The sequence below is a fragment of the Hirundo rustica genome, chromosome 2 (assembly GCF_015227805.2).
Source record: "Hirundo rustica isolate bHirRus1 chromosome 2, bHirRus1.pri.v3, whole genome shotgun sequence".
Taxonomy (NCBI): Eukaryota; Metazoa; Chordata; class Aves; order Passeriformes; family Hirundinidae; genus Hirundo; species Hirundo rustica.
In genome coordinates, this window is record NC_053451.1 from 90,437,526 (window position 1) to 90,581,704 (window position 144,179).

The window sequence follows — 144,179 nt, forward strand, 5'->3', positions numbered from 1 at the left end:
TTTTTTTAATTAGTAAGTAAATAAACTTCAAAAGTTTCACTTGACAGTAAGCACAAGTTAATTTTCAAATGGTTTTGAACTATAATGCAGTACTTGTAAATGAAACTTGGGAGTTTCAGTAGTTATCTGGCAAGTGACACAGACTAGGGTTAAGAATGTGACCATCCACTATGAATAGTTCCCACTTACATCTTTAGTATGTGTATTTATAGAACTACTTACTTTATGCATTTAGTAGTGGGATCACTGGAATTTTTTCCTGGGCCCACTTTCCTCTTCGAAAGCAGCACAGACTGCTGTCTGCTTGGGATTTGACAAGAGACTGTATTTAGCATTTATCTTGTTTACACCTAAAAAAGAGGAAAGAGTAAACTTGGTATGTATAGATCTAAGCATTTGCCTGTCTATTTGCCAGATGAACATTCAACCACAGAGGTTGCACAAACAAATTAGGCATACAGCTATAAAAACCTAGTTTGAAAAATTGGGCCATGCGTGGGTGTGAGCATCTAAATATTTTACAAGTTGAACAATTACCCTGGAGTATTTTAGGTTAGAGATAGAGAAATGATATGTCCATTGAAATTTACATCTAAGCAAAGATTCAAAGATGAATATGCATAAAATCTTTCAGTTATCAGACTTTCAGGTGTTCTGGGTGTCCTTATTTCAGAAGAATGCTGGGCAGAGCTCCATGCTTTAGTGATTCAGTTATGTGACACAGAAGTAGCAATAAGGTTACTGTCATAATCTAGGCTAAGAAAAATTATTTCCAGTAATCTGTTTCATTGCTGCAGTATAGCAGATGTTAACAGTGAAGAAAACACTCAAAGAGGTGAACCAGTGGAGTGACTGAGAGAGGGGATGCCCAGTGCTGCCACTCAGCCACAGTAGGGAAGACTCGCTGGCAGGTTCAGGAGTTTGAGGGGAGTTTGTTGTCCCTCCACAGCATTACTTCAGTTCAGCCCACAGGTCTCCATGCAGTGCCTGGAGCCTATTGATGTGGGGCTTCCTGTAGATGGACAGTGTGGAGCCTTGCCTTTATATGTCAAATCTCCTGGGAGCAGGCAGCAACATCTTCTCCATGGTATCATACACATCCCTGCACGGCTGGACTTGGTCTCCTCTCAATGGCTTCACATCCCCCTTGATGAGGGCACAGCTCCAGCGAGAAGAGTGATGAGTCTTACCCTCCTGAAGTTACTCTACAAAACTGTTTTCTTTCCTGAATCCAAGGCCTTTTTCATGTTTCATGTTGTAATTACAGAATCTGAGCTACTGTCCCATGAAATGGTCTGTCAAAGGCAAGCCTATGGCTAAGTCATGAGCAGAATTTGGGGATGGATTTAGAAACAGGCACTGGCAAAGGACATTGTTTGTATTCCAGCTGCTTAGTCTCGCTGTTCAAGGGTGCTCCCAGGATTTCCCAGGTGACTAATGTTACCTCCTGGCACCAAAGACTTCCCTGCTGTACTCAGTCCTACTACAAGGCTCACATCCCCTATTCACTGAAGTTAATTATTACTAGTATTGAAACACTCCCTTTTAATTAATGGGAGAGTTGATGATCTCATATGTTTATCTGTTAGCAGTTTTGTTGCTATTTAATAACTAGAACCCTAGAATGACACAAACCCAACGCATCAATTGATGGTGGCTTATTGTCACCTCAAATGGTAGAGAGGGCTGTGGTTTGGGGAAAATCCTGCTATTCAGGGCCACGTTCTTCCATGTGGTGTTTGGTGTACACCATCAGCTAACAACCACTCTGAGACACTTCAAGTGTCTTTGAGGGATAGGCAATGGAAGGGGCAAAAAAAGTCAACAACAACAAAGCAGCAGCCTTTTATGTGACACACCTACAAGTGAGCAGTCCTCATTCCTAAGAGGCTAGCAGATTACCACAGTTATTCTTGCAGCTGACTGATCTGTCAAAAATTATGATTTTCTCTTCTTTTCTTCAATGGAGATCTTTTTATTTTGTCTACTGACTTAAAAAGACACCCCAGAAACATATTTCCATTTCAGTTTCTGCTCATCAATATGAGGATGCAAGTGAGGCGAAAGGAAAGAAAAGAAAACACAGACAACTCCCCACGTGTATTTCCTGGTAGTGTTGCCTGGACTGGTTCATGTCAAGCCCAGAAATACAGAAAACAGAGAATACCAGAACTGCCTACAAACTATCACCTTTACCACTTTTCCAGCAGTATTGCCAACATTACATTTCTCTGCCCAGAGCGTTCCTGACCACCAAGACTGGGAAAACCTGTGGGAAAAGAAAGCCCAAGCTACCTTATTTGCCCACAGCAGTCCCTATGGACAGCACCTATGTGTGTGCCTCTCCTCCCCCTTCCCCTGCCCTGAAATACTGAGGGTTGGTGCCCATGGGTCTGGAGAGACCTACTGAATGGGCACTGCAGAGAAGACTCAGCCCATTTCTGGGTGTGGGAAAAATGTCCAGAGAAGATCCTTCCTAGTGCAGATTTCAGAAAGTATGTTTTCTTCATCAGTAAACAAACAATGAGTCATTGGCTGTCACATGGGAGAAAATGAGATTACAAAGGATGTATAAGTAAATAAATTAGTTCCCGTTAGTCATGGCAACAGCTCAGTGTTTCCACCCAAGTGTTTTATTCCAATTCATCTTTCTGTCTTTATTTTTGTAATATTGTTACTCTTTTACTTTGGGGAATGAAATTCTAATACGATTCCCTCATAGATACAGTTTTTAAGAATGCAGTTCTTGTATTAGACTACTTTTGAGGACACAGTATTTATTTTTTGACATTTATGTTCCGGTATGGAGCTGTGGGGGAAGAAATGAACTGTACCCTCCTCTGCCCTGACAGTGCTGCAGGTCTTGCATGTGGCCATTTGTCACTCAACCTACAAAAGGAGCTTTTACCATACAAGCATCTATTGCTCATCTCCCTGCCCCAAATGTGGGTGCATGACACTCTGTTTTACAATTGCCATCCAATAGAACTATGGAGGTTTGCAGACCCCTCTCCCCAGGCATCGATGCCAGAATACTGTGATCCAAAGAACTGTGTCTCTCTGAGGAAATGTCTGTTTTAAAACACGCTTTTGCTCCTTTCCTTTACATCTGCATCTCAGAGTACTTGATAAAAAACTTTATGTTCACCCCAGACACTGCAGAGAAGGAAATCTTGCAGAAGACCCGTGTTTTCATCTGTGGTTTTAATTATTTTTTTTCAAAGATCTTGTTTTGCTATAGATGCTGAATTGTCCACAAATTAGATGTTTTAAATATGCATATTTATTAAAATTCCTATAATCTCAGTCCATGCTCTCCACAGTAGGGGAAGTTGGAAATTGTTAGAGTCACATCTTGATTTAAATGTCACAGTTCTCATCTATAGGTAAAAGTGGTTGTTACTGTTTTCACTAATATATGAAAAATACTTCAGAAATTATTTCAGTGAACTGAATAATTTAAATATTACCATTATTCACAGATTTCCCTAAAACTATTTTCTGACTGGTTTTGTCCCTTATTGTAAGATGTAGGAGGAATTTAGGGAGACAGCACCTTTTCTGGTACATTCTTCAATATGTGCAACAAAGAAAATTACTTCCTTTAAAATAATATCAAAAAGCATCTCTCTCCCTCTCTGAGCACAACAGTTTTTATAGCTGCAGATGCTGTTAAATATATCTGTTCTAAATGCAAAATTCACTTCAAGCTATAAAGGTGATGGCATTTTCTTGGGGCAGCTGCTCAGGGGTGACTCAGGAGCTACTCAGCAGGACTACAGATGTATGTTCACAGCCAGCATTAGCAAAAGAAATCTCTTCATACTATAAATGAATCTATTTGACTTGGTTGGAATTTTTAGGTCAGTGGACCAAAAATATACTTGGAACTGTACTTGTACAGTTCCACTGTATTTGACATATTTTCAATGACAATACTTTATTGAGACTATTATCTTTAGTCACCCAGCAGAGGTGATAAGTGAGGAAAGGAGAGGAGGGAAAGCAGTGTGGAAGGGATGTTAGCCCCTGTATGCACCAACAGGTGCTGCAAGGTTTGTGAATGCATCAGGTAGAAAGCCTGGAGCCATCCCTGCTGTTTATACAAGGACTCTTCTTATTCCTGTCTTGCAAACATGTTTAGGCTGCAAAAAATTGAAACTTCTCTGTCAAATTCTCAAGGCTCTCAAAACTTGGAGACAATGTTAGTAAAAATTTAAAATAGAAGACTTCAGAGATTATTCATGCCATCAACTTAAAAGGCTGTGTGATTTGTTCCAGTACAGCAGAGAATTTTTTCATTATTGGTGGCAGCAATAATCATAAGCTGAGGCCTGTGGTTTAGTTTATGGTGGACTTAATTCTTGATGGAAGACTTTATTTTTAACAACAAAAGTGAGAGGATAGCAAAATTCTGTTAAAGGTAATTAACTCCACAGATGCAGGGCTGAAGACTGCTCTAAAGAGTGAAAAAAAACCCCAAAAAATCTATAAGGGTGATGGATTTTATCCTCTTTCTTTCCAGCAGGTTAACTTTAAAGTATCTTTTTTTTTTAAATTGACACTCTTAATGAAATAATTTAAATACTACAAAACTATGTTTAGTTCTGCTTATTGCTGTTGTCAAGGGCATTTCTACATGAAACCTGAACAAGAACAGGTCAGGTGGAGCATTGTGCGGGTGAAAGCACTTCCTCTACACAAAGTATAGCAAGACAAGATCGTATGTAAACAAGTACTGATTCATGGTTTTGTCTTTGAATGAAAGGGATAAATTTGTTTCTAATTTCTCCATCTTCACTTCTGACTGGAGAACTGATTCTCTGATGCTGGACTGAATAAATCACGGCCTGTGTTCTGTTATTTTGATTTTTGCTTTTATTCAGAGGGTTTTTTTCTTTCAAGAATGGAAAGTAAATATATGAGTCTCACAGACAAAAAAATAAATTAATTTCTTTCAAGGCAATTTGATTTGAGTTGTTCATTTAACAGAGGAAAGTGAGATTGAAAAGCAACTCTCCAAAGGCCAGCTCTGACAGAGCAAGAAGGTAAGGATTTACCCATCTCAACCTGTCAAGAGCTGACACTATTAATCTTTAAGCTGCTGCATAACAAATATGTAAGGTTAACAGTTAAAGGATGGATATTTTCATTAATTTAAATCACAGGTAAAATAAGAAATTGAGGGCTGTTTTTTTTTTTTTTCCCAATACTTTTGAGACATCAAAAGCACTTGAAGCAAAATAATTTCAATTCTTATTTTATGAATATAAAAGTATTTGTATTTCCTTGTTGAGACAGTGGGTGGGAGCAGTGGAATCAGGAGCTTTGTGTTGAATTTAGTCTCTGATAATGAATTCCTTTTTGATCAAAGGCAAGTCTCCTAACAGCTGCACGCTGTAATTTCCTTGTCCTAGATGTAGCTGTATATAAAGTATACCTGCCTCATGGGATATTTCAGCAATGAATAGAACTGTATATGTTGAAAGTACTACATAATGCCACTATAGCTGATATTTAGGTTGATGCTTCACAGCCTAGATGCCCTAAACACGTTTCTCATTACCTCATTATTTTCTTTACAGTTTATATGTGGCCTGTTCAGGCAGAACCCATTAGGCAGTGATAAGGAAAGAGGGAGAGATGTTTATAGTCAAGTCACCAAAAAGTCCAGAGACTTTCTTCTTTATATATTTGAAATATTTGCAGCCAGAATTGGAGGGGGGGGCAGGGAGGATGGAGCTTGGAGGTTGAGGGTTTTGTCTGGGTTTTTTTGAAGACTCCGGTATCTGCAAATATTTGGAAGGATTTCATGGTTCCCAAGTATTGTCTAGCTCAAGACGGTACATAATATGTAAATGTGCCATCTATTCTCTGAGATTTTTGGGAAGTCACAATATAGACAAAGTTTACCACCAGAGTCACACTGAAAATGTAGAAACTTCTGCACCCCAGAGTGTTTATTTATGTAAGAAAAGTTTATGCAACTTATGGAAGATTTACTCTGCGAGGAAATTAAATTTCAGTAGTTTTTATATATCATTTCCTCAGTTCCTCTGTCATTCCTCAAGCTCAACCCTTTCTTTAGGAATCCTGAGTGAGCAGGGAAAAATGTGTTGAATTTAATGGTTGGCTTGGGAAGTCTTCCCCAAAGCACTGTTTGTCCATTATAACCGGCTGTCTGCTGCACTTATTTTGTTTTACTGGCTATAAGGACACAAGTACTTACATTTGCTCTCTTTCTCAAAATATTGTGGTTTGGCTGAGTGGTTTAGACTAAACGGAAGAAATATATCAGTACTAGAGAGGATGGTTTATTTTGGTCGTTTTACCTGTGTGTTTTCAAACGCCATCTGTACTGTGAGTATCGGGCTGTGTGTGGGAGCGGTGCTGCGGCGGGCGGGTGCGCCGGAGCCCTGATCACCCATTCCTACACACACAGACACAGAAAAGGGTTTTCCCCAAATCCTCCACTGTGTTGTAGAGAGGGGTGTTGGAGATGGGACCTCGGCACAGAAAGCTCAGTGTGCTGGGGAAAGGCAGATTTCACAGGGGCTTAGTACCACGTCCCTCACAAGCACTGTGCAATTTAGCTGTCGGGCAGGGTTGACCACAACTGTGACTCGCATCGGCGCACCACACAGACCAAGCCAGAGCGACCGACTGAAGTCAGGGTCAACCAGGGCTGTCCTTGCCGTCACCCTGGCCTCACCCATGGTACACAGGAGATGCTGAAGCCACCCACTGCCCCTTCAGCTTGGCTGGGGTGCACTGCTGTTCCTCGAGGGCACCTTTTCCGCTGCACTGTCTGGTTGTGTGGCTGTTACAGCTAGGTTTCACCAGAATCAGCTTTGATAAAATGTTTCTTCCGAGGGACAGTCAATGTGCCTGGGCCCTGGCAGCTCCCCAGTGGCTTGGCCTCCATCTCCAGGCCATGTGCTCTGGCAGCCTGTCTCCTGCAGCCCTGGTGCCAGGACGCCTGCTCGCCCACAGACAGCTGGGCTCAGCGCCTAAGGAAACCTGTTCTCACTCTGGCTGCAATGAGTCCAGCAGCCTATTGCTTGCTCCTTCTCTGGGAAAGACTACACTTAAGAGACTGGCAAAGCAGCCCTGAGCATGCTCCAGTCACGTGCAGAAAGGATTTGGATTACAACTCTCCAGCTGCATGAGCAGCCCAAGCATTCTGGCCTTGTGCAAGTGCAGTGGACTTTGCCTATTGATCTATTTTTTCCTCTCCAAGAGGACTTTCTTATGAGATAGTTGTTCAGAAATTAATTTGTGCTGCTCTAGTGATTGTATTGTTATTGCTCCCATGCGGCTATGGATATAGATGATACTTTTCAGAAAATCATGAAGAAAAGACTATTGCTTTGAGCAAGGTTGTAGTTTAAAGTTATCCAGAGAACATGACGCATGCTTGTATTCTCACTTCTATAGCATTGCAGTGGTACAACACCAGCTCTAGTCCAGGTGATGTTCTGACCTAGGTTTTCAACATGACCATGTTTATTCTAATTGATATGCTTAACATTTTAGACCTGGTTCATCAGCCTAAAGTATGAATTAGTGAGCACTTAAACCTGAGGCAAAATTTCCTTGTATATGATTAAGAGAGGCAGGAGTCCAGTATGGGTACTCAGTGTAGAAAATGCCTTCTCTCTTTTCCTGCCTGGGATGCATGAGATGCATCTGTGGTTCATGGTTTTATTTTATATAAGGTATATTTTATTTCCTCAGAATTCATGAAAATGAAAAAATCAGTGATCATACTCAATTATTCTAAATATCATCACTTCATCATTTGTAACAGGACAAAAAATAACCTAAAAATATGCCCATGTAAATTGCTTCTTGCAATACTCTTTCTTTTATGTCGTTCTAGTGTGAACATCCCCCTTGAACACTTTCCCATATTGGACACGCTGATTACACTGTTCATTTAGCAAGCAGAAAATGAATGAAAGTGCTATTAAATACACCAAATCATTTGGATCAGAATATATCCACTTCCTTGAAAAATGAAGGTTGGCAAGAGCGTGTAGGAATAACAGCAAACACATAAATTTAAAAGATGCAGTCTAATCTGGGAGCTGAAGGTGAAGGTGATGCTCCTGTGTCTGGCTCTGCCTGGGCTGGCGGCAGCTGCAGGGCAGGTGAGCCAGGGTTTCTGCTCTCTGGGGCCAGGGGTGTAACTGGCAGCAAAAGAAACGGGGTGGAGGGGATAGGATTACTGCCTGTTGTCTCTCTCCACCAGAATGAGGGTCAACCATGTTCCACCGATTTATTTGTGGGAGAGGAGTTAGAGGAATTAATTTACTAATCCTACACCCAGCCTCTCTCTTCCCTGACTGTAGTCTTCCAGTAATTTCCCACTATAGAGTGTCTTCCTCCCTGCAGCTGTTTGTTATTTGCAATTTTTAATAACAAAATGCTATTTCCTAAGACTTGGAGACTTTTATTTCTTCATCACATCCACTTCCACCTAATGTACATAAAGGATTTGTTCCTAATACATAAAAATCTGTGAATTAAAGCACTTGGAGTAGATATTTTCTTCTATCAATTTAATATGAGGAAATTAGACACCTGCTCTAACAGTAAATTAGTGTTCAAGAAAATTAGGGACAAATAGAAGGCAAATTCTTCAATCACCTACATCATGAACATACACTTTTTTGAGTAGCCCTGAAATAGCTTGGAGGAGCTGTTTTTAGGTGGCTTAAGAAGGCTCACTGCACTCCTGTAGTTGTTCAGGAGAGACAATGTGGGGGCAGAGGCTCTACATGACATTGCTTCAGCTTCCTCATTGTATGACTGCAACTTAATGAGCTGCTTAGGGCTTGACCCAATGAAAGGTTTAAGTGACTGAAAAAGGGCTTATGTATTATTAAGATTCCTGTACTCAACGTTGCAAATCCATACCTTCCTGTTTGATTTCATAAGACTCTAAATGCTGCCAGCTCTGCACCTGCACGTGTCTGGGACCATCCCTGATACTCTTGTCATGTCTGGGTGTGATTGCAACCCAAAAATGCATCACTTATTTGCCTTAAGGGCCTGTCACAGTAGGCTTGGCACACAATCATTGGACTGATCCACCACATGAGGCAGCAGTGGTTTTGGGGCAGCTTTGGATATGAATATTCTCCACCTTTGTTTTTGAAGGTAAAGGCAAATTCATGGGGCAGAAGACAGGGTGTGTAGTGCCACTGCATAATATTACATGGAAAAGAGGGAGTCAGTAAAATCCAGAGATCTCTATCTCCTAGTCAGCAAAGCAAGTTCAGGATCCCTTCATCCTGGCCAGAGGAACAGGAGTAGGATTTCTCATGCACCATGTTTCTTGGTGCCATATTGCTTCCTGAAGAAGGTGCTGGCTGAGAATGTTCATGTTCTGACCATTTTGCCCCAAGGAGTTTGTATCACAAATCCCAGAGAGTCAAATAAACACTTTGTGACCCCAAAAATGGAGGTCCCACCCATCTCTCACACCTCTGCCATCACAGTTTCTCTCTGTATCTCACAGCGACACCAGCACTCACATGTTGGCTTTGTACTTGAGTCACCTCAGTTCAACAACCAAGAAAACAAACAACAGCAAATCCTACACAGCTTTACGCCACACTAATGAGTCAAAGGGAGGGTCCAGTCAGGACCAGAGCTGGTATAAGAAGGATGCAGGACTGGGAAAGGAAGAGAGGCACATGCTGCCTCTGTTTGTCCTTAGCTGAACACTTCAGTGCCTGCATCCACAGGCTCCATGTGTGCTCTACAAGGAACAGACTGCCAAGCTCTAGGTTTGGGCTCTGCTTGCTCATAGTGACCATTTCTGCTGGTGAAAATATTAGCAAAGATCTGAGAAAGAAGACCAGTTAAAATTAAATAGAAAAAGATTAAGTAATATAAGAATAGGCACCTGTACAAACAGTCACATACATCTCTAATGGTGGCTCCTGGGGATATGTTTGTATTAGATACATGCTCTCTTAGCTTTCAATACATGTTTTCTCTCAGAGCATAAACTTTTATGATTTAATCTGGGAATAAGCCTTAGAGACACCACAAATTATCTAGGGTAATGTTAACCTTTGTCTCAGATAATCAATTGTTGTTGGTCAGCAAATAATTAATCTGATTTAAGGAGTTCTTAGGTGACATTGGTCAAACCCACACACTTCTGCATTGCTGCAGGCAAAGAACTACAACCAAAACACAGTTCTAAATGTGACAGATTGTTTCATCCTTGGCACTAGCTCAGCTGATGTATGTAGGCAGCAGAGATGAAGCTTACCAAGACCCCTCTGCCCACTCTGCCCTTTAGAAGGCAAGGAACTGCCAGATGAGGGCCCATAAGTACACCACTATTTGACCTAGAGATACATAAACCAGTACAGCATTCATCTACCATAGAGAAAATAATTGGTAGAGATGTTCCTCAAGCTGTTTTATTCTGCTTATGTAGAATGTTACATTGATTGAAGACATAAGCAGGAAGTACCTGAGAAATGGCAACTGAAAAAAGGATTTGCTATATGTCTTAATTTAGCATAATAGCAAAAAAGACAAACAGGCCTATTTGAGATTGAAACCCTTTTTTATATATATATTATTAAAGAGAAAGAAAAAGTGAGAAAGAAGAAATTAAAAGGAAAATAGGAATAGGAAAAGGAGGAAAGAAAAATGTCTTTTGAGAATTAATTCTTCATGCATTTTCCTCTATTTTTGAGCTGGCACTCCATGACAACATTTCCATTATATGCTGTCTCTGGTGTATTGCTATCAAAGCATACAGGACTTTTCCATTGAGCGAAAAATTGGCTAGCCTTTCTTGTTTACAACTGCAAAGTAACAACTCTGATAAAGTAATGGACATAATTGTGACACTTTTAGTCAAATTGTGGGAAAAATAATGTTAAGTTCCCTGAGCCTGGCCATTGCCCTGAACGTGTTAGTCTTAAAATCAACACTGATGTTGCTTGTTAACAGCATCCCTGCTCAGACGGCTGTGCGCACTCAGTGACCTCCTGGCTTCAACAAATCATAGTAAAAACAGTCTCTTGCAAGTGTAGCTTAAGGATTTTCACAGCAATTGGTGCTCTCAATAGGCTCAGCTTTGGAAGAAGAGTGTGAGATTGACTTCTAGAGGCTCTGGGCTAGAAGGGGACTGGGCAGTTGTATCCATCTCAGCAGAGTCCCTATGCAGTCCTTCCAGGCTCCACTGTGGACTGCTGCTTCTTCCCAACTGCCCTTAAAAGATCAAGTCCCATCTAAGGCTGAAATAGAAATGGATAGATGCTGCACTGCTGTAGTGACCATGACATCCTCATTATAAAGATTGACAGGCAAAACAGTGTAGTGCAAGCCTCATTAAGAAAAACACTCTGAATGCAGTAAGTAGATCTAGGCCGTTTAGAAGCACTTAAAAAACCACAGGATTACTATTCATAGAATCATAAAATCATAGAATAAGTTGGAAGGGGCCCATCAGGATCATTGAGTCCAACTCCTGGCCCTCTGCAGGACACCACAAGAATCCTACTATATGCCTGAGACATTGAGTCCCTTCCTTTTTGTCCCATAGTGCCTCAGGTATTGTAGGCTCTCTCATCGCACCACTCCCTCCCCATCCTCACAGCTCAGGGAGTCAAACACTGAAAACTTCCCTGAACATGAAGCTCCAGACTCCAGCAAGCCCCTTGAATACTCATCTTCTTAAGGCAATTCCCGAGCAAGCGGCCTATCCTTCCAATGCTTTACAATCGTGATTCTCAAAGCACTTTATGAACATTCACCAAGCTTATGTTATAACACCTGTGAGGGGTTAAAACATTGCTACTTTCCCAAGGGTGGGTAATGCCATTTTTGGGCATCCACATGGAGATGTGTGTGAAAGTTTTAGAGATACAAATGCGTGAAAGTTTTAGAGATACAGAACATCCAGAACTACCAGCTTCTGGAACACATAACTTGTGACCCAAAACAAGCACTATTAATGCAATGGTGGGCTTGCTTTTATTTACCTCCTAGTAAAAAAGAGTTTAGAAGTAAAACATTTTCAAGTGTGCCTCCACAGCTCTGAGAGTAAGAAACTTTATTTGCTTGTGCTTTTTTGCTTGAAGGGAGCTGAGACAATTTAACTAAAGATGCAATTCAGGCAGTTTGGTCTGTAAGTAAAACAAAGTACACACCATATTGGATGACTCATAGTGAAATTGCAAGAGCAGATGAAATCAGTGGGAGCCATGAGCTTTTCCGTAAACAATTTCAAAGTTACTGACACCAAAGCACAAGGCAGTGCAGTGTTAGGCACCTGTTAGGGGAAGATACAATTAAAATACACAACATTGTGAGGCAATGTGTTGAACAGACAAACAGTAGCGTGGGGACCAGCACAAAACAGTATTTGTAACATCTTTAGATCAACGTGAACAACAGTATGTCAAAGGCACATTTCATTCCCTCTGGATTGGATACTTCCCAGGAATTCCCCTCCTGGGGATATTTCAGTGGAGAGGGCCCAATGACTAGGAGGTTTGGGACAGGAATGAGGAGAATGCAACCACTCCCCGTTATCATTTTTCCCACCCACCCTCCCACGGTGAGGAGCTTTTCTCCCTCCTAAGGCTTTCACCAGAACTCTGAAGCAGCTGGCAAAGGGAGGCGTGCCAGCTACAGCTCTGCTGGCAGGGGCCTTTAAGGGGGGCTGCAAAGGCAACCGACCTCAAGGTCTGACCCCCTGCAGGTTCTCTATGGTCTGCTGGGAAACTCCTAAGGTAAATTAAACTGTTCTTTGGGGTGAGGGCAGCGTAAATGGTCTCTTCCTGAGTGATCTGCAAAAGGACTATTATGACCTACCAGCGTCAATACAAAGTAAATGAGCTGTGATTAAGTTTGCCTACACAATTTGCCCTGTCAGCTAGGGACCCTACCCATCAAATTTTCAATCCCATGAGAGCTGGTTACCGCAGCATTGAGCTCTACAGAAAGTCAAAGTGTAGCTGATTTCAAACCTAGAACAGACATGATTGTTAGTATTGGGTCAAATAACTCATTGATTGGACGGCTACCTTTTTGTATGGGAGCTGAACAGCTCTGTGCCTCCAGTCTGGTGTGTATTCACAGCTATGGCAAGCAATCTCCACTCAGGAGAAGTTTGGCATTGAAAGAGCTGCAATATTTTAAATTGGGATTTGAGGAAGCACACAGACCTTTGGTCTGAAATAGACTATTTCTGACTGAGTAGAAATTGGTCCTGATTTGGCAGATGGCACTGACTCAGGTATTTATTCAGAGTGCTCTGATGCATATGTCCATGTATGTTTACAGACTACAGATAAACATGTAGTGACTTAGGTTACCGCGACAAAGGTGTTTGGCTAATGAGTGCCCAAACTACAAACGCAACCGATCCTTCCAAAATTTGTTGAAGAAAAAATATTACCTGATAAATTTCAGTTGGGTACTGGATTTGTCAGCTAAATTGGGACTGACTTTGCTACTGCAAGCCGCATGCCCTCTGTACTTCACATCTACAAATTATCCCTCCGTCATTCCAGTGAACTATTACTATACTTGTATAAAACCCAGGAATACTATCAAAGCTTTCCTGAGTAAGCCAAAGCTGTACAGCACTTGGGTGACAGTGATGGTTGGAAAACAAAGACTAGGAACACTGAGTTCGGAATTATTTTTCCTGTCTCTAGACAATTCTTGTAACAGAGATCAGGTAAAAGAATGGTAGTGAAGCACATCCGAGTTTACATATGCTCAGCCATTTGTTATTGCCATGTTGCTGTCTTTGCAGTAGCAGCTTAAAAATGGATTGCTTTAAAAAGCCCCACCCAAAACCAAGACACCCCTAACTGTATTTTGAAACCTGATTATTTTTCCATAGCTCTTTTGTCATTACTAAAAACTTTCTTCCTTAAAATAATTGATACAATCAATATTTAAAATAAATTTTACTTTATTTCAGTTAACAACTCATAATTATGATTTCATATAGTTAAAAATTTTCTCCCTCTCTGATTTAAGAATTCAATGTTTCCTAATTTTTTAATATAATATTTGTATTTGACCACTGATTTTTATAATGCTGTCTGGTATTCAGTTTTTCTGTTATGTATAATCATTCAGCAATTTCAATTATGACTGATGGAGTCAGGAAAATTTTGCTTTCAACCATATTAGTTCTTCACACTATTTTTCTCCCAGCTAATTCAAATTTTAATTAGATTGAGCAGCAATTGATTGTACTGACGTACTATTCAATTAATTCCACAGTGATGACTGAGGTTATTTGCTGAGTGACAGCAAAATACCAGAGTACACCAAATTTTACTATAATTATGTACCAGTTCTACTGGAAACAGTGGTCCATCATCTTGTATACCCAAATTCTGATTTTAAAGTCACAACTATTTAGGTATTTTTAACCTATTTCCCATTAGAAAATGAGGATGACTTCATTTGTAAAGTGTAGAGATCATAAACTCTGTAGCATTAAGAAGGAACTTTAAAAACCGACCACACAAAATATCTCAAATTTAAATTTTTCATCAGAGGCAGGTGGCTTCTTGGTTTGTTGTTGTATGCTCATTGGTTTTTGTCTCCTGTTATTGTAGATGATGTAGATGCAGGGAAAATCATCTAGTGATCACACTACTTATAGTCTTGTCTTTTAATTTGGGATTGAAAGGTAAAATACAGACTACACTTCTGTATTTTCTGAACCAGAAAAAACCAGATTAGATTATGACCATTGTAGATGATGTTTGGTCTCCATGGATTGTACAACTGTCTAGACTGTAGACTAAAACCTTGTGCACGGATCGGTAAGAGTCTGCATTATCCATTCAAACAGGAAATATTGCATGAAGGTAAAATTCATGCCAGCATATAATAGCAGAAAATGACTTACACCGTCTGACCTAATTCAGAATTGTCAACCTCAAACATTCAAAAATTCAATCAGACACCAATCATGGAACTAATGTAAAATCCTGATTTAAAAGCACATTGATTATTCTCTTATCTACAGGTTTCTAAGTCCACAGAGAGCAGGCTTCCAGACTTTCCCTGACAGTCATGAAGGATGAAAACAGTGTTTTGAAGGTTGCACTTTTCACACAATCTTATGCTTCTTCGGAACAGTGCTCTGAGAGATACAATACATTTTGTATGACAATTAAAATCATTGGCAAAACAGTTTTCAAAGGCAGGGCCTATGATTAGTCACCAGTTATTAGAAAATAATTGGGAAAGCTAATGAGGAGCATTTGTTTCCTTCTCTGCAGTTAAACTACAGCATTGTCAGTTTGTGAAAATGACACCAGTCAGACCTCTAAAGGGTGAAATCAGCTCTTAGATATGAAGTTGATAATTAAGGCTGTAGACACATGGTAGAGAGCCAAGTAGGAACTTAAACCCGAGTCAGCATGATGTCACAGGATTGTTGCGCTGCCTTCACTCACAACCTGCAGCCGCTTTTTCAACCTCTTGGCCCAACTCAGTGCCACCATCCCTCTGCTCCATTTGCCCAGGCCTTTGGGATGACATGGGCCAGTAACGTATCTACGGCTCTGCAGCACATCATTTTGCCACTTTTTCAGATCATGCCTGCTGTACCTAGCTGAGATGGGCCAGAGAAGTCCTGTCCAGGCACACAAATGCTGCAAGGTTGTGGCTGCGGGTGCTCAAGGAAGGTGCCATGGAACTTGGCCCATGGAGTTTCAGAGGCCATGGGATGAGCTTCCCCCCATCAGTAAACAACTACATACACCTGGAAAATGTTCCTCCCAAGCAAAGCACTGGTCCCTGGCCTTATATAGCTCATCAATCGGTCATGCAGCCTACTGGATCTCCAGGTAAGGCAACCTCCTCTGTTTCTTTTCTCTTGCCTCTCCCTACACACCTTTTCCTCGTGAGAGGGGAGTATCAGCGCACAGTCCTGATCAAAGTCCAGTGTGGGCAATCCCATTTTGCTGACACAATGTACCACAGCAGTGGAATGCTGTATCTGCACCACTGGCTCTGAACTGTTGCACAGCTGTGGCACATATCAGGAGGTTGTGCTCCTCCCTTGAAATGGCTGCACCTCATAGCTGGAAGATGCAATGCCTTTGTCTCTGCACTGTGCAGAACAGCCAACTCTGGACAGAATTTGGTATTTAAGTGCAAAACGGAGATTACACAGTAGAGTCAAAACATTTAGAATTTCAAAACTGTATGAAAAATCAGCTTTAACCTTTGAATAGAGTTCAAAAGATGTCCCTCAGCACACTTCCACTTTTAAATAAACAGGAGAATCAAGGGCCCTGACATTTCCAAAGCCCAAAACAGCGGTTTGTTTTCCTTACATAAATACTTTGAATCTCAGCAACTGTCTACAAAAGATAACGACAGAATTTGTCATAGTTAAATGTGATCTGCTGATAGATTTAGCTTGCAGTTTTACAGCACCTTTGGGGAGCTTTGGTCCATTGAATAGAAGAATTTGGATGTATTGTGAGCTCTAAGGACACGTTCTTCCCCTCAATGTTTTTCATAAATGTCATTGAGGATGCAGCAGCCATGCAGTAAGTGAGAAAAGCAGCTGCCTCACCGTCAGGCTGAATTAGAATCATAGTGCAAATATACTTAAGTGACTCAGCAGTAACTAAGTGAGTATTTGGGATCTAGTCTCCCCTGGTAGTGGTCATGTAATTCCCCTTCATCTACATGGGAATCGAGCATATGTTTTAAGCAGAAACTAAATGTGTAGTGAGGTAAACCCTTCGAGATTTTTTTTCTTGAGAGAAAATACACTGACAGAAGTTTTCTCTTATCTTCTATTATTCTGTTGTTGATGTTATTAAAATGAGCATTCTTTTCCAAGTTTGGGAGAATTAAAAATCACTGGTTTTTTTCCCCCCAGAGGGCTCAGGGGTTTTTTTACCTTTCCATTTGTTAGTGACACAGTATTAACAACCCCACATGAATAAATGGATTTTATTAGACTACTAATACCTTTAAAAGGCAGTTTTGAAAATCAGGAGTATTGGCTTTTGAAAGAAGTTAATCACAGAACCACAGAATAAATGAAGTTTTGGAAATACTTCTCAGATCATGGAGTCCAACCTATATTAACTTAGATTTGGTATATTTTCTCCCCAATGGACTAACAGAGTGACCAAACACCTTTGCTACCCACCTCTGGACTGAACAGTGTTGTATTCCAGACTTTCAACCTACCCCTCTGTCCCTCTGTCTCACATCCCTGCTAAAATGTCTTCCTACGGGAGTGGGTATTAGCTCATACTCTAGACAGAGCAGCTGGTGAGAAAACCTGAGGCATCTGGAGAAAGGATCAGGTATTTGTGCAGAAGGCAGAAGGAGCCACATCTGGGAGATGGTTGTTGTCTCCTGCCACATAATAAGTGTAAACACATTAGTGTGGTTTGGATCTGCGTGGCTGGGATCCATACATTCGCAAGCCCACCCTGTAAAAGCCAGCGCTCTGCCAGGCCAGTGGTAAAGCACAAGCAGCAGCACATAGGGGACAGAAAATGGACAGTCATGAAAAAAGGAAGGCAAAGAAAAAAGAAAGAACTATAAGCCAAAAGATACAGTATTGGTTTGTTTTAGCCTCTCGTGCAAGACATGACCATCAAGATGAATTGACTGCCATTATGTAATTGCAAAATAGATCTATCACACAACCTCTGCAGAGGTCTGGGGTTTGCTGCTGTTTTAAGCAGCAGTATGAGGCATGCTGTTTCTTCACCAAAGACATAGATACAAATTTCTATTACTTACCCATTTTTAAAAAATTTTTTTAGTATATAGATACAGCCTTAGGCTGAGAAAAATATTTATGCTCTTCTCTCCGGTGTATATATTTTCTAAGGACAGCACCACTCTTATGCATATGCAAAAGTGCATGCTTTACATATTTACTTTCTTTATACAAAACAGTGTGCCTGCCACATCATGTACTGCTTTCACTTCTGTGCATATTCCCCCAAATTTATCATCTTCTCATATTTAGAATGTAATTCTCACTCAAATCACAAGCAGCCAGCTCTTCTTAATAACAGTTATTTCAGAGATAACAGCTAATTATGACATTTTAAAAGGCATACATTAATATTTCAGTAGGCTCAATGTTTTGAAATACTACTCAGGGCAACATCTTGTTTGTTTTTGCGGGGAAACCTAAGGATCCATTCAGCAAATAGGCAGTTAAAACATCCTTCAACATACAAACCCTTGCAAACTCTACAGTGTCTTCTGTACATCATAAGCCACACTTTGGAAAAAAAAAAAACAAACCAAAACAGCTTTAATGGATCACTTCTTAATGTAATTAAGTATATTTAACAACAGTATGCTTCAGAGTCCTTAAATTAGTCCTTTGCCTCAAGACAATGTATTCATCCAAATCCCTCCCTAAAACATTCTTATTCTGTAAATCCTATTAGCATTAATCTGCTAAAGTTAGGTGTGTTTTATCTTTTTTTTTTTTTTTTTTTTTTTTCAAATACCTGGAAAGCTTTGATAGCTACTGCTCATTCAGCAGCTTATGGCTCCTTCTGGAGGTCTAACTCAACCTGGAAATTTTGAAGGGTTTATGCCACCTTGCCTTGGACATCCTCAACTCAACAGTGCTATAGAGAAGAAAAGAGAACAAAGTAGAGGATTTATTGTAGGACGGCATTAGCAAGGGTGTGGTAAGAAGGGACAAAACCGAGACCGAAACCTAACTGTGTACTATAAATGCAAAGGAGAGAAGGGATAATTCACCTCTCTTTTATCACTCCCACAGTGCATTTTGGTCCAGAAACAATAGAGACTTTTATCTGAAAGTCCTTGGATGACCGATCCCATTTAAATTCAGCCTAAGCCTCTGCAGGCTGGAGTGAGGCCTGACCATGTTGTGAGGTGGAGCCAGCAGGGACCCCAAATATTTTCCAGCTCTAAAAAAGCATGGCCAGATTATTGTTTCAAAAGGAAGATTAACACCGCTCTGAACTGAAGTCAAATGCACGCACGAAAAGCCAGGAATGGGGATATCTGTTCCTCCCTGAAGTGCATGCAGAGTCTTTCTTGGAAGAAAGAAAGGGCCGTGTTTTCCTTTCAGGTTTATCTCACAGGTACGTGAAAGGCACTTGGGGCTTCCCACACCATCAGTTAAATGCTGTGAGAATTTGTAAAAGTTAACAAGGAAAAGAAGAAGTTATTTGAGGATTTCTAAACCATTTTAAGCAGAAGCATGGAAAGATTGCCAAGCATACATTTTCAAATCATCATATTTCAAGATTCTAAAATCTTTGTCACGAGATTATTGCTAGATTAAGTTTGGTCACAAAAAAACAAGACAGCAGGGTTGCTGACTTTAATTTGGATTCAGAAGGAGTAGTGTTGCCTAGCCTTGTTTCCCAAGCCAAGAAATGCCTCCTGAGCAGGGCTAACACTCCAGCCTCCTCTCCCTCGAAGTTGCCATGTTGTAAAGGGTTTCCAGTATTTTAGAGTGGCTTTCCCCCTTCCCACACCGAGGGATGATCTTTCCTCATAGACCAGGGACATTCCTGGGGGGAGTGTGCCAAGGGGAAAGCACTGGGGCTGGCAAGTTGGCTATTCCCACTAGAGACCAGGGTCACCACGGGGGGCTTCTGCCTTTAACCACTTGTGGAGGTCTTTCCAATGAGTGGAGGGGGACAGCAGCTGGCATGGCCTGGACATACACCCAGCCATGGGGCTCTGTTTCAGTATCGGCTTACCCCAGGAACCGGCCTGAAGTCTGTCAAGGGAGGTTTAGGCTGGGTATTAGATTCTTCCCCCAGAGGGTGGTTGGGCACTGGAACAGGTTGCCCAGGGCAGTGGTCACAGCACCAAGCTTGACAGAATTCAAGAAGCCTTTGGACAACGTTCTCAGCACATTGTGGAATTCTTGGAGCGTCCAGTGCTTGGCAAAGAGTTGGACTCGATGAACCTCGTGGGTCCATTCCAACACAGGATATTCTCTGATACCGCGGCTTGGGGTGGCTGCCGCGTCCACCACCCTCTGCCGAGGGCACAACACCTACTAATCACTGCCCGACCCGGCCGATACATGAGGCATTGAGGCTGAAACTTCGCTCCGGGCCGGCAGGGAAGAGAAGGGCCGGGAAGAGCTGGGGCTGCAGCCGCCCCGCGGCTAATGGGCGGCGGCGGAAGCGCCCCGATACCGCGGCTGGAAATTTCCCGGCGGCAGCGGCCCCGTGCCCCAGGCCCATGAAACCCCCGGCCCGTGGCAGCCTCGGGGCGAACCGCAGCGCGCCCCTCCCCGCTCCAGGGCGCTTTCCCCGGCCCAGTGCCGAAGGGAGCGCGTCCCCCGCATCCCCGGATCTTTCAGCGCTCGCCAGTACTTTTCCCGGGCGCTTCCGCTCCCAGCGGGGCAGCTTGTCCGGGAGCAGTGGGTCTCACGGGGTTGGAAGGGGGAGGAGGTGACAAGGCGCTCCTGGCCCGGCAGGGCCCGCTTTGCCCCGCCCCGCGGTCCCGGAGCCGTCCTCCCGGCAGAGGGGAGGGAGCCACCCAGGCTGTCCCTGCCCGTCCTTCCTGCGCTGGGGCGGGGGAGCAGCGGCCCTCCGGGCAGGCAAGGGGGAGCCCGGGGAGCTCCTCCCGCGCGATCCCGGCAGCGGCAGCGGCAGGAAGGGCAGGGCGGGGGCGGGGGCTGTGCCTGTGCCGGGGGGGGGCGGTTCGCGGAGGAGGGGCTGCCGCCGCCGCCGCCGCCGGGCGCAGCAGGCAGAGGGAAGGCAGAGAGCGGAGCTGCTGCCGCCGTTGCCGCCGCCGAGGGCCAGGGCCTTGGACGCGTCCGGCGAAGAGAGCAGAAGGAGAAGGAAGGGGAAGAGGGGGGAGCCAGCTGGCCGCTCTCGGAGGACGCGGCCCGCATCCGCCTGGGGAAGGGCAGAGGGAAGCGGAGAGGGAGCGAGCGGGCGCCGCCGCCGCCGAGGAGACAAAGAAGCGGAGCCCGCCTGGGCTGGGAGCCTCCCCGCCGCCGCCGCCCGCCCCGCTCCGCTCCCCGCCGGCCGGCCGGAGGTGAGCGCGGCCGCGGGCGGGACTGGGATTGGGCTGGGGCGGGGGCTTGGGCCCGCCGCAAACTTGTGGCAGCCGCGGGGGACGACGCCGGGAAGGGGCGCCGGGAGCGGGGGAAAGGCGAGTGTCACCTGGGCGGCCGAGGCTCCGCGGCCGCCCCCCGCAGGAGGGGGCCCCTACCTGCCGGGGGTGGCACGGGGGGCCCGGAGCGGGAGGAGGCGTTTGTGTGCCACGTCCAGTTGCGGGGGGGGGGGGGCTCGGGGGCGGCTCCTCCTCATCCTCCCGAGTTGCTGCTTGTGTGTGTGCGTGCGTGTGACAGCCGCTGCTTTGTGCCGCCCGGCTGGGGGGTAGCGCCGGGCCGGGACGCCACCCCCCACACCCCTCGCGGGGCTCCGGTGAATGGAGGCGGCGTATCCGGCGGCCGCGGGGCAGCGCCGGGGGAAGGCGGGCAGCGCCTCTCGGCCGGAGCGCGGCGCAGCCCGAAAGTTTCCCGAGCCGGGAGCGGGCGCGCCGCCGCCCCGCACGGGGACCGGCGGGCGGCCGGGCACACCGGGCTGCGGCGGGGACATATGGCCCTCGGCCTGCTCAGCTCGTTTTTCTTTCCCTCACCTACTTTCGACTTCAGTAGGGTTGAGACCGGGGCTTTTCTCAAGGAGTGCGGTGCGCTGTGGCCTCGGTCGATGCCAGTGTGGGTAAGGGACATAAAGGTAAAATTACATCTCATGTACTGAGTGTTCCGCGAAGCGCATTCCTGTGTGTTTTGGGAAGAAAATTATTGACGCTTTTAAGTTTTCTTGCCTTGTTTAAAATTAAAAATGTGCCCAGGCTAACAGCTACCCCTTGCTGGCGGAGTAGGCACTTTGGCCTATCTCAGATCAGGTTGTCAGATCGGGATTCAGGTTTGTAATTCAGGTCTGACCTGCAGCTGGCTGATCGTGAGGGCTCTCGGCTCTAGTTCCTAGGTTAATATCTTCCACTGTTTTTTAACAGTGCGTGTGGCCCTCTGCGTGCATCGGGGTTATTCCGCGAGTTCTATGTAGCATTTCACTCGAAACTGTCACGTTTTTGTAAAACAAAGAGAAACATTTTGTTATTTTAAAAGTTGAATGGTGACTGAAAGTCGGCGAGAATTTAAAGCACTCTTCAGCTTGAACAGTGTTTCTTCGCATGAAGCATTTTTGTTTCTGAGGAACATACTGCTGCTGTTCTAGCAGCTAAACGTGTGAGAGTTAGATTTCTCTTTCATGAAATGCGGTAGTGGCCTTTGTAAAAACAAAATTTCATGGCTTAACCACGCGTGGTTTGTGTCATTGGGAGTTTGGACTCGTAACTTAATATGGAGGAATTTGAAAGGACTCACTAGGTAGGAGATTATGAAGAATTTCTGTTTGAAAGTACTTGTTTTGCCATTGCTTTTTAGGAATCTGAAGCAGTCAGCACCACATAGATGATGTTAATGTTACTGTGTTTTCATTTTTAGGATTGTCATTTCTGATGTAATGTTGTTGCTTCTCTGAAATATTGATTTCACAACTCTGGAAATTGAAAGCCTCTGTCTCACCCAAGTGCATTTAAGAAGTTAAGCAGATTGCTTTGTCTTTGTAACTGACTTTCTTCTTGTGACTTTGACAGAAGATGTCACTTTTGGGAACAATGAATAAATGTAGCAATAGAAGGCACCTGTACCATGAAGATCAAGGCTGTAATTAGCAAATATTTTTATATAGGCCATGAAACAGATACAGATTCATTATAATGTTAGCTCTTATTGCTGTTGTTCTGTCATTGCAACCTTAGTTGTTGCATTTGCTTCCTACTTCTACCACATTACATTTCTGATTGTTTTTGTGAGAAAAAAAGGATACACAAATTCTCTTTTGCTATATTTTCCCAAAACAAATAGCAGAGTTAGCCCTTGATAGTCTGGATGATCCTTTTTATTACATCCTGGCTACTGAACATATGATAAATTCAGAACTGCAGCCTTGGCCTTGTTGCCATACCGAAGGGGAGCTTATCTCCTTTTCTGCTCTTCTTTGTTGTCCTGGCTAGCTGTCTGAAAGCGTAAGTAAAGGTGTTTGCTCTCTTCCGTGTCACCTCACATCTTCTGTTAGCTAAAGAAGAGGCACAAGGTCAGGAGTGTCTGCTGCTTTTCCAGCCTTAGTTTTTTTGTGCCTTGTGTTGCTGTTGGTATGTTAATCCTTTGCAGCACTCATGGCTTTCCTCAGTAGAAACTATAACAGTAGCGACTCGAAAAGTGATACCCAGATAGCTCTGTTTTACTGGTAGTGGTCTTGAGCAGCAGCAAAACTACCCAGAGTATCTGCATTTTTCATGCTCCTTGAGCATAAAAGCTGCTTCCAGACTCATGGAGACAGGTGCTGTATCAATTTACTTGCCGCAGGTTTGAAATCAAAACCAAGGCATCTTGGAGTGTAATGCGAATGTTCTAGAAAAACATTTTCTATTTGTATTGAGGGACTGATGGTTTCTAAGCTGTGGATATTCAAAACCCACTGTGTTTTGAGGAAGGAGGATTGCTAATAATTGTGGATTTATTAGAGATGTTTGGAGGAGTTTTTTGATAGCTGAAAACTGAAACCAGATGCTGCCATGTTTTTGGTTAGTTTAGTCAGCCCAGGGTGAGGTGCTGGGTGCTTGTCGCTGGACACCCTGCTCCCCCAAAGCAGGTCATCTGGCATGTCGATGAGGCACAATTGAGGCACCCTGCAGGAGAGCTGCTTTCTGCTTCTCATGACATAATAAACTTAAAAGTAGTATGCTTTGTCCTTGTATTTACTAGGTATACAGAAATATTGTAGAACAATAGTTTCCAGGGAGTGAAAGCCAGGAATTTTTACTAGTTCCTAAAGTGAATGATATTTAGAGAGCTGGGGTGGTGTTAGTAATGTGGGAAATGGCATTGTTTTGCTGTGCTGAGATAAAGAGGTGAGGCCTGCACTAATCATTTCACTTGTGCACCATTGTTCGGTCTTTACTACATGAGATCCTGGTACACCTTTTGAGAAATGACTTTTCTGCCTGTTTTGCTTTGCAGATTTATGCGTGTTGGCCCAGAAATCCAAAAGTTATGTGTTTTAGGTAGTACCAATTGAAATTTTTCCTTCAAATTAATTAGGCCCATTAGTTTTCTCATAATAATGTAGTCAACAGTGTTCTGCCCAATTAAACTATTGCTCTGTTCAGTAGTGGGTAAAGTAATTCTTCTAAAAGCTAAGTTTTTGTTGTTTTGTTTTGTTTTGTTTTGTTTTTTTCCTTGAAGTAATCTTTTTCCACATCATAAGAATTCTTAATTGATTCATAAATGCTAATGACATGAGTAAGTTGAAAGTGCATTGAAATATGAAATATATATTTTTTATATTCAATTAAGTATATGTGACACAACAAATCAATTTGTTTCTCACCATTAATGAAGGGAGTTAATATTTTAAACCCAGCATAAATAATAACTTTGTGTGCAATGAGGTGGCCTGACAGTGTAAATTTTTAAGCTTTCACAGAGTTCTGCAAATTTTAAGAATTCAGGTACAGAGGAATAAATCTTGATTAGAGAATAGCAACTCATTGCATTTTAGATTACTGCAGCTATACATAAAACCCTGGTGTCAGTAAAGTTTTAGAAATACTCATTCTGTGAAAAACATTTGTTAGAGTGGAAGCTCATGCGTGCTGGTATAGCTTGTATTTGTTCACAGTTGTAGAGAAAAACTTTGTGGCTTAGAGGCTTTTTTGCACTGTGGGTTTGCTGTGCTGGTTTTGGTCCTGATCGCGTTAACCAGTATTAATATGGTGACATGTAACTACTGTTGATTATTCAGTGGAGCTGATAGTGTGATGAACGTGGGACAGTCAGCAGGTTCCTGAAGTCTCAAAAGTGTTCTTACACTTACAATCGTGACAAAATACAGGTGCAAAATAAAATGCTGTACGGGTGTGATTTTACCTTACCCAGTTTTCCTCAACTCATATCAGTTACTGTATGCAGAGTACACACAACCATAGAAACAGATGTGAAAACAGGTAGTGAGATATACCACAGATAGAATATAGCAGAAATTTTATTAGAAAAAAATGTAGATGCATGTTTACAGAAGCAGGTAGCAACTGTCTTAGGCAACCTCCTTTTAAAAGTCTTTTTAAAGTTAATTAAATTAATTACAAACTTTGTTTCAAAGAAGATGTTTAATCACAAAAAGAAATATAGTTAGGTAGCCTGTTGTGTTTCAACAATTGTGCTCTTTGGATAGTTGGGGCATCAATAACCAAAAATAAATTAACAGGCCTTCGGTTATTACCTATTTGATATAAAGGCCAATTTTAGCCTTCTGAGCTGTTTGAAGTTTCTACATTCCAGAAATGATCAGAGTATTTATGAGGGCCTTAATAAAGAGAAGTGGCATGAGTGTGAAAGCAGGTCCTGAAGTTTATGGAGAAGCTAGAGGCTGTGGATGCTCTTCCTGATGCAGTCCTCTGAGTCTTCTCACTCTTCCAGTGTGAGAAACTGCTTTTAGCTGTGTGCAGTCTCTTGCCTGTCTTTCCCTAGATCAGCTCTGTGCAAATACAGAGGAGCCCTCAGACCCTGCGAGAGAACAGGAAGAGGCTAACAAAGGCAGGTGCTTTTTGCTAATGCTGGGGTAGGATTATTGGTTCTGCTAGCAGTGCATCATTTAAAAAGTGTGTAGGTTTTTTTTTTTTTAAGAAAGCTCTTGGAAAAAGAAATTGTCAATTTTGCTTCAGATTTAACTATATTGTTCTAACTTATATTATTTTCAAGAAGTCATTAAACATGGTCTTATAACCTTTCCTTCAGAGTAAGATTATATCCTTGCAAGGGTGGGAAGCTGTAGAAAGGAATGATGATATTTATTAAGCATATAAACTATAGATGAAGCATAGTAGGATTTTCTAACTTGTCTTTGTCAAATTTAAGTTGGCTGAAATAACGCTTTTTGTATACTAATTAAGTATTGCTTAACTATATAGTAAAATAAAACACTTAATTCCTTCGGTTTTTCATGGGTTTGGGAGAGAAGAGGAGCACTATGTCCTGTTAAAACTTACTCTATATATGGAGAGTTAAACTGCTGTATTACTCTAATTTTTTTAGAGCATCCTGGACTAATAAATGTTTCAAGGAGCAGCTATTAATGAAGTCTTCTGTTTAGCAAAACCTAGAACTGATACCAAAGAAGAGTCCCAAGCATTGATCATACTGATCTCTTGGATTTAGTGCGGTGAGGACACTCTCAACATACCACGGCTGCAAGGATTTTCCTTCCTGCTCTTACAACAGCAGTGGATCCATCATACTTGTTTTCTCCTACATCCATTGTGTGTTGGACTTGGCTCCCAGTGCCATCCTGGGCCACTGCTGTTTCTAGGGAGCTGACTTCTTAGTTGACATCCTAATGATGTTTTGAATGACGACAAGGAAAGTATTTTTCAACCTTTTAATGCAGAAGGAGAGATATGTGGCTCTATGATATGCTCTCAGGCTGAATTTTGATAGCTGTCATGACAACAAATGACACGTTCATTTCCCTGAATGGATGGTGTCCTTCCAGACACACACAGAGTGTTATCAAATTTGACAGGTCTTGAATGATGGCATGTCAGGTATTCTGGATTCCACCACAGGAGACTTGGGCTACTGCAAATGCACATTGCCACCTGGCTTAGCAAACTTTAGGTTTTTTCTTGGGTTTGAGTTCAGGTTTTTCTTAGTTTGTTTTTACAAGTATCCTTTGAGTTTTCATTTTAAATAGATTTAATATTGGTTGAAAATTTAGTCGGTAGTTTTAGATTTGAAATTTGTTTGCTGAATAGTAGAAGAAGAAAAAAAAGGTAGTTGGACTTCATCTAGACAATTTACAGATGCATGCATTTTAAATGCCTTCAGTATTTTTAGTAATAATTTCAGCAAAATCAGAAGGATAGGTTTTGAGTATTTTGTTAGGTTGGAAATGTGCACTCTGTTCACTGTTTTTTTTCGTTTTCTGTTAGTGCTGTCAGTCAGTGATGGTACAAACACTCCATGGTAGTTCAGCTGTAGAGTCAGGGCCAGGAGCTGACACCTGTGTAGATGAGCTGCAAACAGGGGCAGTCAGTGGCACAGATGGCTTATTTGGTTTATTTATAGGCTTGGCTGTTGTTTATATGTAAGGTTGTAATCTCAGTTGGCCAGGTGTTTCTGGTTTAACTGGACTGAAGAAGTCCCGTAAGTTGGGTAAAACCCTATAAGTGCTGAGTTTTGTGTGTTTTGTATTGCAATGTTAAACTGGATTATGGTCTGTCAGTATCTAGTGCTCTGGTAACTGACTCAAATGACCTGCAAACAGCAGTTTTTCATGCATGGTGGTATATTTATTTATTTATAGTTATTAATTATTTTGGTTAGCAATACCATCTGGCTATACATGTAACATAAGTGAAATGATAATTGGTACCATTTAGGTGCTGGTTTGTATCTTTAGTTAGTCCTTCCTACCAGAACTTTGAATTCTGTGTATGTAGCAATTTTGGAAATGCAGGTTAAGACATAGAATTTTTCCCAGTGAGTATTGAAATTTTATAAAAATCCCTGCTATTTTTTCAGATTTGTGGTTTTAATTAGGAATGTTTTTGTTCCAGTCATAAATGAAGGTGGTTATAGTATATGTTGTTTAATTGTGCTTTCCTTTAATCATTGCATGTTGAATGCAAAAAATGTAGGTGGCATTTATAGGTATAAAGATGGGTATTTCTACATCAAAAAAAGAGTGAAGCCATTTAGAGTATAAACATCCTGATCTTTACCTTTCTCGTCTTTCAGAAAAAAAGATGAAAAGAAAAATTGATGATCAATCTCCTTCCTTTACATTTCAGGTCTGTAGGCAGTCTTTCTGCTAGTGCTGCAGGGATAATATAGAAATAATTATATTGTGGGCTATTCATAAATTCACACTGTTTTGAATTCCATTTAATTCAAATAGAGAAAGAAATTAATGCTAATATCCCAAATAATTAATGCTATAATAAAGTATCTGCTTCCCACTTGACACTGAATGACTTATGTTCTGTTACATCAAAAGACCTAAATCATTTTGAACATTCAGTATTAGAATTCTAGTTCATGAATATTAGAAATTTAATCAGATATCTCAGTAAGGACTGTGTGGATTGTATTGAGCTTAAACACTGGTAATCACAAAGCTTGTGTTTAGCACAGGTATCAAAATATGACACATCATTTTTATGAGTTTTGAGGCTCATAAGGGATGCATGGGGAATCATAATGAACTGAAATGTTATAGACTTCCTATGGCAGAAAACTGTTAAAGTCTGGATAATGTCATTACTGTGACAATGTGTGTCTTCCTCAGTTAGTCTTGTCTTATAATGCTCTTGGTTGTATTCCTTCAGGATCTTTTCTGGTTTTGCTGACAGGAGATTATGGATGTTTATTTTATTCAGGTATTTCTTACACCTCTCTGGAAGACACAACATCAAAGCTTTGCCAAAGTTCCATTCTTTGTTTTGTATCCCCACTTCTCCCTCCATTGCTGTGGCCCTGTGAAAATGGAAACATGTGCTTAGTACCCCTAGTGGTCCTATTGGAGTGATTGTCTCTTATTTGCAAAACACGAAGCTGAGCCATATGTACATCTTTTCCAAGACAGGGACCACTGTTATTATTGCAGGCCATTTCTTTTTTAGTTACACATTCTTTACTTGTCACAACATGTATATTGAATTATGGAACTTCTGCTGTAGTGTCACACAGCCAGCTTATTTTTAGAGACAGACTTTATGCCTATACATTGTTTATGACATTACTTTTCCAGCAGTTCCATAAAGTCACTGTGGCTCCTAGTAGTTAAGGATTGTTTAATGAACAGTAATACTGGGCTGTTACAGAACAGGTGTGGATCAGGCAGTGCTTGATATAATGCCTGCTTAAGTTGATGGAAAAGGAAGTTAGTCCTTCAGGGGAGAAACAAAGAATTAGTTAGTTTGGTGTTTTGTTTAAAAACATGGAAACCTAGAATTTAAAACTGACAACCAAAATTAATGAAAACAGGAAAAAAAAGGGAAAACTAAAATGTGATACAAGAAAGGCTCTTAAATGCATTGACAGTTGTAATTCCTGTTTTGGAGGAACCAAGGTTTGAAAACAAGTACATTAATGCAGATCATGGAAATTCATAACTTTTTAAATGCTTTGCCCCCCATGTTTTAACTGTATTAGATTGTTTAATGGTGCAGCTAGACTTGATTTCAATGTTCTCTTATAAAAGTCTTTTCAGCTTGCCCTTGTGATTTGTCTGTTCTGTTCTTTGGGTTTTTTTGGGTTTTTTTAGTGATTAAGTAGCTGGTTATTTGGATTTCTTTGAGTTAATATAAGTGATATACTTGTGGTTACAAAAATTTACCATACATAACTGCAATCGGAATTAATGGCCATTGACTTATTCTTCTGCAGCAATGGCATACGTACTATTACTGAGTGTACATAGCATTTGAAGCAGCTTGGTATTTAGTAGATTATACTGTGCTTGCTAAGCAGGTAGTAAAATTTTAAATGCTTCATTCTTCAAAAGTAGCAATCCTGAATCTGATGTCAATGAGTCATGAATGCAGGTTAGTCAAGGTGGAGTTGTGCTAGAGAAGAGGTCATTTTTCCAATGCCACTCCCTGGTCAGCTCTGCCTGCCTGTTGCCCACCTGACTGGTAGCATCCCTTGGCTTTTTCTCTAGTGCTATTTTCCTGCCACAGGGTTTTTTTGAATGTGAGGGATGTGCCTAGTTTGCAGGATGTCATGCCTGATGTTAAGCAGCCGTATTTCAGTGGATTTTAAATTGTTGATACTGTTGTTCAGAACTGTGACACTTACTAGATATTAAGAAAATGCCCACAAAACCCAACAACAATCAAAACTCCAAACCTCAATATTAATATTTGCACCTGGTATCAATATAATTCATAGTTTTGGCAGTTGTGTACATGCACCTTTAGATTTTCTTAGGGAAGCGCCATTTTATTTTATGAATCTGTAAATTCTTAATTCAAGAAAAAACTTTGATTTAGTTGGTGCATACCTTGATTATTGTGCTATCTAAACTGATGGCGATCACCTGTGTCTTTGCTTTGTTAATCTTTTCCCTCCTCTTTTTCCATTGCACAGTATTTTGTAGATAATTAGGATTGGGAATAGCCTTGATTGTGAGTGGACATGTTTTTGGGTTGTCTGTAATCCATTCATACGGCAGAAATATTTAAGCAAAGAAAATAAAATATTAGATAAAACTAGAAAAAAATGTATTCTGTCTAGTGTGATTACACACATTTGGGAATGAGTAAGACTGGAACATTGCAGTTACATGATGTGCGGAAGTAGAGTTGGTTGATGAGATTTCTGAAATGAGGATACACTTGAACCCTTGCTTACAAGATTTCTCTAATTGTTTTTAACTTCCTTCTATGATTATGTTCTGGAATTGTGTTAGGGTATCGGGTCACATGGGTCAGTCAATACATATCTTTCCTTAAATAAGAAGAAACATTTTTGCATTGAGAAATGCAAACTTTTTGCATTATTTTTCTAGTTTTTTCAGTGACATTGATTTGAAATACTGTAAATTTATGGCAGGCAAAAATGACGGTGTGTAACCGTTTTGCGGAGAAATGTTTTCCTGCAGCTGCTGTATGCAACTGATCATTATATGTTGTCTTGTATCACACAGCCCTTTGCTCTAATACCTCTAACCAAAGCATCCAAATCGGCCTCCTTACCCCATCTCCCTTCTGTTCCCTTCGCAGTACAGGGTAGCACCTGTCAGTGCCTCAGAAATGCACATCCTGTGGTTAATGCACTCTTTCCAAGCAGCAGAGGGCTGTCAGGTAGCTGAATGGCGTCCAGCTGCTGTGTTATGGAGCCCTTTGTCTAACGATCTGCTATTAAAGTTCCCGTGGAGGCTATTACTCATGTATTCCTCATGCCGGAAGAGTCTTTCCATTAAATTAACAGCTGTGAATAGGATTTGAATGAAGATATTTTTGGTAGTGTTTTGTTGGCTCTCTATTCTAACTATGTAGCTGCACAGAGTCACAGAAATGAGGTTGTCTGTTTGCTTATATCTGCTCAGGGCAGGAGAAAGTGTAGGGTGCTTTACAGGTTATTCCGTTGAATAGCGTGTTCTCATTTTCTACCTTCATATGTATATGCTTGCAACTTGATATTTGGGAATGATTAATTAAATCCAACCCCAATGTGGTCCAAATTAGGGTAGGATTTGCCAGTATAAACTGGCTTTGGGCTAAGATGAAGTGTATAAAAATAACACTGTACTTTCCTTTACCGTGCATCCTCCTCCTTCTGCTTGTCCACTCTTTATAGTGCAGGAGAGCTGCCATAGAGAGAATTGTGTGATGAGGTTCAGCACTGGATCCCAGTGTCATAGGGTGTTGGGGGAATGGTGGAAGCAATATTATTTCAGTTTTTTTCTGTTTTCCAATAGCTGGAAATTCTCTTTTCTGTAATATTTCTTCAGAACATTGCTGTTCTGGAAAGTCTGTGTTGTTCTGTACTGAAATGAAGTGTAGCCTGGGGTTTTCAGCTTGTAGATGTACTGTAATATACTTAGTGGCAGTTGCTGATTCTCAGGACTTTATATGCAACACTGATCTGAAACTTATAAATTTTAAGGGCAGGTAGAGGAAAGAGCTGGAAAATAGAAATCTTGAGTTCAGTAAGAGTTAGATGAAGGATGTATGATTCACAGTTAGTAGCCTTATATGTATATGTAGATTTTAAAAAGTTTCATGTGGGCATACTTCCAAGATTGTTTTTTAAAGTAATTGTTTTGTACTTATCAGCTTTTGCAGCAAAGTGGACATAATGCAGGTTGCTGAGTCATTGACCCTTGTAACCAACAATTTGTATGTCTTCACCTTGTTTAGCTTCATACCAAGAATCAGTAGAAATGTGATTTTTATATAAAATCACTAGGTGGATATACTTGTTCACAAAGGAAAGACTTAAATTTTTCTCTGGTATGTCTAATTTTTTATCATTATGTATGGACTTACAGAATGTGCTCAGCTGAGATTGATCACTGGTGTGTGAAATGACCAAATTATAACAATGGAAGGTTTTCTGAGGTGGGTAATATATTTTCATATGTAGCTTCCAGCAATGACTTTACTACACTGAAGACCACGCTTTCTATGCTTCTGTTATTGAAATGTAGTGCTCTGATCGTTTTTCTGCTGAACTTCAATTTAGAACTTCATCTGGAAAACATCCGAGGAAAAAGCATCAAAGCAAGATAATAATTGTCTTGGAATGCAGGAAGGTCTTTTAAGTATAGAATTAAAATAGGTAGCAAGAGCTTGATAAAGTGCATTGGGCACCTTAAAGGCTAAATCTGTAAGTAAGAAAGGAAAGAACTGGCATGTACCTTGATGTTGTAATAGTTTGCTAACCATTCATACAGGAAGTAAACTTCTGCATTCTTACTGTTTATAGCTTTGTTTCCCATCTTGAATCTTTTGGCTTTGCTTTACCTAAAGGATTGTTACCACTTTACTGAAAGTTCCTCAAGAACTATATTGCCAGTCGCAGAGTCCCGAGTTGGTCCTCTGCTGCACTTCAAAGCCACCAGGTGAACTCTTCCGAATATTTAATCAACTGAGTTATGATCCTCAAGCCACTTATGAATGTGTTTAGTTAAGTTTTCTGAGGTTTGGATTTGGGACTTTGTAAAGAAAAGCACGCACATATGGGAAGAAGAAAATGATGATTAAAAGAAATGTATGCACAGTTGAGAATTGGTTCTGGCTCTTCGGCATTTTAGGTGTGCCAGTGTGAGAACGGTTTCTCTAGTTCTTCTGTCAGTATAGCAATAGCTGTGGGAGGATGGTTGTTGGAGTCCAGGGCATTCCTGGAGGGTCAGGGACCTGGGCAGGGGGGTCTGGGACCCCAGCCCAGAGCTCAGAGAGACACTGCTTTGATTTCAGTCCATGGGAAAAACTTCCTACACTGAGAGAAGGTTTACAGACCACAAGAATGTGAAATAATAGTAGTTTAGCTTATCACAGGGTGAGAAAATAGTAGTTTTAGGTTCCTAGCATTGAAGTGAATGGGGACAAGATGGAGAATCTGGGGCATTGTCTCCTTCTTCTTCTTCTCCTTCCCTCACTCCATTGCTGCATTGACGTGGCACAAAGTAGTTAGTGAGGATTGGGTCAAAGTAAAGATGACCTTTTTAGTAATAGTGATAGACATGGGTAAGAAATAGTAAACAAGAAATACGTAGCAATTAGTATAAAAGATAAGGACAACCCAGCTCGGGGGGAGACGTGAGGAATCCATGCAGCTGCGAACATCTTGTCGGTCTCCGAGAAAATTGTAAGATAAGAAACAATAAACAAAGTATGCAACGTTGAAAAATCTAAACCTGAGAACTCCGTCTCTTCCTTCGGCTTGGCTCGGAGCTGTGCAGGGGAGCAAAGGACCCTGAAACCACCTGAACATTGGGGAAAGCCCCCGACAGATGGTGGTGTGCATGAGGCTTCAACAGCTGACAGCTTTTTTGTTTTCTACAACTGCAATTAAAAGTATCATAGACATTGAATTTCACACTGCTTTTATTGGAAGAGTGATTAAAGAAGAAATGTAATCTGTATTATCCAGGAACACTTCTGTGTATCATGCTGAAGTCATTCAGATTTTCCTTTCTTTACAGTAGGTCTGGATCTGTCATACACAGATTTTGGCGGTTCATGAATTGTTCTGGCTGCACCAGCAGATGGTTTCAATGCCATCTACAAAATATATGGAAAGGTCTGTAAAGTGCCGATTTTCTAGGATTTTGTTTGGTTTTGCTATGCTTTGTAGTGAATATTAAATTGTTCACGGAACATACTTTATTTGTCTGCTGGGCACAGTAAAATCTTGCTGTAGCATGTGGAAGCCACTTTTCATCCCACCCACAAGCTCAGTGTACCTGAAAAACCCATTTATTGGCTGTGGAGCGTGTTGCGGAGAGATCTGCTCTTCAGCCTAAATCTTAGCAGACATGGGGATTTTCTTCACCTCTTGTATTATGGAGGACTCTTCTGCTTGCTTTAGTTTCTACATTGTCTTTTCAGCTCAGCCCACACATTTTTCTTGCTTTTCTAGGAATAGCTTCCCTAGATGGCAACACCAGCGGCTGGCAGCTCTGTGCTAGTTACACCTGGGGAAAAAGCCCTGGCTTTCTCAAAGCCCTCTGCCTCACTCAAAGCAGTGAGCAGATACACTCATGGTTAGGAGATGTGAGTGGCAGGTGTGTGGTAGTCTTGTCTCTGCATGGCTGAAACCCTCATCAGCTGGAGCATCTGAATGGATCCCGGTCTGGGAAGAACTTGATGGATTAGTGTAGTGGAGGAGTGTCTATGTTACATATCTCATTTGATGCTGCTGTGAGGTGTTTTATGTGCTGGCAAATACACTCTCCCAGATATGGTCGAAATGCTCTTGATTTTCTTCTTTACTCATAGAGATGTTGCAGTACATCTGGATTCCACTCTGATAATAGAATCACCTGTATTTCTTTGCTATTTTTTTCCAAGTCACTTCTGCATACTTGGACAAATAGCACACATACACTGTCTGCAAAACAGGTATATCTATGGAATATGCACATGGGAAGTTTGTTACAGATTATAGAATCCACCTCTCTGGAGTAAGATTATTTTCTTGATTTCTGTGTGTGTTTAAAAACATAAAGTCCCCCCTAAAGTGTGTCTTGTCAACAGAGTTACTACTCCGTGGAGGAGGGGTAAAATGATGTGTTATGATAACTTACGTTTCAAGATGCAGTATGAGGTTTAAAGAGAGGAATTGTTTGTGCCTACAAAAAGGAGAATTATTCTGTTTCTCTGTATCTGCTATTTCATCCTTGAAAGAAAAAAGCAAGGAGGAAAGTTGTTGTGGTCATGTAATGTTACTAGATCTCAGTTTACTAGTCTGAGTTTTCTTTCTTAGAAAAGAAAGATCATTTAATCACAGATTGCAAATAATGGAAATTAGACACCCCTGGAAAGCAGAAGGAAGAATTTGTTGATTTCTACCTACAGAACAGGATTTGCTCATTTTGGCAATAGCAAGATGTTTAGTTCAGCTCTGCCAATTTTTTTTTTTGAAATCTAGCTCTAATTTGCTGAGCTTGGAGACAGTGTGATTATTTCAGCCAGCAGGAGGGCCTTATTTCTTTTGTCAGGTTTTTTTTAAAAATCTGTTTGCTAAGTCTTTGGGGTTTTCTTAGGAGGGTTTTGGGGCTTTTTTGAATGTTACTTCATCATGTGCAGCATTAAACATTTTATGCAGGAATGAGAAGTAATTATTTCTTCTTCAGTTGGTTCACACTGGAATAGCCATAAAACCCTTGATCCTGATTCTCCACTGTTCTGCTGCTTGTAAATCATTTACTTTGTGCTCCAAGTGCAATGTGTTTGTATAAATCTACTATTGATGTTGATGTATCATTTCTACTTCAGTCTCACTTAAGGCAAGTGTAAATAACTTTTCAGAGTTGCAAAACAGTAGGGAAATAAGCCTCCACAAGCTAAGGCATCAGATTTATTTTCTGGGGCAAATGAAGAGGTTCTTTGAAGCCTGATCAAAGCCCAGCCCTCCAGTTGTGCATACTATAAAGGTGGTGGCGTTTGAGCAGAATTTGTTGGCTTCAGGAGTTTTGGTTTTGTGGTGGTTTGTTGTTGTTGTTGTTTTTTTTTTTTTTCCTTTATTGAGGCTTTATATCTCTGGAACTCATATTCAATGTATTTCTGGAAATGACAAGTGTAATGCCATATGGCATACCAGATTTCAAGCCACTCTGAGGTGCATGAGTGAATTTTAAGAGTGCCTGGAAGAAATGAATGAAAACCACATTCTCAACTTTATCTATTGCTGAGCACTGTAGGCAGAGGAACGGGAAGGCTTTGAAGTAAATTCTGCTGGAGGGATTGTGTGCTTATTTCTGAGCCACCATCCTAATGCAGCAAGGTGTAGATATAATTTATGTTTCAAAATACGCACTAATTTCAGCAGGGCTGTCGGTTTATGTGCTGCTGTGCTATTCTGGGAGATGGTAAGAAATACTGAGCATCTTTTTGCTGCTGGCAACTGTTACCATTTTCAATTCTTCATTTCCAACCCTTTTTGTGCCTAAACCTCTCTTTCAGAGTTTAATGCCTGAACTTAATTCTTAAGTATTGTTGAACTGTTATTTCTGTATATGCTCTGCTTCCTTAAAAGGTTCTGTATTGATTACACTTTGGAGAGATTTTTTTAAACTTTTGTTATTTAGTAAAAGCTGAGGAAGCATTACTGAAGGTATTTGTACCAGGGTTATTTTTCATTCTGGAGACTTTATATAAACCTTTTAAATGCAGAAAAGGTGTTTGGGGAAGTTGTGTCAGGTTTTGGTTATAAAAAGCATCTCCTCCTTGCAGAGGGCAAGCTATTAAGGTAGTTCTTAAGATCAGTTGTGCGATCAGCTCACACAATTCTGTGAATTTTCTTCAGAATCAAAGACAATTAATTTTGAAGGGTTTTTTAATGTAGAAAGAGGGAAACGCACTTGTGAGATAGCTTATTTGAGCGATTAATATTTTGCCACAATAGTTGCTTAGCTGGTAGAATTTGTTAAAATTAATTCTTTCTTCCTCTAACGATACGAGAGTGTTCACAGGGGAAATCATGTTATGCTACTAAATCCTTTCCCCCAAATTTATCTTTTAAAAAAGATACTTTGATACAGTAATTGTTCATGAACCACGTGGTGCTCTTTGATTTGGGTGAAACCTGAAGGCTTTTCATAAGAATCTGAGTTTCCTCTATGTTAGGTCATCTGCATGCTTCAATTTAGCTTGCTGTGTGCCAGTTAATTGCTGTTTCTGACCTTGAAGTTTCTGACCTTGAATGAAAGAGTATGTTACGTGTTCCAGTTGTTTCAAGAAGATGACAGCAAAGGAATGATCTTGCAGTGATGTAAAGCAGCAGTTTTACAGGTGTTTATGATTACCAACGTTTGTGATGTTCTCATACACACGGTGGAAAAATGTTTTCCTTCTTCCTAGAAAATACTGGTTTGTTAGGTCTGTGTTATTTAATGAATCAGTTTGCCAAGGTTGGATGCCCTGATGAGTTGAGAAGCAGGAAGCTGTGGTTCTTGCCAGCGGCAGCAGGAGGGCCGAGAGCTGCCCTTGGGATCTGTGTGTGTACAATCCTCTGGCCCTTGGGACAGCTCTCCCTGGTAGGAGGTCACAGTTGGGAGCCTGTGGGGAGTTTCTAATGCTGAGAGTATGTCCTCTTGGGTGACAGCGGCAACTATTGGAAAATTCATGGAGTTTTCACAGAGGAGAAAACAATATCCCTTCTTTCTTTCTGGATATTTTTTGGTTTTGGGTTTTTTTTTTCCCTTGGTGTGTGATATGTTTTCGAATTATCTTCCTCTTTCTGATACAATGGATTTTTTTTCAATAATTTAAGCAAACTTTTTTTTAATACAAAACTTGAGTTCATATCTGTATTCCACTTAAAGATTTCCAGAGTACAGAGATCCGCGCAATAGCAATACGTCATTGTTCTTTGCTTTTGAAATTCTGTGAAACCATACATAGCACCAAGTATATATTCATTGAAAAAAATCATTTGAAATCAAGAATTTGGAATTTCTGAAATGTAATTTCTGTGTGTTATGGTAGGAATAAAATAAAGGACATTTTAGAGTTTTTAACTTTACCTGCTTTATGCACAAACAATTTTGAAACATTAAGTTTTGTGTCAGAATGGCAATATACTTCTCAAATTTCTATCCATATAGAAACTGGTTTTGGAATGGTTTAAGAGGGGTATTAACTGTGAATTTATTAATTTGTCCTCTTTCTTCATACATCTGTTTCAAAACTCTTCTTCCAACTTTTCTAGGAAGTCTGTGTATATTCATATCTTTACAGAAACCTGTGTAAGAGACTCTTAGGAAAAAAATCACAAAACGGAACATGTAGTCAGCCATTTGAAGAAACCCTGTCTGCCGAACTTTTCATCATGTGTCTCTGACTTGGATCAGAATTAGAAGTAAACATCTCCTCAATTCTTCCCTTTCTGAAAGACTGACTTGAATATGTTAGTATTTTGTTTTCTTTCAGGATTAAAGTTTAATCTGTCAAATACAAAACCCTAGCTAAAACCTGAGCTCTTTTGGTGTAATAGTCAATGCAGGTGATATGCATTTCCTTTATTGTGTATAAATGTTCTTAAATGTATTATCTCAGAAATTTCAGTGTATCAAAATCAGTGTTTATTCTGAAGCTATTACCAGCCAACCCTTATTTTCTATCAAATTCTTCTGAATACTGTAATGATTGGTGGTTGGTTGTCATCAGTTGAAGTTAAAACTAAGCTCTGCATAGGTCTTCTGTGTGTATTTTTCCTTCCCTGTCTGTGAAGGGAATTGCTAACTGCTTAAAACCTTTCTGCATCTCTTTCAGTGTTCCTCTAACATTTTGGCTGGTTTTGTCTTCTTTGTCTGTGTTTACACTGGTTTACCTTCTCATGTGAGTTACCCTTACCAGCCACTTACTAAAGAACTACATCTGCTATCCATGTTCTTGTTTTGAAAACACCAGCAGAGAGCAGTTCTGAAATAAAACTGATTGCATGCCTATCCAAGCTTTATTGCTTGGTAGATATTGCAGGTAATGGCACTAAGGAAGATATGATAGCATGCGTTCACAATCAGAATGTATCCCTGGTAGATTTGTAATCTCGTTTATGTCTTGGTACTGTTTAGAGAAACTCGGTAGACCTGAAGCAGAGCTCTTGCTGCCCTTAGGCCATCAATTTACGCATACTTCTGGTTCGGCAAGCCTTCTTTGAAATCATAGATGTATGTGGTTGGCCTGTTTTGTTTTGGGTTGTTTTTTTTAGTGAAAAATTGTTCCATGGCATTTGGTGGTAATTGGCCTGAGTCAGTCATCTGCGATGGGGCGGGAGAGGGGGGTAATCCTGCCCTGCTGAGAATCACCGAAATCTTGTGATTCTGATTGAGGACCCCATGATCTCATACCATTTTTTGGTAAAGCTTTTATAGAGATACACAAGATGCCATTCAAAGTTTGTGGATGTGTGTGTGTTAGTCTAATAGTTTATTCTTTAATTTGACGTTATAAATTTGACTGATTAACATGTGCCACTAACTTTCCAAAGCTGGTGCTTAAGTTGGGATTATCTTCTCTTCTGCTCACTAGTGTAAATTGTCTTCAAGTAGCAGGTCCATGCAGTCCTCCTGCCTCTCCGCTCCAGGGAGAGCACTGATAGGAAAGAGAAGGGTTTTTTGCCTGTGGAGACATTGAAAGGCTGGACAAAGAAACAGTAGTACCACCGTCCTTTGAGGTGGTTCTTCCTTCAAGCTTTATTCAAACAGGAGGCATTTTTGCCCTGTGACAGTTTAGTTTCGTTCTCAGACCCGAAGTGCTCATTTTGAAGCTCCCATCAGGTTGTATTCTGCAGAAAAGAGGAGTCATGTTTCTGTGGTGAAGCCAGCTAGCTTATTTAGGAGCAAAGCTAAAACTGGCTTCTGAAACAAAAGCTAAGCAAAGTTTATCCTTACAGTGTGGCACAATCTACTTCAAAATTTTGTTACATAGGCATAGAAACCCATGCTAGAAATTTTGGTTGGTATGTCCTCTGTAGGGTTGCTCTTTTTTCTGCCTTCTGTTTCCTTTGTATCTCATGAAGTAAGATAGTAATATGTCTTGAATGGAACTAAATTGCCCTGAATTGCTTTGCTTTGGGTATTTTTTGAAATGTTGAATATTGACTGACTCTTCTCGAGCTCATTAATGCCCATCATCAGCAGGAAACGTAAGAATGCTGAGTGAAGGAAGTTTGCACACGTAAAGTTACTACAAGCTGGTAAAATGCAAGGTGCGAATAATTTTTTTTTGGCATAGGAATGAATGAATGGTGTACCCAGTTATGGTGTCAGAACCAGTACTAGATGATTCATCATGCTTTTTATCCTTGATACTGTTTTGTCATGGTGGGTTTATTTCTAATTCCTGGAGCATCACCAAAATTTTGAATCCTGTTCACACAGCATGTCTGTTCCGGGGGTGATTTTTTTTTTTTAATGTTTTTTTTGTTTGCCACCATATGTCAATGTGCTAAGAATGTGAAGCTTGTTGTATTGCCTTCTTAAGGTACCTAGTGCTTCTAAAAATTCAGTAGCTATAATTTGAGCACTTGATATGTTCATATTCTATAGGTAGGTTCTAGTTTTGAAAATACGTAATTCTTACTGGGAACTGCTATTTTATATTTGTCAAGAAGAAAGCATTTGTGGCATTTGTGATATTGCTGATTTAAATGAAAGGTTGCCATAACTAATTTTTTTGGAGAAAAGTTGTATGTGTGCTTTAGCAATTAACAGTGAATATTTGAGACTGTTGCTCTTAGGGTTCATTTCATAGATTTTGTGTTCTAAAACATGTGGGATGCTTGTGCTCTTTTGCAGTTTGTGATATAAAACTTCCCTAATGGATCTGTTCTTTTTAAAGGATCCATATTTGCCATCATAGTCTACTGAAAGGAATGGTAAATTACTAAGAAAACCAATATAGTTGAAATCATGCAGAAAGGAGAGGAAATTGTTCTGCCTCCTTTAAAGTTAACCAGAATTTTTGAAATTATTTAATCATACAAGTACAATTTAATGCTTCCAGATCTTTATTAGTTTTAAAAAAACTCAGGGGTGATACTCTTAGCTTAATTTTTAGGCAAAGATGTTCAGGCAAAGATCATAAAGCCGTGTCTTCATATTTCTCTTAGCAAAGCTTCTGTTCCTGCAGGTCAGTGAAGCCATTTTAAAGTGTGTCCTGAAAACCCCGTGGAAATACACAAGAAAAGCCCATGGGATTGAGTAATATGCATGGAAAAATGTCTCTGCCTTTTGTTTCCTTTTGTCACAGAAAGGGAAAAAAAACCCAAACCCCAACCTGATGTTATTGTCTTTTAATCTCCCCTGCACCAAGAAAGCTCTGGCCCAGATCTTCCCATTTTAATTGTGGAATTGAAGTACAAACCTTGAAGTTACCTAATTATCCTCCCTCCCCCGATCAGTATCCTCTCTTTCTCTCTCTCTCTCTCTCTCTCGTTTATCTGTTTCTCAGGTCAGCAGGCATGTAGAGGACCAAATTTAATAAAACTGTAGCTAGAATTGTTTAATGAAATGACTGAAATATTTAAAAGTCTGTTCTTGAAACTTTGAGCTGTTCTGTACTAGAAACCAAGCGTTTGGCATGTGTGCTTGAAAGTAGACAGCTTATGTTTTCTTGGCTTTTGTTTTTTAGCAGCAGATCATCTGTTTAAATGGCATTGTGACATTTTGATTTCTAGCCTGCATGAGGAAGATGATTTAGTCAGGTTAGCTATTGAGAAAGAGCTATTCAACAAGGCTCTTGTGTACCTTTCAGAGAGAGCTTTGACTGTTGTGACTGCCTACTACAAATGTGGGATTTTTAATTTGTTTTCTTGCTGTTTTTTGTTCCCAAAAGAAAGGACAGACCTGGACATCTATAAATGTTTGGTTTGGGTAGTTGGATGAAGAGAGGGACACATGATTATTATATATCCATAAATCAACTGCACTGAAGTGATGAGGTATTCAAAGCTTCTGAAAGTTGTCTAAATTTATTTTGAAATATTTAGCAATGACAGTTTTTAAAATCCAGATAGGATCTTATTTTTAAAAATTTAATCATCTTTTCAGTAGCCTTCAGATTGGTGAGGTTTTGTTTTGATCTCCCCCCCCTGTTTTCCAACTTGAAGTAACCCTGTGTCAAAAGGTTCCTTACCCAGGAAATCTTTAAAAAGCAACAGACAAACAAAATGACCCCTAGCAAACAAGAAAATGAAAACTGGGACACCATTGGAGTGAATGTTGAATTCACTTGGTGGTTGTTATGGTTTACATATGTTTTGACGACCGGGACAAACTTCTGTGCCACAAGCAGAAGGAGCAGTTGTTTGAGAACTATGTAATAGTGACAGTCTTCTTCATGGGATGATGGGAAGAAGAGGCATTTCCCAAGTCTTTCTGAAATGCCTGGCAGAGAAAGGTAGCTCTGAATTTTCTTTCTTGTAAATGAAATTTTATTAAGCTGCGATTGCTATCTATGTCATACTATAAAGATGGTTGAAAAATGTGCTGATTCTCATTTTATTCAGTTTATTGTCATACCGTATGGGATTTAAATGAGACCTAATGGAGTCATAATTGGATTTGATTGGATTTGCAGTGCCTGTGTGACACGAGGGAGGATTCATGGTACTGTGCTCAGTCTCTTGTAGAGAGCAAACGCAAAAATTAAATCTCATACAGTACTGGAAACAAATAGATTGTTTGAATATATCCTTAAAAGAAAGGAAACTTGAGGAAAATTGTAGCTCAAGAATTTTGTTCAAGGCTTTGTCAAAATGCTTCTAACAGGCTCAATGACTGCATGATTCAGTTGGGAGATATTTTCAATTAAGCATATATTTTCATAGCTATATTAACTGTATATTTTCAGTATATTAACTGTATATTATATGTAAATATGATAAAGTTATTATTAGTTTAGAAGTTTAGTTAAAATTTTTGTGTCTGATATTCTCTGTTATGCTTTAACAGCAGAAAACATCTGGGTTACTGATTTGAATTTGGTTCAAACCAGTAATATCCAAAATTGCTGCCTTGCAAAGAGATGTCTGTGAATATCTCTGAAAATGGATTTTGAGATTAAATGCTGTAGGAAAATGATAGCTGCTCTTCATTGGCACTGCTTTTGAATTAAGGATATCTTGAGTTCTGGAGTGCAAGCCTGCATTTTTGTATTAGGTGTTTCTTTGAATTTTTTGAATTAGCTCTATACCCTAAAATGTACCAGATTTTGACCAAGGAAATTTCTTGTTTTGAGACTTTTCTGAGTATCGCTAATGACCGTATTCAGGAAAAAAACAGAAACAAAAAATATCCACCTCTAATCGTGTGAGTTTTGGTGTAAGAAGCACAGACTTGGAATATGCAGTCCTAAATATAGCCAGCCACATTAATAATGAATGCTTTACTCTCTCCTGAATTTTATGCTGTTTTGTTACCAGAAGCACTTGCAATATATATAAAGTGAATTATATCTTTACCACTGAAAATATTCTGGACAGATCAGGATTAGAAACTTTGTCTAAACCAGTCTGCTATTTTTGATGATAATTTACTTATATTTAAAGGTTTATTCATCTATTCATAATAGAGATAAAGCTTCTTAATGTATTTACTAACCAACATATAATGCTCCAGTTATTTGGCATGTGCATTTTTTTCTCTAGTTTCATAACAATCTCTTGAATAGGTTCATTTAAAAGACAGATAAACTTGTATTTTAACATGCCTGCAAAGAAAGAAAAAAATTCCTTGTATTATTTCTTTGTTGAATTAAAATACTGTTTCCCTTTCTCCTTGATCCTTATCTGTTTTAAAACAATAAATAAACAGAATCCTGTTGCAGGCTTTGCAACAAGGAATCATACTCTTAAATTAAAATACCATTTGTCAATGAATACCATTTGTCAAAATGAGGGAGAATATTATTTTCTTTTATGTAGACTTCAGGTAAATTTATTTTGTGCTTCTGGGAAGTTGGCGTGTTATACTACTGCTATTAATGTTTTGTTGGGAAAAAGAAATTTTGGAAAAACCAAAATGGTAATTGAGGGTGAAGCGATAAGCAGAAATCTTTGTAATTACTTGAGTCAATATGTCTTTTTTTTAAAGAAGTGGACCTGGAAGCTATTATCTTGGGGGGCAAATTTGGACAAGGTAATTGGCTTTGACCTTTTGCCAGATGTCTAACCGTTCCTTTTCCCCTCTCCCTTGCATCCAGATAAATGTCATGCCTTTAGGTTTTTGTTCCCTTGTTCTGGTTTCAAGAGTGGAGCTGCTTATGTAGCTAATCTGTGCTTAAAATTATTTCCACTTCTAACCCCAGTAGGACTCTCTTTTGGGGTATTCAGACAGAATTGACAGCATTGGATTTCTGCCCAGATACTGTATTTAGATAGCTTTGGAGATGCCATTAATTTGACAGCTGCCATAGGAAATCTTTGTTTTGACTATTGTTACAGGGCCTGCAATGTTTCTATTACATTTTCATTTGTAGTCTGCCACTGAATTGCTGTGATTAAAATGAGTAGAATAAGACACCATCAAATGTGTACAAGACATGAAAGGGAGAAAATCAGTGCTAAAAACCTCAGAAGGTAGGCTGTTGCCAAATTTCATTTGAGTATGATGAGATTCTAGAATACCTAGTTATCTTCCAAACACCAGTAACAGCACAGCCTGCGGCTAGAGCTGCTGTGTGCTGTGGTGGAACCAAAGCTGCGTTAACATTTCTCTTGTTGCCAATCTAAAGCAAACTTTCTGTGTGCTTCAGGCAAAAACTGCTTCAGCTGCTTTTGTGATGGTTAACTTGGAAGAAAAAACAGGGTTTTTGGGGAACCATGTTCTTGGGAAGTGGAGATCCTAGCAACTCAGCTATTATTTCCAAAAGGAAACATGGATCTAAGGATCTTTGTCCTGCACAGTAAAGGTGGAGATTTTAGGCGCTGCTATTCTGCCATGTTCAGAGAGGATGGTCACTGTACCACCTACCGAGTTGTGTTAAGTGGCAGAACCACTTCAAAGTTCTGTGTGTTTGTCTTCCAGTTCCCTTTGGTTCTTAGATGTGAACCTCTAGTTTGGTTGTTTTGTACTTGAACCTTATGCAGGTTATTGCAACTTCAGCCTTGTTTTTCATCAGTTACATCATCAGAGGAGACTCAGAAAAACTTTAAATCTGAAATATCGGTTTTTCACAGCCTTTGATATACAAATAGACTGTGACAGAAAAATCTTACTCCTCCCAAAGAAGATAATTTTCATCAGAGCATTACTGAGTATTAACACCCAATATTATTGGAGCTTACTCTGGTGTCAGTAAGGGATTTTGTGTTGAGTGGTCTCCCTCCGCCTCAATTTTACTATTTCATTCTATTTTAGTGTCTGTTTATTTGAGTTCTTCAGCCCTGTGCTTTTTGGCATTGTAAATGAAATACTGAGTTTGAGTAAACTGTAGATCTCTACTCTTCTAGGTGGTGGCAGTTTAGAGAGGTTTCTTCAACTTGCTCCCTCAGATGAGGTTGTCATAGATTTCCTCACCTGAGGGCCAGGATGCCTTGACTTCTTTCTGCTATCCTGTCCAAGTGTCTTGTTCATGCTGACAGTGCTTCAGATGCAGTTTGCCTTAAAAGAATAGGGCAGAGCTTGCAAAATCTTCAGTGTCAGGTACTTTACTTGGACAGTAATGCCTAGAGCATCCTTATTCCTTCTGTCTAAGCATCTGGAGGAAGGGTAAAACCCAGACACCCTCAGCAAACAGGCTCACATGTGGGGAGCAACAGCTGCAGCTGTTGGTGATGGCAGCTTTCGCTGGGGAGGGCCCACACCAGGCCTTGTTCAGCATAAATTATCCACTTGCCACCTTGCACTTTGAATTATCAAGAAGTTTCTGACAGTGATTTCCTTGAAGACATCAGTCACAATCTGCTCTGTGCATTTCCTCTAGTTCTCTGTTTCTGCCTGGTGGCTTCAAAGACAAACGCTGACCTTGACCTATCCCTCTAAAATCACCATTGCTATATATTTTTGCACAAAGACAAGTAGTGGCAATATTACTTTAAATTCAGTCAGTGCTGTGTTGAATGTACACATAGGAAAAATTTTCTTCCGACTAAGAAAGAATGAATAATTTACCAGAATAGAAACTCTAATAAAGGTTTCAGTCAGCCTTTAACTCTGAATTGCCAGAAGGCTAAGTCTGCCTTACTTGACTCTCTGTAGCCCCTGGTACAGTCCATTTTCTGTTACATCTCATCCCAAAGCAAATCGTCTGAAACTGTGTAACTGTGAGGTTTATTTGCTTATTTTAAACGTTAGTAATCTTTAGCTATGACTGGTAACCAGTTGTCTCTGCCTAGTGTTTCTCTGATACTGAGTTAATGCTACATTCTTCTGTGGTCGCTAATTCATTGGAATATGTGGCTTTCAGTTCTCCAAAAGGCATCTGTGAAGCTTTTTCCAGTGGAGGTGGTAATTTTCAGTAATCTACATGTGCAGATTACTAGATTACTATAAAGAATATATTAACTTGCTGTTTGTAGTCATCTTTCCCAGACCTGAAATCCACAAGTATTGAATTAAAAGCTCTGACTGTAGTAGAGAGGTTTGGAAGAACTGGTATAATTCAGTGGGTTGTATACATCTTTACCTTTAAAATGTTTTACCTAAAGATGCAATAGGAAAAACAGAATTGTGAGGGAGCTGCTTAGGGCTGGTAAGTTGCTAACCACTGAGGTCATCCTCAGAGATTCTGAGCTGATTTTATATTTAATGGAAAAGACTGTTGTCATACAGTTTTTACAAACAAAGCATTAAATTATTGATAAGAAAAAGGCTGAAGCTCAGAATGGAGCCAATTATTAAACTATGTACAAAGCACTAGTTTATGAAATTCTTACTAACTATAGATGCTAAGATGTTTCTAAAAATGTTATCTGTAATTTGAATCATAAAGCATCCTATTAAGGAAACCAAAATAATTCTTATGCTCAAGTCATGGCCTGAGAAACTCACTTAATCAAGTATTACCTAGGGCTCAAGTCTAATCCTTTTCTTTCCCTAGAGACATACTGTGAGACAAAGTTTAAGAATAGCCTTGGTATGTATAGTTCAGTTTCTGCTTGTCTCTTGGCAGTTACAATGGGCAATGCAGGTCCTTTCACATACATTTGTAAGAGTTCTTGAAGTGGTTAGCACTGTCCTAAACATGAATCAAGACCTTTGTTGTTTCTCCTGTGTGGGCTTTAGGGATATTTACCCGTATCCTTGCAGAGCCAAGCTTGTAAACCCTTAAAGAAAGAAAATAAGAAAGGTTGTGAGCTCTGTTTTCTTATTACAGATAAAGACAAAAAAATTGGGTATTGATATAAAATGGAGCTTGACTACTTCACTTTTTGCTGATAATCCTTGCATAGGAATGCTAAAAAATCCTGGAGCTATGATAGTGGCGCAACACTTTTGTTGTGAGCTTCCATCAGCTTGCAGAATATTCACAGCTTGCGCTTATTTTGGTGCTTGATTTTTGGTCTGAACAACAGATGTGTGGGGGTTTTGGTCATGGGGGTTATTTGGTTTTGGTTTTGAGACTGCAGTATTGCATGTTTTCTCAAAGAGTTCATAGCCTTCCTGCCAGGGAAGCTTTCTGGCCACCCATTCATGATTTTTCCACTGTGCTTTATGTTGGTTTGGGGTTTTTTTTGGTTTTTTTTTTCATTTTCTCGTGCAGGGGCTGCCACAGAACTTTTCAGCTCAGCATAATTAAATATGAATTAGATCAATATCAGTAAATATCAAGATAGAAAATCCTGCTTAATCCAGGAATTTTAAAAATTACGTGTTACAATGAGTTTAGGTAGTAATCTGTTATCAGTATCTGGGGTTTTTAATAGCTCAGACTTCTGGTAGAGGCCCAGAAAATGTAAAAAGCATGCAATTTCTCTTAAAAGAATGTAAATTTGTACCATATACATTGTAGAAGTCTCAGCAGATGCATCCTGTAACAGGATTTCTTTCCAGTTTAAAAAGGTGCTAGTCATGCATGTGATTGGAGGATATACATACAATAAATAGGAAGCTTGCAATGGCAGTTAGTTTTTGAAAGCCAATATTTATTTTAAACCCTGATATTATTTAAGCAACCTGCTACCTGTGTGTCATGGGTAGATCAGGTGGTTGTGCAAATATATGTAAAAATATTCTTGTTTTTTGAAAACATATCGTGTGTACTCCAGTACAGCGAATATGCATTTGACTGCAGGAGTTAAATGAAAATACAGGTCAACATAGATTCTTTAATTGTGTGTGATTAAAGTGTGAGCCATGCATGTTTTCTCTAGCTGCATTTCTCTTCCTATTCTCCCCCAAGTATATGTTTATTTAAAAAGAAGAGTTGTTTGAAGGACCAATGATACGTGTCTAACTGCTTCCTCTTTGATACAGACAGCATGGCCAGAGGTGCACGACAGCTCTTGCATCCAAACCAGAGCACAGAGAAGATGCACAACCTCCTCCTGCCTGTCTGCTCTTCAGTAGAGACATGAATTTCTTAGGGTAACTTGTACAGCCTCTGGTGATGGCTCCAAACCAACACTGCTTAAAAAAGCCCATTTAAACACAGAAATTTCTCTTTGTTTCAAAGGCTCATCCCATTTTTATAGCTGGCATACAAGCTCAAATCTTTCCCAGTGTTTGAAGTATCTCACAGTATTTTATGCTGTCAAGGCAGTGAACCTATTCTTGTTGAGCCTCATTTCACTTGCTCCCTTGCTGTTAGGGAACCACAGTCTTAAGAGAAGAGACTATATAGTATGGAAGGATTTTAATTCCTTTGTTTATTTTAAAAATGTTATACGCATTGTAATGCAGTGTTGTAATTTGCTGCCTTTTTGAAATCTTAAATATTATGTAAATCCACTTTTCCTTTTTCTTTTTTCCTTGTGTTTCATACTGACTCTGAAAGTACTTTACTATTTTAATATAACCATTTTCTTAGCTGTAGAAGAAAGTAATATTAAGTGAGTTTTGAGACAATATATATGATTAGGAGGTTTAAAATACAAAGCATATACTAGGGTATTAAAAAACTTGTTGGGTTTCTTTTCCCTTTAAGCAAATTCAGGCATTGGGCTTTTGATTGCTTAGGCTGATCTTTCATCTGCTCCATGGAACTGGATTGTGCTTGCCCAATTGTCTGCATAGTTAAAATATTTTGAACATAGCCTATTTTAATGTAACTTCTTTTGAAATATCTGCCTAATGGAGAGGTCTTAATGGAATACTTTAATAGCCCAAAGTGGTTACCTGCAATTGCTCCAGTGTATTTCAGTCAATTACAAGGGAAGGCAATATTTAATGTTGGAGTGAAGCTAGATGGTGTAATGAACTGGCAGATTGCCAATTTGATCTTCTCCACAGGAGAATTTGTATTAATGTGATGCTTTTCATTTGTTCTCCAGAAGGTCACCAGTAATACGTAAATTGGAGTTAAAATTCCCACTCTGTGCAGTACAGGTTTATGGTCAGATCATTCTTGTATATTAGCATATTAAGTATCAAAGAGATTATTTTAGCTATTTCATGTCAAAATTTAAATAGGAGGTGGTTGGGTGTTGGGAAGAGAGCCTGAGAGAATTGTCATCGAAGTCACTGCTGTAAGGTTGCATCTGGATTTCAGCCATGGAGAGAAAGAAAAAGGGGCACATTAGAGCTATTTGTGAAAGAAGAGGTGGTTAATAACTGTAGCTGTTACTTGTAATGTAATCAAGACCACTAATTTATTCTGTGGGGTAGTAACCTTTATAATAAGGTTCTTAGCATATTAGATGTTGCTGATATTTACCTTCTGGTGCTCATTTGCAAGCATCAAGTTTAAATTTTTAGTTCTGACTATTGACAGGGGCTTTTTACTGTGGAACTTTTATAGTCCTTGTGTTTGTAGGACCTTGATTTAGAAAGCAAATGAGTGACTAAAATTACTACTGAAGACCGGATAAATTTGTCTTTTTGCTTTGTATGTTTGTAATCCCATGTTCATCCAATTCCTATACTCTGCCATTCCTATTCCATGTCATAGTCTTCTGTTCCTCTGCTCTGGGCCTCAGGGAAGTGTAGGGTATGAAGAGACTCATGAGTGGTAAGGAGCTGTGGCATTTCACACGTGGCAGGGCTGACATTACTCCAGTAGTAGGTGCATTGAGGTATGGCAAATGGACATCATGCTAAATGGTACAGAAGTGATGGGCACTGGGGATACCATGGGAGAAGACTGCCCACCTCTATAGCTCCATTTGCTTTGCTGACTTCCAAAATAATTCTTGACTTGATTTCCAAGTTTTCCAACGTTGCGCCGGTTTGTGCTTTGGGTGAACACTAAGTCCTGTGTGTTGCAAGGCTCTTGAAGGTGGTTGGAAATAATTTTGTACTCTCACAATTTAACAATCCACTCCCCAGAATGTCTGTGCTATCAAATATTTCTTTCTATTCCTGGTAGGACATAGGAGGAGAATCAGAAAACTCCACGTGTGGTGCAAACTCTGCCTGGGGGCAGGTGGTCCCAAATCCTAATTGCTGTTATGGTTTTTTGACCCTTGAGAAAAAAGGTCCTGAACTTCTGTAACTGAAGATTGTTTTAAGGAACACATTTTCAAGGAACATTTTAAATATAAGTGAAATATCTGAGGTCTGTATTTCCATCCTGAATTTGTGTCACTTGGCAAATCACAGTGTTTTGGGCAAAGCTTTGGACTGTGGGGGTGTGTGATGGAAATTGGTTACTCCTCTGGGGAAGTGACTGTTAGTGTGACTCGTAGCAGAAAACTTCCTCTGGCTCTTTCAAAGCCAAGTGAAGATTTTTATCATGAGAAAAAGAGAAAATGGGGTCACGATGCAACAGGATTGAACTCAAGGACGGAGACCAATTTGCATCTTGTGCTTGTATGTCTGTTAGATTAACAGAGTTTTATTTCAATCTGAATGTTATTAGGAGTAATGTTTTTTTGTTCATCTTCTTCCTTTGACTATTTGCACTGTCACCATTAACATTCCAAACTACTTTCAATGTGTGTTAATTGAGCTGCCAAAATAAAATGATTCTTGCTGTACAGGAGGAAATTAGCATTGTTATGTTGAGATAAACACATGACTCATTCTTTTCTTATGCGTGTAGATGAAATTTGGACTCTTTCTTTTCCCAACTGTACTTCTTTTCTATTTGACTAATAAATACAGGGCTAGTTTTTCAGGTATTGATGATGAGTAGTGCTATTTTTCAGCTCGCTTTCAAACACATGTTCTGTTTGCAAGTGTGCATTTGTGAAAGTGGAAGCAATAATTGAGGGAGGTATTGTGTTTTTCTTTAAGGAACAAACCAAAAATACCCTAACAAAATCAGAGACTTGGTACAGCACTTCAGTGATGGATGGTAATGAGCAGTAGATGATTTGTGAGGTAGGTCAAGGCAAGATAGTACTATACAAAAGATCTTGTACCAAAAAAAGAGATTTTTATTTTCTTTTATATCTCTCTTAATATTAAAAATGTCCTTGTATTATTGACATGAGAAAAACACATGCTACAAAACATTCAGCCAGCAGGAAAATAGATCTGCTCTGCCTCAGGGTTTTAATGTTGCTTCATTTATTAAAGTATCTTTCCCATTTACTTGATATCTTTCCACAATTTCAATAGAACAGTTTTCACTGGGAACTCAGTTAAGGTCTACAATTGGTTAGAAGAATTGATATAGCAAAGTGTTGTTGCCTGTGGTCTGTATCTGCAAAACACTGAAAACCCAGGCGTGGCAGCAGCCATTCCAGTCACCACCTGGCAGAGGAGAAGGAATTGGTCACCCCCCAGCCCCATCTGCTTTCTGCTGTCACAGGCAAATCTTCATTCAAGTGGTGAACAAGATCAGGAGGCTCTTCTGTTGTAATAACATTTCCTCATAATTTGTCATCCTCCATTATTCATTTATATTTTTAATCTCGTATGTTTTCCAGGAGGGCTGGCAACAGTTTGTATCCCCTTGCAGCTGCTGGGGAGCAAAGGGTGAGCTTCCAGGAGCTGAGGGTCAGGAAGTCTCGTGTTCTTTGCCCCCTAACATATGTTTATAATGTTAAATATGTTTAAATTTAAATGTTTCTCAAACTGTGACTTAGAAGTTCTGTTACTTCACCTATTAATGAATGAGTGAGTAAATCTCACTTTGAAACATTCATCTAAGATATTTATAATACCTTTGTCAATAATTTTTCTCCCTTCACTTCCTTATTGTGCATAGGATCACTGGGTGACTTGCTCCTTTGAAGTTAGTTTCTTCCTAGGATCCTTTTGTAGAGTCACAACGGCTTGGAATCTGTTCAGAAAAGGCTTTGAACAGAAACACTTGTGCGTGTTCCTATACAACTGGGGTTGTATAGGAATTTTAACACATCGTCCTTATGAGGTAGAGGCTGCAGCACAAGTTTCTGAGATTTTTTTTTTCTTTTTTTTGAATTGGATCTTTATGGGTTTTCAGTGCCTGAATTTGTCAGACATCCTGTGGAGTTAGAAGGGCCATTAAAGAACAGAAACAAGTGTTTAAATACTCTGACCTCTCTTCTAAACAATTACTTTTGTGGCCAGAAATACTTAACAGAACAATGGCGGCCAGGAGGGACCTCTGGACAAGCCATCTGTATTCTGTCAGGGCTGAGGCTGCACCTGGGGGGCCAGGTTCAGTAGAATTTGAGACTCTCCCAGGAAGAAGGCCCATCACTTCACAGAGGGTATGTGGCTGTGCTTGGCCACCCTTGTGCCTTCTTTACATCCAGCTAGAATTTCTCTGAATGTGGTTCTCTGACCCTTTGACAAACTTCAGCACCACTGTCAGAGCTCTCTTGTTGGGTCACTGTCTCTTGTGCCAGAAGGCTCCAAGCCACATGTGGTAGTAATCCAACTGAATTACACATCTGTATGTGTGTGAGTGCCTCCTGGATGGAAATACTTCACTGCCCCACAAAACTCCTGTCTGTGCTTTTGTTGCTGTATGTCCTTTCCACATGTAGAGGCATTTTCCTTCTATTAGGAAGTACAGTCAAGTTAAATTGACTAATACAAGAGTGAAAGAAACAGTAAATAATGGTGCTTTGTAAAATATAATCTTTCTAAAACTAGGCTAAATATTTAATTAAATTTCTTGATTGATTTTTCTCTGTATTATGAAGGCTTAACTTGTGCATGGTTGGGATTGTTTGCGGTTAAAATCACCTTGTATTCACTGAGAGAAATGAAATGTGAAGACGGGGTCTGTTTATGCTAAACTGGTGGATCAAGTTCAAGCCATGCTCTTCAGAGTCTCATAGGAAGTTTTGACAGCCTGAAAGCTGAATTACCTATTTGGAAGTGTTCTAAATTTAGTGCTAGAACTAAAGCATATGTTTGTTGTTTCAGGTGGTGGTGTATATAACTTTGTCGGAGAGTCCTGCCTTTCACTGCTTGGATCCTTTTAACAGTGTGTCAAAGGTAAGTGGTTCAAGTTTAGTGGTTATGTTCATAACTTAAGATAACAAGTAAACTGGATGTATTGCTTGGTTTTGGCTTTTGTGTAATAGCAGTGTAGTTGTGATTTTTTAATTATTTTTTTTTTTAACTGCTGAATGAATTATTAAATAGTGTGTTTTTTTCTGTCAGTGATCTGGGGCGAATCAGTTCTAGTTCTTACTTTCAAAAAAAAAAAAGGAAAATTATAGGCTCAGACTATTAATTAAGAACTAGATATCGCTTCCATTGTTCTGTGGCTCCTGTCTCCTGCTATCCACTGCTTTGACTTGGGATGTTTTCCTCTGAAGGTGCTGCCTGAAAGCACATGATGGCATGGGAAGTATAGAGGAGAAGCAGTCATCCATAAACCATGGTGGGGCAGGCTTCATATTATTCTTTGGTTGAATTCTAAAAACTAAGTTATAGCTTTGAAAGTGTTGAGTATTGAAGGTATCAGATGGAAAAAAGGTTTTTGTGAGAGCAGAAGTGAGAAGGAAAGAAGGCTTTCTGTGAGAGCAGAAGAGAATTGCATTCAGTGTATAGAGAGCATCTTCCTAGGCTGACTCTGAAGACCTGAAATAATCTAATGAAGCTGATGTTCCTATAGAAGTCTTTTTGTAGTAGAGTATGGCTAATTTCTTTCAATTTGTGTACCCTGTTGTCAGTTTCTAGTAGCTGTAGTTGATCTCTGGCTTAGTAGGAATTTGTTAACTGAAACCTTTAATAAGTGACACCTCCTTACAGCTGTACCAAAAAACAAAAGCAAAATGGCAGAACACTGAATACACATTCAGCATTGTAGTAGCTGCAGCATGGAATCTGGGCTTTATTCAGTACTTTTCCAGATGGATTTGTTACTTCTTACTCTAATTCTCTGTTTATAAAAGTAATGTGACCTTCTTTGGAGGGAAGTTATAAAGTCCAATTATCATCAATTTGGAACGTTCAAATGGAAAGCAATATATTAAGGTGTTGTGTGCCTTCATATTTGCTGTGAGTTCTGTTAAATACTTGTTCAGTTAAGTGTTATGAGATGTTAAAATTAGATTTTTTTATTCAATAAAGGGAAGGTGAACCCGCTAGAATTAAAAATGCAATCCAGTCTTAACTATAATGCCTCATATGTTTTTGCAAATTATTGATTCTCCTTTAAACTGAAAAGGAAATTCTGAAGTAATACTGAGATAGTGGGCTTTTGCGCTGTATTTTCAAATTACCTGACATCTGTCTTTAAATGTACTGAAAAAAATGTATAACCCTGGTCTTTCTAACAGATCGGTGAACACTTAGGTGTTTAAAGACTAATATTGAGAAACCTTTTGTATTAGTTTTCTGGAGTAGAAATTGCAGTAAATTTTCTTTAATACTTTTTCTATGATGTATAAATAGCAAAATCAAAATATTCTTGAAAGAACTGCTAATGTGAAAACAAAATAAATACACAATCCTAATGCAAATGATTCATCAAGCTGTTAACTTAGTTGTAAAATTATTTTTCTACAATAATTTCTTCTCAAAATTAAGCTGGTATTTTGTTGACTATGGGCTAAATTATGTATTTATTTCAAATGTGTAATATAAAACACATTAGAGTTTTATTTTTTAAATCTCTTTCTTGTCCTTTTTATAATAATTTTAAGTTAAATGTTCAATGAAAATAATTTTAAAATAGTCTGCTGCTCACTTAAAGGAAATAAGCCTATGAAATCATGGTTATGTACTTAGTCTTCTTAGTCTTCTTTATTTCGTGAGCTAGTTGCTGTGATATATGGCATATTGAGTAATTTATTATTTTTTTTACTCTTTAATCAAGTAAATGTGGAGGGCAACCAAACATGCCCAAAATGGAGTGAGGTGAGGGTTTTATTATGTATTTTGCAGTAAAAAGATAACAGCTCACTGAAAGGAAATGAGGAAGAACTACCCTGCATGTCAGTTGTTGGGGGTGTAAGAAGTGGCTCTCTTTTTGTATCTTTTTTTTTACCTCTTTATTGAAGAATGAGTACCCAGGATATTGGCTGTGTACAATTAGACCACACTCAATTTAGGTAACAAAATTAAATCTAACCGTATTAATATTTTACTCCTTTTTCTATCCTTTGTGTGCTTGTTTCTGATGGACTGTATTCAGCTTGGTAAATATGTGAATCTTCCAAACCTGGAGCATTCTAATGCTGTGCCTGAAAGGAAATGAATACGTAGGTGCAGGTTCTGTAAAGCCTTACTTACATAATGCTTTGTTGAACCAAAACATAGTAAACCTTCTGCGCTTTGAAAAGGAAATTAACTTGGCAACAAAGTAAACTTTTAGAAGTTGCATAAAGTCCTTAAACTTCACCTAACTGCAGGCTATCATGTATCCTTACAGGATTTTGTTGTGATTATCAAGGTCTGCCTGGTCTTTTTATATAGCTGGGCAAGCTGGCTTTTTTCAGTTGTTTGCTTTCCTCTCCCTCACCTTTAACGTCATATTTTATGTATTGATATTCTGTACTTTTGAACTTGTCCCTCACTCACTTGTAGTAATTGAATCAAAAATAAGATCTCATACTGTGTTTTCACAATAAAATATTTTGAAAAGTGGTTGCATTATTGATATGTGCATTGAGCATTTTGTATTTTAGATTAAAATCTTCTGAGAAATGTGATTTTTTGAGACTTGATACACTTGTACGGAATACTTGGTTCTTTAGGGTTACCTCTGTACATGGGAGGGAGATTGTTTGATGACATCAGAAGCAAACCGGTGTGAGCAAAGTTATCAATGTCTTCGTACTCAGCAGATTTGTCAAAGGCTACAGTACCACAGCATAGAACAGAAATCCTTTTCTGTAAAGATTCTCAGAGCAACCATGAAAGAGATGAGCTCCTCACATTTTAAGACTGGGGTCCTGCACTCAGCTACTGACAGATAGATCCTCCTCATCTGTTCAAGAGCAAAAAGCACCATAGGCATGTCAGCTTGGAACTGTTTGTGGTGCTGTATCAGAATATTTCTTGGTGTTTTTCTGTGATTCAGCATATTTGTAGCTGTTGCTTTTGGATATTCTTTAACCCAAGGAAAATTATACCTATTCTCAGTGTTTCGTATTAGTTCTGGGAAGCTTTGATTCTGACAGTTATGAAGAGAATGAAAGGTATGTGCTGAGTGGATGTCTGGATTCCTTTCCCTTAAAAAATATTTCTGTAATTACACCAATTATCTCAGGTGCCCAAAGTGATTGGGATCCTTTGAATGCAACTTCAGTCTTACTTAAGTATATTTACAGACATTTAGTATAAGAAATGAATTTATAGAATACTGCCTGTTATGCTAGTGGCATAATACTTTTTAACCTATAATTGAGGACAGTGGGGAAGAATACTTTCAGCCCTTTCTTACACTTCCATTACCACAGGTAGAGACAGAGATCCTGAATAAATTGATTTTCCATGATAATATTATTTAAGTATTTCTTTTTTTAGGTTTTTCTTTACTGCTTTTTTTCTGTTTCTCTTTGTAGTAATTGTAGTCCTTTGCCTGAACTATAGGCATGTTTTAATTTGCTAATAATATGAAAGTTACGAATCAGCTGTCTAGTTTTTTTCCAGTTTTGATAGTTTCAGGTGCAACTTATGTTTGAAGTATCAGCAGTACCTGTTACAGCCCACAAATGTCCTTTGCAGTGTGCTTTAACTGCAGTCCATATGGATTCCTCCTCAGAGAACAATGTACAGCTTTAATCAATGCAGGAATATTAATTTCAATAAAAATATGACAGTGTTCACATATTTTTCAAGATGGAAGTAGTTTTGGTATATGATAGCCGGTGTGGACTTTGTCTGTCTTGTCATCCAGCATGGCAGTTTTTCTGAGCCAAATAGTTTGGTGTGTTATCTAGATGTTGAAATTGGTGAATTTCACAGAAGAGAAGAATATTTAAAAGTTATTGTGGTATATTTCTTGTAGAATTCTATTTCTAATAACTTGGTTAATTAATCTTGGATTACAGTTACTGTTTGCACTTTGTTACTGTAGTAACAAAGCTCTAATTCTACTAAGCAGAGTGGACAGAAAAAAATGAGCTTGCCCTGTTGTTTATTTTTTAAGCCAGTAGCAACACAAAGCATAGAATACCATGCATACAGATGCAAACCTTTTACAGTTTATTTTTCTTTCCCTGATTTTAAGTTTGAGAGCTTTATTTTAAGATATCACAGGTTCCTTGCTGTCTTGTGGATTTAAGCCCTGCTTTCCTTTGTACTTTCTCTTCACACCCTTTTGTTTCAGGGATCCACTGAAGCACTCAGCCCTCTTTATTTTGGAGGCAGTTGTGTCAGCTGGTCCTAGTTGTTCCCTGCAATAGAGCCTTAGTGTAGCCTTTTTTTCTACGTGCCCCATCCTCTCTTTTATCCCCCCAGCTTTCTTATAAATGATCATTCTCCTGATTTTTTGATTCAGCAGCTCTATGTTTAATCCTTCCAGGTACTGATGTTTCCACTCAAACCAGTTTGTTTTCCTTACTGGTTTGGTTCATTGGATTTTTTGTAGCACACCTTTTCCTTGAGACTGCTTGTTCCACCTTGTTGGGAAGGATGAAGCCAGAAAACCCACCTCTTCCTACTAATACTTAAAATTTATCAGTAGCCTGATTTTTTTTATTTTAGTGTGCAATACCATCATCTTAACAGACATGTTCCTGTGTGTGAGCTAGATATCTGCCTCATGCAAGCAGCTTCAGCAGGTGATGTCAGAGATGATTTTGCTGAAGCAGCAGGTAGCTGGGGGATCCAAATTTTCCCAGGAGGCTGCTTTTGAATTCTCTATCTTGCACCAAAATCCATAGCTCTTAGCACATTCCCAGATAAGCTCAGTTGTCTCATACCATTAGTTCTCAGGTTATCACATACCAGCCCCAAAAATGCTGTTGAATGAGGGTTAGACTTCTCTTTATATTTGACCCCTGAATTTGTTTTTCAAGATTAAACAGTCAGAGTATTAGTTTTCCTTGCTTAGTTCTCTCTGAAGATTACTGAATGATATTTTCTGCCAGCCCTGGATTTGTATGCGATCTGGAAAGGTCTGTTCCATTATTGCTGGAGAGAGGGCTGGTTTATGATGGTGAATATCTGGATGCATGTTAATGTGAAGCATTTATTTCAAAATGAAAGAGTGTTGACATCCCTGAGTTTACTTGAATGTTTTTGACTAGAACTACAAAACCTGTGTGTGTATGTATGTTTATAAAATTGGTTTTGAAACTACTTCATAAGGCTTTAACAATTATGCTCCGTAGAATTTGAATGTACCGTCAAAGGGGTGATGGAAGCTAGCATTTTCAGCTGCTTCTTGCACTTCAGGCACTCTTTGGATGCTTGGCTGCTGTAACATACTTTCTGACTGCAGTAAATTACTGAAACTTCAGAAAGTCTTGAGCTATGAGTTGGAAGTCTTCTTCCATGTAACTGCTCACAGATCATTATGTGGCCAGCGTTGGGGTGTCCTATTTGTGTGCTGGGCTTATGTCCATTGTGTGAAGAGCAGCTGCTGCTTTGTATTCAGGAAAAAAGTGGCAGAGATCAGAAGCCTGCTGATTGTTGTAACCTGCTTCCTGCCTGTGGTTTGGGAGAACGGAAGAGAAATGACAGCATAAAGTAGGTCACTGGTTAGCTAAAGATCCTGGCCTGTAGGTGGTGGCTGGGCATTTTGGCATTTCCACATCCTGATTCAGTACCTTAACTAATCCTGCAAAGTTCTTGAAAATAAGAGAAACAAAACTGGGGGCAATATTTGATGAAATTACATAGTGCTGCTTAGCTTTACAGACTATAGCTTGGTTTCAGGATGGAGTTTTTTGAACCTAAATGTATTTATTACACGCTAGAGGAACAGGAACAAGGCATCAAATAACAATTCAGATCAAGACCTGTTCCTCAGAGTTTAATTTACAAGAAACTAAAGAACAAATAAAATAAAAATGCTTGGTATTAGTCACTTGAAACAGTGGGATTCTGTGGTCGAGGAAAAGAGAAGAGATATCTCTTCTGTAAATTCTCCCCAGGGTCCAGAGGAGGAGGTGATGAGTATATCTTTCTACTTGTCCCTATTCTCTTTTTTTCTCTATTTTCTTTATATTCTATTTTATTCTCTGTTACCTTGAGGTGAATTTTTACATGCTGGCTCCTGTTTCTGTTTAGTCATTGGATTGTAACTTGCTGCTCCTTTAATACACTGCTCTACAGCTCTCCAGTATTTGTGTATCAGTTTTCTTCAGAAATCCTTTCATTGATGCTTGATCCAGATTTGGTAACACTGTTGTCTTGTTTGAGTAAGGTCTGAGTTAGATAATGAAGAAGTTGTCTACTTCTGTTGTAGCATTACGTTTAACAGGGTTGTGGTGTGTCGCCGCTCTTGGATATTGACAAGTAATGCTTAGTACTTGACAGCATCTTGTAGCACCTTAGTATTTTGTATGGCTTAGAGCTGAACTGGTGTATGAGAGCAATGGCATAGTCATTTTTATTGAAAATCAGTAGCAGTATAATTTTTTTAATTTGTATTAGTCTACAAGGAACAAGAACTCTGTGGTTAAAGTTCCACATTTCAAACCTGTGTTTTTAAACCTGTTTTTTCCTGTATTTAATCTTTGTTCTTGTACAGATGTTAATTCTCACAAGCTCTCACCGTGTTTGGAAATTATTTGGCTGCTATTATTTCCCTTTCATTTTTGTTGATGCATTTTTTTGTTATCTGGTGGGAGTAAGGAAGAAAATGTGTCTGTGAGCGTGCGAGGGTAGAATGTCTCATCAGTGCAAGAGTACGTAACATTTCTGGATGAAAGGGAATGTAACGTAGCAGCCCAAACCAAATGTTTAATTTTGAACCAAGTTATTGCAGGGAGGTTTTACTCAGGAAAAGCAAGCTTTGGAGAAATTTGACAGGAGATTAAAATAATAGGAGGAGATCTAAAGGCATTTGGAAGTACTCCATTTTGTGCTTACTTCAGTAATCCAAGTACTGAAGGTGAGAGTAGGAATAAAGGAGGATGACAGTCCAGCATCATGGGTCAATGTTGGTCTCTCTTGAATGTTGTATGTTTTGCTCTTAGAAATGTAGACTTTTCTAATTGCTTATTTTTGGTTTTGGTTAACTGTTTCTATGGAAGAAGTCGGCTATTCCTACTGTGAAAATTTACTTTCAGAAGCTTATCCTTTTGAGCAGCAGATCTGGTGCAGTGGAAAATTGTGTTGGGATAATAGCAGTGGAACAACTTTTGAGATTGTCTGTGTAAGCTGTCTTATAGCAGCTGGCACCTGAACTGCAACATAAGAGCTCAGAATAAGGAGCATCTTCCTAACGTACTTACAGAAGCATGTGTTCTCTGGAGCACTCCTGGGATTTTAGACAAAGGGGTTTAGAAAATCCTCTTTCATCCTCTTCTCTCTTCTGTGAAAGGTGTTTCTCTCTCTTAGCTTTGTAACCCTCTTCATCAACTGAGGAATTAGCAATAGCTAGCTGCTGTAATTGTAGCAGAGCACCCCCAAGTACAGTGTTTTGGAAGAGGTCCTCATTTAAACTGGAGAAAGATATGTAAGAAATAATTTCATTGAAATAAATGAATCTTACCAACAATCCGGATTAAAAATGTGGTCTTGGTTTTAAATTTAAAGCATTCTTTAAAAGTTATAAGACAAGTAATTTTGAAACCTGTTTTGTTTGGGAAAGTTTGAGGGATAGTGTTTCCTTTGCATTTGAGTTTTGGGAGCAGTACGATAGGATTCCTGTATTGACTCTGTAGTGCTGTTAGATGGAAGAAGAAATAATTTTAAGGGGAGGCTGGGATTGCCATTTCTCGCCTAGACTTATACTTCCTTGGTTAGCACAGCAGTCAGTGTGACTGACAAGAGACTTGTGAAGCTGCAGAGTTCACTCACATCTCACAAAAGATCCAAGTGTTTCTTTATTTAAATTGTGCTTTTGCTGGGTACATGTCCTATCAGGAAATTAAAGTATAGCTTTCTGAGTAACTATCTCATGTTCCAGTCTTTTTCAGGAAGATGTACAGATTTATACAGGAATAAATTTAATACTATTACCTGTCTCTTAATGAAATCTAATACTGCATCTTTCAAGCTGCCTGGTTACTTGCATAAGCACAGAATCAAGAATGGTATCTTATGTCCAGTGATTATTTTAACCTGTAGTATTCAAAGACCCTGCTTCTAGAAAGTAGTTTTTTTTGCCTGACAAACTCTCCTAGATATAAGAAATAGGTGTTCATTAACCCCAATTCTGCTTTGGAACTTTGCCTTGATATTTAAATTGAGAAGTATCTTTCCTCCCCGCTCTGCCCCCATCCCCCCACTGTTACATGCATCCATTCATATTGGGTAAAAATTTTAGTCCAGGTGACTTGGTAAGAAAATCCAGAAATCTAAAAGTTTATTCAGCATTCAAAACAACAGTAAACTGGAAGATATATGGGAGCAAAATTTGAACAGGACCTTTAAATTACTTATTACTCTGTGAACTAGAAAGTTTAAAATTATTATAACAATTAAAACTGTTTTCTCATTTTCCTACTGTTATGGGACAGATTGATGGGGCATTTTTGGAAAAGCAAATGATAAATTACTTAAGACTGTAGAGTGAATGTTGTCTAGGAATGGACAATATATAAATATATATATATATATATTTTTGCCCCTTAAAGACTTTGAAAATAAATGGAGTTTTGAACTGAACAAACATATCTTCCTCTTTCTAGTTAAAAAGTGAATATATGATTTTTCCATTGGGGAACAGAAGTTCAGCAGTTCAATTTTATTTTCAGCATTTTATAGACAGTTTAAAGTGAAATCCCTTGAAAAGTAGGTAGCAGTGTTTCAAGGGATTAGCAGTAAAACATAGCAATCCTCAGTGATTCTGAGCTTTGTCCTTCTGTGTGAGATCAAGGTTAAACTTCTTATGTCTGAGGACTGTTCTTTGTTTATACAATACATAAATGTACTAATACTTCCAGTGAAGTATAAATCCTGCAGACCATTGAATGTTTGAGCTATAGGAAAAGAAGCAGCGGTAGAAGCAAATCTTTCAAACACTTTATTATTTGGAATCTTGAAAGAAATTCAAGGATGTCTCCTTTATAAAATCTTACGTTGTTCACCATGTCCTGACTAGCTGACTGGTTTAATTTCGAGAAGGAAGGTTTATTGATAGTAAGGATGAAAACCTGTGAACAGGGGTACACTTAATTTGTTCTTTCACAGAGCATGTCTTACCAGTCTGTCATATAGCTAAGTTTACCTAAATGTCCTCTCAGTAGAGTGTCTGGTTTTATTTTCTGACCTTGTGTGCTTGGCTCCCTTCTACTCTGTTTTTTTAAAGAACTGTGGAGAGGTTGTTAGGTGTGAAACGATTTGTAATTTTTTCTTAATGTGGACACCTTATACCATAAGGTATATTTTATTCTTCCTGGGCTTCCCCATATCTTTTAACTTGTTTGTTGTTAGTTTCATGTGTTTCTGAATAGAGAGGTAGACTTAAATGCTGTGTGCCTCGAGGAGTGGAGAAAGCCATGCAGAGCAACAGCAAGAAACATTAAGCTTATCTGTGTCTCTGACTTTGTAGAAACACTGAAACACCCATAAACCAATGCAAAGATGTGATCATTAATCATTGCTGCTGTTTTAGAGGTGAGATGAGGTCTCTTTTCCAAAAGTTTTCTTTAGGGCAACGGAGTTTATTAACTGCATCATTTTTCTGGAACTGCTTTTAAAAGAATTCAGGAGAAGGAGAGTTAATGCTCTTTTCTGGCCCTCTTGCTATATCTAAATATGAGGCAGTTTGAGGTTCTGTTGTTTTTACTCTGCAGCCAAGAAAAATGGGCCAAAAAAGCTGCCACCTTCCTGTTTGTCTCATGTTGTTTGCAGTCAAAAAGTCTGAAGATGTTCTCTCTGCACAATCTGGGTTTTCCCACTGCTGTCTAGAATGCTCCAGTGCTCCTGATTGCCTTCAAAATAAAGCAAGAAGACTTTTTGCACTAATAGTGGAAATAGTCTTTACAGGTTGGATCATTCACAATCGCTGCATCTGCATTAGGCTGCTGCTGGAGGCAGAAAAAAACCTTGCAGCTGCTGCCTGTACTTGCCCGAGCTCTGCGTGCTGCTGGAGATTGAGGCAGCAGGTGCAGGAAAGAGAGGTTGAGGGCAGATGGCAGAAGCACAGGGAGGGTAAAGGCTGGAGGAAGAGCTTTCTAGGGAAAGGGATATTAGGCAGCTGCCTGTCATTGGAGTTGTTTTATATTCAGACTTTTTTTTTTTTCCCCCATCTTTCAACAAATTAAAATCAGCAGAGATGACAGTTCACATTCCTTGTGTTTTCTGGTAAGTATATGATAAAACAGCATGAAAAGATATGTAGTCTTCAAGATACATGGACATACTTTCTTCCAAAAATACTATTTGAGATGAAACCTTAAAAATCTTCTCTTAGTGTTGTTTTTTGGGTTTTTTTGGCTTGGTCTCTAGAAGGCTGCCAGTGTACTGTCTGTTAATCTTTGTCCTGTTTTCTGAACGACATAGTAATATACATTTCCTAAAAACAACACACACCCCAAACAAACTGAAACACGTTTGTTTGGTTTTCTTAATCCCTTAAGGTTGTCATCCCTTATTTATGGAAAGATTTGAGCTAGGTTTTTCTTACAAGCCCTTTGCCTTGTCTGTTGGTGACTATACTAAGCTTAGTTAGAGATGTGATGAAGTGTTTTCTCTGTAATTTCTATTACTATCACTCTCTATTTAGGAATAGGTAAGTTATAAGGCTTGTAGCTAGTACTGTGTAACTGTAACAGGAGTTGCTATAATACCAGCTTGTTCCTGTAGAATACCAGCTTTTTGTCCTTTGAAATAGAACTTTAAATTTAAATCATCTGTCAGAAGCTGAAAATGAACACTGCCTACTTTATAACAGGCATACTGTTCCAAAGAAGGCTATAGAAATATCCTTTTCAAGTAAAACATCAAAAGAGTTTTAAAAACTCAGCTTCCTGACACAGCAGGGCGCTTATCATATAAATAGAAAAGATTGTACAAAGTATTATGTGTTTTAAAGTCTGCCACGTTGATTAAGCATTTGTATCTTGAACTGCACCAGATGAGGAAATTTTGTGGTATAGCAGTATTACTAATGAAAATCTTAAATATTGAATTGGAAGGGTTAGCTTATGTGGAAGTCACAACATGAGACAAGTGAATAGCGCATAAAATTAGAGTGCTACTGCATAATTAGCCGGCCAGAACTCAAATTTGTATTCTTCTGATGTTGCAGCAGCCTACCTTAAAACAGCCTGGATGGTTTTCTCTTTGTATCACCAGAGAGTTAGCAGCCTAACGTGTATTTGCTACTTTTCATAGAATCATAGAGTATTTAGGGTTGGAAGGGACTTCTAAAGGTTGTCTAGTCCAACCCCTCCTGCAGTGAGGAGGGATATCTTCAAGTAGATCAGGTTGCTCAGAGCCCTGTCTAATCTGACCTTAAATATTTCCAGGGTTGGAGCATCTTCCACATCTCTGGGCAGCCTGTTCCAGTGTTTTACCACTCTTCACTGTAAAAAAAATTTCTTCCTTATATCTAGTCTAAATCTACTGTCTTTTAGTTTAAAACCATTACCCCTTGTCCCTATCTCAGTAGGCCCTGCTGAAAAGTCTGTCTCCATCTTTCTTATAGGCCTCTTCTATGCTATAAAGTCATCTCTTCTCCAGGCTGAACAACCACAACTCTCTGAGCCTGTCTTCATAGAAGAGGTGCTCCAGCTCACTGATCACGGACCTGCTCCAACAGGTCCATGTCTTCCTGTGCTGAGGGGCCCAGACCTGGATGCAGTATTCTGGGTGGGGTCTCACCAGAGCAGAGTAAAGGGACAGAATCACCTTTGACCTGCTGGCCACACTGCTTTTGATGCAGCCCAAGATGCAGTTGGCTTTCTGGGCTATGAGTGGACATTGCTGGGTCATGTCCTGGCTTTCATCTACCAATGCTCCACAGTTCTTCTCGATAGGGTTGCTCTCCATTCCTGCATCCCTCAGCCTGTACTTACATGGACTTGGCCCTTTTGAACCTCCTCAGGTGCCCATGGGCTCAGTTATTGAGCTTCTCCATGTCCCTCTGGATGGTATCCCATCCTTCAGTTTTGTCAGCCGTAGTTTGGTGTTATATGTAGACTTGCTGAGGATGTGCCCCATCTGTGTCACCGATGAAGAAGACGTTGGACAGTGCTGGTCCCAGTGTGGACTCCACATGCCACTGATCTCCATTCAGACACTGAGCCATTGATTAATACCCAGATACCCTCTGGATGTGACCATCCGGCCAGTTCCTCATCCACCGAGTAATCTATGCATCAAATCCCTATCTCTTCAGTGTAGAGAGAAGGATGTTGTGGGGGACTGTGTCAAAGGTCTTACTAGAGTCTGGACAGACAACATCTGTAGCCTTTCCCTTATCCACAGTTGTAGTCACTCCATCATAGAAGGCCGATAAGTTAGTCAGGTAGGGCTTGCATTTGGTGAAGCTACTTTCTCACATAACCATTAACAATTCTATTCCTACTTGATATTTCCTGAAGTCTTACGTTGTGTTTTTTCTTGCAACTTTTGACATTGTATGCCTCAAATTATGAAGCTGTATCAGTCTAAATAATGGGCAGCTGTGAGGTGACTTGAACACGTCCAGAGGAGGGCAACAAGGCTGATGAAGGACTTGGAAAACAAGCCATATGAAGAACGATTGCAGGAGCTGGGGTTGTTTAGCCTGGAGAAAAGGAGACTCAGAGGTAACCTTATCACTCTCTGCAGCTTCCTGAAGGGTGGTTGTAGACAGCTGGGGGTTGTTCTCTTTCTCCAGGTAGCAACTGACAGAACAAGAGGACCCAGTCTTAAGCTGCACCAAGGGAAATATAGGTTGTATATTAGGAAAAAGTTTTTTAAAAAAGGATAAAGTACTGGAATGGTCTGCCTGGGGAGGTGGTGGAGTCACCATTCCTGGATGTGGCACTTGGTGCCATGGTTTAGTTGAGGTGTTAGGGCATGGGTTGGACTCAATGATCTTAAAGGTCTCTTCCAGCCTAGTGATTCTGTGTGTGTGACTTTGGCTTTCAAGAAAGGAAGAAAAAACGTGAGCTGGAAAATTGGCCTCACTGCATTCATTGTGCTTGGCAGTCTCTTCTTTTGAGGGCATCAATATTTCAGCATCCCTGCTGGTCTTGTACATCAGACACTTGTGCTGCACCTTCCTGCTGAAGTGGAGCTTGCAGAGCTGGAAAAACCTACAGCCATCAGATACTGACATCACTAAGAATCTGGACTGCAGGCAAACTGTAAGTGGGTCTCGCTGAGGTGATGCAGCCTTTTTGTTTAAAACTTCCTTTTCCTTAACTATTTCTTTTACATTTTAAGAAATCATTTGAAGCAGTCCCTGCTTGCTTATTTCACCTGAGCAGGCTCATTCGTGTGATAGACATCATGAAAATTTTGGATGAGAAATTTTTTTGCAAAAATCTTTTTATACATTCTTAGATAAACACACAAAGATTTCATTTTTATTGAATGGTAAAATGCTGTACTGTCTTCTTAGCAGGAGAGATGTATTACTAACATGTATTGTCCTTTATTTCTTTGTCTTCTAAAAAAACTTCTAAGCTACTTACAAGACAAAAAAATGTGCTTGAGCTCTGTACTCTATTGGAGCTATGCAGAAATTCGTTACCACTAAACTAGTCTTGAGGTTTCCTGTTTGCAGTTGTTCTGCAATGTGAGATTCAAGGTGCCAGCACATAGCTGCAGCCGTATTAGAGGTTGGGGTATCAGATATGTTGTGGGGCTGGGAGAGGCCAACCTTGCCTAGCAGCTGTCAAAGGCATTTGGCTGCAGAAACAAACCTCAGCCCTCACACCACTGTGCCCACGAACAGTGGCAGGCCACAGCAAGGGGACAAGGTCTGAGGTCTGTAGGCAGCAAGGTCAAGTTAGTATAGTTCTAAATTGCTGATTAATTATGAGTGATCCTTCTCTTTCTTTGGAGATACACTGTCCGGTTATGTTAGCAGGAGGTATCATCTGAAAGCCCCATCCTTTCTGTGCCTGCAGAAGGGGACTGTGGCAGGGCTGTCCCGCCCAGGTGCACGGGTCATAGCGCCTCTGGTGCCATTAAGTGTTGCGCTGGCCTGGATCGCCCTCACCCTTTCATCTATAATTATGGCTTTCTGGGGTTTTTGTTTGTTTTTTGTTTTTTTTTGTTGTTGTTTGTTTGTTTTTTGGTTTTTTTTTCCCCCTAAGTGATTTGAAAGCAAACCAAGTGCTTTTTGCACTTTAGAGCAAATGTCCTGGTGCTGCCACAAAAGCTCGTGGCGACTACTGACCCTGCCTTTGAGCCACTCCTGCATTGTGGCTGAGGCTATTTGTCAGCTGATTGCTAAATCTGTCCAGCTTGGATGGATGGGTAGACCTAAACCAGGATCTCAAAAGAAGCTGAAAAAAAAAATTAGCAAAAGGTAGAACTGTAATAGCTTTGTGGATGTTTCTGATATCTTGGAGTGTATTTGAACATTAAAAGTGTTTTAATTTTTCTTATTACTGTTATATGTTAAGGAAAAAGAAGAAAATGGTTGTCTCTGTAAAATAAGCCCAATATGTAGAAATAAGTATTAAACCTTTCTTCCTGCATCATGTGCAGTCAACTTAATATGCTATCTAATTCTGTACTTATTCTTTTGTTAATATTTAAATTATTACAATGCAGTTTTAATACCCTTTTTATAGTTCTTAATGAGCTGAATTTTACTTCTTTCAATACTTTCAATTTATGTTTCTGGGTTTGAGCTTATTGCTATCAGGTTTTCCTTTTCATGGAAAGGACCAGGGAGAGGGGACACAGAAAACCTCTAGATCTTTTTACCTCCTTTTTTAACCAGTTCTTTTGTAAATGCTAAATTTTGAGAGTAGGTTGCAAATTGTAATAAAACATTCCTCCTTTACAGTGGATTAATTTATTTATATCTTTGTTCACTTTTTTTTTTACAGCCTTCCACTCATCTTTGCTTTCAGTTTTTGAAAACTGACCCCTTAAAATACAGATAGCAGCATCTATTGATTGTGACTGTGTCTTCAGTTTCCACATCAAAGTAAATTAGATAATAATTACTTGCACGTACTCAGCTATCTCTTTTAGTTCTGTAATCAATGCGTCCTAATGAGACCTAATAGTGAAATACCCCAAATTAATTGTGAAGCTTGGGCTAAAACAGTCGACTATTTTAGGTTGCCTGAGTGTGAGGGGCTTTTTTGCTCAGATATTGGTTCGACACCCTAGAACCACATAGCTGGGTGATTCATGCTTGTTCACTACAGCTATTTTGCTAACTTCCTTTCAAAGAGAGAGAGAGAGTAGTCTTACAGTAGTTTTTGATGCAGTGACCTCTTTCTGAAGAAATGTGTCTCTTGGGGTGGGTTGACACATGTTATATGAAGTATTAAAGTATTAAACTGCAAAAGCAGTTAGACAAAATGGCATTTATGTGATCCATCTCTATTTGTCCAAGCACCAGCAAATAGCCCAAGTAACAAAGCATGGAAAGGGTTTTACTGGTTATAACAAAGGTTATAATTATAACAGCTGGTTATAATTTGGGTCAGTTTGTTTATTCTTTTTAAACTTCTGCATTTTGAGATTTACTTGTAACACTCATTAGAAAAATATCTTTCTTGGTTTAGGTTAACTTTGGCTTTTGAATGAAGGAGGTGATATTTTCCTGTTTCTTCAAACATGTTCCACTAGAAATGCTAAAAGTAGATCCAAAAGGATCTACTTCTTTTTCACAAGTGTTTGTTTGAATTCACATTACCAGTTCTTTTTCGTGCCTTCTGAGTTCTCTCTTTGTGTTAGCAATTTACTGGTCCTCAAGAACTGAACAAAACAATTTCAGATGTAAAGATGTGGTTTTTTTAAATCTTTCTATATGTCAAAACTGTTCATGTGGGCTGATGCAAGAAAACTAACCACACACCCACACACGTAACAAAAAAACTGTAGGTGAAAAAAAAATTCAAATTTCCTGAAACTGTTGGCAAACTAACCAGAGATTGCATCATCATAAACAAGATAGCTTCAGATTTAGAGAGTACCTCAGATGAAGTGATCTAATAGAAGTTATTAATTGCAGAATACAGTAAGCACATCCAGGTACTATGAAACAAGTCTATATGAACACAAACTTATTTTAAAATTTATTTTCTGCAACTATATTACCTTAGAGGACCAAATATTGCCTATTTGCCATAGCTTATGAAAGATTACCAGGTGGGCACCAGATAGACAGCTTGTCAGCAGCAAATGCTGCATGGTTCAAAACACATCTTGATTTTTCAGAGTTTGGGGACAGGATGAGAGGTTGTTCAGCCTTCAAATCTTAGAGAAAACCCTGGTACGTCATTAGTTAGCTTTCCATTCTTGCCATTTAATTAACTAAATATCATATAGTAATTGTATTTTACTTAATATTGTGTAGCAATTAGGTGGTTTATGTACATCAGTGTTACGTAAAAGCCTCTGTATCAATTCTGTCCCTTTCTTTCAGTGTGTCTTAGGAAGACATCTAATTCCAGAACAGTCTATTATATCAATTGGCACTGCCTATTATTAGAATTTTTGCTTGTTCCCTTGGTGAGGGATTAAATTTCAAGCATTACTGTCAGTCATTTTTTAGTCATGTTCCTTTTTGCGAAACAAATTGTGAACAAGGAGAGCAACTGCTTCCTTTCTCACTGCATCTTTACCTTCTGTTTGGACTGTCCTAACTAACTCTGTGATGTTACTGTGAGCCTTCCTCTTGAGGGCAAGAAAAGATGCTGCTTTTCTACCCAGTAGACATGGGCATTAAACTAGTCATGGTGTTAACTTGTGTCACTCTATAGGAGAAGATTCCAGTTCAGGTGGCATGCTGATAAGAGTCCTTTCCTATTTGTTGTTGTGGGAGAAATATATTAGTCCTATATGGGGAGGGGGAGAGAGTGAGGATTGAAATCCCATCCTGGTAAAAATAGAATGGAATCTGCTTAACAATTGTTTGTATTTTGGTATTTAAAATGACACCAACTGAATAAATCTTTCACATGAAGAATCACTGGTAGATTTACAAGCTTGTTGGAGCAACTTCTCTTAGGTTCCTCTAAGTTTCCATCATCTCAAATATTACTTGCATGGTTCAGTTTTAACTGAAATGGCATAAGTGTTTCTTTGTTTAGATTTTTTCTTTTTTCCCTGTCGTTGCTAAGTTGTTGGATTGTTGATAGTTTATTGAATATAACCTTTTCCTTTTTGTACTTTCTTCTCATAGAGTCATACAGAAATTACAGTACTAGATATTCCACCATTATCTGCATTTATTCTGCCATATGGTTGGCTAATGTTTATCACCTGTCTGAGCAGACTTTCAGTACAGCCATATCTGTCTTGACTTTGGCTGAGTTTTTGCTCATTGCTTTCTTGGCTGGGCAATTTTTCAGTTTTTGCCCTCTCTCTCAATGACAATTTTGTGTAGAAAAATTTCCGTGTGTACTTCTGCAGTAGGGCAGCTTCCCTTGAAGACAGGACTTCCTTTCCTAACAAAACCTAATCTGAAGGGAAGTAACAAAGTGGCTGAAAATATATGAGCTCAATCTAAACTATATTAGTTTTAATATTTCATTAAAAAATCAATGTTGGTAATATAAATTAGTCTTCTGAGACTGATAGCAGTGAAGTAATTGCTGGATTAAAAGGAGTTGGAGTTGTGTATTGGTATTATAAGAATTACCTTTAGAAGGTCTGGGTTATGGAGTTTTGTTTGCTCTCCTTTAATGTGGTATCTTCATATTGGGTTGGCTTTGGTTTTTAAGGTTGGAAGTTGGATTGCCATAGAAGTAAAGCAAATAACCCTTGATATGGTAAGGTAAAAACCAGGATCATGTGAAACAATATTGTATGGAGAAAAGACTGTTACATTTCATGGGTTGTATGGAGGAAAGACTATTACAGTTCCCTGCAGAAGCATTTAAAAGCTTTTCACTGGTGCTTTTTAATGTGTGGAATGTTGTTCTGTCAGGGAGGAGAAGAAAACTCAGTATTTCAGCACGAGGACTTCTGACCTTTTTGAGAAGAAACTTTCCAGAAAGTTGTACACTTTTAGCAGTAATGGATTTTCATTTTCTTGATGTGAAGGAATCTTACGTTGCCATTAAGATCTTTGGGAACTGTGGTATCTTTTATTTTGCAGTATGTAAGCAGTATACTAAAGAAATTTCTTTATTTCAGTCCATGTCAAGTTTTTACAGTACTCTCAGATGCTTTGGGAGGCTATGTTATTTTGTTTTCTTTTTGTTTTCACCCAAATCTTGTTACGGTGTCTGCTTATAATCTTTTATTTGGCATATGGCTGTGTTGCAGAAGCATTTCAAAACTATTTCTTCTACAGCCCCCCTTCTGGGAAACAAATATGGCCTTATTTACATACTAGGAAATCTTAGCTTTGCAGATGTCACAGGAACAGCCATACTGCCCTTCAATGGAGATAGTCTAATGATATAATCATAAGAAAATAATTTTAAGACCTTTACTGTATTTCCCCACATTAAAAACAAACAAAATAAAATAAAACAAACAACCCCCAAACACAAAACAAAGTTCACTCGCCCAAAAAGAACAAACCTAAAACTAAAAAGGTAACCCAACACAACTAAATTGTACACGTATGTATACAGCTTTAAATGGATAACTATTTAGCTACAATTACATTCTGCATTTTGACTCTAAATCCTGTCTCCACTTGGGAAGGAAAGCTTGTGCCACTAAATATTTAGTAAAACCTGGACTACTTTACTGAAAGGGGTTATGTGTGAGCATGGTGCTCAGAAAACTTGGCTTTTCTATACCTGAATACTTCTGCCAAAACTGAATCATGCAAGGGGTCTGCTTGTAAAATGACATCATTATTCAGACCTGTCTACACTAATGGGAATTTTAAAAAATCAAGTAGGTTTGAGCACCCTGGTGAGTCCTGGTGAGTTTCAGAGGACTACAGGTGAGGTTGTCAGCCCTGCTGAATAGTTTCTTCTTGTGCTTCTGTCCTTGTCCAGCACTGTGGGGAAAGACTTGATGACTCTTACAATAAGGGTAAATTCAAATTCTTTTTTTCTTCAGAGATATAAGAAGAGTTTAATAATTTTCCACTAGTCACTATTCAAATGTTATTCCTAATGTGGGGGGTTTTATTATTAATATGCTGTAATACTGATCATTTTAACTTGCCTGTATTGTGAAAATAATATTTGTTAGAAGGGGAGTCTTTATAGTGGCAACATCAACCAACTGCATTGATGATGTCCTATTTCTTAACATTCCCCATGTCCCCAGGAATAGTAAGAATTGACCATTTTACAATTGCTGAGATAAAATAAACTAACTTAAATTGGAGAGATAGATTATATTGACAACACCAGCCTCCAGAACTTGCTTGATTGCAGTCCCCTGTGGCTACATCAGCTTATCGACCTGTAGGCTCTCTGTCCATTTTATGTCAGTCAGAAAACAGGGCAGTTTATTGGTGACTGAGGTCCAAAGTTCAGGCTCTTCTCTGTCATTGTCAGATGGGATTAATATTTTAGGGGGAAGAAATGGTTGAATGGTTACTGACTTATTTCTTTTAAAACTATCGGTTCCATTGCATAAGTCACAACCTGTTTGAGCTATAAGGATTGTTCTCAGTTATTCAAAGCATCATAGCTCCTTTTAAAATCCTTCTTGGGGACCTCAGCCATGCAAATACATATTTGAATAATCTTTTAATTGTTGTATGTTCTTTCTGATTTTTGATTGGAAATTGAGAACTTTTAAACCTATTCAATTCAGCTTCAGATTTTTAAAAATTATGTCCTGCCTTGGCCATGAAGGTTGATTTTGCTGGTGCTTGCTGGAGTTTTGCTGTCAAATGTTTTAGCAACCATAGCTCAGGCCTATATGGTGTTCTCCTGGAAACAAAATGCATGATAAGAGGAGGCTATTAAATTATAATAGGGTCCACTATTCTGTTTTATGATTATAGATTAAATAAGGAAAGCACTTATTTTTCCTAGAGTAGATAAGCTGGGTTGTCTGGCATGCAGTTTTCACAGTTTGTACTGTAGCTAAAGGGGGAAGTGTGTGTATGTGTTTGTGTGTATTTACAGACTGCAGAAGGAACCCTTTTGGAATATAGGTGATAAAACTTGCATGCCGAACAGAATTTCTGAATGAAAATTGGTTTTTAATTACCTTTCTGTCACATAAACTACTAGATATCAGAGAAGATAGAGTTGTGGACTTCCAAGACCTAGGCCACAAAGCCAAATATTACAGAAATCTTTGGACATTAATAGTTCGAAGTACTTTTGCACCTTTTTCTACTAGTCTGTAGTTTAAATGAAATCTGCCTTTTTTCTTAAAAAAAAAAAACAAAAAACAAAACCAAAATCTGCTACATTGATTTTCAAATATGTTCTCACCTCCTACTCTCTCTGTCCTCCTCCACTTCCCTCTCCCCCAACCCCCATGGCAGCAATTAGAACATTTTAGGTGTCTGCTCCGAATTTTGAAGGTAAAATGAACATGTCTCAGTTGGCATTATAACATACTTGAATGTCATTGGTACTAGCATTGGACTTTTCCTTACACCACTATTGTGCTGTCTCACATTGTTCCTGGTAATTGCTGGGATGCGTAGGAAAGCGTGGAGGCATGCAGCTGTCTTTGTGCAGCTGATAAATAGATTTGAAAAAGATTGTTCTTACAGGTAAGCGAGAGAAAGACAACTCAGATTCAGTCTTAATGGAACTCTGGATATGTTTCAGATAGGGAAGAAATGAATCCAGTGGGTGCTCTTTTCTACCCTGCTAACTAATGCCTGGTGCTGGACTGTGCTGAGCTGAGATCTTCCTGGGAACAAAGTGGGAGGGAAGACTTAAAGGCGGTTTCGTGCTGCTTGCACAAAATGGTGAACAAAGGCTTGCTAAGGACAGTGCCCTCTTATTGATGGCAGATTTCCCTGGCAGGTTGTATTACTTACTGAGTTATTTCTTAACTTTCTGCTAAATAGAGGTGGACAATTTTGTTTAAATGCAGAAAACTTGTATATGTGATATTAGTATGAGGTTGTGGAACTACTGCAGAAGGAAAATATGGTTTTGGAATGCTGCTATTTTATTTTTTTTCTCAGATCAGAACTTGGAATGTCATATGTGGGATACTTTTATAATGCTATATGCAAAAATTAAACAGATTTTATAAATAAGCTTCTGTTAATATATATCCATATAAGATTTGGTATACATTCTGAAGAAGTGAATGTAATACATTATGACTAGAATTTACTATCAAGATGTTGCCATATTTTAGTGGCTGAAAAACCAATAAAAGTCATTATGACTTTCTTCATTTTTAAAAGAGACAAAATGCATATAGGCATTTTCCCTATATGGCATTCTCATTTTGCCCTACCCTTTTTCTTGTTTATTTTACAAGAATTCAAAGGAAAAAATGACTAACAATTATATGACATAGTTTACTGAGGATAATGTTTTAATATTTTGTTGCAGAAGGACTCCATGAAAGATGACAGAAGAAGTTATTGTTATTGCAAAGTGGGATTACACTGCACAGCAGGACCAAGAACTTGACATCAAGAAAAATGAGCGTCTTTGGCTATTAGATGATTCTAAGACATGGTGGAGGGTAAGAAATGCGGCCAACAAAACGGGATATGTGCCATCAAATTATGTGGAGCGAAAAAACAGCTTGAAGAAAGGTTCTCTGGTTAAAAATCTAAAAGACACATTGGGTAAGTCCTTTTGTATTTTGGAATAAATTTAGTACACTTGATGAGTTTCAGGTTGGGAATGTAATGTGGATATAAATATTTTTTTAACATGCGTGTTTGGATTGTTTTTATGCTTAGTTTGAAGTGACATGATGGGTAGATGATTGAGGGAGGGAGAGACAGAGAGAGTGGGTGTGGGTGGAGAATAATGTGTAAAAATCTGTAGTGTGTTTTCTTGCATCACGTCTAGAAAAACAGATACTACTTTTGTTCCAGTTTGGCAAAGTTTGTCTGTTTTCAGTGGCTGAAGAACTGTGAGTTTCATACTGCTCAGTCTTCTCCCTTCATGCCAAGTCCTCTCACTTGAAAGATGAAGGATGTAAACTGGATTGTTCAGCATAGGTATCATAGCCAAAGCTAAATCACTTTGTGAATGGGATTTTACAGTGTGGCTATGTACAGAGCCAGGGGTTAAGTTTCTGTGGTGTGAGATGTTCTCTTGACTTTCAAGTCCTGAAATATGTATTCTATTTTATACTTGCACCGAAAGTCTTCACAACAGTACCTCATACATATAAAATAATCTAACTTTGAAAAATTTTGTGTGCATTTTAAAGAAAACTATTTTAAAGTTAAGTGATTTTTTTTTTCTCTTTGATTTTTAAAGACTGATTAAAAAGGGCTTTGCATATGGCTAGAAAAGGTTATACCCATAGTGATAAGTTGTTGTTTTATGCCAGGAAAACCTACTAGTGGTATTTTAGGATGTTATGAATAAAAAAGAAATAGGCATATTAAAAGTCTTTCGAGGGGTTTTCTTTTGTTTCTGCTTTGGTTTTTTGCCTGTGTTTTATGAAGTCTAACATAGGGAAAATTTGTTCTGTTGCAGACTGCTGTACAAAATGAGTCTTCAGTAGAAAAATTAGGATTTGGGATTGGATTTAGTAGGAAGTTAAAAGGTTCACTTAAAAATAATATGGCAATAGCTTATGTGGGATTATCCTGTGCCAAATTTGTTTCTAACAGGTTTTGTTTCTTAGTCACTACTTCATTACCATGTCTTCCACTGCTGAGTTTCCACGAAGTACATGGAAACTGGGCACTAGAGGATGGGTGACAGACAAACAAGGCTATCATAAAATTTACCATGGTAATATTTAGTACCACGGTCCTTTCTACAGATACTCTTGGAATATACTGATTGCAGTGCCAGGAAATGTGATTATCCCTTTTCAAAGATTTGTGTGGTTAAAATCAAAGTCTCAGTTGTAACATTAAGCTCCTTTTATATAGATATATGTTGTTTAAAACATAAATTTAATGTATATGTTTTGTCTGAAACCTACCTTAGAAAAAGGATTGCAGTCCTGTTGTAATAATATTTCAAGTGTTCATGTAAAAGGTGGGCAATTATTTGCATGATGTAAACACATTTTTATTTATGTCCAACAGAAATCTATTTAAGTGAAGGGCATAGAGGTGTGTTCTAGCCTATGTATGTGTTTATTTTCAGTTTTAATACAGCTGCATGGTGCAGGGTGCTTCCCTTCACTCTGATGGTGAATGATGAAAAGGTGTGAGAAAAAAGCTTGGTGGTTTCATGGCTGAGCCATCCCTAGGTGTTACATCTTCCAAGCCTCAGCCCTTTGCACGCACCTGCATGGGTTTTTAAGTTCTGAAGCACTGTTACGACAAGTTACGTGCTCCCTGTTCCCTTTATGATGATTTTCTCTGTGTGTTTGTTCAGTTGAGGTGGAAAGTGCCTTATGAGTCTGGCTTTTTGTGTGCTGTGACCACACTTACCTGGTGAGCATCCAGAGTTTAAAGCACCTCTCAAGCTCTTTTAAGCTCATACTGGTGAGAAACTGCCTAAGGCATACCTAACTCACAAATGGATTCAGAATATTCTTAACATCCACTCAAAAGAGCTGGTGCTTAGGAGTATTCATTTTTAATAGTTTAGGTGCTGTGAACTCTTTACCATAATGAAGCATGGTATGTGCTGTGCACCATGTGTCTGTACAACTTTTTTACCTTTCCTGAATCAGAGTTCTCAACTAAACCATAGTCTTTAAGCCTTTCCTGTCTTGCTGTACAGTAATTTGCCATTCAGAACAAGCAGAGCATGTGTCCTTCCTTAGAGGATCCATTGTTTTGAGAGGCCATCAAAAGTGCACTCCTTCTTTTTAAACAAAAGCTTGCAAATTGCAAGACTGATGCTTCATCTAGTGAAACAGCTTTTGTAAGTTTTGCTTTGCCCAGTGAAGCAAGTTCTTAAGCTCTCTTTATACAAATATGTCTAATGTATCACTATGCCTGCCTCTCCAAGGATCACAAGAAAATTCTTATTAAATCACCTCCTAACCCAGCACAGCTGGGAATGGTGGTCATGAGTATTAGTCCTTAAACCAAAACTGTTTCCAACTTCGATCTTGAAACCACTACCAAAATACCAGGTACTGAACTTAAAAAAAAACCAACAAAGTGTCTCTTAATAGTCTGTCAATAATTAATCATGAATCTTGTGAAATCTCAGGAGAGAAACAGCAGACTCATATCTGCTTCTGGTGATATACCTGCAGCTCCCTTTCATATTTGTGTCACTCAAGCAAATGGTTGTTCCCATGGAGATGCACTTTTCCCTGCCTCTTTTTTAATAGGTTACACTTCCTTGTGTTAAAAGACAATTCATCTGAAAGCCTCATTATCATGCAAATGATGTCGTGTGTTGTCTGTTTGATTACCTGTAGCTATCTGCCACTCTTGTGCTTATCCACGGTAATTACCAGTACTTGATTTATATTTTTATATTCAATAAATATGAAAAGTGCCAGCCATAGTTCAAATTGTGGCAGACCCCGTAGGAGCTATAACTATTTAATTAATAGTTCCCCTCGTTTGCTGTTGAAGATGCATCATCTGAATAGTTGTTCATCTTTGGCAGTCTGTGTTCTAATGGAACTTAATGCCACCAGTTATGTTGGTATCTTGTACACAAAAACCAAAGTACATCATGAAAGTTTACTCTCTTTTTGAAGTTGATTTTATTGGGAAAATTTATAGTCTCATCAGAGAATTAAGTCATGCCTGTTTGATGCTAAAAACCAATTTTCCCAGAACTGTTGACTGTCATTAATTATATCTCAGTCCTTGAATATTTTATTAATAGAATCCTATCAGCTTTACCATTTTTTTGGCCCAGGGTTGGTGGAAGGTTAATGGACTTATTGGGCATCTAGAATAGGCAGCTTGATGTTTTAAAATATCAGCCCGTTTTCAGCAATGTCTTAAGGCTTCTTGAATTTCCATTTTATTTTGGCATTTTTTGAGAAAAAAAAAACCAAATAACACGTATTCAGAGACATCTCTCCTAAATGTGTTGGATGCTTATTAAAATGTTGATTAATGCTTGTTTAGCATAGGTTCATTAAATCAGTTCCTTGTGAACTGAAAAACAGCTCACCCAAAATCTCAAATGACCACCAGTAATTTCTGAAGAGTTACTTTAGAATCATCCTGTGCTGTTTTACAAAGCAATAGCCTTTTCTACGATGTTCACTTTGTCTTGGCCTTTTTAAGGGCTTGCTTTATTCTGTTGTATCGTCTTTTAGTCCTGATATCAGGGAATTTTCCGTAACTTTTAACTTGCCTTAAGTTATTTGGAGAAACTGAGTCTTGTAATTCTTCAATTGATGGGTGTCTGGTTTTGTCATTTTTCTGTTTGATAAGTGCTGCTTGTGTCTTCTTAAATCTCTGTTTTGAGTGAGGTCTAGTGAATACTCAGCTACAATAGCTTAGTTTTAATTATGGAAATACAGTGTATAGGCCACCTATTGAGTATTTTAAGTGATTCATCTTCTCATTCCTTTTTTGTCTTAACTGAGTGATACTGCAAGTAAAAAGTTAATGGTAATTTGGCCATTTCAAATTGCTGTCTTCTGTTTGCTCATATTGAATAAAATCTGGTAATTACTACTATTCTTAAGGCAAAAGCCAACTTCCATGCCTGTGATTAAAATTTAATCTTCATTCATTATAATGAAGTTTAAAATAGTTTCCTTTCTTTTGCAGGGAGGGTATTTTCTATACATTTTGAATAAGTCTTACTAAGCAAGAGACCTCCTGCATGCATCTTTTAAACTGTAATTTTCTGTAATATAATTCTTCCCATGTGCTGGGGGGGTGGAAAGGAATTCCCATATCCATTTGGTTAGAGTGGGTGTTTGCCAGCACCACCCCCAGAGCTGCCTCTGAGTACAACTCCACGGGTTTCCCCTTCTGCAGCAAAGATGATCTGTGCCTGCTGGCTCATCTCTGTCATGCCAAACAGAAACCTTATCTGAAGGAAGCCGGAATAATTGAGAAGTCAGTTGTATGTGTACTCAAAATAAAACTTCTACATTTTTTCCATCCCTTTGCAAGTCATTTTCCTGGCAGCAGCACAGCTCCCCAGGCAGCAGTGTGCCATGAGTGACTGAAGCGTGTGATCCAGCAGCAGGGTGCCATTTTCATGGGAATCCATGATTTCCTGAAAGTTACTGCTTTTGCTTCACAACCAGCACTGCATATAGGCTTTTCTTAGAGGTTTCTGGTCTTGTTCCCTTTAGTGGACAGCTACATAAGAAACCTTGAGGATGTACCTACTCTACTCTTGGCGTGGGTTTTTGAACAGATGCCCTGCAAAAGAAAAAAGATTTAACAAAATGTGTATTGAAAAAGAGATTGGACGCCAAGAATACAGGAGTGGAGTTTGCAAATCTGTAGGAACAATACAAACAGATGAGTTTTGGTGGTGATGGCAAGTAAGAGTAACCTTGATAACATTTCAAAGACATAAGTTTGAGATGCATGAGAAACTTTTAAAATGACTCCTTTATTAAGCTTCTGGAAGTCTGCAAAACTTTTCAGTAACTTTTTCGTTTTAATTCACTCAGTATGACAGATTCAAAAAGTAAGAATTGCCAAGCAAGATGCAATGTGGAGAAGCCAGTTGTTGCTTGCATCAGCATTCCTAGCAGGTTATTTCGCAAGTGTTATGAGCATCCAGGAGTATTTCCTGTCTTTGTCAGCCTCTGTGTTGAGTGTCTACCTGGGTCAGTCTGTAGATCTGCAGCAGTCCCTGAATGCCATATATATTGATGCTTTCAGGAATCAACTGATTTATATCTCTCTCTTCTCCCCAGTTACTTTTTATGAAAATGCTGGGTTTTTTTCAAATTAATGGCTTCATATATTCCCATTTGAGAGCTACTTAGTATCACTTTCTCGGTGCTCATTCGGAAATTGACAGAGAAGTAAGTTAGCCCTTTTTTCTTTGCAGAGTCACTGCCTAGTAAGAAGCAGAAATGAGGAATTGGTTATTCTTTAATGCAGTGGTTTTTTAGCAATGGAAAACTGTTCCTCTTTACTGTTGGTTAAGAGGCTTGATGTTCTTACTTTTTGCGTGGAAATATTTCAACTCAGATTTAAACTATTACCATCATAGTTCTTTATAACATGGTTATGAAATCTCATTCTCCAGTTAAGTTATCAGCCTTTAAGTTCTGGTGTGTGTTATTTGCCCCTTTTTTTTTTTTTTTTTTTCCTTTCTTCTTTGTTTTGGTTTTGAGGACTTTTTCTTTTTAAAGCTATCTTAGTGATCTGATTTTGGTAGTTCTCATCTGATATATGTGGCAGATTTAATTGTATAATTCTCATCTGATATATGTGGCAGATTTAATTGTATAAAGTGGTATTTTGACATTCATCAGATTGCTTCTAAATCTTAAGTATTGAATTTTGATTACTAAAGTCTTTTACTGGTGAAATTTACTTATGCCTCTAACGTTGTGGGTTTTAGCTGAATATTTTCCAGTTCTTCCACTCTAATTTTTAATAGTGTGGTCATAACAAGTATTTATGGCACACTCAGAACAGTAAATTGAGTTTTCAGTACTCTTTGCTTGATGAATTTGTTTGTTTATCAGTGACCTGTCTGAGCCTCATTTGCAAGATCACACAAAACACATTAAATTAATAATAGAAGCAAGTACCAGTTTGAAAATATTGCTGTTAGTTCTTAATTAATTATTTCAAATTCTAGCCTTCTCTGGACACCATAAGGGTGTAAAATTTGCTGCAGAATGAAAGAGTAGTGGAATTAAAAATAAATATGGTATCACTGTATAATAAGCATGTTGTTGTATAGCCTTATAACTTATGTTAATAAAAACAGGTCTACCTTAAAAGACAAACGGAAGTTCTTTTCATAGTTTTAGAACTTCAACTTCCTGATATTTTTGGCCTTGCTTGTCACAGACCTGTAAGAAATGCTAGTCTTTCCATTCAAAACCCAGCACTCAATAAAGTTGATTTTAAAAAATAAATAACTTCTTAAAGTATATAGCTACTTGTCAAATATTTATATATAATTGTGCCTCTTGGAGGATTGGCTGAGGGAATTTAAGTTCAAATTTAGAAGAGGAATTAGTGGAAGTGTTTATATACAGCACAAATTCTTGCTCAGTTTCCTGGAATCCTAGAATAGCTCATTTAATGGTTGAATTTGGTCAACAGAAGCACTTTCTTTGCTCTGCTTCATCCTGCTTTGTAGTTGCATTGCTCAAAGTAAGCATGTTTGTGAAACAGTGTGACAATGGTGGTAATTCTTCACCGGTGATGCAATTGAGGAGAATATGGTTTTGTGGTAGTGAGAGAAGTGATTGGAACTCCTCTTAGGTGTGGTGTCTTTAGTTTCAGGGAAAAAATAAGCTGGAACAATTGCACTTCTTCCATGTTCACAGTACTAACAGATGATTGTGGTTGCATAGATTGCTGAGAAAGAAGAACTGGGAGATGTCCACAATGATTTCAAACACAGGGAAGAGATTTCTTCTATTCCCATTCAGAGCATGTGGAGTTAGGTCCTGGCAGTGCTGATGCCACTGGAGTGGAGCAGATGATTAGTATAATATGTAATTGAAATACTTTGCTACTTTCTGGAATTATATCTATCTCACAATCATCATTAAAACCTAGACTTAGTTAAAGTAGCCATTTTTACTTTATTGATGATCTTTGAAGATGAGGAGATATACTCAATAGCAGTAGTTTTGCATATGGAAAATTACTGATGACGGGGTAGGGTCTGACTTCTCACAATCAGTTAGATACGTAATTGCAAAAATGTATTAATTTTTTAGTGTTACTATAAAATGTTAAAATATTTATCTAATATGCAAAACAAACTCGGGAATTTGTGGTTTTGAACCCGTTATACACCTGCAAATGTTTAAATAATTTTAATATGCATATTAACTGTGTCCACTGAAAGTAACATTAAAGGAATCTGCTTGGTGGAACTAAAATCAGACTTTCTAAAAAATACTGTTGTAATTTCTAAAGAAAATCTGCTTGAGAAGGAAAAAAGAATCTGAAGTTGCAGAGCAGACTAATGTAAACAAACAAACAAAACCACAGCAAAAATCCCAAATGAAACACAAACTTTATGCCTTTTAATGAGCTGAAAGCAAAGAATTTCAGTGAATATTCTGGAAAACTCATGGAACAGAATAATGCTTCCTTTATCGCTTGATAGGAGTTTCTCTGCTGGATGTATGTACCAGGCCCTTTATCTGCTCCAAAGTGAAAAGCCAAAAGCAGCAGTGAATGCAGAACCTGAAGCTTGTTGCCATGCTAGCTAGTAATGGTTCAGAAGTTTGCTTTTTTCAGTTCACAATTGGATATATTGTATTCTGTTGTGGTTTTAGCTTTATTGAGGTAGATTATTTATTGGGGTAGATCATTTAAAAAATGTGCTGCTTCAAGAATTTAAATATATAATGGGAACCATGATGTGTGCTATCTTTCAGCAGGTTTTTCTACTGTGATGGTTGCAGTAAAATGTTGCAAGGATGAAGGAATAAAGAAATCCTCTTATTTTTAATTCTATATTGAGTAAAAAAAAAAATTGTTCATTGTATTAGAAGTTTTATCTAATAGGTATACTTTTTCCCCCTTTCCCATGCAGAATGTCTGTGTGTGCTTGGAGGTACCTTGACATTTACAGATCAAAGAATGAGCCTTTATTTTATTCATAATTATGTGTGAAAAGATAAAAGGATCACCTTAACTCAGCGTGGCTGTGTGTATTGATGTCTTTGGTATTATTTCCCTCAGTTGCCACCTTGGAGTACCCTTCATTTTGCCCCTCTCTGAGCCAGTTATATTTTAACCAGTAATGTGTGGCCTTAGAGCAAGCCCAAAAATTAGCTCCCAAGGTGGTTTCACAGCTCACCTTTCAAGAGAGTTACTCCATTGCCGGTAGCTCTTCCTACATCCCGTTCCAGCTGTGGAGGCAGTCTTTCACTTTCTTAGCATTAGAAGTTTGTGTCTGAGCCCTCAACTCTTTTGATGTTTCATTTTTTTACATAGAATAAAATACTTTAATCGTTCTGCTAATTATGTCTCTTCTTCTGAACCAGTGAAAATAGAGTCCTTTTTTTTTCCAGATACTGTCTTGTACTAGACTCATTGCACAGTGTTCCCTTCTTTCTTCCTTTCCCTCAGGTTCCTGGGAGAACTGAAGTTGGCTGAGGCAGCAGAACTGGGGCCACTGCCCCAGTGCGGGTCACTGCATTGAACCTATCTGCCTCGGTTGGGCTTTTTCCATAAGTACATGTTTATAGGGATACATGTATTTGAGTGCTCTGCATGCTGTCACCCCTTTGGCTTCGCATCCTAGCACGTGAAGGTGGTAGCCAAGAGAAGAAACATGACAGTAGCTGAGGTGTTAGAGGTACAATAGAGGTATTGTGTGCCTTGTTCGGTGTGTGGAGCTGGGTCACTGTTCTAAAGACCAGGCTAGGATGGTAACTGGCAAAAATCAATAGCCTCTGTATGTACTCTTGGGGATACCATTTTCCAAGGAATTACAGTGACTCAAAGGACAAGAGATTTTTCATAACATGTAGGTGGCAGTGGCTGTTCTTTCTCCTACCTTAGAATCATTGGGGAATTCTTTTCCTTCAGATCTGGCTATTTCCTTCAATATGCAACCTAAAGTAATTATTTTGGTATTACTGGATGGATCTCTTTTTTTTTTTTTTTTTCCCTGTTTTTTGTGGCCTTGGGCTGTCTTGAGGTTTAATATTCCAGGGTATTTTAAGTATTAATTTGTTTCTTTTTCTCTACTTGTTTCCACTTGGGTTCCATTACTTTCTGTTTCTCAGGTTTTTTGAAGACCTGAAAAAATGGCTATTCCGTGACATGTTCTCATACTATGCAAACAGAATTTGTAAATTAGCATTCACGCCAAAAGAAACTGGGCTTTGTCTTAGAATATGTAAAGGAATTTTCTGAGTCTCAAAAGTGTTCTGTTCTGTGGAGTCTTTCCGTAAGACAGGAACTGACATGCGTAAAGTGTTTGTAGACATAAAGCACGAAGCTGCAATGCTGGAGAGAATGCCCACCTCTCTTTTCAGGGGAAAGGTTCTAGCACAGATGGCTTTTTTTTTGAGAGTTGCTTCAGTGGTGAATGTGATTGTTTACTGACAAGTTATTTTTGTGGTTTCAGCAAATTGTTTTGGATGGACACCTCTCTTAATGGCTGATCAGCTTGAAGAGATGGACTTTTGAGGGTGCTCTTTCTAATAGATGACTATTTGTAGCTGTATTTTGCACTAGAAGTTGATTTAGGACTTAGGCTCTAGACTGTCTAAATTGTATGCAATCGTTGCCATCACTCCTGTTTGCAGTCTTTGGGATTTTGTAAATTAAAGGAAATGGAAAGCAATAGAAAAAAGAAAGGAAAAATGTATTTTGATGTGGTAGAAAATGTCATTCTTCTTGTATATGGGCTCTACCAATATACTAACCAACCTGTATGATATTTTTAAAATTGTTCATTCAGGAAAGGACTCCAGGACATGAAGTAAATGTATTACTTTACTATTACTCTATAGTTATTGAGTTTAAAACTACAGAAGAAATTGTTCTGGTTTGTGTGTGAGTCCTGGGGTTTTGTGTTTTGACTGTGAGGACTAAATCTCAGAGGAGATGGGCTGTTTTGTTAGGTGAGCCATTTCATCCTGTTACTTCCCCTTCAGAGACAGAGAGGCCTGGTTTTGCGTATGTAATTGCAAATAACCTGAGAGCCCTTGATTAATGAAGCTATGTGCATTGAAATTCAGAGAGGAAGTTAGTACAGGAAAGATGTTATTTAGTTTGCTTTCCCATTCCTAAAAGGAGATTGCAAACTGCAAGAAAAACTGCAGTATCAATGACAGGCTTCTAAGGATTTTTGAGATTTCTAAAGAGAAAATGTAATAAACATTTTGTATTTTCTTGTAACACTTATTTAATATTGGAGAACATTAGTATAGTATAACATGGGCATTCTGGCCATATGGTAGAATTACTGAGGCTTTACATTGTGCTTGGTTGTTGGTATGGGTCAACTGGAGTAAAACACAGTGAGCTCGAAGGACTGTTGTGTTTTCAGGCGGGACTGTCTTGAGCTTTTTGGTGCTGAGATCCTGTGCTTGAGTCAGTGTTTGGATCATTGCCTTCTAAAGCATTTCTTTGAGTTAAGGGGCTGTATAATTGGTGCTTTGTAGTTTCTCTCTTCAGGTTTGGGCTTGGTGATCCAAACTTCAGTCCCCTTCTGTAACATCTATTACATCTTTGCTTCTCAAATACAGAATTGAGAGTAAATTTGAGCATACAAGAAGTAAAAGTTAGAACAATAGTTACATGTCTTTAAAATAGAATAATTCCATCTCGGTTATTTGGAAGGGCCTTTAAATTGGAGGGTTATCATCTTGCGTTCAGGATAGTCTACTTTGTACTTCCTGTATTTTTTTCCCCAATTTCTTTTTAATTGAGTGGGTTAGTGTTGGGAAGTCAAATTTGTATCCTGAGCTGTCATGTGCACCTCTTTTTCTTCATATAAATGTGAGATAGCTAAATATAAATCATCTTTCCACCAAGTGCTGGAAGGGGAGAGAGAACATAAGCTATGATATACTTCCTGAGTGACAGGAATGTGCATTGAGGGAACAGAAAGCAGTGGGAAGTCCTACATGGCTACTGCACCTTCTTCCCACACTTTATAAATATGCTCTTAGAATTATAGGGTGGCCTTGGATTTAAGGTATTTCTGGATAAATTCTCTTATTAGTGCATCTTTAAAAATCAAGATAGCGTAATTTGTAAGATTACAAATTAGGTGTATCTTTTTGTGTGTGTGTGTGTGTGTTTGAAAGCAGAGACTGCATATTGAAAGCAAGCAAGTTTCAATTTAAATATGTAGGGAGAAATTGGAATGGTAGGTCTTGAGAAACCCCGTTTATTTTATATGCCTTCTATTTGAGACCAAGACAGCTGTTTTCCTGTTATATAGAGGATTTAAATTCCCAAGACCATTTAAATTTGCCTAGCGAGGCTTCTACTTCATTTTGCCACTGGGGTAAAAACATACATGAGGCAGTTTATGGAAGCCTCCAGATCGTGTGTTTGTCTCTGTCCACGTATGTCCCTATATTAGATCTTTATAATTTTAACCTTTTGCTCTAAAATGCTCTGGGTTTTAATTACCCAGAATTAATGCAATAGTTGTTTTTAATATAGTTGTTGAGTTGATTTCTTTACAGAAGCCTCCAGACTGAATAGTGTTTGATGCATGGAAAACTTTGACACTGCTTTTTCCTGTATTTGAAAAGCAGTGATAAAGCAGCTTGGTTGTCGAAATGTCAGAGTTTCACTTTGACATTTAGAGAAGAGTTTCCATTTTCTGATTTTTTTCTAGTGTGGCTATTTTTTTATATTGAGCTTCTTAGAGAAGATACAAAAAGTCATTAATTGAGCTGTAAAGCTTCATTTCTGTATCACAAGTGCAGTTGAAGATTTCTGGAATTTATAGCAGTGTCCTTTAAAGAGTGCTGTTGATGGATATGTTGCTTCTAAACACTGACTATCCCATATGGATCTTAGCCTTTGAACATTTTCTTGGAAACTATATGTGTGAGTGGAGGGGGAGAAGAAGCTGTGGGAGGTTGCAGTCTGAAAATGTGCAGAAATGTTTGGTTTTTCTTTCTGTGTAACAGAAGAAACTTTGGTCTGCTGCATTCCTTAGTAATAAAGAAGCAAAGACAAGTTAATTTGAAATTATAAAAGTAATAATAGATAACAAAATTACATGAATGTCTGATTTGAATATTCCAGGTGACAAGAAGTTGTGTTTAGCTCTGTACTGAGTGGATGAATTACTTAATTACTTAATTACTTAAACCCCATTGTGGTGGGTTTTTTTTCTGAAGAATTTTCCTGAAAAGTTAATTGCTTCTTTCTTAATACAATTTTTAGTTTATTTAAAAACAGACACTGTACACTTTGCACTCTTATTAACTGTATGCATTAATATGCAATATAATTCATTGTCATAATATTCGGAGATTAATAACTTACTTGTTAAATAAGAAAACATCATTTTTTTAACTGCATTGTATGAAGTCAGATGGAATTACAATTTTGTTGGATATTCAAGAAAAATAATTTTAGGTATCCTAAAAATTGGCTAAAATATTGAAGAAATGTTAATTCTTAAAAAAAAGTAATTTTGAGAGATTTGCTTGATTATGTTGCATCTAACAGAAAATACTACATTAGTAAATTGAATGAAAATTTCTTGTTGCCTTGTCCTTGAAGATTTTCACTACAGGGAGAGCTGTTATGTAAAATTTGATTGAATGTTTATGGAAACTAAAACATATCTCAATTTCAGCTGAAATTTATTTCTTAACTTTTTATATAACTCTGAAATGAGCAGCAATTGTTTTAAATTTTTTTTCCCCTCTGAGTATTCTCTGAATATTGAGAATTCTCCTAGTTCATTTGTTTGACTTCCTCAAATTTATCAACCTCAGACTTGTTTATCTTGAATCTTTCAGCTCTTAAATGGAAGTAGTTGTTTTAAAATATAATAAGGTTAAAATTTTATAATATAATAAGGTTTAAAAAATTGGTTAAAATAAAAATACTTCCATTAAAATTGTACTGTGCTCATGTTCTTTGTGTGGCTTCTATGATTTTATGGGATTCTTTATGACCATAAAGCAAGTGGCACTGTTAAAAGCATTTTACTCTTGAGTGAGGGTGCCTAAATTAAAGCACATTAAAATTAGTATGAAAAATTGTACAAGTAATTGCTTTGTTGTTTGGGAGTTTTTTGTTGTGGTTTGTTGTTTTTTTTGTTTGGTTTTTTTTTTTTTTTTCATTTTGTTTTGGGGGTTTTTGTCTGTTTTGTTTGGTTTTGGTTTTTCTTTTTTTCTAATTTAGAGAGTAATGGTCAGTAATATTTAAAAAAAAAATAGTTACTGGGTAATTCACATTTCCCATGAAAGATTTTTTTAAAATAATTTTTCCCATAAATAAATTTTCAAATATTCCTGTTAAGTTTAAAACACATGCTTTGACAGTGAGAGTTATGGGTGTACATGTGTCCTTTTCAGCTCTAGTGTCATTTTCTGTGTTTTGATTAGTTAATACACCATATTTTAGATTTTTAATTGAGAAAAAATTCTGTTATATTTGTAAATATACTATGAAAGAGAGTACCTGTTGGTATTTGATTCAAGATATCTTTTTGATGACTCTTATCTTGCTCAAGTTACTTTTTTGCCAATTTACAGCTTTGTAGTAATATATAATAACTGATCAAAAACTGATTTCATACATAAAGGTTTGAATACATTATAGAAAAATTAGTTCCGCCTTGTTATGATAAAAAACATCTATTAAGATATGTAAATATGGCAGTAGATGAAAATGTACAAATAGTTGGCTTTCTAATTGCCGTGGGGAGAACTAACAGCTTTACTCAGCAGCATCCATTTTTATATTTCCAGCTTCATATTTAGACTTAAAACTGGCTTCTCCAACAGTGATACAGGATATTTGAAGAACAGTATTATAATGGAGCTCTAATCCCTTAAAAGAGGAAGTAGTTTTCAAAACTCAGTTGTATTGAGACACTTTTCATTGGTTTTGCAGTGTATTCTATAGTTTAAAGGTCACTTTTGGAAGAGAGTATCCTTCCTTAATTGTTCTTGATATTTGAATAAGAAGCTCTTGGGGGATACTTAAGGAGTTGTATCTGTTGTATTTAGTAGTATCTGGTCTTTTTCACTGAGTTCTAAACTGAGGAATTCTGTTGAATTTGTTGTTGAGGAGATTTCAGTTTGAGGAATTGAATTTGGTATTGAATTGAGAAATTCTGAGGAATTTGGTATTGCTCTTAAGATTTCTCAAAGCAATACTTTTCTGGTATTGCGATGTTTTTCTGAAAGGGTTTTTGGGGTTTTTTGTCCTGTGATTTTGATTTGATGTGTAGGTAAGCTGCGAAAAATACCTTTGATCATCATTTATATATTAAAATTATGTATTAAAATCAGAGAATGTTTTAGAAAAGGTAGCCTTGGAGAATTCAGACGACGCTGATGACTTGCCATCAATTTCTCAGAAATTGTCATTTGGTCTGAATAATGTTTTTTGTATATGGAAGAGGGAAAAATAGAAAAGACAGTAATATTAAATCAAAAGACAGTAATAGCAAATCAACTTTAAAAAAAAGTCAGGTATCAAATCAACTTAAAATTTCTTCAGAAAAGAAATGCAAATATATTTAGTCTAAAGTTGAGCTACGTACAAGATTTTAACAATTTTGGGAGCAGTCTTGGGAAGGAGATGCTAGAGAATTAGACTGCAAATACCTTTAATGCTTGGTTCATGTTATTCTTAAGCAGAACTTAATAACCATGAGTATGGATAAGCCTGCGGAGATGTTTTTTCATCTCTGGGGATGATCAAATGCAGTCAAAATACAAAATCTGGTCACTCATCAGTTTCAGACAAGGATACCAGCTTGCAGGAACATGGAATGACTTGTCAAATAGAACTTTGGAAAATTAGGATGTTGTCTTTTCTAGTTGTCTAGGATTTTTCTACTAGAGGTATTGTGGAATATTAAATCATAATTAGTAAATGGAATGCAAACTTATACTAGTGGCAAAAAATCCCTTTCTGTGCAAGTGTTATGTATGTGTTTGATGAGGTGTGTTTTAAGGTCATGTTTTAAGAATAGTTAAACTTATCTTATGAACCAGTTTTCATAGATGTTGTAGCTCTGAAGCCTTGTTTCAGTGCCATCACTGAGAGCAGAAGAGAGAGAGGAATCCTTTTGTTTTTATCGGGAGAAAGCTGAGCAGTTGGGGCATCTCTGCTGACAGGCAGCCAAGCTTCGGCCCAGGAACGTGGCCAGCAGTGCAAGAGACGCACGTAGGGGTAGGGGAACTGGCACTGTCCCAGCATTGGGCCAGAGGAGATCGATCAGAGGGAAATTCCACTGCTTTGAGCTTTGGGGCTTGGGGGAGCTCAAGACGTTTCCTAGGGCTGTCTAAGAAGGATGAAGTGGGAAGGCTGGAAATGCTTTGGGGAGAGGAAATTGGAGGTGCAAGCTCGAGGACCTTATAGGTACAATGGAAAGGCTGTCTCAGGGACAAGCTGGTAATGAAGGGGTGCTTGCATAATGGAAACTTAAGTGACAGGAAGCAAACTCATAGGAAACTGGTCTTCAGCCTGCTGCTCAAAAAAACAAGCTATTCTTTAGAGCGGCAGCTGAGCTAGGAAAGGAAGAAGGCATGTAGTGATGCAACAGGCTCATTTCTGAGTTTCCCTAGGACTAACTGTGAGGCCAGAGGATTTCTTTTGCTACAGAGAAGAGGACTTGCAGTAGGTCCCTTCTCTGGAAATGTTGCTCAACAGGTGCAACTTTTTTGTCTCAGTAATATAGCCTAAGAATTATACCAGCTCACATCACTAAGCAATGTATTTTTATGAGTGAAAATAAAGTAACTGTGGGTTACTTGGAGATTGTGAATAGTGTTATTTCCTATGAATAGCAGTAACAAATCAGTCTCTCTGCTGCTTTGCAATGCTTCTTTTCCGTCCACATTTTTCTTCTCACTTGAAAGCTAATCTCTTGCTTTAGATTTCTCCTTACAACAACTATTTGTGTTACGAAGGATTATGGCTTCCACAGGTTACAGAAGAACTGTAACCAGTGAGTTGGAATAATAAAAGTACAATTGCAGTAGAGAGGCAGATAGATTAATAAGAGAAAAGTTTTCATTAGAACAAAGACAATAAAATATGCTAAAACTACGACTGCAATTGGAAGTATATTCAGCTTTTGTATACATGACTCCCAAAGTGCTTGAATGTTTTGTTTTCCATGAAGTCTTTTATATGGGTTTCATTCCATTCCAACATAGTAAGGATCCCCTTATGAATAGTAGTAAGTGAACATTTCTGATAGTACAGTGATGGTGTTTACTCTTCTAGAGATGACTCATGTAGGTTTTACTTTTCTTTTTTTAATGGAGTAATGTTTTTTGTTATAGATGCATATACAAAGTTTGTAATTGTCCTAACTTTATTCTTGCTTAGCTGTGATGAGCCATCCCAGTAAACTGTATTTTTAGACTTTCCTAAGGAAATGAAGCTTACACTAGTCATGCTGTCACAGTCAGCTGTCATAGTCCGTCCATCTGTCCATCCTTGATAACTCAGCCAATTTTAGGCAAACTTGACAGACTGGCAGAGATAAACGAACTAGTTTTTTTCCAATTCTGTGCCTGGGAGAGTCATTGCTAGTGTCCCTCACTGGAGAAGAAGGCAGAGCAACCCCAGCTCTTTGCTCAGTCCAGGTGGGGCTGAAAGCCAGTGGAGTACCAGGCACTGTATTTGGCTGGCCAGCCCAACAAAGGTAGGAAGGAGGGCAGCACCAATGGGAGATGGAGTATGCTTTGAAGGCATTTTGGAGATGGCAGTGGGGAACGAGGGATACGAGAAGGACCTGGGGATGTGAAAGCAGTCATACAATAGGGGCACTTACTGTGAATCTTGCAGGAGATACGGGAGGAAGAGGAGAAATAGCTCAGCAGGAGGTATAAAGAGAAAAACAAGAACAGATTTCCTTCATTCTGCTCATGGAACAACTTGTTTCCTCTTCAGTCATGGACACAGTTATGAATGTTGCAGCCTCACATAAAAAATTACTCATAGATAATGTGCATGCCCTTTGCTGTGCCTGACTGCAGATGGGTCTCTGCATAGTTTGTTCCTTTGGTCAAACCAACTGAAAAGTCTTTGGTGCACACTGCTGCTATTGCGAAAGGTTAAGCATTACCATGCTGTCAGCTTTAAAAAGTTTTTTCACATGAAATGTTAAGCTTAAACAGAAGAACTCCAGTAGTCTTTATTGGTAGAAATTAGAAACTACTATTTTTTTCCTCAAATTTGTAATGATTTATGTTTAATGAGTGTGATAGGAAGCAACATTTCAAAAGTCAGACCATTAGGAGGTCTGTGAAAAAAGAGGGAATTTACGAAACTCCAAATGAAAGAAAGTGTTTGAATGATAACTTTTTCCTAAATATGTAGGTAGCTTTATCAGATTTCAGAAAGGTTATTTTGAGTATTTTGGGGGTTTTACCTGTTTGTCAACAGTTTTTTCTCTAGATACTTAAGTTTATGGCATTTTCTTTTTTGCACTATGTCCCCGTTTCTCACAGTTATCTCTGTGCTCTGAGTTTCAACTAGTTAGGCCAGCTGCTTCACCATCTACTGCTTTTTTCATTAGCTCTTTTGCTGTAATTCCAAGAAGTGAGCTATGTATCTTCATTAGTGAGCTGATAAAAGCCTAAGTTTTTAATCTGGAAGGTTCAGTCTCAGTGGAGGGCTTTATGTAGAGTGAATCTATTGAAATACAGTTGCTTGTTTCCCATGAATTTATAACAAGTAATTTCCCCCTTTTCTTAACAGAACTACCCTTAGGTTCTGTTTGTTTATATCACTGTAATTTAATGCTCATTAGTTCTGAAACATCCTTGTCTTTTTGGTTAAAAATGATGTCTAAACTGATGAAAATTTCCAGTCTTGGCAGAGATCAGAACCTGACCAGCTTCTGATTAGTACTCCCTTGTACACTCTTTTCCTGTGATTGTCTCCCCTAGTACAATAAGCTGCCTCCCTCATTTTGCCTGAAAGTGCAGCCACTGGCTCTTGGCTGAAGTGATGTACTTATAACAACATTAGGATGTAGCAGGCTCCAGCAGGAAACAAGGCCCTGCTGGGGAAGGTCAGGAAACACTTTAGGATCATCAGAATTTTCTGCTGTCTTCTGAGACCGTAAGACGATATATTAATTAATGTATTTAACCCTTCTAGACAGCAATCCCTGCATGGTTATGTGTACACTGTTAGTCTGTGCTGTACAGATAATTGTGAAATAAGCACAAAGTTTTGTGGTGAACAAACAGCTTTGCTGAAGATGCCCATTGTATATGCAAGTACATATATATATATAAATATATTAAAACATACTTTTTAGCAGTGGAGTGGCTGGATTGAATAAGCCTGAATTGTTAAAAACTAAATAGCATGCATCTCCTTATTTCAGATTATTTGAAGAAACAAAACCAAAGTACCTTTATTTATATTCCTACCATTTAGTATTCCATAATATGGTGCTCTTGTGTCTCAACTAAATCTCTCACCTGCTACCTAGGCTCTAGGGGTATGGAGAAAAGTACAAATGCTCCTATTTCTGTCATGGTTTTGCTTTCTGTCCCTTTCATGACATTTTGGGTGTTCCTTGGTTGTGCTATACTGAGACGTAATCTTTTGTTTTTCAGAAATTTTATAAGTGAATTTCACAAGAGAGGGCTACTTGTTCGCCTTATTTATTATTTTGTTTATATATGAGCTTAAGCAGGGGTTACTGCAAAAGTTTGAAAAGTACACCAAGTGTGTTGTGCAGTTTTTTAATATTTAAACAGACATTAGTATGGTTTCTCTAGTTAAAAAAAAAAAAAAAAGTGGTGTTCAATGTTGTTGTTTCTTCTGTACGTTGTATTTAGCACTGTAATTAAAGCCATGACAGGATATCAGAATTTACAGATTATAGGGAAACATATGCAAATGGCCTTCCTCATCATCAGGTTTCTGCTGTAACAGTACGTGATGAAATGTAGGTGAAAGAGTTGTGGGTTTCAGAAGGGGGGTTACAGTTGGAAGGAATTGCAGCTGTGCCTGCCTGGGTACTACCAAAGCAAAGAGAGCTATACAATCTGCAGAGAAACTTCAGGTTTTATTTCTGTGCTTGATAATTTTTGTAGATTTTCTTTGACTTTTTGTTTGAGCCATATTGAAGTATTCTCTAAAATTAAAAGACATGGTCATTTGGCTGGAATTTAAAAATACATAACAACAAGCTCAGAAATGTTTCAGTGATTAGCTGTTCTCCTAGTGAAGAAATCACTGTGTTTAAGTGTGTTTAAACTCTGCTGCTTCTGAGAAGTCATTATAACACTAATTGCTCTTTACCTAATGGTGCATCAGCTGGATGTTAACGAGAATCTCTTAAAGGTGTTGCTATTTCCTGACTATGTAGTGTTACAGAAGAGATCTCCATTTAGCAGTGTTGTTGAAGCGAGGGTACAGCATGTCACCAAATCCAGCTGTTGCAGTCTGGGGACAAGCATTCCAAGTGACCACTTTCCATTTCTATCTTTAACAGGCTTGGGAAAAACCAAGAGAAAGACGAGCGCGAGAGACGCCTCCCCCACTCCCAGCACAGACGCAGAATACCCTTCCAACGGCAGCAGCGCCGACCGGATTTACGATCTTAACATTCCTGCCTACGTGAAATTTGCCTATGTTGCCGAGAGGGAGGATGAGCTGTCCCTCGTTAAAGGGTCCCGAGTGATTGTCATGGAGAAGTGCAGCGATGGCTGGTGGAGAGGTAGCTACAATGGACAGATCGGCTGGTTCCCTTCAAACTATGTGGTAGAGGAGGTTGAGGAGGCAACTGCAGATTCACCCAGCTTTCTCAGCCTAAGGAAAGGCGCTTCCATGAGTAACGGCCAGGGCACCAAAGTACTCCACATCGTTCAGACACTGTACCCGTTCAGCTCAGTCACAGAAGAAGAGCTCAATTTTGAAAAAGGGGAAACGATGGAAGTCATTGAAAAGCCAGAAAATGACCCAGAATGGTGGAAATGTAAAAATTCCAGAGGTCAAATCGGTCTTGTTCCTAAAAACTATGTAGTAATCATTAGCGATGGTCCTTCCATGAACACTTCCCATCCACCTCAGATAAGCTACACGGGACCATCTTCTACCGGACGATTTGCTGGAAGAGAGTGGTATTACGGGAACGTTACCCGGCACCAAGCAGAATGTGCCCTGAACGAAAGGGGAGTGGAAGGAGATTTCCTTGTTAGAGATAGTGAATCTTCGGTAAGTGGGGCTCGGCCCTCAGGTTTGTAACCCCCCGTGCATGGGTTAGCAAGCACGGCACTTAACAGATTCCCTGTCTTTTCACCCTTAAAGAAGCAAGCAAGGCTTCAGCATTACCAGCCAATACCCACCCTGCTTGTGAGAAGTGGTCTTTCAGTGAAATGCAGTGACATTTACACTGAAATTTAACAGCTGTGGTCTGTATTATCCAGGGGTTTTTTTAAGTTAATGGACAATCAAGTAAATATTTCAGGTTTCCATTCGGCTTTTCATGTGTTTCTCATGCAATCCTGAAATTTAAAGCACTGCAAAGTAATATAATTCTAGTTGATTGAAAATTTGGTCATTAATTTGATCTTAAATCTATTTTCAAATAGAATCTTTGCATTGGTCGGTTCTGTTCTGCTTTTAATTGAATAATTACATAGTTTCTTTATTAATTAAAATCCCATTTTAATCTATTTTTATCTACTTAGATCATTTAGATTGTAATAAGGTAAAGTACAGTCTAAATGTGCTTCACATTTAGGTACAACTTAACAATTGTATCTAGTTGTTGAGATTGTTGTATACAATAGAGAGGGTCAAGTCAGAAGCTCATATGCCTTGTAAATTGAGCCTTGATGACATCAGAGGGATCTGAATAATTCTCATTATGGTTCTGATTATGTAATTCCAAAAGTTCAGATTTAAAATTCACCTGAAAGGACTTTCGTGTATGCTGAGGCCAGAAAATTTCTAGTTAAAAGCACTAAAATTATCCTTTGACTGTGATTTTGAAAAGGTGACAGATTTTAATCTTACATCATATATAACATTGACAAAATTGACAAAGTGCGATTTTATAACAGTCCAGATATTTTTATCTGAAGACAGTATTGTCTGATTAAATTTCAGGTACCTCTCCTTGATGAATTTGCTCTGGAAAAAACATGATAGCTCTCAAACACCCCTTTCTTTGAAACTGTGTGTCATCAAATTCCTATTTCTGCTTAATTATAATCACTAAACAAAGGCAAATGCAAATAAACCACAGGAGAACTGGAAAAAAAAAAAAAAAAAAAGGATTAAATAAAAGTAAACTAGAGAAAGATAGGAATAAAAATAGAAATTTAGAAATCGTGACTGATTTACAGAGGCTGAGAGGAATCAGGTTTGTTTTGTCAACAGAAGAAAAGACTGATGTGGGACAGTCTTCTAAAATGTAGAAAGCCACTGTAATTATTAAATTACAGTAGGGTTTTTTTTCCCAACATTCCTTTTCTGTCAACATCCTGTCTGTTAGGGGCATTCTGAATGTGGTGGATTCTTGGCACGTCTGTCCAGCCAGGTAGAAGCTCACTTTCAGATCTAGAGGCTGCATTGTGATTCATCTTGAGACTGTAGCTATCAATTTCCTTTCATCTCTGGGGAAAGTGCCAGAAGGAGAGTTTGAAAACTAATACAGTACTTAAAATACAAAGATTCTTGCTAATTTCTCATTGCATGATGTGTCACAGTGACCACTATGCTATGGCTTGGTTTTTTTGCTCTTAAGTGTCTGCCTCTATCTTTGGAGTAAATGAACTACCGTGGAAGAACACAGTAACCTTTTAATTTAATGTGACATCATAACACTAAATCCTTTTATTCAGGGCAGTTTCAAACTTTTTGCCTGCATTGTTGCTGGAGAAATCTCTGCTTTGGAGTACAAAAAGATTCATTCAGAATGTGGTCTTCAAACTATTTCTAGCATCTAACACTTAGTGGGATAACAGAAAATTTATTCAGTTCATATCACAGCGAGTTTTTTGCACACCTGCAGGAAAAAGAAAAGCACTGAATTGAGGAACTTACCTTTTTTCCTTTTTTGTACTCTTTGTCTGGTTTTGCAAACCCTGTATTTGAGATTATTTTTAGCAATGAGAAAGCTTTAGATATGCATGTAAATGCCTCTCTTGTATTAGTACTGCATGAGAGTTTTAGTTTTAGCTTTAAAGAAATAATTTACTGCATCTGAAACTTTCATCTGCCCTAATCTTTATGTATCATTCCATACTATGGTGTGTTTATGTATGTGAATTATAAAACACTGTGAATTGCTAGTTTTTTTCCCTGGAGTACCACAAGTGATATAATAAGTGAATGGGCATACTTGAAAGCACTGAGAAAAGGATCATAAAAATCTATTTCAAACTTATTAGGTATGGAATAAAGAAAGAGTTTAGTAATAACTCATAAATTTCTGACAGTTACTGTATTTCACATGTGACTGCAGAGGTTGTTCATGCTGTGGCTAAAAGTCACCAGAAGTGTCTTCTCAATCTGAGCAGATGGTCTTGATTAGAGAGAGCAGACTGAGCAGAGCCAAGCTGTCAGCTCTCTGATTTGCTCATCTGACCACCAGACCAGCACTTCCCATTACACTGTGTTGTTAACTCACCTATTAAAGCTGAAGATGCAGGATATAACCCTTTCTAGAATGGCCCACAGATCAAGCTGTGAGTCATGCTGCTAATCCTGTGCCTGATTTTTGACCTGTTTTAGAGTTTCCTGTAGCCTTCCATCACCATAGTTACAAAAATTGGTCTGCATAAAAGTTTTCCATAGTTTCAATTTTGTTCTTGTTACTGAGCTACGAAAAGCTCTCCTTGGATAGGCGAAGGTTTGTGTTGTTCTTTATGTGCTTGATGAGACTGTCATGTTTTTGCATTTCAAGTGCTAGTAGCTGCAAGATTTTACAATATTTCTCTAGGTTTAACTTACCAGATGTTTGTCTATTCCTTTAGACAAAAATATTCCCCTCAGTAACCCTTAGGTCTACAGGATGCTACCATAGAGGAGAATAGCCTGAGATGAACTCTATAAGGTAGTTGGGAGCCTGATTATCTTCATTAATTACGAAATACTATTATTAGAACCATAAACTTGTTTGAACCATTTAAGGCCATCGTTTATGTAACAGGCACAGTTAGCTACTGATAACATTTTTTCCAAGTGTGTTATATCTAAGTAATGTCACCTTAATTTTGGAGATCTAAAAGAACTGGGCATGTGCGTAGTTAGAAATACTGCTAACTAGTTGTTATTTCTATTTCAGGCTACTAGCTTAAAGAAACCTCTAGTTTGTCTCATTTAGGTAACAAAACAATGAACAAAAAACCCTGCAGACTTAACCTATGCAATCTCTGTAGAGCCACTTTTTGGATTGCAGGCTCTTCAGCAGTCAGATTTTTGCTCTCTTTGTGTAGTTCCTCACCCAAGACAAGCAGGTCTTGACTGATGCTGGTGGTCTTGGTTGGGTGGATGATCATCATGCTTTGAAGATCTCAGATTTCACTGAGTACAGAAGCAAATTTGGGTGGGAGAGGTTTGTTTTGTTCAGATTCACACCAGAAAACAAGTGTGCTCACTAGTACTGTAGCTAACAGGAAGCAGTAGTGTGTCATCTCCAGCTTCTGAGCAGAGCCTTTGCTGCAGACACCCTTAAACTTCAAAGGGAGCTTCTGTCAGAGCTCGTGGGCCTCTTGCAGTCCTCTGCAGGTGGGTGTGAAACTGACGATCAGGCAAACACCAGTGCTTTGTAGTCCTATGAGATCTTCTCATGAAGTAGAGAAGGTGTTATTTTTCTCAGACTGTGAGCGAGCTATGCAAACTTTTGGATGATTTCAGGAGCAGCTATTCATTAGGAAGTAATGGCTACCTTCTGCTGGTAGTGTCACAGCATTCAAATTACAGTAACCCTCCCTAAACAGAGTTGCAGGGTATAGTTTTGAGACGATACTGATGATTTTAGGTGTATTAAAAGGATACTGAAGCTTGTAGGTGTGACTGGATTTGTCATTTTTTTGAGATCATATTTAGCTTCTCTGTTTTTTGTCTAGTAATAATGACAGTAGAGGGAAGGGGCAGAGGTTGAGAGTTTGTATGTTTTTTGAGGTGCTAATTCCATAGCATTCAGAGTGTCCCATGATTTCCTGGGGTTTTAATCCCCCAACTGTTGGATGGAAGCAATGAAATCTGGCAACTGTTTAACAATGAACATTGGTCATGTTCTGTGACATGCAGTGACTGACAAGTACAGCAGACATGAGGAGAAAGCTTTTCTTTGAAAACAGGCATAAGGAAATATCCTAGTGGCTTATTTTAAATGGAAGAACAGAAACCTTTATTAGAGCTGTAGTTGAAGACCAGTGAAACCAGTTATGTTTCTGACTTGTGTAATATTGATTTTGGAACATGAACATAGGGAGGAGAAAGGTATTTGGTTATATCCAAATGAAACAGAAGGGGTAGAAAAAGGAATTAACTTTCCAAGATGGCTCTTTCCAGCCTGACCTTAGATCTTTGAGCTATGACTTCAAGTTTTTTGGCTGGGTGACTGAATAAGAGGAGAAGTAACGGAAAACTTGGGTATGGAAGTGGAGGGAGTTGGGGAGCCCCAGGACAGGCTCACTGATGGGAGCTCAAAGGGTCTGGAACAGTTTGAAGAATTGAGTGCAGGAGAATGTCTTTCTTGGAGAAAGAACATTGGCAAATTGAATTGGATTGAAAAGGAAAATTTGAAATAAGTTACAGGATCAGTAAAAGGCTTTCAGAGGGAGCTGTTTTTCACAACCTTGCCAGTTATAAATGATAAAATTATAATTTCATTCTCAAATTGAGAGTATGAAGAGGGAACTGTTTATCCTGTTTCACTTGTTTTTCCTTGTATTGCTTTATCATTTGATTTCATGATAGTTTTCAATTGGTTTTTTTTTTGTTTTGGGTTGTGTTTGGGTTTTTTTGTTTTGTTTTGGTTGGGTTGTTTTGTTTTGGGGGGGGGTGGAGTTGTTTGTTTGTTTGTTTTAAGATCATTCTATTCCTTACTAAAGAAGTAAAGAAACAACTTCTTACCTTTTGTTTTACACATGCTATAGGCATCAGCTAGCTCCTGGTCATCTCTAGATATAAGCAGGTGTTAAAATACAGGAATTGGAAACAGTTCAAAGTACTACTACACCTGGACTGTAGGTGCATTAGAGGTAATCTTTCATTTTCTGGTTTAGGAATTGATTTAACTTCAGGTTAGGTTTTTCAGGATTAGGTGTTTCCAGTTATGATGCTGCAGAAATACTCAGTTTCCCTGCCGCAAAGCTGTGCTCTGTAACTCTGTTGCAGAATCATCAACTTTTCTATATACATAAGGGAGTAAACCTTACTTCTGGTGTGCCTTTTTTTGGTGTATGTGTCTTTTATTCCTGGAAAAGTTACTGTGTAAACATACAAATGTAGCAATTAATTTAAGAGGGAGAAGAGAGAAAAATTGGCCAGCAGTTAGAACAAAATAGCTTAAACAGTAAATAAAATAAACAGACTTGGAACAAATCCAAGGAGGACAGCAGGGAACCAATTCAAACTGCATCGAACCAGCATACTATGAAATGGTAGTTTTAAGAGCAATAGTTTATTTAGATTTTTTTTTAATAGTGTTTTTTAATGAATTTGCATTTGTTAGGGCAGGAAGGAACTGAAATATAAACAAAACCAAGCCAAATTGTTTTTGCTCTTCATTCTTGAGTCCTATAGAAGTTACTTGAGACCAATAAAGGGTTTCAGGATTTTTGCAACAGCTGTTTGAGCTCTTCCATCTCTTCGCACCGGATGATGACTTTCAAAAGAGTTAGATCAGCCTTTCCGCTTTTACATTTTTTAAAATTAAATCAGATAATGAAAAGAATAAACTTCGTAACATATTCTGCAGAAAATACGATAACGTCTTCTACTTACGTTTCAATCTAACTAGCAGGCTCCAGGGCTATGGAGAATAGACAATAGTTCATGTGAAATGTTCATTCACTAAGGTTATAATTAAACTGGCAGAAAGAGTATTTAATGTATTGTGTGGATCACTTCACAAAGATAGAGGTCTGGCCAGTGCCTGGGTCAGAGGACAGTAGGTCAGAGGTCCAGTATCTCTTTGTATGTAATAAGCACATCCTTTATGGCCTAGAAATAATGATTCTTAACAGATACAAGGAGTTTTGAAAACTTGTAATTTTGACATGCTAAAAACAATCATGCTTTGTCAGAAAAAAATATTTTTTTGGAGAACAAAGTGATTATTTCACTTACTTTTAAACTTTTACCATGACATTGTTTCCTGTTCCTAAAACAAACAAGCAAAAAGTGTTTAGTTCAGATTATGAACTTCCCATTTGTAAGTTCTTCTGTTTTGATTGAGGGCCTTTTGGTTACTGTTTTTTTTTTGGTATAGACATCACTCATGGAAGCAGCAGAACAGTCAGCAAGATTTGATACTGTTTTTTGAATCCCAACAGGCTAATCTGCACTTGCTGCTTCAGTCTGTCCTTGGTGGGACCCTACAGACCTGCCTGCGTTCAGAGCACAGTGATCAGCACACTAGCCAGAGCCCATACTCTGAATTTCTCCTCCAGGAGCCCAGGGTCCCAAAGCTTCTGGAGTGCTTTGTGCAGGCCTGAGCTTTGTTACTGTTTAATGGCTCCTGCTTGGAACTATGAATATTCCCCTGGAACCAGCTCCCAGGCCTGTGTGGCTGTGGCTGCTGGAGGGTTTATCCACACTGCACTCAGGGCCTTAACCGCAGCAAGTGTTTGTACAGCCAGGTTAGCTTTAACCCACTGGGGTAGGTGCTGAAAATAAGCCAGTCTCGGTGTGAGTTCTGTGCAGCCTTCTTTGTGATGCTGCTGAGGCAGGAGCTTAATATCAGACACACCTGGCTTAAAATAGCAGTTTTCATCCTTGGAGTTAGGGATGGATGACAGGGCACAAAATGTATCTTGGGTGGAGCACTGGAAATCCCAAAGATACGCTCTTATGCACATTTCTTTCTATCACTTTCTCCTACCCTTCCCAGTCCCCTCTTGGCAGTCTCAGGGAGTGTTCTGTGTATTTTGAGCCAGTGGCTGCTCAATGCTAAAGGAAGCCTTCCTGATGGAGCCTGCACTGACCCGGTCAAGGCCCAGTGACCCTGGATTATAGATGGAACAAGTAATTATCCTATGGGTGTTACATAAAAAAAAAATTTAAAGAAGTGATGTCTGTTGATCTGGAATGTAGTGGCTTGAGGTAGAAGAGGGTTAGGCCAAGGGTGTCGGGAGGTTGCCTGCTGCCTTTAGCAGTACAAAAGGAGAAGAGCTGCTGCCCAAAGCCAAGGCTCGAGTCTGAGGAGTTGGACCAGAGCTAGATCATCAGGCATGGCAGGAGCTTTGTTTGCCGTGGGCAGGGTGCATGGAGTCAGAAGACAGAGAAAGCATTAGGTGAAAGAAGAAAGCTAAAGCAGGTGAGGGGGAAATGCAAGAGAGAGATTTTGGGATAGGCAGGGTCTGAGGGATGTGTAGGCAGAGACCCATTTTATTGCAGGAATAAACACAGCATGTCTGAGAAAATGCCGTCCTCCAGCTTTTTTGGGTATGTACTCAGGGTGTGTTTGACCCCTCGTAAATGCAGTGTAGAGGACTCAGGGTGTGGTTTTGTGAGCTGAAGTCTGGTGTCAGCAGGAATATGTGAGGGCTCCTGACCCCTCCACTTGGTCCTCTGCTGTACCACAGTTGTACTAAGGATTGTTCCTAAGGCAGTGCTGTGAACCAGGTGGGTTTTATTTAGTCTGAGCAAGCACAGGTTTGCAGTGCTGGCCCAGCCAAAGCTGCGACATGATGGGAAGAGGGCCAGGGAACACAGTTAAGGTTATGTCAGAAGCCTGGCATGTGCCTTCAGCAGTTTGTGCTTGAAGCCGTGCCTTCAGTGGGCAGGTTCTGCAGCAGTACCTCCAGAGTAGCACCAGGTATTACTTAACTCCATTAAGTGCTTGTTACAAGCTCCAGTGTGTGCTTTTTATTATTCATTTTCCTGCTGGCTGGTGACACCTACTTCCATACACCTCTCACAGGGCAAACCCATGCTCCCATCTGTCATATCCCACTCCTGCATGGAAGGGAAGCACCCGAGATTCATCAAAGAATGCCCAAAACCACAAGGGTCTAAAAGAAGCTCATGAGGTTTTATTAGCAAACTAAACACTTGGTATAGAAATTCATGTTTTGCCCTTCCTCTCCAGTAGTGAGAGGAATAATGAAAGAGAAGGTGAAAAGGTGATCAGTCCTGGATCCAGGATCAATCCATCCAACAGGGTATCCAGGGCTTGGAGGGCGCATCACCAAGGCTTTGTGGGACTACCTGGTTATAGCTAAGTTTTCCCCTCCCTGGGAGTAGGTTTCTTGCTCTTCATGTAACTGAATCAGCATGTGTACTCTTCCAGACCTTTATGGAAATGGAGGGAGCTTTGAGGGTCTTTTGGTGGTCTTGATCCCCCTCTACTGGACTTGTCTGCTCCTTGACCCCATTCCTATGCCTGCACTGTTTTGTGTTGTGTGGTCGCCATGGACCAGAACAAGAAAATTTGCCCCAGAAAGGTGCTGCCCTATCTGTGCACATCCCCCTTTTCAGCTACATCCTTTTCTAACTTGGCTGCTTGAATGGTGGTCGGTATTTGAGGCATAGCAGCACATTAAATCCTTATTGCTCAAATTCCTACACCATCTCTGTGCCCAGCCAACAGCAGAAGGTGGCTGGAGACAGAGTTCAGCTGGATGCAAGGGTCACTGTGTCCTTTCTACCCTCCTGTGGTGGTATGTGGTGAAAAAAGTGGAACGATCTCATTCTGGCTGTTTGGATGACAGTGCTCTCCTTGTTAAAGTAACTGATTGCCAGAATGAAGAGATCTATCATTAGAAATTGTTATGTCCTGAGTAACTTAATTAGTGCATAAATTCTGTCTTTTGTGATGGTGAGATTTGTACTGTGGCTTTTTTTTTTTTCCTATAGAAAATTGTATCTATTATATATATAAAAAAATCTTTCTACAAAGAAAGTGTACTCAATGGGAGAAGTAATTCCCTATACATATGGTAATGAAGGTAAATGGTGCGTGTGTTTTTGACTTTTGCAATGTAAAGCAAGAATGGCCCTCTAGTGGTCACGGCTTTAAAAAAAGCGAAATGGGGAATTCTCTTCATCTCGCCCAAGCAATATTGCAGTAATTGTTTTCTCCAGGGCACTCTAGTGAGGATGACTTGCATGATAAAAATTCTTCCCTTCTCCTTGACATTCTTGTGCTTCTAGACTGAGTAACTAAGATAACATTTGCAATTTAGTCATGTAATTGGCAGCTTCAGACTGTGCATCTGGGGAGCTTTCACTTAACTGACTTAACTGCGCACATTAATAACAATGGCAATTATTTATTGAATAATAGGCTATTGGGTTTCTTAAGTGGCTAAAGCACCAACCTGTGGAACAAAGACTAATGTAAATTACTGTCAACTATATGACGCAGTTTGTTCCTGAAAGTGCAAAATTATGCTGTCATTTTGTTCACTTTTATGTAATTTTCTTTTTTTTTCTTTTTGAATTCTTCTCAACAGCCCAGTGACTTCTCAGTATCTCTAAAGGCATCGGGGAAGAACAAACATTTCAAGGTGCAGCTCGTGGACAATGTCTATTGTATTGGGCAGCGACGATTTAATACTATGGATGAGTTGGTGGAACACTACAAAAAGGCTCCCATCTTCACCAGTGAACACGGGGAAAAGCTATATCTTGTGAAAGCACTTCAGTGACCTTGAAGATGGACTTGGCCACCTGGGCCTCTTATAACTTACAAGCCTTAGGTCCTAAATTCACTTTTATAGAGCAGAGCAATATCTGAAGCAGGCTTAAGGAATAGGCTCTTTCTAAAGTGTTTGCTCTGTCAGTTGCTGTTTGTCCTTTTTTTTTTTTTTTTTTTTTTTTGCCTCTTTTTGTGTTCCAGTTTTGTTAACCTCTGACCACCTCTCTTCAGGTTGAGAGTTTCCCTTGGGTGGCCATGGCGAGCACTCACCTTCCCGGCAGAGTTCAAAACGCCCCTCTCCTGTGTACGTTTACATAGTTAGCTCAGATCAAGGAGGGGTGTTTTCAATTCAAACCAGTGTTAATCTGTTCAGACTGCTCATGCAGGCAGAACTCTCCATTCAGCGACATCGGGCACAGTTTGAATGCACTGAAGCTGCAGCTGCTTAAGTGAGAGAGAGTAGACATAACAGTTGTGGCTGTGAGTTCTGTAGCTATATCGCTTACCAAGTAGGATAATACAAAACCTCCTAGTTCCTAGAAGCACTCTTTACACTGTACTCTGCTATTACGTTGCCTCTCTGATTCTTTGTAAAGAGTACACTAATTAAAAGCATTTTGTAATAGTACTTCTTAAACTACTATGGTAAGATTGTAGTAAAAGAAAACTAGTGTATTTTGGTCTGTAATTGCAACAAAGAGAAATTTTATTTGAAAGTTGATTACTAGAGAAAGAATAATTGAATTGTAAAGGCTGAATGTTTTGGTAATCTACAACCAAATGTGCCATCCACATAATGCTTTTTCCTCTTGCCCTTCTGCTTGTTTGAATTAAACGATTATGTATTTAATTCTCAAAGTAATATGTATCTGTAGCTGATTGTTGACACTAATACAGAAGATTAATAAAAACTGATTTTGGGACAGGGTGGGGCGGGCTACCAACACTATATATATATTTGCTTTACGGAAAGAAATCTTCAGGTTTTACAGAGGATGGCGTGGTTGGTAGGAAGAGACACAGAATGTTTATGAAGAAAATGCATTTTTCTCTTTTCTTTACATTTAAACTCCTTTATGGTTTAAATATACAGTCTTTAGATGGCACATTCCTGAGATTGAAGAAGGGATCATGGGATCTCAAAATCTTGCATACTCAGTTTTTTGGATATTGTAATAAAAAAGGTATTACGTCATGATGGAGTACTGGATTTATCCTTGGGTGGTAGTCCTGGTGTTACTTTAGCAAGGTGAAATAGAGTGAATAATGAATTTGTTTGTCTTGGAATTTGTGTGGCCTAAAAAGAGATCATCTGCAACTGCAGAGGACAGTTTTGATACGAGGCAGTGTCTAATGAGCTCTGTGTTTCTTGTTTCTGTGATAATTAAGTCCATTCATAGCTTTAATGAAAACTGCAAGATGGACCTATTAAAATACATTTCTTACGTATTCTGTGTTTCAGCCAGTAGTAGTGCAACTACCTCTGTGTATAACTCTAGAGCAGGTTAAGGAGATAAGAGCACTGTCTTACTTGCTTTGGGGTAAATCATGCCACTGCCAGGAGACTGCATTGGCACCTTTACAAATGAACTGCAGTCTTGCTCAGATCCAAGAAGCAAGTACAATTTCTGAACTTCTATGCACGTACTATTTTTCCACCCCTCTTGAAATCTTATTTCTGTAAGGTTTTCTGAATTGACAGCTTGTATTGGAACTAAAAAGAAAATGTATTTTTCTGTATGTGCATTAACTAAAAATTGGGCAGTGGCTCTTGTGCTTGGTAAAGCTTAATGAAAGAAAGCAGTGATTCAGAGCAATCCAAAATGATCATGCATTATCCTGAAGAGCAACTACCCACGACTGTCTTCTAAGAAGATAAAAGTTTTCCCTAGTAAGTTGGTGAGGAGTACTAGTTGTTTACAACTTACCTACAGAAAGACTCCACAGTGGGCTTATTAAACCTAATGAGTGAATTCTGCAGAGCCTATAGGGATTTGACTTATAATACCTAGTTTTTTCTTTTGGTGAATCCAAGCATGTACCGAGTATGGCAATAACATTAACAAAGTGAGCTATATGTTGTATGATCATTTTCAGGTTTGAGTGAATTGCTTTTCAGTCTTAATTGTCTCTTGGTAGTATTTGCAAAAATGATATGTGGGAATGGTTTACCTTTTCAGTAAACTGATTACTCTAATTACTCTTTCATGCCCTGTGTTCATTTTTTCCTGAAATATTTGCTATATTTCCTGTTTCAGGGGCCTTCATATGCCTCTTGCAGTCTTTTTCACTTTTTTCTAGTCCATTTTTACAAGCTCTCTTAGTTCCTAGCTCCTTTCTAGTCTTAGTAGCTTAGAACTAAATCAAAGAGACATCTGAATGAAGGTTTTACTATATGCTTTATATTTTAATGGATTTATCAAATTTTCTTTGCTTGTTTTTGTTACCTCATCCTCTGTAAATAGATTCTGTGTCTTGAGTTGAGAATTGTAAAGTACTTTGTTTTGGAAGCAGTTAGTTTATGACCTGTAAATAACTAGCTCAAGTAATTTCTTTTTTTCAAGTAAGTCTCACCTTGGTTTTTCCCATGCTGTATTTTATCAGCATGCTTTCTGTTCAACAGGCTCATTAATAGCTCTTCTGTTGTTCCCTTCATTATTGAGGTATGTTCATATGAATTTTGCCACCTTTTCCTGCCCTTTTGATCTCATTTGTTTGACTCGGCTTAAGCATTAATAATCCTCAGTACTAAATGCTTCATAAAGGGGCAATAGACATGGATTTTATTATTTTCCTATTTTATACACCCCTTTCAATTATATGACAAAATCTCACCTATATTTTTTGACTACTTACAGCCTCTTTTTCAAAGCTTGCAGCAGGGAGATTTTTATTTTATTTTTGAAATACGAGCAGAGTCATGGTGACCTGAATTTCTTTCCTTACAGTATTCATTAAAGGCTCAGATAATTTCTGATGGAGCAGAAGTTGTGATTTTTCTTTATGATGTTTTGTCTGGCTTTTGCCATCCTACCTGATGCATATAGGTGCGTAAGTTGTACTTTTAAGTACTATTCCTATGCAACTGTTAATGTTTTCTTGCCTTGCTGGTGTCTGTGGAGAAATGTGAATGACTCGTGAATCCATAACAGTTTCTGTACTTTCCACACAGTGGCAGAAATTTTAGATCCATGTTTCTAATTTTAGCTCTGGGAGCTTGATGACAAGCTCCCACTTGACCTTATCTTGACTATTTGTATCACCCCTTTTTGGTATCACATATTAGGTGGGGACAGATTAGTAAAGGATTAATATAAGAGTGCACTGAGAATATGCCAGGTAAACTCACATGGACCTACTGTGTTATAAAAGCAAAGGATTTACTTATTCTTTGCTTTCGAGGAGAGAAGAGGCAATAAAGATATGCAGTCAGGTATTTAATGTCATTGACTGCATGAACAAACTCTGAAGTCCCACACTTGAATGGTTCTGCTTCGTGTTCTCTGTTCAGATCTTCATGGCTCGTAAATGTATATTAAAACCTGAAAGTTTACAGCTCTTCCTCCAAACCTTTATTGTAGCTTTTCTATACTGTAAAGTTTGGTGTCTGGTTTAATGGTTTCGCTACAGGGAAATAGAGATCTTCCATACGTAGAACAATAACTTCTGTTATAACACAAAGTTAAAGTACTTTCGAAATGCCACCATACAATTTCACCTATAAAAATGAATCAGATTTTTGCCTAAATTATAAATAAAAAACTAGAAAAAGGATTACAGGTCCTTTGAACTAGGTCTGACAATTTACTTGGCAAAAGTGGCTGAATAACTGTAAGGGCTTTCATTTCTTCTTGGTCTTAAGATAGTTTAATTCAGTGTTTTACAGGTAAATGAAATTTGGGCAATCTCTGCAGTCTGAATCTGACAGGTTGTTTTCTTACTCCAGTGGGATGGGATGACTCATTTTTAAATGGAAACTTGTTAACATGTAATAAGCTGTGAAAATTGTACTGCTAAAGTAACACTGATCCCTTAAAATGCTCTAGGAACTGTGAACCTTCCTATTCCTTTCTTTTCAATACATGCCAAATTCAGTGCCTTTTTTATGAAGTGGAAAAGTACAAGCCAGCAAGAGTACAGCATGCACCGTCCTGAAGAATGTTACAGATCTCCTGTACCATGTGAATGAAAGGATGCAAGTAAATGCTGCCATTCATTCACTGTTTTGACTAACAAGTAAATCAGTTGTGCAGTACTCCTCTAGAAAGTATACTGCAATTGCAACCCAGATGTGCACCAGCTTTAGTGTGTGATAACAATGCGTAATGTATGTTCTCGTGCCAGCATCTTGTAAAAGCAATAGCTTGCTGTCATTTTTTGAGGTGGGCATTCATGTTGTTGGATATAGTTATAATTTGTTGGAGAAATTAACACTTAATGTTTTTTGACTTAAATTGACTTAATGTGAAAAATAACCTATATCTGGTATACTTAAAACTGTAGTATTTTCTGATCTTTTGCGTGCTGCTGCAACGCTATGCTCTTTCTGCATTTTAAAATGTAATATTTTTTTCCTGGCATATTCTTAGTGTGTCTTTTCTTGTTAGAAAATAGGCTGTTTCCTCTGTTGTTACTTGAACTATCTACCCAGGCTGATACAGAAGCCGACTAATAGAAGTGGCATGTTGTCATTGACACATTAGACAAGTTTTTCCTTGCATTTACTTTCCCATGTGGTAATATTAAATGGTTTAAGAGTGGGAAGTTAAACAGAAAGAAGGAAAGAAGAAGACTCTAACCTGACAGATTGTCTTCAGCAGTGGGAGTCCACAGTTATGAAAAAAGAGTAACAGGTAAGAAATGCTTTTTTCTATTTTCTTAAATGGATTTAGTTTGGAATTTAGCTTGACATCATATAGCATGAGTACATGAAGTAATACAAAGGTTAACAAATTAATGCTGATTTAGTCCATTTTATTGAAGGAATGGATGGATAAAGTAGTTGATCTCAATGTTTTGCTGCAGAAAATAGTCTTCTTAAAAAGGAGAGAACTGGGATTTTGGGGACTTCTTTGTTGGTGGGGGACTTTTTTTTTTTATTTTTGAGGAAAGAATTCAAAAGAGGCGTCTTGCTCCAGGTTTCAAGCCAGATTTTGCTTCTAAGCTTCTTCCCAAAAAACATGTCTTGAGTATGAGCCAGGCCACAGGGAATATGTTAAGTGGAATTATTCTCCCACCTGTAATTGCAACTGGTAGTGAAACCTGGGCTACTTTTTTTTTTTTTTTTTTTTTTTTTTTTTTTTTTTTTTTTTAATTTCCATTAGACTGGATACATACATCTATATGGTAATTAATTAGTGGGTTCTGTGGGTTACTGGCTTAGTTTTTCACCTGGGTTCAACTCTCTCAAGTTGAAATAAGCTTGATGACTTTTTTTTTTTTTAAATTCATTTTTATGTCACAGAACCCGTAGTGCATTCAGTGCAATTATAATTGGTAATGCAAAGAAGCCCTTCAGTTGTGGGCAGCTGGTATGTTTGGAATACTAAGTCCAGAGATGATGATGATGATAATACAGCCTTTAAAGAACTGCGGATAAGGGCACCAGCAGATAGTTAGAGAGAATAGACTCTGGCATCATTAACCAAGTGTCTTGATGGTTTCTCTTTGGAGAATTAGGATGTTTATCTTCATTTGAATATGCATAGCTAATATGTAGAAGTTAAACTTAACCCTTTTTTTGGTGTGCAGTGTGTTTAAACGTAAGTAAATTTGCAGGAATTAGCACTGCAGGGGAGAATGTGAATGTTGAGACCTCAGGAAAATTAAGCATGCTGGTGTTTATGACAGCTTTCCTAATGAAAATCCTTGCAGGTTTATGTCCCAGTGAAAAGTGGAGGGCTACTTCATGTTCCTTGGTTTTGCACAGGCATTGGCCTAACTTTGTGCTGCCATAACCTGACTCCACCAAACACAGGGATTATGTTAGAAGAGATTTCCATAGTGTCGGGGCTCTTGTGTAACTAGCTTGGGCTAAGCACAGAGTGCAGTGTAAAGAGAAGAATAAGGTTTTGAAGAATGCACCAGGAATGGGTGGGTGTCACAGAGAACTCATTAAACCTAGTTATGTTTGTCCTTTGCCCTTACCAGTTCATCAGTGAATGCTGACATTATCGGTGTTTAATGTTTTGTGTTAGTAAGTCTCAGGGTCGTTTCTTGTACTAACAGAGATCAGATGTGCCACTTCTCTGGCTTGTCTCTGTGTAATCATTCTGCTATGAAGTTCAGAATGGTCTAAGAGAAATTTTATCTTCATTTTAGCTGGTATTTCTGGTGCAATATATAACGGTACCTATGTTGTCAGTCTTCTGATGCTCTTTAGTATTTTTCTGTAAAAATTAGAAGTCTGAGCATGCTTCAAAAGTTATCATTCTCAACTCAGTCCTTTGCCATGTGGTGAGCATTAGATTACCAGTCATGGGCTCCTCCATGTCAATTAACATCAGATTTCTCTCCCCCCCGCTCCATTTTTTTTTTTTTTTTCCTTAGAAGTACATGTGCATCTATCTTTACAGTCTTGTTAGTTCCTGGAAAGTCTTCTGGTCCTTGGCTGCTCTCCTGGAACTTTGTGGATCATTTGGAACAATGGCCTTTCCATTCAGTGTTGGCTTCTTGGGAAATAATACTCTTCATGATGAATTGCATTATCCTGTGGTGGGGAAATAAGAGCCAAAGGTGCTTTCCTACTTCATGGTAGTTCTGGGAAGAACTTTGTCCTAATAGAATGAACTCTGGCTGTTCTTTAGAAAAGAAACAAAAAAAAGAGGGAACAGGTTACCCTTTCGGTTTAAATCAAATGCTCTGTAAAAGCTTGAAAATCATTCTAAAACTAATAATGGAGAAGCTCATTATATAATGCAATGTCAGGAACTACTTTGGTTACTTATGGAAGGAGATTGCTTTCCTCAGCGTTAGTAGGATGTTAATTCTACATTAGTCTTAGAATTTCTGAAGAACAAGCACAGCCACCTTCTGGAATATAGCTGAACTCAAGCTGTGCATACTACAGTTCTGAGTCTTTGGGGGTAGGGCACCACACAGTCACCTAGCTTGAATTCTTATTATTTTACTGTTAACTGCAATGATTTTATTTTTGTGATGACCCAGATGAATCATTTTTCTTGTGTTTTTCCTAGTGCAATTGCATGTAGTCAGGCATAGTTTTCATTGAAGCTGGCTGAGCTTCCAGGAATCCTGCTTGTTCTGTGCTTCATTCATCTACACTCCCTTCCTGCCTCATTTGTACTTGGTCTCCTACTCTGCTTTTTTGCCTTTCTCCTATTTTCTCTTGTGCCCTAGAGCTTCTTCACTTTTTCATTTCCTTCTTCTTGTCTTCAAGTATTTCTACTGTCCCTTCATTTACAACCTTTGATATTTAGAGCCTAATGAAGAGGAATGATTGCTTTGCTCCACACTTCTCCAATTACACCCCCAGATTGCAGAGGAGCGGGCCCACTTCCCTGCATGGGGCTGTATTTGTGCTGTGGGAACATCAAGGAACAGATCATCAAGCAAATAACTGTGTGACCTGAGTAAACCTGTTCTTCCTCACAGTGGTGGTTATTGGATGGTACAAGGCCCACTTGAATCAGCAGCTTGACTTCGGAGTTTCAGTGCATGTGTTCTCACTGTGGAAGGTGCTCAAACAGCCTAAGCATTTGCAATTCTGAAATGAGGAGTGGGAAAATACATGGCCAGTATTTCTGCATATTTACCACAAATGCCATGCAGCATGCTCATCAAAACAGGGGCAAGTGAAATTCTTATGCTGGTATTTGGGAGTGTTGGTCCATCCTTCCTTTCTTGCTTGCTGAAGTTTCTTCTTGGCCTAATGGCTGGTATTTTCCTGCACTGAACAGGATTCCTCTAAGAGAGCTGCAATTCAGCAGCAGCAGCTTTTGAGATGTGATTTGCTTGAATTGCATTGATCCATACTTAGGCTGATAGAGTGGAGTTGTTACACTGGCATATAACTATAACACTGTGTTATAGCTGTAAATGCTGTAAACATTTTGTGCTGTTATTGGGACTGTTGTAATTATGGTGTGTGCTATAAAATCTTCATTCAAAACCTGATATCATAAACAAAGCCCTTTAATTAAAAAGAAAAAATAGCCCCCAGCCCACGTACAAAAGGAAGGAACAGCTCAAACTGATTAGAGGAGCCAAAGTAATTGTTATGCACTGTACAGTGGTGATGGAGAGCAGACAAAGAGCATATGCCAAGGAGCCATGGAAATGAAGGAGCATAAAAGGACTGGCAGCAGCACCATTGGGAGTGTGCTCACCCACACAAATGGAGTGATGAATTTGTTTGCACCAGTGAGCAGGAGCAGAGTTCAAAATGTTCGCACAAGGCGTTTGCTAAGGGACTGGGCTTAGCAGGCCCAGGCCAGAGGAGCTTCAGTTTCATTCTAAAGAAATTCATGCTTTTTCTCTCAAGATACAGAGGCAGGATATAAATAGCAATGGGCTTGAATAAGCAGTCAGCCTCTGCAGCAGGAAATGAAGACATCTAAGGAATCCCCTTTGTCCCAGATAGATGTGTGTATGTGCATGTTTACTTTCACTCCATTTAAAAGACTGCTTCAGATTTGATTTGCTTCAGAACTAAGTTCTCATTTCAGAATCAGTGCAAGCCTTTCCATAGCAGACTGGTCACCAGGGAAAGGTTTGATTACCCTTGAGCATGAGTGTAATCCATGTCATCCTAGACTGCACATGCTTGCCTTAATCCTTGGTGAGCTCAGTACCTTAGGAAGGGAGAACCAATACTTCAACAATTTTAGTAGGGTACATGATTGCATTAAAACTCCTCTTCCTCCTTCCCCACCATACCGATGGCCTGGGAACACATATTCCTTTGGCTTCTATGACATGTTTTGCAGCCTTGATACTTGAGCAAGCTAAGTCTGATACTTGGAATAAAACCACCTTGAACTTGCTTTTCACACCAGCCTTTCCCACTGCATATGAAAAACATCTGCACTTACGTAGTCATGCCCATGCCAGGGAACCTCATTGCCCACTGCCATAAGAAGAATGTGTTGCTTGTCATCAGTACACAGAAAATACGGGAATGCTCCATCCCCAGTGGGAGAGCAGTATGCAGCTATCTGTCAGTACTATGTAATTTCACATCAGCATGGATATGAGTTGGATTGGGAGTTCGTGATGCATAAAACTTGATGAGGGAGAGGTAAAGTATGGTGTGTGTCAATTCTGAATCATCTCTTTTCAATGAAGAGGTCTTAATGTCTGTGCTGGCCCTTCTATTTATACAGTTGTAACAGTATACTTACTAAAATACACCTTTCTTGTTAGTGATATGGCTGACCTGGTCTCTTTGCTGGTTCCTCATCCATCCTTGTGTGGCCTTGTACTTTTGAATGGAACCCATCTCCTCCCAGTCAGGATGGGTGCAAGTGAGTTTTGAGCTCTTAACAGGGTGCTCTGAACTAATCCTCCCCAGGACTTTCAGCTGCTGTGCTTCCCAGTCATGAAAGCCATCTTTTACTGGCCTGAAGAAGAAAGCAGAGAGATTTTTCCAGAATTTTATCTATGTCAGCAGACATTAGGAAGAACAGTCTTGAAATTAAGTCATGGTAAATTGTGATCTAGAGAGGTATAGATTTTTATGCTCATCTAAGGGCACAGGTACTGAAAAAAATAGGAAAAGTTAATGAAGACATTTCTTCCTCTGTCATTCACCCTTCCTGTAATCCTTATCCTTTCCAGCTGATAGAGAAGTTTCAAAGTGCTTCCCCCCTCCTCTGAATTTCTTGCCCTAGAACTCAGGAAACTGGCCGGTCTTGGTACTGTCTTCTGGTAAATGATTACAGTTTACACTCGCCAGATTTTGAATATACAGGCTTGTTAACATGTTTCAGCAAGATTTGTGTGTCGTTATGTGAGCACAGACAAAAATCACTGTTCCTCGGATTCTGACTATACTGAGAAGCACAGTACGTTGTCTGGCACGCTGATTGTTAGTTTGAGAATGCTTTGGACAGTGACCATGAACTGAGATGCAGAAAAAGGAAATTATTTGCAAAGAACCTCACAACATTATGCAATAACCACAAAGAACATCAACATTTACTTTACATGTTCTTTAAGGGCTTATACCAAGTTAGGCTGAAATTTAATGGAAAGATCAAAATGACTAGATTTGGCTTTGGTTCAAACTCTAATACAATTCATTTCTTACTGACTTCTGTTTGATATCAGAAGGTATTAAGACACTTGCACCTATGATTTTAAGAGGCATAATTTTAGAAGATATAGGGGATCAGAAATGTTAACGTGTATTCCAAAGCAGCTGACTAAATTATATATCGATGTTTTCTGAACTATCTCAGGCAAGGCATATTTACCTTACCAATCTTGCAAAAAGTATAAAAAATAGGGATGGTACCAAATCTGCAAAGAGAATGTCATGTGAAAGGGGATTTCATGCTTACTTCAGTATGAACTATTGCACTCTTCTTTATTTGAATCTGACTTCCTAAGTTTTCTGCTGCAGAATTACTGTGGCTTTTCTTAAATTTTCTGGTTATTAAAATTCAGCCCTCCGACTTCAGAGCTCCCTTGTCTAATGTTATTTGATCCTGCTTAGGGGAAGGTGTTTTAAGTGTTAGATATTTTTAATGGATAAAACCTTAATAGTAAGAATTAAAAAAATATTATACTTTGGGACTTAAAAACCTCAACTTGGAGAAGAATATTATTTGCTTTCTCAGTTTATTTCACCTTTCAGATAATGTTCCAGCTCTTCAAGGAACACGATGATATTACTGTGCCTATGCACTGGGACCTTACATTCCCATCCCATAGGGATTTTACAAGTTTTCTTCATCTATAATAAGCCAATATTAAAAATAAATTGTGGATGTCTCATAGAATCACTGAATGGTTTTGGTTGTGAGGGACTTTAAAGATCCTCTGGTTCCAGCCCCCCTGCCATGGGCAGGGACTCCTTCCTTTAGACCAGTTTGCTCAAACCCCCTCCAGCCTGAGCTTAGACACTTGTAGGGATGAGGCATCCACAACTCCTCTGAGCAACCTGTAGTTGCAGTGCCCCATCACCCTCACAAGTTAATAATTTCTTCCTAATATGTAATCTAAATCTACTGTCTTTCAGTTTAAGACCATTTCCCCCTTGTCCCGTCACTACATGCTCTTGTGAGAAGTCCCTCTACAGCTCTCTCGTCAGCTCCGCTTTGGTACTGGAAGGAGCTATAATGTCTCCCCAGAGCCTTCTCTTCTCCAGGCTGAACAAACCAGATTCTCTCAGCCTGTTTTCCTAGGAAAGGTGTTTCAGCCCTCTGATTGTGTTTGCAGCCCTCCTCTGAACTCCAGTGAGTCCACATCTTCCCATGTGCTGGGTCCCTCAGAGCTGGATGCAGCCCTCCAGGTAGGGTCTCACAGGAGCAGAGTAGAGAGCAGAATCCCCTCCCTTGCCCTGCTGCCTACACTGCTTTTGATGCAGCCCAGAACCATCAGCTTTCTGAGCTGCAGTGTGCGTATTATCAGGTCATGCCCAGCCTGTATTTTTGTAGAAACATATTTTCCTCCAGTCTTTTGGAATTACAGAGGAGACAGTGTCACATATATTCCCAGTTTCGGAACCTGCCTTTGAGATAGTCATTTGTTGCACCATTGTAGTGAAAAACTTTTTCAATGAAAAGAAAGAGCTTTAAAAGTAGGTTAGGAATTAGTACTTTCAATTCCTTCATCTCATGGATTTTGATGTTTGTGATTGTATAGCAGTACAACTGTAGCTGAAGTTTGGCAGTTTGTTCCTCTTGAGTTCTCTTTCAGCTTCTCTGTAAGATACATTAAGCTTGCTGCTTAATGATCTTCCTTTCTTCTCCACTGGTTGATTTAGCGTCACAAGCTTCATATTGTAGTAATCACTATGTTTAGTATTGGAGGTTGGATACTTAAAAGAGCAGCGAGTTTCCAGGCGGGGTCAGATCCTAACAACTGCTTGCAGAAGGATTTAGTGAGGTTACACCTGTTTATTGCTGGAAACTGGTCTTATTTTTCTTTCTCTTGCTGCCATTTTCCCATGTCTTCAGTGATTCACAGCCTCCTACACTGCAGTCCCCTGGGACTGCCAGAGATGACTTTGTTATTAGTTGATGTTTCTTGAATGACCCAAGTTTTCCTTGTAATCTGATTCCATCAAGGGGCTGGTGTTAGGCCTCTGGGATTTTCAGGAATGACTTGCATTGCACACACTTAAAGGAAGATTGTTCAAAGTGACCTAAAACCTTAAAAGTCTCAAAGGAATCACAATTTTTCAGTTCTGGGCTCAAAACCATGACTTCCTCAGATGCCTGTGCTCTTTTGGATGAGTGTGCTTGCTCCATGCCAGGCTCTCCTTTTTGCTTTCCTCAAATCCTAAGCTCCTCTGTGTGTCACAGTCCTGCTTGGATGTGAGGCACCCATGTCAAATGACCCCCTATGACCTCCATGCTTTCACTGTTTTGCCCTTCTCTTGTGTCTGTGCTCAGTATGTGAGATTTCTCAATCACATATGAAGCTGGAAGCACAATCGTGGGCCCTACTTATGAAACACTATTTTAAAAGCCTCTACAAACTTCAGCTTGTCTTGAATGTGTGAGGGTCCGCCTTCTTGACAGTGGTATGTTTCCATTTTCTATTTATGAGAACAATAATGAATCATAAGATTACTCCTGTACACTGTATACATTCTTTGTAGATGCCCCCCCAAAACAGAGAGAATTAAATAAGGAATTGGAAAAATTAAATGGTACTGTGCATTTTCTGCCATTGGTTTGTTGGAACTCCTGTTCTTCCACATGCTTTGAAGCACTGAGAAGAATAAACACAGCTAGTTTCTTCCTTTTTCAGCACTGTTTAGACAGTGTATCCCTCTGCTACTCGAATTTATTGCCAGAGTTGTCAAGTGGCAAATTACATGGATTCATAACATGAATTGACATTTGTTCATATGGAATTGCTTTGGTGCTGCAAAACAGTTTCCTGTAGGTCACTGATTTGCTGTCGTTCAGGTGCTCAGCAATGTTATTCATAATTTCTTTTTGCTGTTGGTCAGAGCCACACCTCAGGCTTTGAAGAAGGGTACAGAGGAAATTCAATATAAATCTGAACTGTGCAATTCTCTCTTAGGGCACATGTTGCAAAGAAGGCAGGGAATTAATTCCCCTGCTGATTCTGCCACAAGTGGGATTTAAGGTGAGCCAAGAAACTTCATCTGATGCTCCGTATTTTATTGTGTGTCAGGCAAGCCCGGAAATTTTCTTCATGAGGGCTGTGCGTGCTCTTGACTGATGAAAGATTTCACCCGCTTTAGCAGTGGGAGGTTGTTTAATTAAAGGGAATAAGTAGCATGTACTATATCAAACACTTTAATTCTGAAAACCTGGAAATGAGAATTAATAGATTCATGCAGAAGTGTGCTTACAGGGGATTAATGACTGTTGTTAAGCTGGTGATTATTCATTTCCATTTTGAATACATTGGTCTGAGAATATCTTGGGATCCAAAAAATTTAAAAATGGAGATGTGGGTCTTGGGGGTGGGAACTCTGGGGCTGAAATGGGTTTCCCTTCAGTGCTGCGGCATTAAAATGCATTGGCTGATGCTTCAAGTAACTGTGACTGTCATTTCCACCCTGCATGTGGCCTTGAGACTTTCTGCTCAGTTTTTATGCATTCCAATATGCTGAGGGTAAGCTTTAAAGAGAGAAGTGAAAATAAAGGTATAAAATAAAATAAAATAAAAGCCTGATTTCATGCCACTGGTTGAGGGGAACCACTGTGAAGGTTTGTATGATATTCACATGGGCTTTAGCGTCTTGCTGCTATCACTGACATCCACAGTCCTCCAACAGTCTCTGAGACTTGAGTCAGACATATTTTACTGGATTATCAGTGCAACCTGTTTTCTCCCACCTTGCTTCATCCAGAATTAAAGAAACTGCTTCATAGTTCCAGGTCAGGGATTTAAAACAAATGGGCAGTATTAAGAGTAAACCCTTTTGCAAAAGGTGCCCTGTGAAATAGTATTTGAAGAAAAACTGATCATGGGGAAGAACAAGAGAAAGCTGAAGTACACAAGTGTGAGTTTTTCATGCAGCAAGCATGGGGTGGAGGGTGGGCAAGAAAGATCAGGCTGGGGAATCAGCCTCCACTGATATTCACACAGAAAGGGAAGAGCATTAAATCATGTCTGTTGATTGGCACTGATACAAAAGTAATGCTTTTCTTCTAAGCACAGCTCTGCTGTCACAGCTCTTGGGTTACTGATGTGTGCGCCCAACAAAAGACATTACCTTAATACAGAGCTGTGAGCTGCAGGCATAACTGAGGCTGTGGCATATTCTCAAGCATGGTTACAAGCAGACAGTTTTTTTCTATTGCATTTTTACATCTGTATTTTTCTCTCCTGAATGCTTCTGCTGATAGCCAAACTTTCTCAATTGTTATTGCTCACATTAAGTGGTAGGGGGAGGGAAGAGTAAAAACAGGAATGCTTATATGTCTCTCACTGTTGCAAAATCATTACTGGCAACAAGTGACATCAACACAGGGGTTTAGAGAAGCACAGAAATAGTACATGAGGGGTTAAATAGACAATGTAAGTAGCTGTGAATCATCATCTTCCCTTTCTCAAATAAAATGCTCTCATCCACTAACTCATCTATCTCAGTCCTCATTAAAATTAGTGGGAGCCTTTCCATTAACTTAAAAGGATATTGGATCAACCCCAGATCCTCCATGCTGGGTGTAACGGGCACAGTTTTTAAGCTCAGAGGTGAGCAGAAGGAATTTTATGACTGAAGAGTCAGTGTGAAATTTCAGCCCACTTGAATCCACTGGTGAAACTCCCATTAAGTCCATTAGTGCTGGGATTTTGCCACTAGACTCAGCATGGAGTGAAATCAATGTGGCAAGAGATGGCAGAATGTTTAACAGAGATGCTAGCTGTGTTTTATCCATGGCTGGAGTGCTGAAGTGTAAACTGTTTTCTCTGTTAAAGTTTCATGCTGCCATTTCAGTGGCAACAGGAGAATTGAGCCTGACTGCAGCTGCCTGTCTCATAAGGAGAGAAATTCCGGCATGGCATCTGGCATGGGCTTTCCTTCAAAAATGCTCCCTTGGGAGATTTCCAGTTTATCCAGAAGTTGCTGTATCTAATATGCAGCAGATAACTGGAATACAGTACACTTCCATCCAGCAGCAGAGACCATGCCCATAATCCCTTCGCAGGTAGAAGAAAGTATAAAGCTAGAGTTCAGATAAAAACAGGGAATTTGGAAGAAAAGAAGCTTCTTAGAAAGTAATGAGCTGTACCCATCCAGCTGTGCTATCTGCAGGGAAATTATATATTTTTGAATTGGGAAGAGATGTGTGTGTGCAAGAAGGAGGACAAAATGGTTGAAAACACATGAGAATAGATAGGATTTTTACCACACTCTCCTTGAATCTGAAGAGAAAGATATCCATTATAATAATTGCAGTGTAAGCCCCAGAAATATGCTGCAGTGTGAGGCCAGATCCATCCCTGGAGGCCTTGCAGGCAGAGTTGAATATAAAAAGTCAGAGGAGTTCAGGGATAGGTCACTACAATGATTTCAGTTTTTAAGCAGCTAGTACAGGGTTTTCTAGAAAGGGCTGGAAATCTTATTTCCCTTAGGCAGTTGTAGTTGAACTTCAAAACCCAAAGGCTCTTAAAACACCGGTTGCTTTCTGAAATGATGGTGGTTATCAGTATCTAATTCTAGCCTGTTTCCCGACCTGGGGCTGCCTTTGAACTATCACTCTTGAGAACTGCTCTGTGCTCCTCTCTGCCCTAGCCTACTCCCTGAGTAGGCTCTGAATGAAAGGGTTTGTTGTAGCCATGTGCTTCGCCTTTTGCTTCTACATGCTGTTGACTGGTATTAGCAGTACCTTCTTCAAAAGAGATGAGGGTGATAACAAGGTGGTGCTTAATTGAGGTCCCCGAAAGGACCTCACTGGCTTTAGGCTCTGTCTGCAGCCACCAAAGATCTGTCCTTGGGGAGAGCATGTAGATACTGCATTGTAGTGCCTGCGTTCAGATGTGCTGCCTGTAGGTCTGACTCCTCCTGGGGTTAAATGGTTCCTTCTTCCAAGTACTATCTTACTGGTAAGACCAGCATGTCATTAATGTAGTGAATCGTTAAATGGGGAACATTTTTCCTGTCTACTTTTCTGTGTGATAATGTTAAATGTGGTCCCCCGTTCCTGCCTCCAACACCCACCCTCCACACCCCCCCATCCATTTCTCTTTCTGGAGCATTCAGAGTGCATTACTTCATCTGCTTGATTATCTTGAGCCTTGGGAATGCTGGCTTTGTCTCTGAAACCACCAGAATGTGCTGAGCAAACACCGCTCCCAGTCAGGCTGCATCAGGGCTGGCAGTTAAAGCCTCCCATGCAAGAAAACTTGCTAGGAGCTGCTTTTCGATGAGATCATCTTTAATGATAGGGGGTTGTCTTATTTTGGTGGACTGGATTGTACATGAGGGCAGTACCAGGGCCAAATAAAAGAGCTGTTGTTTCTGAATGTTTTTGCAGCTTTCTAGGATTGCATTTTTGCACAAAAGTGGGCATTCATTCTTAGTTACGTTGCAGTTTCATCTTTCATACTGACAATGTGGTTTCTGTCATTGGCAGCAGTGCCAGTAAAATCTACAATGGATTTTTTAAATGTAATTGGGAAGGGAGTGTCTTTTCTCCAAGAGTTGTATCTCTGACAATGCAAACTTCTTAAGAACTGTGCTATTCACTCCAGTCTGGCTATAGAGCATTGTTGTTCTTGTGCATCAATCTGCGGGAGCAGGCTGAAGCAATGGAAAGGGAAGGATTGCTAGAGGTACTAAATGTGAGCCATTTCATGGGAACTCCTGTGATTGGAGTGCAGGCGTTCTCTGTGCAGCATCTCCAACTTGTTGAGGGGTGTCTTTGCTGCCGCAGATGTTCTGATGCGTAGAACAGGAAACTAAGATGGGTTAGATATTACTGGGATACAAGGAAGAATATTATGTTTCCATGTTAGCTGATAATATCTAAGCTATGCAAATGAAGTGTTTTATGGTCTGCAGATATCTCCTGCTGCCCTCCATGAGGAAGATAAGTTTTAGAGCTTGCTCAGAACTCAGCCTGCGACATTACATTGTCAGAAGCGATCCAAAGGAGGGGAGGTAGTGTGTGAAAAAAGTGGACAATGTGAGTTGCATATCCCGACCCCCCCAGTCTGTCATGGCATGTCTTGACATCTTGAATTTTCTCCTTGAATATTCAAAAAATGTGGGCCTGACTGTTTTTACGCAGCAGAGGCAAATCATGCAGATGGTAATTACAACCACTGTTCAAATCTTAGTCAAGCATGTGCTTATTAGTGTGAACAGTGTCAAGGTCCCAGCTTTCTCCCTGTCAGGCAGTACAACCCCCGCAGCTTTATGAGCTGCCAGTGCATGTGAGGACATTTGCTGTTTTCTGTCACTGTTCTTGCATGTATATGAAATTGAGTGGTACCCTGGTGTTTACAGTGGTTCCTTCCAGCACAGCTTTTTGGGGGAAATAAATCGTGCCAGTCAAATTAGGAAGTGATCCAATATCTTGCTCATAACCCAAAATAAGTAAAACAAAGCTTGTATTTTATTCTGGTTTAGAAGAGGTTTAACTCTTTGGCATGAGGCCCTCTGTATTCTCTTCTAGCCCATCACACAAACATCAAAGAAATTGTTACAGCTTGGCCAGAAATATAGCTTGGCCAGAAATGCTTAAAGATGTTTTAGAACAGAGCTTATTTTCACTGAGCTGAGAAGATAAGCAGAGCTGAAACCAGCTTTCAGGAGCACCACCAGCAAGGTGGAAGCTTTGAATGTCCAGCCAAGAAATTGGCTCAACTTTGATTGTCTCTATTAAGCTTAGTGCTCAAGACAGCGTTAATACACAGTTTTGCATGGCCTAACAAGGAGAAGATGTAGCTTTATCACAGATGATAAAGTCTTTTCCATTGAGATAGAAGCTAGAAAAGGTTAACGTGGACAACTGCTGACTCTGAACATTTTAGAATTCTTAAATCCAACAAATTCATATCCATGAAATTTTAAACACCTGGAGGTAAGAGATCTGTTGATCTCTGTATGTTGATTTTTAGTCAGTGAGTGGAAAAATGTGTACTGTTAACAGGTTATGATAATTGGGTGCTGGTCTAAGACCTAAGTATAGGTCTATCATCTTGACATTGATCCAAAGCAAAACAATGGAAATACTGGATTTAGAGTCCTTTATTAACAAATAAAGGGAACAGTACTTGTTAGCATCTCTCTACCTGAGCTTAAAGAAAATGGATCTTGTCAAATCAGCCTCATGTATTTTACTTTAGCAAGATTACAAGCTTGCCTGATAAAATTTGCAGGAGTCGCCCATGTGGGTCTTCACATCTTGACCCAGAGAGAAAATTAACAATGTCCAACAGAAAGTGGTTTTGATGCTGATGGATCTCCAGGTGGAGATGGATGGAGGGAATCATCTCTGAGCTGTTGGTGTATATAGTAGGGTTCCTCAGGGGTCATTTCCTGGCTTTTTACTATTCAACTCTTGTGTCAGTAGCTTGCTAGAAAACATGAAATGATTGCTGCTACTGTTTGTAGATGTGCATGCAGGCTGGACACAATTGAGGGAATAATTAAGTCAGCTCACTGTGAGAGCCACCCACATGATTTGATTAGCTGTGAGAACGTAAGAAACACTCATATATTATTTGCCTGGTACATGGTCTTCTATTTAAACTCAGGACAGCAGGTTTTGAAGGGGCCTGAAGCTTAGGTCCAGCAGAGCAGTGACCAAGAGGCCCTGGAAGATGGAAAAGGGAGTATAATTCCCAATACTCTGCCAGGTTGTGGAGTTTGATAAGGCACCATTGTGGATGTGGAAGGAAACATTAGAAAACTAAACTCAGTATTGGTAAAAAGGAAGTGGGTTATTTACAAAGTCACTGTACGTTGGATAAAATCCACTTTTGTGCAGAGGGCTAGCACAGATGATATCAGGGCTTGGAATGAGATTTTCATCTTGGTCTGCCATTCAGTGCAGAGGTGGAGTTTCACCTAAGTATGTTATTGTTCTACATCAGGATTAAAATCCCTTATTTACTATTTTCTGGCAAACATTTAAGTAAATGTTGCATTAAGTAGACATTTATTTTTAATAATGTTGACATTTATCTTGCTTTTCTCCTGACATTTTTAGCATCTTAACAGATACCTGCATAGCTATTTCTGTTCTAAAATTTGCAGTACTTAATTGATTTTCTGCATATCTGTGGGAGCAGCTATCAGCAAAGAGAAAGGGAGGCACTGTTGTTTCACATCCTTTGATTAAAGGTAAATTGAAATAATTAAAGGTGTGGTATTTAACACAGAGGTTTTAGGGCTGAAAAACAACATCCTGATACCTGCTGAGAAACACCTTATTCCACAAATAATTTCTGTTCTAGTAACTCCTGCCATGGCTAAGGCTAGCATTGGAATGTGGCCTACAGTAATTACTGTTTTGAGACAAAGGGGACAGTTTCCATTCAGCCAGAAATAAATCACTTTGATTGCTTTTCTCCTATGGCAGAGCACAGTATGTATAATTTAAGATGTACAGCGCAGCAGCAGAGACTTTTAGAACTGGATCATCCCACTGGTCAGCAGTAAGAAAGCTGATGCAAGTGATGGGTGAGCAGATAAACACTAACAGTTTTGGGAGCAGGCGAGTGCCAAGGATGCTACACATACAGCTAAGAGCACTGCATGTGTTTCGGTCTCTGATTGTCTGGAGGTGAGACCCAGCTTGCCCACATGTGGCTAAGCTGCAGGAATGTCTCAGGATTGCTCTTGGGGGTTTGTCTGAGTGCTGAGTGCAGCTGCAGTCATGTCAAGAAAACCAGTCCATCGTGTCAAGTGCTAATAACAGGAGTTAAGTAGTTCTGTAAACACATTTTATGAACAAGTATAATCAGTTTGGTGTCTCTTAACAGGCTGGTATGTGATGACTCTGGAGAGCCTTGGAACAGCTTTAGGAAGGGGAGGCAAGGCAGAGCATCATACCCTCTGACAGGGTATTTGCTGAAAGTGTGGGTCTTTCTTGTAGCTGTGAGTGGGGCTGCTCCATGCACAGCTGGGGGCTGACCTCACAAACGCAGGGTTGTTTATTGTTGTAGTTAACCAGCCACCTGGGAAAGGGTACTCAAAACAGTTCTTTTTTATTACTTGGTGAGCACTCAGAACAACTGTAACTACTGTAACTACTGAAGAAGTTGCTGATGGGCTTGTATTCATTTCCTTTTGCTAGTTGTATTTTCTTTCTTTATTCTGGGTTTTGTAAATGCCAGATGTTTTTGGAATACCAGGATCTTCATCCCTCTCTTCCATGGCTCCTTCTCCTGTCCAGGCTGTGAAATCAGCTTCAGTCTCTCTATGTCTCATCCTGCTGTGAAGTCATTGAACTTTTAAGCAGTTCTGTAGTTAAACAGCCCCTTCTCACGGTGCCACGAAAGCACATCTTGCTCTACATGTCCCCAGTTTCTGTACTGGAGGCACAGCAAGAACTGGAGGAACCGCCTCTGCCAGCAACCACCCACCTCTTCCAGGGCTTTCCACCTGAGCAGGCAGCTCTTGGTTCTTGGTGTCATCCCTGCTCTGGCTGAATGAACATCAAAGTTCCATGTCAGAGCATCTGGCAAAGTCAGTGCACCTGGGCTTCATAACATGCTTTGTCTTCTGGCTCAGCTGAAAGGCTGACACAGAAATTTTAGTAGAACATGTTGAGTAGGCACCCACTACCTGCTACAGACAAAATCACTTCATTGTCTTGCATGTGTTCATCTGAAAAAGCAAATATATGTAGTTTGCATGTCTAATGCAACTAGAGGAGACAGAAGAATATCAGAGAAGAGGTTGTTGTATTTAATTTCTTGTCATTCTACTTTTGCGTAAAATCAGCATTGTGACTGAGGCATTCTTATTATAAGTTTGCAGATACCTGTTTGTAGTGGGAGGCATTGCCATGTGGCATTCTTACATCCCCTTTTTGTTTTTTCTTTATGAAATCTTGTGTTGTCAGTTCTGAGTAAATTAAAGGGGTTGGATTGGTAGTTCCAGATGTAGATGCTGTCTGTTCATAATTCAGGTCCTGCACAGTAACAGAATTAAACTGCCAGTTTAGGTGTGCTTGAGCACCTCTGATTTGATCTGAAGAAACTTCCATGACAGCAGAGAAAGTTAGCAATTTTGTTTTCAGCACAAGCATGAACTTTCATGATGCAGAAGTTATGCAGCTGACTGAAGTAAACTGACTTGGTGGCATTGCTGCTCTTCCATCCATGTCACTACTTACTGATTATAAAACCCTGCTTCTTTACTCCTGTTGATAGCAGGTTTCTTACTTTCTGCATCTGCTGGGCTTAGTAACATGTTTGCTGAGAAAATGTCCTGTTGTCTAATCTTGAGCCTGGTGTTTTTTCCTACATTTTCTTTTAAATTACATTAAAAAGAAAAAAAGCAGGTGGGGGAGAACTTGGATCCTAATAATGTTATTTAAGCAATAAGTTCAACTTGGAGGCTAAACCAGATCTTTTGCTTTTGATCACTCTGTGGGTGGTATAGCTTCTGTGCAAGCACAAGGTGCCCTTTCTACATTTGTAATTCAAAATAATTTCCAGCAATATGAGTGCAGATGGAACCAATCATTGGTGCTTATTTCTAGGCTCTTTCTAGCTTCTCATGGAGAAAAAAAATAAATTCTTTCTGATGCTCTTTTGAAGCTGAACATGATGCAAAAATCAGGCAGTTCTTTCATCTTCCTCTCTCCTGATGCTTACAATCTTCTCTGTTGAAACTGTAATGGTTTTAGTTAAAACCAGGTGGAAACACCAATTAATGTAGTGGCTTCGCGTTCACTAAATTCTGTTTGCAAATTTAGTGTAGTGGTCTTAGTGCTTACTTTATTTTTGTGGGAGAGGATCAGGAGAAACAAAGCAGGCTCAAGCTTAAAAATAAACAAATAGTTTTTTTAACACACACTAAAAGAATGGAAAAGTTGAAAAATAAAAAACACCAAAAAACCCCCATGAAACTTCAAAACACTCTTCCCTCCCCTTAACAAATTGTTAACTTTCCAAAAAACAACATAGAGAGACACAACCTGTGATTTTCAGTCAGCTTCACATTTAAACATAATCTTTTATCACTTTGGGAGAGGAGTCTCTCTAGAGTCCTATGGAGATATTTGCCATAAAACAAAATTGATCTTGTGGCTCTCAATGTCACAAATCTCCAGCTGCCTGGAGTTTTTTGCAGATTGTGCAGTTCCACCCATTAGGAGCCTTTCCCTTGGCTACTCATGGGCCTCTCAGTGTATCTGGGGTACTCTTTAAGAATGCTTCCTCTAGTACAAAACAAGGATTCTCTTCTTCTATCTCTAAAATCATCTCTATCTCAAAAGAGACCAGGGACCTTTTTCCCTGGGAGCCAAGGGCTTCAAATCACTTGTTCTCTAAAATCACCTTTGTCTCAAAGGCTGAGACCTTTTACCCCAGGAGCGAGGGGCTTTGAGATTCCCACTTAAATCTCAATCATATCAGTCCCCAATTTTGATTAGAACCAGCATTCCCCCAAACAACATTAAGATGTTACAAGCAACTGTCCATTTCTCCATAGTTTACACCAGAGAAGTCTGGTTAAAAATGTCCACTTCCTCAATCCCTCCTTCCAATAATCTTTATCAATTCTTTCAGTCTTGCCCCACTGACTTAATGTGGTGCCTTTTTTACATCCACTCTCTTTCTCTTCTCTCTCAGGGAAGGGTTAGGCCTTGGAAGCTTCATTTTGCCAGGAAAGTGTTAAATCTGCCCAGAGTCTTTGTCTCTCTTCCTGCAGCTCATGGTGTTAGATGTTCACGGTGGAATTGGTGAGGGGAGAGGGGAAGAACTCACGCCAAGAGATCAGAGCACCCGGGCAGTCCAGAATCAAAAAAACCCAAAGACCAGGCAGGATCATAAATGCTTTTTTTGCCCACCCCTCAGTTTAAATCGGGGCGGGCCCCGGCCCAGCCAGGCCCATAGCTGCTATCAGAGCCTGCCCGGCCCCGTGCGGGCAGCAGAGGGCCCGAGGCACAGCCCGGCCAGGGCCGCTCCTCTGGGCCCGGCTCAGCCCAGCCCCGGCCGACCCCTGGCTGCTGTACAATGTTACCTTTCTCTCTGGCCAAAAGGAAAAAGGCTGACTCAAACAAAATCAGGATTTATATGGGTACTTCCCAAAGCTGCATCCAGCGTTTTTAGTGGTCAAAACAGATGTCACTATCTAAAATTAGCTTCTGATAGGTCCCTGTCCTTTCTAAAGCAATTCCAAGGTTGTGACAGGGCAACGTTCCACATTCCTCCCCAGCTAAAAACCAGACTGTGCGAACCATGACAGAAACATGGGGACAGTGCATGTATCTAGCATATGCATCAGGTCTCCTGTACACAGGACTGGAGACAGACCATGGCTGTCTCTGTCAAAGGCCCCAACAAGGTACTTGTCCCAGCCCCAAACTGTGGAACAGTTTCCATGAGGTCTGAATCGATTCCTTTAGCAGGCCTGGATCCCCCGTCTGACACTGGTCCCAGGCAGAAGCTGGGGTGAGCTGTGTTCACACAAGCACATCAGCACCAGGGCGAACGGCCCTTGCCTGCACCAGCTGCTATAAAACATGGGGGAGGTTCCTTTTCCAGAAGCCTATTGGGAAGTGTTTCAATCTCTTCTAATTGAGCAGTGCTACAATACAAAAGGCTGTTTGAAAATCAGTGTTCCTTTGTGGGCAGCTCTTCGCTTTCACCTCTCTCACCATCATCAAGGCATGGAGCTGAATTACAAGCCCTGCAGCATTGGGTAATGGCTGACAACAGGCCATGTTCACAACGGGCCAAAGCTTGGTCTAGCAGGGGAGCGGGAACAGGGAAAACCATCTCCTTTAAGGAAGGAAATCTGGCAGCTCCAACAGACTGACACATTTCCTCTGCCCTTCATCCCGACCATGCCGGTCTGGCACACCGGCAACGTGCTCTCTACACTCATCTTCTCTCTGCCAGGCACAGTCCGTCCCTCTGTGCTGACCACTGGAAAAACTTGTAGGGGTTGTGAAACAAAGGTTTGCCTGCCCAGCTGGTGAAGTGAGAAGCACTCACTCTTGCATAGAAAAGACAACAGCTCTTTTTTATTTTTTTTTTAAAACCAAATTATTTGTTAGAATAGATGAAGCAGTAACTGTGCACTGTATTCAGAGTAATTTAAAACCAAGTTAATGTTATGTATTTGTAAGCCAAGGCATAGGGAGGCAAGTAAATTCTTCTTCCTAGTCTCAGGGGAGTTGCTTTTTCCCTGCAGGAGAGGAGAAGGTCTCATGCATGATTAAAATGCCATGTATCAGTTACAGAGCCTGTGCTGCTCTTCAGATGACACCACAGGTAAGCACACAGTTTTTTTCCCTCTCGACCTAGTAATGCATGTGCCCTCTCATCATCATCCCACATTTTATTTTAATAGGGAGCAGGCTACAACAGCAGCATAACCATTTGTTTCACAGAGTTCTTCCTCATCTTAGGATGATGGTTAGAAAAAAGCTGGGCTTGGATTGACCCATAGGAAATTGTTATACTGAAGCTGGAGGGCATGAGGAGTATGGCCTAGCCCATCTGCATTCAAAGGTAATCATGCTCTTGGTTTTTTTAGGATTTGGGGGATGGAAAAAGTCAAGGCTGGGTGCAGCAATGCTGCTCTTTGCAGGTGCAGGGAGGGGTTTGCTGCTCAGTTATGTACCATCTGCTGTTGGGCTGCTGGAGAAGCTGGCAAGTAGCTCCAGATAACCACCCGGGTAGGTTTTTTTGCTTCTGGGATTGTCCTCAACCCAAAGACCCGTTAAAATCAGTGTTATACTGATGGACACGGATTTCTGCTCATTGCCATAAAGGTTGAAATGACTGGATAGAGAAAGCTATCAGTTTCCAGTTCTTTTTGAGCAGATATTTCTGCCCAGGATAATGCCCCTCTGGGAGTGGAGAATGAATGGAAATTAGTTATAGGGAGTTCCTAGGGAAGGCAAAAAATGAAAGCAATTTAATCATAAGGTAAGTATTTATGTTGAAGAAAAAAAGAATCAGTATTGAGCAATAAAGATCTTAGGATATAAAACAGAAAAATGAATTATTTTATGTGTGGAAATACTTTTGATAGATTCTGAATACTAGATTGTATACTGGAGTAAATTTGTACCATTAGGTTCTGTGCAGAAAACATGAGATTTTTGCAAGGGAAACAGTAGTAGGATGTTGTCTCCGAGAGAGAGATGAAGGAACAGGGGCTTTCTCTCATCTTACATTTACATCCAGAAAATTTTGGTTTTTTTCCTGTTAGTATCTTGACCAAAACCAAAACCCTAACCTTTTTTTTTTTTAATGCATACTCTGAATGCACTATACTGCCCAGAGCAGGGGCAAGTGACTGAAACAGACTGATGGAGAAAGCACAAAAATTATTGTACAAAGAGAGATTGTTTAGATATCTTTATTTAACAAGTGAAGTACATTGCCCATAGGAAGGAGAAAAATGGAGACTCAGCTGTGTTTACCAAAGGCAACAGAAATTTTCCTGAAGTGAGGCCAACTTTGATATGAGCTACTAATTTTGCTTGATTTTTACAGGGCTACTTCTGAATAGGATTGTAATGTCATGTTTTTGTGGGAGGGCATAAACTTCTTGCTTTCTGTTCATGTTAGTTTTGCATCTGTGCTTCCAAAAGCTGATGGTTGCTCTGGCACTTGAAGGCCCATAACTTGGCTGAGGTTGTACTATGACCTGAAACAAGTTGTGCCCTGTGCACTTTTGGGAAGGGCTGGGATCCTTGTAGCACCAAAACAGGCTCTTGAAACAGAGCCAAGTGCATTGTGTTAATCCTGTATTTTTTGCCCTTTTCTTTTTCCACCTCAACAAAACTTTTCCTTGTGGCCCTGATCCAACAAGCCATTTAACTGCATGCAGGTGCAGGCACAGGATGGGACCTTCTGGAACGTCTCACTATGTGGCGAACTGTATCTTCAGTGAAAAAACCAACTACAAGACAACTTCTGTGGCCACTTGCCTCTGCCAGCCCCAGTGCTGAGTACAAACATCTCAGAGACCCAAGGTCAGGGTGACAAACCAGGAAATACCAAGTGAAGGTACAAGTCCCTAAATTTCACTCTCTGACCTTCGAAGACGGGTGCAGCTGCTGGGATTTACCTGCAGCACTCTGGCTTTGTCCATGAGAGCAGTTTGCTGGGCGGTGCAGCAGGCTGTGCCTGGGTCTCACTGCTCCCTGAACACACTTGTGTGAGCACGGGTCAGTTTGGTTCATCAGGCAGGGCCACCTGCAGCTCCTGCACCACCAGTGATCCACGTTGTGCCAATTGTCAGTGCCTAGTGCAGGTGGTGATGTCCTGGAGATTGCCATCTGTGAAACACTAGAGGAAGGTGAACATTCTTCTGCAGGGTTTCCTATGGATCAAATTTTTTAGTGTTCCCTAGGCACGGCTATCAGCTGGTTGTTTTGATACGAGCAAACCTATGAGATGTCAAGTCTATTTCTGCTTTCATCCAGATGAGTGCCAGGCATGAGTGCCAGTGCATGAATGTCCTTTCTCATCCCACTCGGCCACTCACACTCCTGACTTGTTGACCATAAGCCAAGTCTTACTCCTTGGCCCCTTTTCTACTGGCAATGTGAGAAGGAGCTCTGAGGGATCTCCTGTATCTCACCCCTGCACTGATAACTACCCTACCCCATTAACAGGAGTCCTCACCCTTCTCTTCCCCACTGATACCTTTCCTCACAATTTCACTCTATTATTCCCCCACTTTCCCATAGTTTCTGCCAAGAAGAGTTTGTTCAGCTTCAAGTATTTTATAGATTTCTCACTGGACTCAAATTGCAGTGCCTCAGAGTGAGCTTGCCCCTCCTCATCACCTTCTCAGCAGACGTTGTAAGAGTATACCATTACTTTACTTCCTTCCACTCCCTGGGTGAAGAGTATGTTTTGTAGGTATTGTTTAGGTTTTGGAAATGGTGAACTGTCCCACTGATTCTGTTGAACAAAAGAGAAGAATTGAAAGCTAGAAATTTTCTTGACCTGCCCAAGCATGTGTACTGTGACCCATTTGCCTGAGCTCTTGCATGAGTGACTGCTCCCCAAAGATCTCAATTGTTTTGGCAATATAGTGTTGAATTGGCCATATCCCAGTAGGGAATTACTTGGTGCTTCTTAAGTGGAATTGTCAACAGGCTTGCAAGTGTGAAGTTATGACCAGAAACTGCTTTTGAGCAAGTTCTGGTAGACTTCTCTCCATCTCAAGAAAATTATGAATTTGTCTGTCGATCATATCCCCTGGCTTGCACAACTAAGCAGAGTCAGTCTCATGGAGTTATTTATGGTGTTTACCTCATATCAATAATATTTTCCTCCTTTTGAGCACTGTGAACAATCATTTTGTACAGCCAAATTTGTGATATTTGGGAGTTTTATTTCAAAGGACTTCTAGGTAACATCTAAAATAAGATTTCCTCCTGAGGAGGAAAATAAAATTAATGGGCATGACCAAATTCCCACTTACTTAGGAAAAAATCTATGAACATCCTTTGACAAATGGACTTGGGTGAGGCTTAACCAAGGACCCTAAGCTGTGTGCCCAGATGAAGAGATTCCCAGAGAAGTCTTTGTGCAGCTTGTTCTTTCCTTTGGCAACCCCAGGCTTCCTAGGCAAATGGGAGCTTTAAACTTCGTTCCTTTCCCAACCCAAACCCTAACCCTAGGCACAGAATAAACCCTTTTCCAAGGACCACAAACTGTAGCAGAAATCAAAAAGCTATCATGGGAGAAATATTTTTACATTCTCCCTTGTCAACCACAACGCAACTGGAGTTCAAGGGTTTTCCCTCTCCTAACCCTAAACATTGGCCTTGGCTGGATTATCACAAGCCACACCAGTGATGAAATTTTCAGAGACAAAGTTCTAACAAATCCAGTCCCTCTCTCTGAGAGAGCTCCTTGGCAGCTCCACATCACATGCAGTTCTAGGCTTTGACATTCCCCTGAACTAACCCTAGCCCTAAATATTCTGTGTGAGCTGAGCATTTGCCAAAGAAACTAAGCCGTGGCCAAGGTAACAAACTTGGGAGGGGAGAAAGGCTCTTTGCAGCCTCTCCTTTGCCTTTGGCAGTGCACTAACAGCCCCATGCCAGCTGGAGATGTAGGAGTTCTAAGTGCTCAAGCTGTAACCCTAAGCCCAGGTGTGGGCTACTTCACGGGTAAGAACACTCAGCTGTGGCTGAGATGGAAAGTGTAGCAGGGGGTTAATTTTTTTACTGTTCATTCCAGCCTTTTCCAAATCCTTTGCAGACCTTTGCCATCTGGAGCACTAGGCTTTGTCCGTCTTCCATCCTTAGCCCTAAAGCCTGAGAACAGCTGATCCTCAGTCAAGCACACAGAATAATGGTCCAGATGAAAGAGTGATCAGAGGAGAAATAGTTCTGTGACTTGCACTTCCCTTCAGAAGTCCCTCACCAGTGCCATGCTATCTGTTGCTGTAGGCTTTTCCCCTTTCCCAACACTGAACTCAGCTCTAAGGCTGAGCATGGGATAACCCTTTGCTGAGGAACCAAAGCCCAAATCAAGCAATTGTCAAAGGAATGACCTAGGAGACTGCTGCTTCTCCTGGCAGTCCGTGGGAAATGCAACATCCACTGAAGCTTCAAGGCATCTCTTCCTCCTAAAACAAAAACCTGACCTTGAGTTAACTATGATTTGGGATAACCTGCCATGGTCCCACTGAAGATGTCAGAGGAGGAGTCTTTCAGGGAACCCAAACCTTAATCTTAACACTAAATGTGGAATGATCTCTGGGCCATCATTTAAATGAAAAAGATGTAGGGAAGAAACATTTTTCTTTCCTCCTCCCTACTTTGGCAGCCCCATGCCAACAGAGCTGCTGTCCCAACTTTCTCCCTGTTTCTGTCCCAAACCTAACTCTGCCCCAGACTCTCAACTCAGTTTATCTTAACCCCAGGGGAAAAAGGTTATCTGGGGGTAATTTTTTTTCAGCCTGTACATTGCTTTGGCAGTCCAATGCCAGCTGGGGCTTTAGGTTTTGTCCCATTCCTAAACAATGTTGCCATAACCTGGGTTTTATCCCTATCCCTAAACTGGGCTCTTCAAGAGATAATCACGTAACTCCAGTGTTGAAATGCTGAGTCTCTAGCCTTCTTCCCAGCTACAGTGATTTTCTTTTACTGTTTAAGCCCTGTGATCCTTTTGACTATTAATGCCACAGCCAGGCACAGCACAATTAAAAATTAGTAACAGACTTGTATTGCTAGTGTGTTTGTGAGCCCTATTTAGGCTTCTTCCTCTCTAATGGGAAAAACAAAACAAACAAACAAACAAAAAAGGAAACCAACACCAAACTCAAACACCTCTGTAGGGTAGCACTGTTGTGTGTATGGTTAACTATGGGGAGGATTGAAGACCAGATGACATCTGGTCATCATGACATCTGATGACATCATTGTGAAATGAGCACATTTGGCCACTAACCTGTGACTGTGTGATGAAGTGATGGGGACAGGAGCTTCAGACACCAGCTGTCTTCCTGCCTGTTCTGGTACAGTCCATGCACTCTTTGTCCCCATGCTGAAGACTCTCCCCTGGCATCCAGTTGGAAGAACAGAAGGATCAAACCAGCTTCCTGTTCTTTTGTATCCGGCTCTTGCTGTTCCTGCTAACAGTACCCAGAGAAAGACCATGTGTTTATTTTCATGTAGTGTCTCCTATCCATCAGCTGGAGCAAGCCATGGACCCCTGTCATCTAAATCCTGCAGGCATTTCCCTCTCTTGCCACCCCCTTCAAATCTGTGTGCCCATGTTGGAAAGTAACTTATTAATAAAATAAAAAGCTTCCCATATTAGGAGAGATTATTGCTGTAACTTCTGCTATGTGTTCAAATATTCTCAAGGACCTCTGCATCTTCCCTATTGTGCTTTAATGCTAGAAAGGACGGGGCATTTGCCCCTCTGAAACATTTTCCATCAGGAAAAGGACTTAGCCATGCATGTCTGGAAAATGGAACAGTGAATGTTAACAGGTCCTCATCCTGAGGTGTGTTCTCTGATAATTATTATTTCAGATGGCTCTGGATGAGTGTTATCTCCTCTAGCTTCTCAGATCTTTAGCAAAAGAATAAAATCTGCTCCCTGAGATCAGTCTAGCTGCATCTAAAGCTGTGACTGTACCTCAACTCAGAGCTATAGGATTGAATTTAGACTGGCACAGTGGAAATCAAGGTAAACATGCATCATGTGCGATTGCTTTTTCAGAGAGCTTGAGAGTTTGAGGGCAGAAAGGGAAGATGACTCTGAAAGTTGGAAGGAAAGTCTGATAGGAAAGAAAATTGCTGTAGTAAATTTTCTGTAGGCAAATACCAGGTTGAGTGCTGACGAATGGTAGCTGCCCAAGCATAACTCATGAGTTACTGTGTGGTGGAAAGTAATAGACTACACTGAGTATCCTCAATCAGAAGAAAGAACCCTGCTGCATGTTCATGTGATACACAAGGGCGTACCTATACAGTTTTGGTAATGCCGTAACTCCATCTGTAGTGATTAAATCAGGACATCCCTCTGGCATGGGTTCAATTAGACCGATGGGATCCAGTACCCACACATTTAGGGAAGGCTGTGTGGACACAAAAAACTCCAAGCTGATAGAGCCACCACCTGCGCAAAAGTTTGTAGCATTGAGATGACACTGGCACTGAGTCACAACTCTCTACCCAAAGGTAGAGTAAATCACTAAAAAACCCAAACCCAATCCCTGTGATGTAATTAAAAAAAAAAAAAAAAAAAAAAGGCAGCTTTGTTTTGCTGCATGTTCATCTTTGCAGTTTCTTGACACCAAAGACCATTGGAATACATGGATCTGCAGGCAGAAGAGGCGAAAGGCTGGGTGAGCCAAGGGTGGAGAAGTGTCCTGGCACAGCACACTGAAAGCACGCTGCCAGCACCTCCCACGGGGCTGTTGTGCAGGGTAGCAGCCAGCAGGAGCAGGGGCTGAGGGAGGGTTTGTTGAGGCTGGAATTGCCAAAGGGCTCTCCAGCTGCAGGAGACAGCAATAGGGAAGGTGCCTAGGGGAGGAATGAATGGTGGAGCTGGTACAAGGTAAAGCTGTTGGTAAACCCATAAATCTTCAGCCCTGGCACATATCTGGCCATTTCATGAGCTCGCTAGGTCAGTGATGAAAGACTTATTCATCAAAACATTGTACCCTGAAACGTGTTGCATTTAAGTAGAAATAACGCTTTGAAACAAGATACATTATTTCTTCATTACCCTTTCACCTCAGCCAGAACATTTTTCATGTGATTTTACCGAATTAACAAGGGCTGTGACTTGACGAAGCAGTGAATTTGGTAGTGGTGCTAAAGACAGAGCTCCTCTGTCCCCTGGGCATGGGTCTGTGACACTAGATCAGAACAACAGCTAGGGGAAAAAGTAAGAAAAGCTTAAACAAGGTTTTTTTGTAGGTGTGTGTTTTTTTTTTTTTTTTTTTTTTTTTTTTTTTTTTTTTTTTGCGTGATTGGGCAGGCTGGAGTGAGGCCTTTAGCTTGTCTTGCCATGCTGTTTTCAAGCCTAAGTCAGTGGTTATGCAAAACAGAGGAAGCCACAGAAATAACCATTTGCCAATATTTGTTGTGATGTATTTGTTTAATTGTGCTCACAAAAGTTTACGGATCACAACCTGCTCATGGGACCAAATTAAACTGAGGAACTTCTTTTTTTTTTTTTTTTTAAATTTTATTTGAAAAAAGACTGAATTTCTTAGGTTATATATCCACAAAAAACCAAAAAATTAATTCTCATTATAGAAATCCGGAAGTGCAATTCCAGCAGGAGGGATGAAAGACATGCATGACCACCACTCATGCAACAAGCTGAAAATATACTTTTAAATTATGGTCCTCTCTGGTCACAGCATTTGGGGTGACATTTAGAAAGCCCAAGGAAATCTATGGGCCTCTAAAATGACTAGCTGCATGGAGGTGGATTTTTATTCCTCCAGGAGTAAGTGATTATTGCTTCCTGTTGTAACTCTGGGTGGGGGTGGTGTTTGGTGTATGGGCATGTTGCACACTCAGTTCTCCAGCTCTGGGTCTTTCACAGTGGCTGAGGGGAACGCATTGAATGAAACGTGTTTACTAAATCTTTCTCAAGAAGTACATCAGGAGGAAGAAGAGGATCCTCTCTCCTTAGAATGTGCCAGGGTTAGTCCAGGATGTGTTAGATGGGAATTAGCTTCCTCCTCTTTCCTTCGGGCTCATCACTCACACTTTCCTGTTGAAACTCCTTTCCTTTGTTTCAATAGTCACTTGGCTAGAGGAAAAAAAGAACAAACACAAGGCATAAATTGGTAGTAATAACATTGGTAATAGTAGTAGTAGTACTACTACTAATAATAACAATTTACTCTTGAGCAGCTGCAAGAATCACGTTGGGTTCTGGCCATTTTTCTGCTTAGTTACTGGCACCTCAGACAGGAGATTTGTTGGCCCTGCTCTCCATACGTGAGACAGAAGGACACTAAGGCAGCAAACCTGTGTCTTCTGTTCCTTCCAAACTCTTATTACTCTCCAGCATAGCCAGAAATGTAGGGTTACTGCCTGTTCAGCTCTGCCTGGGAGAGAATGCAGCTGATCCTCAGAAATCAGGGTGAATATTCCTTTCGCACAACAAAAAAATTGCAGTGTAGGGAAATGACAAGAAGGAAAGAATATACAAAATTGCTGAAAATTATTAGTATTGGCAGATGTAGGATTTGCCAAATCAGGAAGGTAAATGACTGGGGGAAAATGGAGCCTGAGCTTGATTGTGAATATTTTTCCAGCTTTGCACATTGCCACTCTGTATTTAAGGAGGAAGCAGTCAGGGAAGAACTTGCAGTAGTGACTGTCAGGTCTGAAAGCAAAGCCAAAAGAGCCCTCTTACAAAAATTAAATCTTGATCCCCATCCTGCTTCGTTTTCAGATCACTTTCATTGCAGCTTCTCCAGGCTCAAAAGGGAAAATGCTGAACTATTATTGCTGGACAACTCTTCCTCCTCCAGGACATTTATTAAACTAACACCTTTATTATTCAAAATATTTGAACAAGTGGTAGCATGGTTACCTCCCTCTTTCAGAGGTCTGCTGACGCCAGCCCTAACACAGGAGAACAAAGCAGAGACTTTTGCTCAGCACACCATTTCTCGTCTCCCTGTTCTCCCTGCACAAAGTGACCCCTGATGAAGGGCAGGCAGAGGCCTGAGCTTTAGAACAGATTATTTTGTTCAACCTTGGAATTGAAAGCAAACACTCCCAAGTCTCCTTTGATGCCAGCTGACCTGAATCAAAGCTTGCAGACCCCTGGCTGATAATGTTTACCAGATGCAGCAGTGAAGGGTTTCCAATCTAGCTTCTCTGTTTCTAGGCATCAATACCAAAAATTAAGTGCATGGGTAGGAGTTTGGCATGTGACTGCTGTGAGGGAAGGCTTGTTGCAGAAGAGAAAAAACAAACAGAAAATAATCTTTCTGCATAGGCCAGTACATTCAGGTACTTGACTAATAGCTTCTAATAATCCAGGTAAGTGCAAAAGGCCTGTTGCAGGTTCTGCAGTGATGGGGGTTGCTGGCAGCTGACATTTGGGAGAGCAGGGGAAGTCCTGTGTGGCAAACACCTTGACAGGAAGGCAGAACTGAGTGAAGGGAAGAAACAACAGAAGCAACATTATTTTTGCTGACAGAAGCAGAAGAAAATGGAAAGTGTCACCTGAGGGACTCTCGGTGGCAGCTACAGACACTGGCAGGCCCTGATGGTGCTGGGGACACAGATACCTCAGTCACCTGCCACAGGGACAAAGAGAGATGGTGACAGCTACCTGACCACGACATGTAGAAGAAAACAGTGATGCTAGGCAGATATTACTTCATAACCTGCAATCACTGTGTCAGAGAGTCCAGCCCTCAGCCAGCAGCTCAGTGATGACAAAGCAAAGGTGCTTTGGTGCAGAGGGAGGAATGAGGTCACACATGAAACTCACAACTTCCAGAGGGTTAATCTATTATGTGAGGACTGCAACTGAGCCTGTTGAGAATAGGAGAAGGAAAGGGGGAAAATGTAAGCATTCATATTTCAGAGACCCAGCTGCTCAAAGCAAATCCAGACAAAAGGCACTGTTGTCCCACTGCTGGAAATAACAACAAAATCATGCTTTGGGGCAGCAGGAGAGTTAAGCATTGCGTGACAGGACATGTCCACCCTTGTGACAGCTGTTGTGCTGTATATACGGCTTTGTATATGATACAGAAAAATATTAAACAAAGGAAGAATATCCAGGCCCCACCATTCCCTGCGTTTCCTTGTATACCATGGGGTTGTTCCCAGGACAGAACAGCTTGCCAACCCAGCAGTCACATTAGTTCCCTGGGGCTCCTGGGAATGTGCCAGCCATCCTCGGGGATGGACCCTGCTTTCAGAAACTGCCTTAAAAAGCAGCAGCAGGATGGGGGGCAGGGAAAGCAACCAGAGGATGTAAACCTTGTGGAAAAATCTGTGAGCTGGTGAACGTGGCCTGCATGGGGGAACACGGCTTCTCTGGGCCTTGGGGCAATGGCAGGAGATGTGGCATGACTGCATACAGGGAGGGAGAACAGGAAACAGGGCTAGATCTGAGACTGCAGGAATGCTCTCCCTTTCCTCCTCCTGTGTGTGTTTTTGTGTGTGCCTGTGCTGGCTTGAAAGCAAAACCAGGGAGAGACTCCAAGTCAGAAAAAACAATTTAATAAGAGAGAGAAAAAAAAGGTAAAATAAAATAAAATAAAACACATGCAATAGTACAAAAGATCACTGACAGGGTCAGAATACAACCTGAAACCATGGTGGTAGCCGTCCAGATGAAGTGGTCTTGTTGAAGCAGTGTTCCCGCAGAAAGGTCTGGTAGCTCTTTTCCTCTGGGAATCCAGTGGGTAAGGCTTCTCGTGCTGTCCCAAATCTCAGATTATATCCAGGTGGGAATGCTTGGCTCCTCCCCCTGGGTGGAGCATCTCACAATGGGCTGATATCATTTTATCAGTCTTGCAATGGGTCCTTGATTGCCCATTAAACAGAGGTAGCTCCTGGAGGGAGTTATCTATGAGTCATGCAGCAGGGCATTGATGGGCCATTAAGAGAAGATAGTCTGGAGGGAGGGGGCAATGGAAACACTGCCCAACTTAGTTTCAACAGCTCATGTAGGTGGTGATAGAATACATACTTTGGGCACATCTTACATTGTAACCTAGGACAGTGCCAATTGCTGATTAATTACCATCCCAGACACACCATATTAGGGTAGCTTGGCCTGGGCTAAAACCTCTTATCTGTCTTTGCTTTTAGAAGAATTGGGGCATAATCACTTCCTCTGGGCAGTGAGCTTCACACTGCCCTCCTTCACTTCAGGCTTCGCCTCTGAAAAATCATTGTCTTGCTCTCAGCTCAATGAGTTTTCCTAGGCGTGACAGCCAGAAGGCCTAAGAGGATGGCATGGAACGTGTACCTCCCTTCCAGGGGCTGAAGCAGCTGCTGCACTGTGACTGGTCTCTCCATCACCTGCCAGACCTGCCCCAGCTGTGTTACAGTTCCTGGAGTGCTCCCACACCCCTGTCCTTCATACATTATTGACACACAGAAGCCATAACTTCTTCTCCATTACTAGTCCCAGACAAGCCCTAAAGCCTTTTCCCAAAGTTGTTTTTCCCTCTGTTGTTCTGCAGTGTCTTTGAGCAAGACCCTGACTTTTCATTATTCAAGCAAAAAATTACACATAATTAAAATACATACATGACCTGTCTATCATATGCTGTTAACCCATTCTTCTCAAGGAGCAAGTGGCGGCTCTCCTCAACAGGTCTCATCCCTTGTCTCCCAGCCACCTGCCTTCTTCAATCTTCATCTCATTTTAGAGCTGCTAAAACATCAGTGGAATGTCTGAGCCGAAGCTGCACACAAGATTAAGCTTTTGTTCCTCAGCTCCTTTGATTCATCCTGCTGCATCCGTTCATGCGCAAGATGTGAGTCAAAGGATGGAGTAAAATGGAACCTCTGCACAATCTGGTCACCCATGAGCAGCTGAGAAAGAAGATCAGGGCTCTCTCATGTCTGATGCTGAATCCTGGGATGAGGTCTGCCTGGCCTGCCTGTGTTTTACTGTATTCTCATTCAGTATGTATGTAGTCATACTGGGAATTTCAGTCTCAAACCCACTATTAGCCTGGCCTGATTCTGCTCCCCCACCCCCTCCCAGTCTGTCCAGTATGTTTGTTTCAGTCTTGGACTGGAGTCTGAAGTGATGTGATGGGTCTCCCAGACAGGAAACTCAGGTTCAGGGCTGGCAGAGGCTGTAGGCCTGGGCAGTGCAGGTGTGGGTGCTGCACCCCTGGCCCTTTCTCCATGTCCCAGCCCTGCCAGCAGCACGGTGCCTGCTGCCTTTCCTTCCCTCTTTCCTCACAAAGTGCTTCAGGGATGCCGCCCTGGCACAGACCTGCCTCCTAACCACAGGGGTCCTTAAGACAACATGTATTTAAATATTATTTAGTATATAGTTTGCATGCTGTCTGGTCCTTGCTTGAAAGAGTAGTGTATAAGGAGAGTACCAACATGTGATGCTTTTTTATAGTCCTGGAAGAGCTACAAACCCAACACCTCCAAAGTAAAACAAGCTGCTGGTGACAGGAAAAGCCGTGTCAGTACCACAGGTGAGCAGCCAGGCACCTGCTTTAACAAGAAGTGCCAAAAGGCACCCAGTGAGCACACCCTTGCTCAAGTTCCTATTAAACAGAAATTCAGTCTCAAGAGGATTAAGCTTTTTCTTTGAGATGTTTTCCAGCCATATGGTGCCAGTCTCAAAAATTCAAGTCTGAATCATTAATTTTTAATAGATAAATATCTTCCTTCTGTCTCTCCTTTATTCAGGTTTCCTTAGTGGGACAAGAAATTTTTTTTTTTCCTTTGTTAATAGAGAATGACCTTCCCTGTCTTGCTGCCTTGGAGTTGTGGAAGTTTTACCTTGAGAAGTCTTGCCAGAAAAGGAAGGCGGCCATGCTTGTCCCATCCCATGGTGTGGCTCAAGAAAGTGGCACTCTCACCTCATATGCAACACAGGGCTGGTGACAAATGTCCCCACTGTGGTAGGGAAGTCCCTCAGAAACTGTGTTTATGTGATAACATACTTTTGTTACAATATATGTGTCCAGCTCCTCCTACAGAGTGGTTTTCTTTCAGCCGCTGTATTCCAGCACCTTCAAACAAACTTCAAAATCACTTCAGTGGTCCTGTTGTTCTCCAGGTTGTTTGCCATCATCTCTTGCAAGCTGGAAATGAAACTTTTTATCTTATGGAAGGCAATACACAGATGCTGTGTGTACCCGGACAGGTGTGGGTTTAAGTGTATCTCCTGTTTGGGCGCTTTAAACTCATGAGCCATGTGAGAAAACCAACACTACAACTTCCTTCCCCTGGCTCCTCTCACTGGGCCTCACCGTCTTAGTGCTAAAATATCCTCCCAAAAGTAGACTGACAGCAGTGGTGGGAAGGTGTTTCCATGTCCAACCTGATGCACTCAGTTTGGGCTATGAAGGTGCCTGAATTACACCCTGCAGCTGGGTTGTTAACTGCAGTGATTAGATATGCACTAGCATGTGTAAGCAAGTGGTTATCTCCAACTTTGGGAGAGATTTTAAATAGGCAGCTCTGGCACTCCTCTTAGTTTCTCTCAACATGAGGATTTTCTGCTTTACTGGTTTATTTCTGGATATGCAGGCTGCAGAAAAAGGAATTTTGTTAATAGAGACGTGCAGTCTCATTTGTGAAAATAACTTCGTAAGTATGGGAGAACATTGTGCTGTTTAACTTAAATCTGCACATGTTTTGCCGACTTAGAAGTTGGTACTGCATTTCAAAGACTAACTCCCTAAGCCTGATTGGTGTCTTTTATCTTGTGATGTTTAAGAAGTTTTTCTTTCCAAAGTCTTCTTTTCTTTCAAGGCACTTCAATGAAAAGTCTTCTTTCACCCACATTCAAAACTGCACATAACATCCTTCAGTTCTCCCTGATTTATTTTCTGTATTCTCTTGACTCAAGACAAATCACAAATTTGCCCTAATTTATGATCTGTATGATCTGGCACATTTTTGTTCCTTTTTTTTTTTTTTTTAATTTTTTTTTTTAAATTTATTTCAATGTATTTATTTATTTATTTTTATTTCAGTTCTGCATTTTCTGAAACACTTATTTCACTCTAATGAAAAATATATCTACCATATATATATGCCATATCTATATGCTCTTCCAGTATACTGTGGTATCCTACCATGGCAATACAGAAAATAAATGCATCAACTGGAAGCAGAATCAACTCATTCCTTGCTGATATTTCATCAAGTATCTGGGCCTTTTTATTTTTCCCTTGAACTACTACTACTTACATGTCCAAATGCAAAAAAGTGTGTTTAAAAATAAAGTGAAGGGTCAAACTCTGACCTTGTCTTCTGTGGGAACTGCACTGATATGGTGCTCAAGACCATGTTCTGGTCAGAATTCCAGAGTAGACAGAAGAATCTTTCTAATTTATTTATTTATTTATATATATATATATATTTTTTTTTTTTTTTTTTTTTGGGTGCAGCAATAGCTATAGGCTAAAAGACCCACTTATGTCTTGTTTGAAATCTTTAAATCAAGCCACAGTTTTTAGTGACAGTTCTGGGACTTGTATATCACTTCATTTTTCTACTTTTCTTCTAGGTTTTTGTCACCAAAGGTTTTTGCAGGAAAAGAGGATTATTAT

At 39.6% G+C, this 144,179-nt stretch overlaps 1 protein-coding gene across 3 annotated transcripts; it reads left to right on the forward strand.

The window, feature by feature from the left end:
• The first annotated feature begins 20,764 nt into the window (after nt 1-20,764).
• On the forward strand, nt 20,765-106,322 carry NCK2 (NCK adaptor protein 2). 3 transcript variants are annotated; one of them, XM_058419453.1, is made up of 6 exons: nt 20,765-21,057; nt 50,293-50,463; nt 53,232-53,303; nt 74,963-75,204; nt 94,799-95,520; nt 104,943-106,322. In XM_058419453.1, exons 4-6 carry the CDS (start codon nt 74,979-74,981, stop codon nt 105,135-105,137), a joined length of 1,143 nt encoding a protein of 380 aa, XP_058275436.1. In that variant the 5' UTR covers nt 20,765-21,057; nt 50,293-50,463; nt 53,232-53,303; nt 74,963-74,978; the 3' UTR covers nt 105,138-106,322. The 3 variants fall into 3 exon arrangements, with proteins under 3 accessions (XP_058275436.1, XP_039912452.1, XP_039912451.1); XM_040056518.2 differs by lacking the exon at nt 50,293-50,463; XM_040056517.2 differs by lacking the exons at nt 20,765-21,057; nt 50,293-50,463 and adding an exon at nt 21,697-21,761.
• Nucleotides 106,323-144,179: the final 37,857 nt, after the last annotated feature.

Coding starts and splice junctions, on each gene's coding strand:
- NCK2 (XM_058419453.1), top strand. CDS start 74,979: ATGACAGAAGAAGTTATTGTTATTGCAAAGTGGGATTACACTGCACAG. Junction 75,205..94,798: donor AAATCTAAAAGACACATTGG/GTAAGTCCTTTT, acceptor TATCTTTAACAG/GCTTGGGAAAAACCAAGAGA. Junction 95,521..104,942: donor TTAGAGATAGTGAATCTTCG/GTAAGTGGGGCT, acceptor TCTTCTCAACAG/CCCAGTGACTTCTCAGTATC.